Below are 144179 nucleotides of genomic sequence, written 5' to 3'. Positions count from 1 at the left end.
TATAAAATAAATAGTTTCAAACGCTGACTGATAGGGTCCTTGGAGACCTGAAATAAGTTCCCACCATGAAAACTAAGTGACGGCCTTGGCTTACCCATCGCGTGGCAGGCCACGAGGAAGCCAGAGCTGCTGGTAAAGCTGCCACCTGCAGCGACACAGAGGGCAGAGCGTGTACCCACCATGCTGGGCCTCCGGGGGAGATAATGGGAAAGAACCAGTGGGCTGGGGAGTATTGAGTACTACTGGCTTTTCTGGGACAAGGTGCACAAATAAAATGAGAGATCAGGAGAGAACTGACCAGTGAGTGAGCAGAAGGGCAGGAAATACGGAGCCTAGACATCTGGGCTCTCCACAACGCCTGCGTAGCAGGCTAAAAAAGGTGGCCACGGGAAGACTGGCGGGGAGGCTGGCTTGCCACTTAAGTCTCACCGCTGAACTGGGTGCAGAGACTGGAAGCCGGGTGTTTCTCTTGAGAAGGCAGGAGTGTGGGAGAAAGAGGGAAACGGGGACTGGGGGACCAGGAGGATAGACTATGACAGGGACAGTACTATGTACCCCCCGAATCCCATTTCCCTTCTCTCCTGGATGCACAGCAGAGGTGTGTCTCCATGTCTCCCAGTGGTCGGCGGGGCTGGGTGAGTTCTGGTAAGGGAAGCATCTATTGCGCTTCCAGCCCTGCCCCTAAGAGCCTCCTCCTCTCTCTCTCCCCTCACTAGCCGTGGGGAGGCAGTGTACCCAGCGCGGACTCAGCAGCCAGGGAATGGCAGAGATCCCAGAGGACAGGAGCCTGGGTCGCGCGCGCACACACACACACACACACACACACACACAGAGTCCTATGGAGTAGCACAGAAATAAGCTTTTATTTCGTTAAGCTACTGAACCTTAAAGATGTTCGTTATAGCAGTTAGTCTGCCCTTGCTAAAACAATCTAATTCTCTGCTCTGAACTGCAGTTCCACTTTGTCGGCGCCAAACTATGTCACAGCAGCCCCTGAGAAGTGGCAATCGTATTTACGATGTTCTGACAGCCACACAATGTATTTAAGACCAGCCGACAGACCGTATCTCCCAGGCTGGTTCGCGTCGTGGCCTGGCACCACATCCCTCCTGCGTGGTTAAAAGCACAGACTCTGGAGCTCGAATGACTTAATTCGGTTCTCATATCAGCCGTGTACCATACGAGCTCTTATCAACAGTTTGTTCTGTCAAGGAAGTCAAGGCCCCAAGGGCCGGGGACCTGGTCTTAAGTCACACGTAGGGTAACTTGGAGCCGATATTTGCATCCAGCTCTTCCGACTTAAAATCCAATGGCCTTTCTCTCGTATCACAGCAAAAGGGAAAGCAAAGTCTGTCGGTGGCCTTGAATGTCTTTTCCTCTGCAGGTTTTATCGCCATATGACTTCAAGCATGGGAAAATACCAGACAGACAAGTACACACAGCCCCTCTTCCCTGTTCTAACAAGACCCTTCCTGGACCCAGGTGGGCCCGTTCCCAGGGGAAAATGCTTCTCTGGAGCAGGAGTCGAGAACCCCTCATTGAACTTCCCGTGAAGACAGGTGTCCCACCCTTCCCTGTACGTGTCTACGTGGTTCTTCCCAGCTATGAGACTCAGGGGCCAATATCACTGCGTTCCCCCGAGGGGAGGCCCTTCCAGTTGCAGGAGTCTGGGCTTTGAGAAGTGAATGTCTACCTGACCCCCAGTCCCTGGCAAATGGGCCAGCTGTGAACACCGTCTTTCCCAGCTCCCGACCCAGTAGAACATGTCCATCCCGCGGTGCCTCTGGAAATACCACAGCGACCGGGGCGGCTTCTCGGCGAAACCCGCCTGCAGCGTGCACGAGCCCGGGAGCTGCTCCCCACGGCTGCACAGCATCCCGCCTCTGGGGAGAAGAAAAGCCACACGTTGCCTTCTGAGGCAGACGGACGCTAGAATCCCGATAAAGCATTGTTCTGGGGGTGCGCTGGCTCCGCCACCCCAATGAAAAGCCATTTTTTGCAGCAGCTTGGGGGGGGGTCTCAGAGGCCAAGCAAACCAATGAGCCTTTGCCTTCATGATGCAATGCTTCCAATACGGAATCTCATTGGCTGAAGGACTTGTCACTCACTCACCAAAGCTACGCAGGGACGAAGTCTGTGGAATCCGGGCTTTCCTCCCAAAATGAGAGGCTCAGTTAAGCTCTGGTCGAACTCGGTGGCTGTTATTCTCTTCCTCAGTTCGCTTGTGACATTAAACACACAGTGTGTGGGTGTCTTAGGTTTTCATGCATTTTACTCTCATTAGCCCAAAAAGCCCTTCCATCAATAGACTTTCCCAAACAGTAAATATTTTCTGGTCAACACTACTTCTCAGAGACCTGCTGTGATTTTTATTACTTTCATTTTGTCCGTGGAAACAGCGCCTGGCGCAGAAAATCCACCCAATCGTACCAGATTCTCGGGTTGAGGACTGCTGGCTCCAGAATGCAGCTTTTAAGAGCAGAAAGAGAAGGAAGGGGTCACGAGTCTGAGTGTGGCTCTGGCAATATCTTCCGGGCCGCCGACCCAGTCACTCCCACTTGAGCGCAGCCCATTGCCCGTGTGTCGTTAATTCCACTGCCTGCCACCACACCCAGGACCAGCCAGGCGGGAGCCCGTGCACAGGGCAGTGGGGTGGGAGATGTGGACCGTGGGGCCGGCAAGCTGCGCCCCAAGCCAGGCAGCCACGTGACCGTGAGCGGGTGTAAACGCCCGTGTGACCTTCCGCCCTGACGCTGTACCGCGAGCCTGACGGTGGCAGGACTAGAGAAGGGCATGTGTGTGAGTCCCTGGCACAAAGGTTGTTGACCCTGGTGGTCAAATAAGAGTGGGCTGGCTTTACACGCAGTCTGTCCCAGGCAGTGCGCTTTGGAAGGGGTCGGGGGTCCAGGTGGTCGGTCACAGGGCGCCAGGGACGTCCATGGGAGCCTGGGATGAAGGGACGTCCTCATGCTGGCCAGGGCCGGGCTCAGCATTGCCCGGGTGAACTTCCATGGTGCCCCCAAAGCCGAGTGACCCCACCAGTGAGGCAGCCACACTCCCCACTAATGCTGTGTGCAAAACAAACCGGTTTCCACACAGACAAGTGCCAATAGGAACCTCTCTCAGCCAGACTGCGTCGAGCACCTGAGACATCTTCCTGGCACACAGCAAGCTCCCTAGGTTTTGAGAAAAGCAGGAAAGTCAGAAGGAGGGATAACTTTCCTATGACCAAAAAATACACTTCTTCAGTTTAGCGTGGCTTTAGTATATTTAGTATATAATCTGTATAATCAAAACCGCACAAGATGTGGGCTGTATGTGTCTTTCCTTTTTTTTTTTTGGTTAACATACGATATAGTGATTCAACAGTTATGTACATTATTAAATGCTTACCCCAACCAATGTAGTTACTTGCAATGATGGTACAAAATTATTGACTATGTTCTCTATGCTGTACTTCCACACCCATGACTAATTTATATTGTGCTTGAGGTTCTGTGCATCTTTATCTTTATCATACGCTTTGCCTACTTCATCCACCCACCCCCACCTCTCCCCGTGGAGGCCACCCGTCCCTTCTCAGTGCCCAGGAGTCTATTTCTGTTTTGTTCATTTGTTATGTTTCTTTAGACCCCACCAATAAGTGATATTAATAAGTATGTTTTTCATACAGTCGGGACAAAACAAGACAACAGCTTGGAGAGAAATAGTGTCTGAGACAGAGAAGCTCCACTCTGGACCTCCTGGGAGGGGACAGGCCGGTGGCAGGAGGGCACGCATCCAAGGGGCAGCAGAGGGGGTCTGAGATGAAAGATGGGGTTCTCAGCCCTCACCTCCCCATGCCCGCTGCCCGCCCTCCACCCTCCTTCTATGCCACCTACCCAGCCACCACGATGGCTGCCCTGCAGCTCTTTACCAGCTCATGTAGCCCAAGGGAACAGAAAAATACATAGCGATCACAGAATCACCTCGGAAATAGGAGACCCTGACAGCCTCCTACCGCAGGTAAAGGAGGAGAGAGTGCTGCCCCGCAGCCCCCCAGTCACCATCAGCATGGGAGCCTGGGGATGGGACGACACCCCGAAATGCCGCACTCAGGGAGGTCAGCCCTAAGGGCAGAGCCACGACACAGCACTCAAATGGGAAGCCCATCTGAAAGTCCAAGGTGCCCCTTTAACGGTCACCTAGGTGGTGGAGGGATGTTTGGGGACATGTCCCACTGATAAAACCAGTTGCACTTTGCTGAAGGCTGTTTCCAGTTCACAACGTGCCTGCACTCCAGCTTTTCCAACATTTGGCACGTGCATATTTGAGCGCCATCTGCCTCTCACTATGTATCTCTCTGGAGCGGGCTGTTTGGGAAGCGTCATTTCTCATTTGGAGCAGACAGAGGTGACTAGCTCAGGAGCCCTCCTCCGTGAAGCCTCCATCCACTCCGGGCCGCTCTGAGCACACGGACTCTGTAATGACCACCACCCTGAGTGCGAGCACATCCCCTCCATCCCAGGCGGGGACTCTGGCCCTCAGAGAAAACCTTCTCAAGGCTAATGAATGCTGAGTGACGTAACCTAGATTTCAGCCCCACCTGTCGGACGTCAAAGCTGCATGTTTGCTCCTACATGGAGAGCTAGAGTCCCATTCCCGAGGCAGGCCAGTCCCACGGGCACTAAGTTGCTCGGTTCTCTCTCCCTTTGCATGAATCGTGACTTGGCGCCCCTCTGTGCTGCAGTCCCGTCCCTGGGTGGGTGGTGGCCATGCAACAATAGGGAAGCCAACCGCGGAGCCGACCACTTGGAGTATGTCCCTTCCCTCTGCTTCAGCAGCAGTCCAGGGCCCTTCAGGCGGATTCACACGGCTACCCACCCCCTGCCCCCGCGGACCCCCCCTGGGCCTCTTTTGGCTAAACCTCCTGAGGTCTTCAATTCACCCACCTGAGTCCCCTCTCCTGGCTGGGAACGTCTTCCTCAGCACTTTGTGGTGGGTGCAGTGGCCGCCTTCTTCCCTCCATCCTGGTGGGCCAGGAGGAATAGTGAGCCAGGTCGGCATTCCCAGAAACAGGTTGCGAGAGGCCTCCCACCGGTCAGGCCCCCTGCAACAGGGCTGACCTCTTCTGGGGGGATCTGCGCCCCCCATCTCCGGGCCATGGGCAGCTGCCCTGAGCCATTTCCAGGATGATCCTGATGGATTCCAGCCAGGATCATAGCATTTCAGACAATAAACCTTCCCACCTTTATGGGGCATCATCCGGGGGCTCAGCACTGTGCAGGATGCCCACAGCCACTCAGCCGTCCCGTTATCTGAATTCCAGACTCGGCGCACTGAGAACGTGCAGGTTGCTAAGCACGTTGGACAGGTGAGCTTCCCAGGGCACCGGCGCCGCACACACTTGCTGCTGGCCGGAGTGAGCAGCAAATCTCTGACATTTGGCTGCGACCTTGCTTCCCCATCCAGGCTGGGGTGGGAGGTGCCCTTGGAGTGGACACCGGTCCCTGCTGCAGAGAGAAACAGTAGGCAGCCTGAGCTTGCCCCGCGCCACCGCCTTCCCCTGGTGGAGGGGTGCACGCCGCGCACAGGGACAGCCGCCTTTCCTTCCTGTCAATCACGGCATGTGCATCAAACACCGAGTGTGTCCTTGCCGCTGCCAGTTAATTAGGTTCTCTTCCCACAGCTTTGGGAAGGAGCTTTATCAGATGGTCTGGTCCAGCTAGCAGGCCTGTGTGGGGTCAAAGGATCTAGGGCAGGATTTCTTCCTACGGAGAGGCTGCAGCAATTTATTCCAGGTCAGACTCCTATAAACCACAGAAAATCACCGCCTCCTTCAGGATATCAGATTGTAAATGACGTCTTGTAAAGGCATTTTGACTGACCTCATATGTCTATTCACAAGAATTCTAATTTATTAGCCCTCTTGACTCCCTAACAGCGGAGGTGGCACATGCTTACGCTTGTCTGATCACTGCCCAGTGACACTGCAAATGAAGTACAGAGCCCGAAGCACATCTAAGACTCCCCCACATCGTCAGCAGGTCCTGTCCAAGGCATCTTCACTTTTCAGTCACTTTCTAAATCTCTTCACTGGGGCCCAGGGATAAAGTCAGTGCACCCCTGAGGGACAGGGAGAGGCTGACTGACACTCCCCTCCTCTCGGCAGCGTGAGTGTGCGCCCTCCCCCACACCCACCGTCAGCTCCTCACTGGGGCCTAGTTCTTGGTGGCTTCCCCAGTGACTGTGTTAGAGGGAGGTCAGGAAAGAATTGGGGAGGCTGAGTGGCTACTTAAAGATGAGAAAGAAAGTCAGCAGGCGACTCCAGGAATAAGACCAGGAGTCCTGGCTCCAGACAGCTCTCCCCCCACCTAAGGTGGATTTTCTTAGAAGAGCTGAATCTGCCGAACAACCCCAGCAAGAGGCAGAAACTGCGGGTGCTGCTCAGGGCCTTCACAGGGGAGCAGGAGAGGACCTGCAGCCTTCTGGTGTGGCAGACGAGCACCGAGCTCTGCGCCGCTGAGCCGTCACTCTGCGAGCGCTGCCATCTGCTAGGAGTGCGGGAACGGTTCTGGAGGCTGCCTGTTCCGAAACTCAGCTCCTGTTCCCTCAATTCCCCCTCCTTGTCTCCCCAAAGCTGCTGCTGGGGCAAGATTAGCATAGACGTCGCCTTCTGAGCGGCTGGAGGCGGGTATCTTTCCCAAGGAAAACGTGGTTCACGTCGCTAGGAGTCCGATCTTATTCTCTGCTGTCATTAAATCAGAAACAACGAGTCTATGTCATTTCTTGGCCTGGGATACTTAGGTTTGCTGGGAAACCTGCTGGTCAGGAAAAGCAGCTATGCCATGGACAGCCTATCTGGTCTCATTCTTCGTCCCCAGATCCCAGCTCTCTGCCTGACCCGAGCACCCTGCTTGAAATGTGTTGTGGTAGAAAAGACACTTAACAAACCCAGAGGTCACCTAGCCAGAGGCGGCCTGAAGTCATCTATTTCTTTAGCTAGCATTTGCCCGGCACTTACGTAGCTCCACCTCTCTTCCGGCGCATCACCTGCACTGAGTCCTTAATGCCTTGACAGAGCCCACTGGGCAGACCCCATGACTGGGTCCGTTTTCAAAATAATGGATCTCCTCTCCCCTCTCTTTCTCAATATTATACTGGAAGTCCTAGTTGATGCAATAAGAAAAGAAAAGGTATGAGGTTGAGAAGGAAGAAATGAAACTGTCCTTGTTCCTAGATGGCATGATTGTCAATGTAAAAAATCGGAAAGAATCAACAAACAAAAAAATGCCTTGAACTAAAAAGCAACTATTGCAGGATTGCAAGATAGAAGGTTGATATACAAAAGTCACTTACCTTCCTGTATACTGCTAAGGAACAAGTGGCATGTGGTCCTAAACTGAACTAAAAACACCGTGCCATTTACATTAGCATCCCCCAAACATGAAATACTTAGGTATAGTTCTAATAAAATATGAACAAGATCTCTATGAGGAAAACAATGGAAAATGATGGAAAAGCTGAGAGGGGCTGAGTAACCTGCCCAAGTTCATACAACGTGTATGGGGTAGGGTTGGGCTTGGGGGCTAGGGAGCCTGGCTGTGACTTCCGTGTTGTAGCCCCCAGGCTGTGCTGTCTGGCTGGTGAGGTTTGCTGGCATTTAAGCCTGAGGTACCAAGGATTTACACTGTATGCTGCTCTCTCCTGAATTTAGGCCATTGAGTACGAGAACCGGGAAGTTCTGTGGGGTTCCTTGAGCTCTGAACTCCCACTAATACACGAATGTGCTGAGGCCTCAGGCAGGAGCTTCGAAGGCACCAAATAAACCTCAGATCTGATCTTGAACCTAGAAAGAGCACATACACTTGCATGGCATCTGCAGTGCTCACTAAGCCCTCCTATTGGCATGAGCAAGCGTGGCCACGGTATGAACCACAGGTCCTAAAATTTCAATGGCTTGCCACGCTGCTTCTTGATCTAGTATTACCTGATGTGGGCTGGACACAGCACAGAGCTCTTCCACGCAGAGGCACAGGCTGCTTCCAGGCAAACACATCCCTCTAACACCTCAGCACATGTTATTCCAGAGAAAGGGAAAGAGGCCGGAGATGGTTCTTATCCCTTCTGCCCACATCCAATTGGCCAGAACCCAGTGTCAGGGCCCCAACTGGTTTGGCTGCAAGGGAAGCTGAGAAATGTAAGCTAAGAAGAGCAGAGGGTAACAAGATTTGGTACACAAGACACAGTCTGTATCACTGCCCTTTACATATGTTGCCTCACTAAACCTTCACTGCAGCACTACAAGGCGAGGATGATTATCCCCACTTAAGGAGATGAAGTAAATTGCCCCAGATTCACTCAGTGCATGGATGGCGGGGTCAAGATTAAAATAGAAGTCTCTAGGTCTTCAAAGCACTCAGGGCGTTTGTACACCAAACTGGCTCTACAAACATTTCTCGATCCCATCTCAGCACCCTTCACAACTCCATGCATGAGAGCGCAAATAGGTAGGAAGACCTCACCCCAGCTTTGTAGCCAAGGCTGCAGCTATTCTCTCAAATGCTGTGAGAAAATGTAAATTAGCACAACCTCTTTGCAAAGAGCGACTCGGTAATGTCTATCAAAATTATAAATATGCATTTTTTTGACCCAGCAATTATACTTCCAGGAATTTCTCCTATGGGTAAATTTTCAAAAATGTGGAAGGATATTTTGCATGAAAATATTTATTTCACTATTGTCTTTAATAGCAAAAGAACCAGAAAAGGCAAAAGTCCAAAAACAGGGAACTGCTAAAATGAATATTGAAATATGGCAAAATACTCTGCATCCACGGAAAACAGTATGAGCTGTCTTTACATGTTAATGGGGAGAATGGCTGACTTGCAGGCGTAAGTGGAAGCAAAACAGTAATATATATGGGGTAATCTCATTTGTGCAAAAAAGGGCACATATATGCACCTACACACACACACACACACACACACATATGTGTAATATGTATTGCATGAAGTATTGGAAAGGATTCCCGACAAAGGATTAAAAATAAGCAAATTCAGAATAAAATTTTACTTAATAACTTGTGACTATTGATTTTTATAATAAACAGGTTATTTATATAAATAAAATAAGTTTTAAAATATGATGAAAGATCTCTGTAATTGAACACAATATTCTGATTAAACCTAATAACTGATGCCATACAGGTAAAATGTGAAGGACGTAGGTCAGCCTGCATGGCTACAAAGGACAGGCTTGGGTGGGTGGGCACGTTCTCAGATCACTGTGCAGGCGCTCACCCTACCGCCCTCCATATGGCCTACACACGGCTCACACTTGAGCATTATGAGCACAGCCCCAGGCCACCGAAAGCACTTGAAATTTGACTTTAAAAGAGCCCTAAACCCTGTGTCAGTTTCAGAACAGCCCAAACCTAGGCCAGGCTTTCTGCAGTGACAGCTCTATGAAAGAGGAACCAGGGACATTAGGGAGGAAGCAGCAGCATGGGTAGAAATTATCGGAGGCAGTGAGAAGGGGTGCACGTGAGTGTGTGTGTGCGTGCATATGCTATGCGTTAAGGCACCACACTAGCATGCTTAAATATAATATTAAGGAATTACAGACAGCTTACTGGGGCCCAGTTATTAAGGAATTCAAGAACTAGGTGACAAGCCAGGGTGTGAAGGGAGGCAAGTGAAGGCCCTGATTGGCTGTGGACGAGGGAGGTGATGGTTATCCCCACTCAAGGAGACTAAGCAGCTTGCCCCCAAATTCGCCCTGTTAGTGGATGGTGGGGTCAAGGTTAACACAGAAGTCTCTGGGGTCTGCAAAGCTCCCCGCGACATCATGAAAGTGGCCTTTGAGGGAGGTTTAGTCTGACTGTGGAGTGTGGAGCAGATTGGGGTGGGGAGAGGTGCCTGAAAGAATGCATTGGTTTTGAGAAGGACACCCTGGCCCTATGGTTGAAGAGGTCCTGACCTCTGGCCTCACCATTGTCCGATGTGTCCTCCTCCAGCAGGGTCCCAGGTCATCTCACTCTCGTCGGTGTCTCATTACTTCACCTCCAGATGACTGCACCAGGTTCCTACTGGTTGCCCTCGACAGCGAAGCATCTTCCCCCCACATTCCAAAACCCACAGTTTAATCGCCACTGAACACGGCTACAACCTTGGAAAAATTTCCCATGCATTGTCATGATCCCTGAATGAACTTGAAGCTTCTTAGCCAGGTGCAGACAGGGCCCTGGGGCAGGGTTTGAGCAGCGTCCAGCAGCACAGGGCATCTGGCCAGTTCCAGACCGGGCCTGGCATCCAGGAAAGAGGACACGACAGGCCAGGGCTGGAGCTGATGAGAGTGGCTCCTGATCCCCTCGGGGTATTGGGTCCACCTCCTAGCCCACAGGGCATTATTCCTGCCTCCACCCCAACGGACTGGGCCAGGCACGGGGTCCAGCAGGGGCACTGAGAAAAGGAACAGAAAAGAAACCTCTCGGGACAAACCTCGAAGAGGACAGAGAGGCAGATGCACGGACTGTGCGAGGACCGTCGAGCCCTGGTCCCTGGGTTGCTGGGTAGTGTGCAGGCCCCGCGCCCCCGACCTCCTCAGCCAGGTGTTCTGGCAGAGAAGACAAACCTTGCATTCTTAACAGACATCCCAGGCTCTGAGACAGCGCTTCAGCTGAACAGCAGGAAAGCAGGGCCTTCTGAGTATACTGGTTTGTGGGCTAATCACTGATCTAAATACGAGTGGGAGGAGGGTGTTTGTCGCCATTGATGTGTGGCCTACAAACAGAATGGCTAGCTGTGTGGGGGGTCCCCAGACCACAGGGGCAGTGATTCACTAGGGGATTCACAGGACTCAGCATACAGTTGTCCTCATGCCTATGATTTATGACAGCAAGAGGACAAGCACAATCATCAGAGGGAAAAAGTACACGGGCGAAGGGCAGGGACCCCAGGCGCAAGCTTCCAGCACCTCCAGGAGACGCTCAGGCTTGACCTCCCCATGTGAAATGCTGCCGGCCAGGGACTCTCACTAGACACTCAGTGCCCAGGGATTTTACCAGGAGCTGATTGCGGAAGCAGCCTCTGCCTGGCAAGTACCAGAATTCCAGACACCAGACAGAGTTTGGGTCTGTGGGTGTGTGTACAGATGTTTAGGCAGAGTGAACCAGTCCTTCGTGCTTGGCATGGAGGAAACCCTCCCAAAACCCTAGCTCCTGGATGCCAGCCAAGGGCTACCCTTCCCAGTGGGCCTTTCCAAGGATTGCAGCTCGGCCTGCCGTGGACCTCTTCTGCTCGCTAGCCAAAATACTAGACAAGAGAGAGAGATCAGAGCTACAGAGTCAGCAAGGCGGGACAAAATTGCTGTTACTTCCAAGCGCTATGATTGCTTGCCTGGAAAAGAGTGGAAGGGCTAACTGAAAATGATCAAAAATGAAATTTGTATGTGGAACAAGCCAGTTGAGAATCCCATCCCAGTCCCGACCTGCAGAAGACCCAGCAGGCAGTGGTGTGACTTTGGGGCGCGTGGGAAGCTTTCATTATGACGCAGGCCTGGACCTTCCACCTCCCTAGTTGAGGTGGAGTTTTGTGATTCAAAGCCCCCAAAAGCCATCTGATTCTCCTAGTGGAACTGGAGGGGCTCTGTGGCCTCTGCAGGTGCACGAGGCAGAAGGCCGCACCTCAGCCACTCATGTGCCACTCTTCCCAGGCCTGCAAAGAGGCCCCACCTTCCTGTGGTCACATGTTTGAATATTTGCAAAGATGAAATGTCTTCACTGCAATCCATTAGGACTGCAGTCTCCTACTCCATCTTGGAGCAGGGGGCTGAAGACCTGTGTCCAACATCCCCAGGGTCAGGCATAGGACAGCAGTGCAACATCCCTGCAAGCCAGCCCACCAGGACACAGCGGTAACTGACTGTCCCAGGTGTGATTGCGAGTGGAATGGGTGCCCATCTCCCATCAGGGTCCCGAGAATGCACTGTTCAGGGCGTGCAACATGAGCAGACAGTATTTTAAGGAGTCTGAGATGCATTTTCAGATTCAGGGAAGAGAAACCAGAATGTAAACAAAATGCAAAATGTTTCTGAAAAGCCTACTGAAGCTTAAATATGTCACAGTAACTGCAACAGAAAGATGTTTGGGGACGTAATTACAGATTCCTGACTTGAACATTTATGAAAATAATTTTTCTTCTCCCATCTTTACGTTTATCTATTTAAAAACTGAGAGAAAAATCCATCTACAAATTCATGGACTATGAAATAAAAGTGACAAATAGAAGCGAAGAAATTGATAAAAATTGTTCTGACACCGAGATGCAAATTGTAACCTTAAGAAATTTTGGACCACACAGAAGGCAATGATTCATTAAGTAGGAAAAATTGATTTCTGGTAGAAGTGATGGACATGACAAATTGGGCAGTGAGTTCTGTCACAGGAGAGTTTTCAGCATGAGTCACTTGCATGAGAAAACTTGAATTGACCAGTGATAGAGAAAGAATTTATCCCTGAGGAAATATTAAAGAAAAAGGGGAAAAATCCATTTGTAATGATTATCATTCCTAAGTAGTGTTTCTTATTCACAAACAATAAGAAAATCCAGTAGAGACTAAATCTTAAATTAATATGCAGAAATAATTAACTCAGTATCCTTCACTATACACTAGCCACAACCATTTAGAAGATGTGTTAAGGAAAAGGATAATTTACAAGAGAAAAAAACTACTACTACTTCAAAGTAAAAATCTACATAAAAAATGAAAATGTTATGTAGGGCACATTAAAAATATCCTGAGCAAATAAAAAAGGATTATCATATTCTTGGATTGGGAGACATCATAAATGTCATCTCCATAATTTATTATATAAAATAGCCCATAAACAAACAATCCAAATAAAATACTGACAAGATTGCCTAATGAGATAAACTGATCCTCAAGATCACATACAGAAAGAAATAAGCAAGCAAAATGGGCCATTTCTCAAAATGAGTCATAGTTGAGTCAGCCCAGGCAAATATTGACATACTATAATTAATAATTTTAATAGTGTAGTACTGAGGGAAAACAAACATACAGATAAATGAAACAGGATTGAAAGTCCATAAATAAGCCCAAGCATAAATGAAATTTTAGTGTAGGAAAAGGGCAGCATTTCAAATCAGTGCAGAAAATATGATGTTGGAACAATTAGGTAAGAATCCGTGGAGAAAATGAAGTCGAGTTCACATTTCACATCCTTCACCAAGATAAATGTAGTACGGATTTTAAAATTTAATATAAATAATATGATAGTTCTAGAATTAATCTTTCTATTATTTTATAATATTAAAAATTTAAATCACGAAAGCATTAGAAGATTCCATGGGATAATTTTAAAAAATAATCTCGGCATAAAGAACATCTTTCTAACTATGAAACAAAGTAGAAGCCATAAAAGATCGATCCATTTGACAACATACAAATGTTTTAGAGTCTGCGTAGCAAAAACCAAACTAAGTAGAGCTAAAAGCCAAATGATAAACTGAAAAATACATTTTGCAATTCACATGACTAACAAAGAGCTAATCTGGCCTAATAGAGAGAGAGCTCCCTTTCAGTAAAAACATAACCCGAAAGAAAAACGGGTACTCCTGACGCCTGCTACTTCTCAGCTCTGTGAGTACCTACCCAACAGCAGCCACGAACAGTTAAGTAAGAGTAAACAAGACGTGAATAAATGCAGCTCCTGGGCGAGGTGAGGGAGATCGTTGAGGCCTTGGCATCCACACAGAGTGGCAAAGGGAGCCCGCTGGTGCCGTGGCTCGCGTAGCAGGAGAGAGGGACCCCCAAGGGGCAGAACTGCAAAGGGTCCGGCAACTCCGGGGTGCTGATGACTCCAAAGGCCACTGTGAGAGCTTGGAAGGAGAGCTTTGCATTTTTCAGTAGTTACGATTGAGACACACAGTCTGATTTTCATCCGTCAGGCTGAAGAGACCTGCAGAAAAATGGGTTTCCCACCCTGCATCGTCGGGCACCAACCTTCCTGGGCAGTATTATCTCCCACTCCCGTGTTCCCCTCATGAAGGCTGTGTGAGATCAGCCCCGGCCCTCCCCTCTCCCAGTCCACGGTGCCGTCCAGCCCCAGGCCGAGCTCCAGGAGAAAGGAGGCCAACACCTCGGTGCACTTGACTGTGTATGTGGTGACTGGCACAGTGTCTGGCACACACACGGCAACCATCCATAAAATATCTGGTGAGCAAGCAAATGAATGACCTCAGACACTGGGTGCTTCCTCCCCCAGCCATGGGCCTGCTGTGCCCAAACACAGAATTTCTGCACCTCTGGGTCAGGTCCGCGTGGGCTGCCCCAGTGCCCATCACCCGCCGCCGGGCTCCCCCTTCTTGTCAGTGACATTACCTCTGGGTTCCTGGCAGGATTGAGCAGCTCTGAGACCCCCTCTAGGGCCACCGTGTATCAGGGAAGAGACATGGGGAAGAGCAGGGGGTTCAGTCGACATAAGACCACCACTGGGTTTAATCCTAAACTGGCTCCCGCCTACAGGACTGGCTCAGAATTGAGCCTGCCCATTGTAGGCACAGCTGAGATGCCCCAGGGACAATAGAAGCCAGTGAGGGAGAGATCTGGCAGGGTCCACCATCCTCCCACCCACCCAGAGTGTAAGCACAGTTTCCTGGAGGAAGACATGTGTCTTAGGTGCAGAGGCAGGCTGCCTGATCCAGAATCATCTTGAGGTGCTTACGGAACATGCATATCCTCACGTGCACCCTGGGCCTGCATGCTCCCAAGAATTCCCTACCCTCTGCTTCTTTATTTTGTACCTTTGATTTTGAAATGATTTCAAACTTGAGAGAGTGACTCGGAAATAGTACCAAGGACTCACTTACACCCTTTACTCACCAGTTATTCACATTTTGCTACATTGGCTTTCTCTGTGTGTGTGCATATTTATGTGTAATTATTATTTTCTTAACCATTTCCAAGTAAATCGCAAAGACATCACTCCCATTTACCCCTAAATATTTCAGCACTTTTCCCTGAAAACATGTATATTCTTTTACATGATAACATTATAATTTTTCAGTTAAGGAAATGTAAAACTTATTATCTATTCCACAATTATTTATTACCTATTCTATTCGATTTTCTATTCTATGCAATTATCTATTCTAAAATCCTTACATAAACTTCTTCCTCAGCTTTCAGGAGCAGACGAGGAGACCCTGACACTGAAGACATCCCACTGTAATGTCCTTCCTGGCCAGGCTGCTGAAGCAGCGCGGCTACAGGCACCGAGCGTTTGGTCTGTGCGTGCTGCCCCCAGGCCGGCCGGTTCCCAGGGCTGCAGGGGAGACGCTGACACAATTGCACCCCGGAGACATCCGCTGCAGTCACACAACTTAGCTCACTTTACACTGTGCACTTTTATCCGCATGGGACTCCCAGAAGTGAGCAGACTGACTTCCTTCCCATGAATAATTCAGCCTCCCGACCACCTGCTCCTGAGCTTAAGGAGAGGCCATTTTCAGCTTAGCCCGAAACCACTGATGTTCTGTGTGCACCCACACCTGTAAGGAAAATACTCTGCAGCCCCCACAGCTCTGCTGCCCACCCCCATCTGTACCCGCCCCCTGACTTTTCTTACCCATTCCTGCCATGGTTGCGGTTTTTCTCTTCTTTCTACTTCAAGATGAAAGCATTTGGATTTGCTGCTAAAAAAATGCTTTTCCTAGTGTCTGAGCAGGCCAGTAAAGAAGTGGGGAGGGTCCACGAACGTGGAGGGGTACCAAGGGTACCAAGTTCTCGCTGCTAGTCCCCGGGATTGCAGCCCCATTCAGACTCCAGACAAGAGCAAAGTGGGTGATGAAGGAGGACCCCTCAGGGAGCATCTGAAGGGCCACATGTCACAGGGTATCACATATTCCTGGAGGCAGATTTTCCCAGAAGCCCACAAAGCGGGCAGAGCCTGGGAGGGGCTCACAATGTGTTACTATGATCGTGTTTGTGGAAAATTTTGCAAAGGTTCTCTGTATCTTTTTGTTTAAAAAGACCACCCAAATTTGATAAGCTACCACCATCCAAAACTGGTATTCATTCCTGTGTACCCAAATAATATATATGAGTACATGTGCATGATACATATGTGTGTGTGCAATAGACAGAGAGAGATAGATACGGTCTAAATAATTCAGTATATATTCAGTGAGTTCTTTTAAGGGGAATCAGAATTTAAATAAAGACTATGCTTTCTTCACACAGAGGGGAGTGAAGGACTATCAGGCTAATGGAAGTGTGACTTAAAAAGTTGCCCTGAATCTTTTGACCAAAATTCCAGACTAAAGGAAGCTTTATCCTTTTCCATTTATTTTTTAATTCTTTTAACATTATTGGATTCTTCCTGGTGTTCTCATCAAAGGTCACTTCTCTGATTTTCTCTTTACCAGACACAGTCTAAGGCCGCACAGCCGAGGTGGGACAGAAATCTGAGCAGAAATGCACGGCCTCTGGTGGAAGGAGCGGAGGACGGAGCAGAACCACCGGTGGTCCGCTGAGGAGGAGCCCGTCCCGCAGCCACCGCCGGTCCTGCTTCCCTGCCTTGCACAGTGTCGCACCACGGGATGAATGCTACCCAAGGCCACTATCTTCCAATCTAAAATCACACTCAGGTTGCCTCTTCTCCACTGTGCAGCTTCATTCAAGGAAATAAAGACCACTTTTCATCTTCCTGGTTATTCCATTTCAAATAGTCTCTTACTAAATACATTGATCAAGGGTTGAATAAAGTGGTTTTCCAACATTTCCATAGCTATTCAAAAAAAAAAAAGTCACGTGCTTGATCACTGTACCTTTTCTTAGAAGAGTTCATGGGACATAAGCAAGATGTTCTCATTGCCCCTCTTTAGACAGAGAGCTTGTGTCTCCTAGGCTGGGTAGTGAAAGCACCGAGGGAGTGAGAACACAGGCAAGAAAAAGACTTGAAGAGGTTACATGGAAAGGACTCCTCGTTCTGGGATGCCCTACAAGCCACACTGCTCCCCTAGAGGATCTCAAAGCTGGGCACGACCCCAAACCACACAGGGCTTCTCCCAAATAGAGCTGAATCGCCCATTCCCATCCAGATGCACGCCCTTGGCGTCCGTGGCAAGCAGGCATTTGGGTGGCTTCCCAGAGAGTCACCGCTTACTCAACGTGTACAGAAAGAGAAGCAGACCTGCAATACTGAAAGCGGCTTTCGTTTCCTGAGCCAAGCACTGTGCTGAGTGCTTTTATACATTCTCTCACCTCACTGTCAAAAATAAGACCCTGGAGGGCTAAGATCCAAAAGGAAATAAAAAAACAGAAAACAAGTGTCAGTGAGGATGTAGAGAGACGGGAACCCTTGTGCACTGCTGGTGGGAACGTAAAATGGCGCAGCCATGAAGGAAAACAGTATCACAGTTTCCCAAAACATTAAAAGCAGAATTACCATGTGACCTAGGAACTTCACTCCTGGATACATACCCCAAAGGACCGAAAGCAGGGGCTTGGAACAGATCGAGATTCATATACACTCGTGTTCTTTGCAGCATTATTCACAACAGCTGTGGAAACAGCTAAAAAGACGGAAACGGGACCCTTTCACCCCTTCTGTTTGCAACTTGCCCATCTTCAGAGGGCCACTGGGCACTTGTTGACTTAATCTATGCTCTTCAATTGAGCAACAGCCCACACGTATCCTGGCAGTGACTGTGGCTGAGATCACCATTCACCTCCACGGTGGCCATGTCTCTGTATTTCCAGGTCCTAGACACCAGCTTCACCCACTCTCGCTTCAAAAGGGGGAAGAGGCTGGGGAGCCACATGTCTATCCAGACACCCCCAACCCAGGGTCGTAACACATAGACAACTTACTGGGAACAGCGGGCGTTTAAAACCAAGTGAAGGAGGGAAGGAGTCAAGTAGAAATGATGGATATGAAACCTTATAAAACCTCCCAAACCAGAAGCCCAGAGGCATATTTTCTTTGGGGACAGGCCAGCTATTTGTTCTTCCTCTTGAGGGTGTGATGTCTATGTGACTGGAAAAGAGAGCTTGACTTCATTGTGTGTGCATATGTGTGTAAGTGTGTGTGTGTTAGCATGTGCGCACACACGCTTCAAGAGCTAGTCAGAACTTCTGTTCTCTGTGTCAGAAACAGGCAGCCCTCTGAGATCAAGGACTGCCCGTGGACGCGGTCTGTGTTTCTGGAAACAAAAAGGTGGAAATGTATAAATAACCATTGCTAAGTGCCTATTCTGACTGGGCAAATGTAGGCCAGTGGCTTTAAACATTTTATGCAATGAAACACATTTTATTGTAGCCCAGCACACACACACACCCGCATTTACACACATTTGAACAATGCTTGCCCTTATTACATGTGAGGTAGTTTTCTGTTCAGTTTTTTACATTTAATTTTTAATTGAGGTCGAATACATGGCAATAAAATGCACAAATTTCAGATGTACAGCTTGATGGATTTTTTTTTTTAGGGCTGTTCCTCTTTTTATAATAAGTAACTTTGTTGAGATACACTTTACATACTACAAAATTCACCCACTTATAGCATATGACTCAATCGTTTTCAGGGCATTTCCAGAGTTGTGCAACCATCACCATAATCCAATTTGGGGACTTTTAGAATTTTCTTCATCCCACAGAGAAACGTTATGGACAATATCTATTCTATTTTATGTACTTAATTTTTCAGTGCTGGTCACAACCCCTCAAATTCATTTCATTACTGGGTCCCAGCTGCAGATGATAAGCCAGTGTCAGGTGTTTTACTAAACGATCTCCTTCACTCCACACAAGGGCCTGAAAGACAGGCTCTACTCTGCCCAAGTCACAGGAGAACCGAGGGGCAGAGAGCAGAGCGTAATCCCAAGCCTACAGCACTAAGAAGAGACAGAGCTGGAAGCAAAGCCAGCAGGCTCTCCTCTGAGCTTTAGTGGTCACACTGCAACATCAAGAGCTGCTGCCCCTCCTCTGAGGATTAAGCCTGGTCAGCAGGGCAGGCCAGCCCCACGCAGATCCATTGCTGGGAGGTACTGCACACGGCCCCAGGGTGCACATCACACAAAACGGATTACAAACCAAAATGTTGCCAGGCTGTCTGGATTCATACTTCATTAATGCGCAAGTCAGCAATGACTTCCAGAACCCGGGTGGAGAGGGGGTGACACTTACCACAGTGGGATTTAAGAGATGACTTTGAGAAGCAAACCAATAATGAAAGACGCCTTCAGGGATAGTGACCCTCAGAGCCTGTAAACGTGGAGCAGATGGCCAGATTTCACAAGCGGCAAACCACAAAAAGCACGTCTATTTTTGTACGTCTATTTTTGTAGCATTAAACTATTGTTATCAGTACAACAATTTCAGTCAGACATACACTGAAACACCCTGTGGAATAATTGTTGTTCAGCATGTTGTGATTAAGTATAGATGGAAAGTTCCTGTCCTCTCTCAGCTCAGCCCCTCAACCAGAGAGAGGGTGGGTGTGGTGTGGGGGACGGGTGAGACGGAATATGTATGTGTTTGTGTGTGGAGTGTGCATGTATGTTTGTGTGTATTTGTGTGTGTGTGTAGCATGAGTTTGTGAACATGTGGGGTGTGTGTGTGTGTGTGTGTGTGTGTGCACGCGCGCTAGGGAAAAGAAGCACTCGGTCCTCACCTCCTCCAACCAGAATCATCTAGAAGCTGGAGATGTGAAGCAGCAGGCAAACATTCCAGTCCAAGATACCAACAGTAATGTGGACCCAGATACCACACACCTGCTCCTTGGCTGCAGGACAGGCCCCATCAAACAACCAGAGAAATGAAAACTCGGAGAACCTTGGGTCTGCTTCTCTGAGCCACCCAGAGGTGACCTGACCCCGGAAGCTGGAGGCAGAGGCTGGAGGGGCCCAGAGAGTGGGGAGGTGCCGGCCGGCCCTCCACTGCACACATCAGAGCAACTTCATAAGCTTGTCTTCCTCAGCTCCCTCTGATTTGGTGGGTAGCCTAGAGTAGGTCACTAGGGGAGGAAAGCCTGGTAAGGGGGTTCCTCCCCTTCCAATCTAGCCTCACCCCTCTCTAGATGCCCTGTGTAACTGACCCAGGTTCCCCTTTGACGTGCCCTCTCTAAGAGGAGTTTAGTTATCTGCTCAACAAGCCTTTCCTGGACACCTTGTAAATGCCACCACCTGGGACAGAGAGCAGCACAGAGCTGGTTCATTTTCCCCTAGAAACTCTCAATTGGTCTGAAGTCTCGGACAGAGTCTAAGATGTTCACACACAAACATTACCAGTTTGGAAGCTGGGCATGAACCAAGTTCAGTCAGTACCTAAGGTAAATACCCGGGAACCCACAAGTCCCACTCCCAGCCTGAACACACCCACACCCAGGCTCAGACCACCTCGCCTGTGCTCCACCTCCCGGTCAAACCCAGGGGCCAGGGGCCCCGTTGAGGAGTCTGGGTGCAGTGGGTGCACAGCCGGGGAGGCAGCATCCGAGTAGAGTCCGGTGTCCTCACATGCTCGCTCTAGGATGCGCTTGGCATCTCATGACCTCAGTGGTCAGGTCATGCTGCAAGATGCAGGGTGGGGTCAAAGGGCACACACTGATTCCATGAAACAGAACAGAGCTGGCCTGGGTAGCGTCTGGGCCTCCCCTCCCCTAGGGGGTGGGACCCTGACACTGACAGGCAGCACAGGGTCGGGGCCCCCGGGGTCCTCAGTCCCCTCTGATCCAGACGCCTTCCCTGCCCGATCTCCCTAAGGTATGGGCTCCTTTGAACTTTTCAAAGGTAGGGAGGAAAGACTGGCTTTTTACAAGTTCCGCCGCAGGCAGAGGAAGTAGCTGTGTGCAGAGAAGGCGGCCAATTAGGGGCAAAGGGCCATGAGCTGCTCCCCAGCAGGGCTTGCTGCAGCCTGTAGGGGCCTGGCTGAGGCTCCGGCACCCTGCGCCCAAGGGCCGCCAGCGGGGAAGGGGCTCCTGGACAGGGAGCCATCCCAAGACGTCCTCTTTTGGAAAGGGTCCACCTCTGACCCCTGACACTGCTGAGCCCTGCCGTACAGAGGCTCGGCCCACAGCCCCCCCACTGCCCCATCCACCAGGTGCTGATACATGTGTGAGCGAGGCCGACGCCGGTGCTGGCGGTGGCAGGAACAGGCACAGCCAACCCCCCAGAGCAAGGCTGCGCTGTCTGGTGTCCCGTCCCACATTCTCTTGCAGAGATCACCCCAGACCAGCGCCTTGTGTGCTGCATCCCACGCAGCGGCCAGACCAGCCGGGGACCGAAGGGTGTCCTGGGGCCCAGGACTTTCAAGACTAATGGACACGTTGCTCACTCTGCTCCCAGGGTCATTATCCTTCCACTAAGAGTTCCAAGTGAAAATAATTTATCCCATCCCGGTAGGCAGAGGCCCCAAACCAGGCCTCTGTTTCTAAGGCAAACCCAGCGTCGCCTGAGGTTCAGCGGTCAGGGTGCAAGGAGACCTCCAGATCCGTCCCAAACCCAACCACCAGCGTCAGCCCAGAGCTGAACCATCCCCTGAGCAAGGCCGAGCCTGCATGCTGAGCCCGACCATCCCCTGGCCCAGCTGGGGCTGGATCCCTCACCTCCCCACCCTCCCTACCCACCACCAGCAGGCTCCCCGTCCCCTAGAGCAGCCCCGCTCACAGCTGCCCAGGTGCCCGGGTGTGGTGAGGGCGGACGCCACCCAGTTCTGTGCATCAGGCCATAAAAATGCTCCTCTAGGGTTTTACCCTGGCTGACATCCCATACCCCTGGCAGGATGGAGTTCAGTGGGTAGGGCGAGAGGCTTGTGGCTAATTTAGCCTTCCGAGTGACCAAGGACACAGGTGAGTTGGAGAATGCACCTGAGAAGTGGAGGGAAGGTGGGGGAGCCGCCCTGGCCCATGGGACCAGGCAGGAGGCTCAGCTCCCATTCATCCTGGACACAGGCGGTGGGAACAGGGAGGGACGGCAGATCCAGAGGGTGAGATAAAGGGTGTGGGCGGTCAAGGAGAGAGAAAAGATGGGCTCAAATGCTCAGGGAGCCCTGAAATTGCCTCAGCACTGTGCCCCCAGGGCCTCTGTGGCTAAGATCCTCATCAGCTTTTCCGGCACCCCAGTAAGGGCCGTGGGCTCTCCCCATTTTACATGTAACCACAACCAAGGGAGGTTAAGTCCCCTGCCCCCCCGCTACCGGGGAACAGAGCCAGGAAATCTCATCACGAGGGTGTCTGACTGCAGAGCTCCCAACAGCTAGAAAATACAGCTTTCTGTCCCCTAAACTTGTGTTTGCACAGTGACTCTCTGTGGCAGGGAAGGTTTTTCCCTTCCCAGCGGATGGGCAGGTACTGTCCTGGGACTCCTGAGGGGCAGCCCCGAGTGCGGCTGCGAAACGGCCGTCGGCTCCCCCTGCCGGCGGTCCCCGGGACCGCAGCGGGAACGTGCACAGAGGCCGCGGCAGCCTGCCCAACACGGCGTGCGCTGGGGATGCATCACCCGGAGGCTCAAGGGGAAAGAGGGGAGCGATTCAAAGCGGCCGGCCTCCCAAAGGATGTTGGGAGCACAGTTCCAAAAATGTAAAAGATCTCTCCGATTGAAAAGGCCCAGAGGCAGGTATGTCGAAGTCACCCGGCCTGAATTCCAAATGCAAAGACAAGAACTGACATCTGACACTCGACTAAAAATAAAAATAACAAAGGCCATACACGGTGCATAACTACAGAAGATAACAAAACATATTTGAGCACTGACTCTGTGCCAAGCCCTGTTCTAGGAGCCTCACCTTTATTATCTCATCTCATCTCCATAGCAATCCTATGGGATAAAGCTTTGATTGATTGATTTAACAGACGTGGAAAATGCGGCACAGAAATGTGAAGTGACCTGGACAAGGCCATACAGCCAGAAAGCAGCAGAGCCGGGATAGACACAGCAAGCAAAGGCCTGTGGGAAACAGATTCTATGTTCAGGGAACAAAAAGCTCTCCCCCCGATGGGTGTGCTGCCACTGTGCTGTTTCCAGGAATGAGGAGCCAGCTACCTAGTCGGTCTGCTGCTCCTCCTGCATTCTTAATTCCCCCAGCACCCAGTTACTCCCTGGGGCTGCCCCGCACCGTGAGAACGTCACCTCGGGAGCTGAGCAGAGGCCCCGGGGTGCCATCCAGGAAGCGCAGGCTGCGGGCGCCACCCTGGAATAGTTACCTCCCACGGTTGTGCCAGGAGCTTGGCCCTCCGGGGAGGAGGGTGCAAACCCACCAAGGAGCAGAGTCTTCCAAATCTTACTCCTAAGGTTCTAAGAGTCACTCAGAGGTCACATTTTCCACTCTGCTGCTAAATGGTGACGTGCCTTCCTGCCCAACAAGAGTGGAAGTGGGTTGGGGGGCAAAGTTGGACTAAACTGAGCTCGGTGTGACTGTGGTCCTTCCGTAAAGCGGGCAGCCTGCTGGAACCCAGAACTGAAGAGAATGCACAGGAGTGACTGAGGAGAGGAGGGGGCAGGGTGTCCCTGCTCTGCATACAGGCACTGAAAGCACCCCGAGGCCCAGGTGTCCACCCAAGGTGGCCGTGGGGAACAAGTTTAAACTTTAAAACAGATCCTGGGGATCTCGGCAGAGTCTGGCCTTCCACCCACCTTTAGAGAAGGGACTGGCACCGACCTTCTGAAGTGCCCCCCCAGTATTATGCAAGGGCAGAGCTGAGCTCTGGCAGCGGCCTGGGGCACGGATGTGCCAGGGACATTCTGTCAACAAAGCACAAAGGGCAGAAGGAAGAACAAACCCCTCTTGTCCACTGTTCAGAGAGCTCCATTGTGTTTACCCAACATGACAATGTGTCTCATTAAAGGGTCCCTCATAGCTGCAGCTGTCAGAGTCAAATCCCTCCCAGGACCAGAACCCGAGTCCCACCCCACGGCGAGGACTCTGAGTCTCCGCCATCAGGGAGGGAAGCTCCGGCCCCCCGCAAGACCCAAGGGCTCAGAGCGGGGAGGAAGCGGGGGAGGGCGGCCTCCCACTGGCTCAAGGAACCACTTCCTTCCACTTGTCTGAGCAGGGCGGGAAGGAGGGCCTCCGGAACCCAGCTGGAAGGGAATGTGCTAGAGCTCTGCTGTCACTGATTTATGGAGGCCTTTCAGGGCCAAACTGACAGCATCCACCCCCAACCTAGCGGCTGCCCATTTAGACTCTGGAAGCTTCAAATCACAGTGACCGCTCTGCAGGCGCTTTGACCAGTCAAGGATTTCCAGGGCCTGTGGGCGGCACGCCCATCTCCCCTGCCTGCTTCGCGGGCCCTCCCCTGCACCCCGACCTGCTCCAAACCCCACTTCCAGCTCCTGCTGCTATCACGCCCCCTGCTCAGGGGCTCAGCAGAGCAATGACCTTCTTCACACTGACTGACAGCTTCCTCCACTGAAAACAATTGGGAAGAAAAGTTGAGGGAAAAACAAGTGAATGGTATTATGACTCAGCCTCACCTCATATTATTGCTAAACTTCAAAGCAAACACCTGCTACCTGTCAACAGAATAAATGCTAAATCACTAAGAACATATGCTCTTTTTTTAAAACGGTTTCTACCGCACACCACTTAAATCTTGCTGAGCTGGAGGAATTTTCCTATTGCCCAAAGCCTCTGAGGGCCTGTTATTTCTCCCCCAACCTTTAAATGCTAGACCAAACCTTTGAAGTCGACTGCCTCTTGCAAAAAGGAAGCAAGACCCGCAGCACACTAGCAAAGGCTTATTAGTTTGGAGGGGGCCACAGTAGCCGGTTCTCCATGTGGTAGCTCTAGTCATGAGCGGGGAAATAACAAAGCAGGTAGAAGCAGAAATTAGGCAGGAAATGGAAACCAGGCTGGCTAGAAACAGGAGAAGGGCTTTAGGAAGTAATGTGACAGGAAAAAGAGAAACGTGGTGGGTGATTTCCTCCCTGAAATCAGAGCCGGGCTCCACAGCTAAAGCTAAGGTGAGCCATCCAGATGGGAGGCAGCCTATAAGCATGAACTCTGCTCCCACACGCTTATCATTCTGTTTGGCATTAGAGGCCATCTCTGAGTTTATCTGGGCTCTTCTAGGAAAAGAAATCCAGCCTTATAAATCTGAGCCACCCAAGTTGCCTACATGGCCTCTCCTGCCCTGCTTCCTACAATCAGAAGAGATTCCGTCTCTGACACAGGAGACGGAAGATGGGCTGTGGTTCATGGTTTCAACTCAAGGGAGAGACTCAGCAGGCTGGGGTCTGGGCCAGGGCGTCCTTACTCCTTCCTGTACAATGCTGTCACCTCACTGTTTGCTCCAAAACACCAGTCAGGACGTGGGGGCTGTGGTTTGCTTCAGAGGGCACAGGGGCACCTGCCGTGCCTGTAAAACATGCTGCCTGAAGAACACCGTTCCAAGTACTGTAGCACTTGATTGTCCCCTGTGGAGTTCAATTTTGAATTTTATTCTAATATGTGCAAAGTATCAGTGGGGCTGGAGGGTGGGGGGGTGAGGAGGAGAGACATTGTTAAAAAAAGGGGGGGGCGGGAGTCTGAGTAGGACTATCTGACTTTATATTCTAGCTGGAGAAAAATACGCCTGAATCCTTAGCAACTCCAAAATTGTAATGATTCTCTGAGCTCTCAGAATTAGGAGAGACACATCATGCCCAGAGAAATGGCATGACCAGCCACAGGTGGAGTGGGACTCCAGCCAAAGCAGCGGGCAGAGGGGGCAGGAGCAGGCTGGGCCTTCTGGCAGGGTCGGGGCTGACTCCGATTTTTCATCAAAGCTTCCCTAGCTGCCACCCCCGCCCATCCAAACGGTGCCTTCCAATCAGAGTCCCATCCTACAGCCGGAGAAGCTGGGCCTCTCAGGTTTTCCCCTGGGACAAAAATCTTAGTGTTCTAACAGAGACCCAAGGGCATCGGAGCTTAACAAGGTAGGCATTCATTTCTCTCCTGGGATTGTCTTGCAGGGCGGCCACACGCGTCCAGCCCAGGCCCACCTGTCCGGTGTCCCTGCCATCCCCACGGTGTGCCCTCTCCGGCACTCTCCAGTGTGCCTCACTGCACCCCCAAGGCCTAGGCAGCAGGGTGCAGGAAGCCCTGAAGATCTCACCTCTTCCCTTTAGGGTGTATCTGGAAGTCGCCCACAGCCCTTTGGCCAGAACTTAACATGTGCGGCACCCAGGGACAAGGGAATCTGGGGAAATGGAGGCCGACCCTGCACAGCCCCGACGGAAGCCCTGCTCCTCTGGAGGAAGGGGGAAACGGGTGTTGGGGCTCTGCCTGCAGCTCCTGCCACTGAAGCGCTCCACCCAACGCACTAACTCGCCATTCGTGAGCAGTGTGGAAAGAATGGCCCAAGAATGTAGGCGCCGTGAGCAGAAAGGGGAGGGATGGGGGGAGCCAGCAGGTGGGGCGGGATGGGGAAGGTGCGCTGGGATGTCCGCGCGAGCCTCCTGAGCGGCCTTGGCTTGGGGCTGCGCACAGACCCGGAGGGAGGCCAGGTTTGGAAATCCCGGTGGCGTTCGTGATGGCAGCGACCAAGCATGGCCCCCAGAGCTGGGAGGATGCACCCGCCTGGGACTGTCCGGGGCGGGTGTCCCCTGTTCTGAAGGGCACGGGCGCTCCACGTCGGGGAAACAGGGCCCCTTTCTCTCACTGTGCCTGCTTGATGGAGAGTGACTCATTCAGCAGGCTGGCCCATCCCTCTGAGCACGTGTTCCCACTGGTGGGGGCGGGGCAGTGGCAAGATGGTAAGCCTTACGAATTTCCAAGTCACCTATACGGCAGGCAGCACAAGCTGCCTTTTTTTCTGGCAGTCGGTAACATTTTGAGCATCCTGAATTTTTCACCCCCATGGTTCAGTCGTCCATTTTTAAAGTGCTTGCATCCATGAGCAGGATCGGGGTCAGGCGGACTGGGCGCCAGCACCTTTACCTGGCAGCAGAGGTGTCTCTGGCCAGCGGGAATGAATATGGGGTGGTCCCTCCTTCAGACTGCTTGGCAAAGGCCTAACTACCCTGGGGAGCCGGCTTCCCACCCCTCTGGACGATAGACGGTAAATGTCAAGTGCTGAAGGAGTGTGCACAGCATGTGTCCAAAAAACCCCCAGGATTCCAACTCACCAATCTGTGGAAGGCTTAAAGTCAAAACCCGCAAGAGCACTATTTTGTCTGCTGATATTCTGAGCATCAGGGATAAGGTTTTATAGGATTTCTGTCCTGGAACAAGTTCAGAAATGTCACATAGGATGTTGAGATTCTCCTGGGGTGCAGGGTAAACTAAGAGCAAAGTGAAGTCCGAGAAATGCTGAATAGTTTGGGTTTCTTGCCAACCAGCCAGGTGCAGTTGGCAGGTAAGTAAGGGGATGTCTGTGTCTAATAGCTTTGTGAATTAATAAGGCAAATGCAATGAAGAGACACCTGATGTATTTGCTTCCAGCACAGAGGGAAATGAATATTTACTGAATATACTTTGCATGTTAGACACTATACTATGGTATCACATTTATCATCCCAACAATCCTGAGAAATGGCCTCTGTTATTCCTACTCTTCAGATGCAGAACCCAGAGCTCTGAGAGGTTGAGCAACTTGCCCAAGGTCACACAGCTTGTAAATTGTGTGGCCAGGACATGAGCCCAAGCCAGTCTGTATACCATAAACTGAGCTCTGAAGACAGGAGGTTTAAGAATAGCCCGTGCTGAATTTCCGTCGGCTTAATATTTGTGCCATGTCATTTTAACGAAACTTAGCATGATGTCTTGGATCCCATTTCCTAGGTTGACGGGAAGTGGTATAAACACACTGTCAAAGAGAAGTGTGCTGGCCATGAAGAAGAATTGTTTATTGGTAGCACATCAAAAAGAGAAAATGACCATAAAAGGAATATAGCCAGAATTTTTTATTAGAGAGTGTTGTATAAAATCTTGAAAGTAGCACATTTTTATGAAAATGTAGTATCTATAGATTAGAAAGATTAAAATACCTATTTTTAAACTAAGCTACAGGAAAACGGGCAAAGCAAAAATACGATATGACATGTGGCATCAAGTTAGTTTAGTAAAAGAAATATGAAACCCACCAGAATAACTAAAATGAGAGGACTCAAAAATATCAAAAGTCAGTGAAGATTTAAAGCAACTGGGATTCTTTACAGACCCCTTGGGCGGAACACAAGTTGGGTGTTTTTGAAAACCGTTTAACATTACCGACTCAAGCTAGACCTACGCCTACACTCTGACCAGTAACTCCACCCCTAGGTAAATGCCCAAGACAAAAGAGGTACCTGTGTCCCCCACATACCCACGCATTCATAGCAAGTTTATTTGCAATAGCCAGAAATTGGGAACAACCCAACTGTCATTCACAATAGATGTATCTTTTTTGGCTTTAAAACCTTTCATGAGCTCCTTTTTTTCTCCCGATCCGAGTTTATTCTATATTCCTATTACTTAAAAGCTCTCAGCTCCAAATAGGTGAGTTACCGCGCACAATTCTGGGTCCCCGCTGGGTGTAGTAGGAAACGACGGGGGATGGGCTGGTGATTTGCACATGGGGCAGCCCCCTCCCCCACCCTTCCCGGTCAAAGGATGAGCGAATGAGAACAAGATTTGGGATTAGAGGCAAAGAATGAATTACCCTGGGAAGGTTGGCATGTGTTTACATTTCAAAGGGTAATAAAACCTGGATGCATTCACTTCTGTTCCAAAAGGTTGTAACAACCCAGAGACACCAGGGTTTAAAGAAGGAAGCAGTCAATTCACAAGAGGGCTAATAAACATAAAAATGTCCAAGCTCACTAATACATTAAAATGTGAGGAAACCCAGTTCCATTTTTTGGTACCAGTGTAGCAGAGTTTTTAAATTTTTCAATATCAAGTGTTGGAAAGGTGGAGGTGAGTCTTCTCACACATTGGGGGTGGAAGGTCCTCTGGCAATAATTTATTTAATTTATTATTAATTTAATAATATTTATTAAAATACCTTAGCTCACACACACCCTTTGTCCCCTTCAGAATTACTTAGAATTACCCAAGGGACATAACAGTGGATCCGTGCAAAGATCACAACTCCAAGGGCCTCATCACAGGGTTATTTTTGACAGAAAAACCTAATAGTCCAACAGTAAGAGTTTGTTAAATAAATTATGGTATATCTATCCATTCTGAAATGCTCGTAGGAAAATACGAAAAGTGTTCACAATATATTGGTAAATGAAGAGCAACTATAAACATTACACAAAGTGTATGAATACATATGGAAATATATGTACATACCCATGCATAGGAGAACACTGACAGTCTATATCCCACGTTGGTGAGACTATGGGATATTTAAATTTCCTTCCTTCTGCTTATCTATATTTTCTAAGTTTTGTAAACTGAATTCTCATTACCGCTGGATAAAGAAAAACGGTAACTGTTATTATATTTAATAGTATCTGGGAGTCAGCTGAGAGCTGGCTGCAGCAGATGGTTCCCATCTAGGGGGCAGAGCAGGCGGGGAGGGAGGGAGCTCCTGGTGGTCGGGGGAATGCGACCCCAGTGTCTGCTGCCCACCACCCCAACCACCCCACCCCCGTGCTCCCTACACACCCTGGGCAGGATTTGCAGTATATCAACGGATCAGCACACTGAGGGCTGAAAGGCAGAAGTGAGCTGGCAGCCACCTTCTATGATTCAGGGCATTGGGTCTATGACAGTGCGTTCCAGGTTCCAGCCAACTGACTTGAGAGCAACTTGTCACACCTAACACACATGTAAATTGGGAACTGGCCGTTTACTAGTTTTGGTAATTTGGGATTGTTCATTCACAGCCAGCAATGAGAATTCCCTGAAGAAGAGCTGTTCTCAAAGGCCTTGCTGCCTATAGCGGCCTCTTTTTACTGCCCTCAGCGCTGGCCCTGGGACAGAAACCCAGAACCCGCAAGAAGGCCCAGGGTTGTGCTGCAGGATCACTGACCTTGCCCTCTGACACTAGTAGACACACGGCCGTTGCAACTGCCCTATCACCACCCCAGTAGAGACACTTTGTGCACCGACGTCACCGCAGGACTCTGCCGGGCTGTGGTCTCTGGGGCCTTGTGCCATGGCCCGCAGGACTCCAAGCGGAGTGTGCCTAGCCTGAGCTGAGCTGTGCCGCAGTCCCTGCCCCCACCTTCCACCCGTTCTTGTAGGGCTGTGACATATGCCTCTCTTGCTGGCTCTCTGAAACCACCATCCCACCAACCCCAAGTGGCTTCTGCAGGACCACAGACTCACCCAACAGAAAACAAAGAAGTTTCTTCTGTCCCCACCGAAGATCAATACAGAAATGAAGGTGGACAGCAGTGCGCAAGTGAAAGGTATAGGAGGGGTCAGTGCAGTGGGGTTCTCGGCCCCCTTCCTGCGTCCCGACATGGCCCATGAGCCACTCATTTAGGTTTTATTTTTCCCAATTGACTGTCAGTTAACTGGTCAGTTCCTAGGATCTCAACTACCTTAAATTGTCTGATAATGAATAAACCTGTAGCTACCTGTCAAAATCCTAAGAAAACCCGCATTTCATCAAAGAAGGGAGAGAGTAATTATTTAGCCCCTGAAGGAGGAATGCTGGATGCCCTTTAGTTAACACATCTCCCAGGCTTGGCTTGGAATGGTTTGCTGAGATGGGATCCCAGGTGAAAACAGCCCCTGAATAGTCCTCTAGACCAGGGGGCTGGCAAATCTCGGCCCAAGGGCATTTTGGTAAATAAGGTTTTCCTGAAACAACACCCTCATCTGTGAACTATTGTCTAGGTCTGCTTTTGCGCTGCAAAGGCAGAGGTGAGCAGCTGCAACAGAGACCATATGGCCTGCAAAGTCTAAAATGTTTACTACGTGGCCCTTTACAGAAAAAGTGAAAAAGTTTGCCAACCCCTGGCCTAGACAGCAGAGAGCTGCCAGAACCTATCCTGCTGGGGACGCAGCCCCCAAGAGACCCCTCAACCCCCACAAAGCAGTTCGCTGCTTTTCACGGAGAGGAGCAGAAAGGTCAGCGTGGAGGGAGATTAGGGGAGAAACAAGTGAGAGAGAGGTAGAAATAATTTAAGATCTTGAGCAAAAGAGAAGCATCTAAAAAAAATACATAAATTCATAAGCATATAATCAGGTGTATAAAGTTATGACCCTAACATAAATTTTTAGCTAGTGGCCTACATCAGAGTACATCTGTTACAAGCCAGCAGGCATAATAAAAATTATAAGAATAATAAACCATCTCGGATTTCTGGAGTGACTTTCTTCCAGCATGTTCAAAGCCGTTCCTTCTAATCTTTCATCTACCTTCATAACATGTATGAGAATCGTTGTTAGACTCATAGAACAAATGAGAAAACAGGTTAAGCTATAACAACATTGGATTTGAGGCCTCTTAACTTCAGATGACCATATCATTTCTCCTCTAATAAGCCTTTTTGTGAGTGAATGGGGTGCAATTAACAATTACACTTGGACAACAGTTGTGGGCCAAAACCTGCTCCAGGAACATATTAATTCTCACTTTAAAAACCATATTTCAGAGAGAAACTGAGATGAGGACGCTTCAGTTTCCATGACTTTCTGCAAGCCAAATACCACCAAACCTAAGTCTTGGGAATTTGGAATATGCAAGGCAGAGAAGAGAGGTTCAGAAACTTCACAAGCTCAGAATTCTGGAAGTGGCTGAGCTGTCCGGTCCCAGGCCTGGGGCCGCAAGACAATCAGCCTGTCAGGCTGTCATGTGGACTCGCCAGCAGGAGTTCTGAGGAGGAAAGGTAGTGGGGCAGGGAAGCAATACCTGTAGCCAAAGGCACTCTGAAGTCCACAGGTAAGCCTGGCCTGTGTGGGGACTAAGCCCAAAACTGAAAGCTTGTATCCTTAGATGAGTGAGGGAGTCAGATCATTCTTGTGTGTCGGCAGAGAGGAAGGAGAGATGTGGGAGGGGCAGGTGTTGCCACCCTTTGCAATAATACCTTTCCCATAATAAACATGTATGAGTGGAGGTGATGGTGGGGGTAGAGGCAGCAGAGATGATTAAACATTATATAAACAGAGATTATGGTGGTGGTGGTGGTGATAATAATGGTGTGGTGGTGCCGGTGAAGGTGGAGGTGACGGTACAGGACGTGATGCGGGGGGTGGAGGTGATTAAACATTATACAAGCCGAGATGACAGCGGTGGTGGTGATGGTGGTGTTAATGGTGATAAAATCCAGGCAACACAAAACAATTCCAAACAGCCTAACGCATATGCAGTTGGGGTCCCACAGGAGTAAAAAGGAAGAATAGGACAGAGGGAATATCTGAAAACATAATGTCCCAGAATTTCTAAGATCATAAAAATATCAGAGATCCAAGCAGTTCAGAGAATCCCAAGCAGAATCAGTCGAAAGAAAAACACACCCTACACATCAGAGTCAAAGTGCAGGACTCAAAGATACAGAGAGAAATCACGAAGGAAGCCAGGAGAAAGCAATTACTTCTATGGGGTGAGAAATGATCATTACAGCTTCTTGACAGAAACCATGGAAGCCCGAAGATAGCAGGAGAGGGGCTGCATCTCTCCACAGTCCTGAAAGAAAAAACCCATCAACCTAGAATTCCATAGGAAGCAAAAAAATGCCTCTCAAACATGAAGACAAAATAAAGACTTTTCAAACAAGCACGAGCTGAGATGATGGACTGCTGACATACCTGTCCAGCAAGGAATGTTAAATACCTTCAGGCAGAGGGAAAATTATGCTCAACGGAATTTGCAACCTCAAAAAAAAGAGGGTTGGGGAAGAGAAGAAGATGACAGCTATGGTAAATATGTGGGTAGATATTTTAAAGCATCTTGCTCTGTAAGATATAATTTTTGAGTATTTAAAGCAGAGGTCAAAAACTGTACCCCACAGATCAAATCCTGCCTGCTGCCTGTTTTTATAAATAAAGTTTTATTGAAACACAGTCATGCTCATTTACTTACTTATTATCTGTGTTGTTTTCCTGCTACAATGGCAGGGTTAAGTGGTTGCAACAGAGACTGTGTGGCCCTCAAAGTCTCAAATATTGACTCTCTGGGTCTTTACAGAAAACGTTTGCCAACCCCTAGTCTAAAGCAAAAATCTCCAAAACATTGTGGAGTTTATAACATATGCAGGCATAACATGTATGACAACAATAGCACAAAGGATGCGAGGCAGAAATGGAAGTCTACTGTTATACAGTTCTTACCCTACACGTGAAGGGTGAAAAGTCAGCTCTGATAAGTTAAAGATGTATGTGGTAGACCCTAGAGCAACCACTAATGAATAGTAAGAAAACAGAGAGGTATATATACAGCTAAGCCAAGAGCAGAGAGAAAGTAGAATTGTAAAAAGTACTGAATTAATGCAAAAGAAGGCAGAAAAAAGAAAAGAAGCAATAAAGGACATATTGGGACAAATAGGGAAGACAATGCAAGATGGTAGATTGAACACCACTGCATCAAGAATTGCAGTCAATAAATGGCTTAAACATTCCAATAAAAAGGCAGAGATTGTCATGTAGATTTTTTTTAACAAAGCGAGTCTCAATCCGTACTATCTATGAGAAACCCACTTTAAATATAAAGATATACATAGGTTAAAAATCAAAGTGAAAATCTAGAAAAAGATGTGCCATATAAGCAACACTAACTTAAAAAGCTGGAGAGGTTCTATTTATAGCAGACAGAGTAGAATTCAGGACAAAGGCTATTATGAGGGATAAGTATGAATGTCGGGGGGTGGGATTGGAGGAAGGTGGCGAAAAGGGACGTAACGCACAGCATGCTGCCTGCAGCTCACACTGCCTGTGCTACAGAGGAAGGTTACTAAGAGAGTAGCTCCTAAGAGTCCTCCTCACAAGCAGAATTGTTTTTTTCTTTTCTTTTTATTGCATCTATATGAGATAATGGATGTGAACAAAACCTATTGTGTGATCATTTCACATTGTATGTAAATCAAAACATCATGCAGTATGCAAGAAACTTATACAGTACTGTATGTCATTATTTCTCAATAAAACTGGGAAAAAAGATGAATGCTACATTTTGAAAAATGGGTCAATTCTTTATGAAGGCCTAAGAAGGCCAAATATGTGGGCCCTTAATAACAGATCTTCAAAACACAGGAAGAGAAGCTGGTAGAAAGGAAAAATAGACAAATGGAAAATTGTAGTAGACGAGGCCAACATTTCTCAGTAATTGTTAGAACAAGTAGACAGAGAAATCAGCAAGTCTCTATAGAGGATTTCAACAACACCATCAACCAGCCTGACCTACAAAACACTCCATCCATCAAGAGCAGGATACACATTCTTTTCGAGTGCACATGGAACGTTCACGAAGACATACTACATTCTGGCCTATAAAAGAAATCTCAACAAATTTAAAAGAATGGAAATTAGCATAACATTTCCAAAGGTTAATTTGGCTCATGTACCAGGAACTTAGAATGAGCGTCCCTTTAATCCAGCTACTTTATTTTTAGGAATTATTCTAAGGGAATAACCGTAGAAGTGGATAAAGGCTTAAGTACCACAGGTTCCAATGTAGTGTTATTGTTAATAGCAGAGGAACTTCCAGGGACTTACTGGGAGGAACCTTGCAGGCAAAAAATCTAGCATCCAGCCTGCGGGTTACCTACTCTTCCCACCACAGCCCCCAGGGCACGGACAGCCCCATCCACACACCCTGGGTCGGACTCTCCCCAGCCCCCCTCAGGTGCACACACCCACCACTGTGTGTCTCAGGTCAAGGTTCTGCTGGCAAGTGGAGATAAGGGGGACCCTGGACACTAGCAAGGAACTAGTGCCTGCCCGCCTCCACGTCGAGAGCCGACGCTGCTCCTTCTGCCCATCAGTGCCAGACAAAGGGTCAAGACAAGGCTTAAGCTCTGGTTAGCAAACCCCAGGCAGCCCCTCAGGAAGCCCCCCCAGATACCTCCTGGTTCCACGTCCTGCTCCGTCACTCTGCGCCCCTTCACTCCCTCCCTCCAGCTTCTTCCCACCCATCCCACATTCTCCCCAACCTGCACTGGACCTCAACTTCCCCACACCAGGTGAGCCCACTTTGCCCCTCACTGGGCCTTCAGCCTCTCCAATCACAGGGGCTGTTAATTCCCCACTGGGGATCCCTGTTCCCCAGAAGAAGAGGGACTTCCAGCATTCCAGGGAGAATGTCGAGTTGCCTGGGAGCGCAGGGGGTGAGCAGGCTGGAACGGAGGGTGGGCTAAGTGTGAAAGTAAACTTGCCACCACGCCAGGACCTTCACACCAACCTGTGGTTTAGGACCAGAAATGTGGGCACCATTGGGAAGGAGTCCGTGTAACTCAAACAGCCCCCTCACTGATGTTTGGTATGATAACAGAGGAGGCACTCCCCCTATTGTGGTCACACTGGGAAGAGAATTTCCCTGTGCTTCTTAGTGACACAGCCACTGCAAGACACAGAGAAAGAAACCTCTGTATATCCATCACCCACCGAGGTCTTCAGCCTTCTGGGAACTGCTCGTCCCCCTTATGCTCCAGAGGATGCTCTTTATAAGCTTCACACCCCTGCTACCACCCCTGAAGCCACCAGTTCCACCAGCCATGCCACTTGCATAGACTACAGGACACATTCCCCTGTCCTTTCTTCAAGAGAGTTCAGGTTTTATGAGCAGAAGGCAATAGCTGCTATGCTACAGCAGCTCAAGATCAGAGCCAGCCTCCTGAATAACTTGGAAATGGGTGAATATGTAGGGCTCCCTACCCCGCATCTGTGAAGTAGGCAGAAACCACACCCCTGAGTTTGGGGACAGCACCGTCCTCCTGTCCACACCATGGGTCTGCCTTAGCAGGAAAGAGGCTTCTCCACGGAGGGACCTGTCCTGCCTCACCAGCCACTCAGGCGAGTCTAGAAGCAAGACCCAGCAAATAGGAGCAGAAACCAGGTGCTTTTCTACACCAAAGTGCATTGTTAAAGTTTTAGTGTATCCGTTCCAAAAACAGAAAAAAAACGCTGATTCTCTGTTCTGCGCCCAGCGCTGATGGGCGATGGGGCTGCCGGAAAACCAGCTGGGGTTTCTGTCCTCACGGGCCTGGTGTTCACGACCGACGGCACTGGGCGATCAGAGCCTTTGGAGCCCTCAGAAGGGGGGCTCCAACCACCCAATGTGCAGAGCAGATGCCATTTTAGCTGAACTTTGACGGATGAATCAGAGTTTTCTGGAAAAGCCACGAAGAGGTGACCATGTGCAGCATGCATAGGGGATTTGGGAGTGGGGCTCCCAGAATAACCGGGGCTACTGTGAGATGGGGCTGGACAGGAAAAGGGCGGACGGTGAGAGCATCTGGGTGCCATGCTGGGAAGCTTATGTTTTACCCTTTTTTTGACAGTCTGGCATTCAGTCTGATCATGAAGTAAATATCTCCTAATACTTAACTCGGGCCTCGGTTCTAAAGCTTCACCTCAAGTTTTATCGACCAAAAGTGGCTTTCTTAACTCATTTCTTTTCTGTTCCCTTTTTTAATTTTTTAACCTCTAGTGAATACATTAACTGCCATGATTTCTGTTCGCTCTTATTCTGCCATGAAGCTGCTTAACAATGGAATAATTCATTTCTGTATTTCTCAATGTTACTCTTTGGAAGGTTCTGAGGTCTTAGAAAAATCTGAATACTTTTGGCTGTTGTTATTCAGGGAAAGCCTGGAGGCGCTCCAGAGAACAGCAGAGGCCCGTGTCCTGAGGACAGGAGGTCCTGGGTCAGACCTCATCCTGGGCCCCAGGAGGCTGGGAGCAAGACCCAGATGCAGAAACCGCACTGAATTCTGGTAATACAAGGAGTGAGCCTACTGCACAGTACCCACGAACTGTCCCCTACAGGGCTAAGTACATAGCCACTCAATTAATGGTAAATAACGCAATGCTTAGTAATCTCGTTCTTCCCCTCTCCACTTACTCCAGGCGGCTTTGAGTACCAGCACTAAAGCCTCCAAAATGAACTTCTCTCTAACCTCCCTTGTCACACATCCGCCTGCCTACACTTTACAGCTCTTGATTTCTGCATCCTTCATGCGGCAAATGGCATTTCCTGAAGATGGCACCCTGATATTTCCCATCCCGTACGCTCTATGATGTGACGTGGATACTCTCCCGTCTAGTGCCGGGCCTGCTCCCTCCCCTTGAACCTGGACAGACTTCTGTGACCCCTTCAAGCAATCGAGGACAGTAGAAAGGAGGTTAGGGCATCAAGTGCTCTGCACGTCCACCTTGCTTTTGGGAGATCGGCCACTGTGCTCTGAGGGACACAGCCACCCAAGAGGTGAGTGTAGATGTTCCGCTGACACACCAAGCTGGGGGCCCCACCCAGGGCCAGCACAGGCTGTGCACATGGGAATGATGGACCTCAGATGGTTCCAGCCACCGTTTGGACCACCCCAACTAACACCACCTGGACCCACTGAGACCCCACTGAGCTCCACCTATATTGCAGATTTGTTAGGAGAATTCACGACTGTTGATGTCTTAAGCCACTAAGTTGGGGGTGGCTTGTTTCTCAGCAATAGGTCATTGGAAACCCCAATAGACAAATACTCTTCCCACACACACACCCTTTCCTGGATAATAGAACCATTATCTACCCCTCTCCTCAGCCCAAACAGACGTGAGACTGTCAACACAGAGATGAGGGAATCAGCAGAGCCCACCTCTGTTCCTGCTCCCTTAGCATAGATTTTTTTTTCTGATGGACAACACAACACATTTGAGTTCTTCAAAAGAATATCCACCAGCAAGCTAATAACAAGGAAAACACAGACAGAATTTCCTCATTGCTAGGTTCACTCAGTTGTTGAGTAAAACGCCCGGGAAACAGCCCATGTCTTCCACCTGTGGGCTTCCTGCTGTTCCTTGAAGATGATAATCTAAACACGCATCCAACCCAACAAATTCATTGACCTGAACTTTTATAAATGTGATCTTGAGAGGAGTCTCCTTCATTGGGAACAGTGCCCACCAGAGATGCCTGGACATCTTTTTGCTGCTCTGGAAACCACTTCCGATGTTAATTGCAAGTTTTGTGTGATTTTATCTGCGTTGAGGAAGAAAAGTTACAAATTACAGTAAGAGCTTACCGCAGACCATTATGCTTTTGACAACCAGAAGACTTTTTAAGTCACACCCTATAGAAAAATAAGAAAACATAAATTAAAAAATAGAATAAAAGTAATTCAAAATCCTATCACCTTGAGACAACAATTATTGCCATTTTGTCCATGTATTCACATACATGTGCATTTTTTTTATTATTAAAATGGAGCCATACTCAAAACAACTGCTTGAAATCCACTTTTCCCCTTAACATGCAGGAAGATTCCCAAGATGGATGGGACCCCCAAAGTCCTCCAAGAGGGTCACTTCTCCCTGTATGAAATGCCCTGTGTTTTGGGAAAAGGACCCAAAACATGAGCTCAGAGCATCTGGATCCTGGTCCCCACTCAGCAGAGCAGTAGATGATAGGACAGCAGGAAGGACACCTCAATTTTCAGAGGCTCAGTTTCCTTCTTTGTTAAAAATGGGACAAATAGCTACCATAGTCAGGCACCAATAGGCTCTGTGGCTTTTTCCTTTGGGTGCTCAAATCCTAAAGAACAGGAAATGGCAGAGTGTTTTCAGGTGTGACACCACCCTGCCAATGCCCTAGAAACTGCCGAAGCCCCAGGGACTGCCACCAATCCCTGCCACATTCATTTGAAAGCTAGGTAATTTCCATGCTGGTTGGGCATTCTTGCCGAAACTGCCATTCATTCATTCATTCTCTCACTCACTCCACAAAGACCCACTGCAAACCCCTCCTGTGCCACGTGCTGGGGTGCAAAAGGTTAGAAAGATGTGCCTGGTGCCTCTCTTCACATCTGCAAGATGCTCCTTGTCTCCAAAATGGGAATAACAAAACCCACTCCCTGCAGGGTCTGTCTGAGAATCAGGAAGACAATGAAAGGTGCCTGGCACACAGAGGACACTCCGTACAATTTAACGTGGTGGTGGCTGTTGCTATAGGGAGTGGAGGTCACAGATTATGATGGCTTAAAGAGCTCTTCATCAGATGGGCAACGAGGGTCATAGGACTTTAACAGGAGTTCCATAACTGGGGCTGTGTTTTGCAGGCTCTCTGTGGACCAGTAGTGCCCAGTCTTGGAGCCTCGTGAAATTTTGTCTGTGTAAATGCGCGTGTGCCTCACTGGAGGGAGGATCCCTGGTCTTCTTCACAGCTGAGTGAGTTGCAGCCCCACTAGAGCTCCAGAACCGCTGCTGAGGGAAAAACATGGTGAGGCAGGCAGGCGGGGAGACAGGAGGAATCAGGAGACGCTGCCCCGAGAAAATATGCAAGCTGGCGTATGGGAAAGTCCACTTGGTGAGGAGCTGAGGCTGCCCACAGCCACGCAGGGGCCCACCATGGGAGCAGGTCCCCCGCCCCAGGCAGATTTTCAGAGAGCGCAGCCCAGCGCCCCTTTTTGACTGCAACCCCAAACCAAGGGCATCCAGTTAAATTGCTCCAGATTCCTCACCCACAGAAACTCTGTGAAATTGTGTTTATTGTTCTAAGACACTAAGTTTTGGGGGCAATTTGTTACAGAGCAATACATGACGGATCCCTTTAACTTATTCCAACGCCATTCCTGGGCATCAGTGCCTATGGCTCATTTGGGAATCAAGTTTTAATGATATTCTACTTTGTGGTGTTCCCATTCACAGACCAGGCATGCTGACTTCATATCCAAGCTCTTAACCTCCACGCTGTGCCACCCCCCAGCTTCGCTTACACAATAATACGGCATCTGCACAGTGCTCCACAATTAACAAAATGCATTGCATACAGGATCACGTCAGCCTCACAGGAGCCTTGGCAGAGGGGGGCACTCACTTTTGCATTTTCTGCTGTATATTCAATAAAACTGAGTCCCAGGGAAACTGAGGTGATTCGTTCAAGGTAGCCCGGGTAGCGAATGGCAGCTGGGACCCTGACTCATAAACCAGACTCTTCCTGCATCAGTTTGCTGGGGCTGTCCTGACAACCTGGGTGGCTTAACACAGTAGGAATTCATCACGTCACAGCTCTGAGGCTGGAAGTCCAAAACAAAGGTGGCTCCTGGAGGCTGGGAGGCCGAATCTGCCCCGCACCCCTCTCCTGGCTCCTGGTGCTGCTGCAGCCTTGCCCGGTCCCTGGCTTGGAGCTGCATCTCTGCATTGCCTCCCTGTGTGTCTCCCACCCTTGATGACCTCATCTTAAATTCATCACATCTGCCAGGATCCTGTTTTCAAATAAGGCCACATTCCCTGGCACCAGGGGTTAGGAGTCCAGCTTATCTTTTAATGCAAATGAACCCACAGCACGTTCCTAATTTACATCCTTCCCTACTAGACAATCCGTAGGGAATCCCTGCTGGGCCGAAGCGGGGAATAGCTAGGGGTGTCCTGGAGCCCTCTTCGTGCACAGTGCAGCCTGCGCAGCCAGCATCCCGGAGAGTACACGAGGGTGCCCGCCAGGGGGCCCTACATGACCGGAAAATAGCAAAAACGTACTGCAAGTTTCTTAGCTCTATTTCCTTTTTTTTTTTTTCCAAAGAGAAGAATTTTGTTTTCAGTTAACAATTGACCTGAATTGTTTTGACTCTTTGCAGTTGGCTTAGGGAGAAGATCCTCTTCCGGACTGGGTTAAGCGCAGAGCGAGGGACCCAATAATGCCCACGTACGAGATGTATTTCTCCATGTATTCCTATACGTCTCAGGTCAGATCAAGCCCCTGTGAAAATATTTTCATGCAATACAATATTTCAACATTGCCTAAAGGAACTAAGTAATATTCCTAATAAAAACTATCACCCTTACCTCCCAAGCCACGTGAGTTGCATCCCCAGTTATTCTTTCCTCTTTCAATGGGTGAAAAAGAACTTAAATAAAAGTAACAACATGCTTTTGCAACAGCCAGCCTCTTAAGCATCTGCCGTGCAGCTGTCTATTGTTTTATGATCCTGGCATACAGCTGGAGTCCGCAAGAAGACTGAGCACCTGCTAGGCTCTAAGACTTCATATTCAATAGGTCACTGAACCCTCCCCCTGGTGCAGTAATTGGTTTTATGTTTTCGGATAAGGAAACTTAAGAACGGTTAGCTCTATTTCTTAAATGGGGATCTTCCTACTTGACAGCCCCGAAGTATTCAAGGATCTCCTGATATTCCAATGACGGATTTCAGAGCAGCCTGAAAACACTCCTCCCACGTAGGCGGCAGTGGAGAAGGAGCTGCCCCCTGGTGCTGGCTTCTTCGGGAAGAGAAGGGGCTCCTCAGAGCCCTTCAACAGGGCGCCCTTGGGGATGCCCGGTAAGCTGAGTGACAAAGGGGCTGGGAGCTCCGCTGGACCCAGATACACGCGAGACGTGCATGGGAAAGGAAGCGGGGCAGACAGCGGTCTCTGCGAGGCCGGCGGAATCCCCCAGCTCTCCGAGGCGGTTCTCTGCTCTGGGCAAAGCTGCCTGAGGACAGAACTCCGTGAGGCCACCGCCTCGTCGTTGACCCCATCACTCCACCCCTCCGTGTCCCACAGACTTGACCCCAAGTCCCATTGCATATTGGCTCCCAAAGAATCCCCCAGGCTCCAAAACCACCTCTCCCACAAACAAGGTTTCCAGTTCCCTTGAGGTCAGGAGTAAGGAAAGGCCCCTCTTCTCTCAAATGCAATGGTTCTCTAAGCTGGGCAAGAAGGTGGCTGGGAGGGAAACGTGCAGAGCAGCCTCAGGGAAAGCAGCGCCTGCCTCCTGCCCTGAGCTCCTTGGGATTCTGGGGCTCGGCCCTCACACAGACCGTGGGCTCATCCGAGATGGCAGGAAGTGCCGTACAGGCTCCCTGGTCACCTCTACTGTCCGTTTGCAGGTGGGACCAGCATGCTTTCATTCATTCAGTCCACAGATACTTGTAGGCACTTACCATGGGCCTGGCACTGGAGGGGCAGGAGCGTGGTTAGGGGAAAGGAAGGAGGACTAAGTCTCTTCCTGCAGAGAGTTAACCTGCTGGGGCCAGAGGGCTTCAGACTCCTTGCCCAGCTAATACCGAACTGTTGCAGAACTGTGGCCCCTAGGGCAGAAAAAAGAAGAAAGAATCCAGATTGTGCTTAAGAAGGAGATCCGACATCCCAGTAGAGAGAATGGAGGGGGAGTCCCAGAGGGAAACCTCCTCCCTGGGAAAGGAGGCGAGGATGGCCGTGGGGGGGCTGGGGGTGCACCTGGGTGGCGGCAGCTAAAAGCCGCCTCTCCCACCAGCGTCTGGAGGCGCCCTTGGCTGCCCAGGGCTGGCTGCTTCCCTGGAGAGGGAGCTCTGGCTGACTGCAGGAACAGCTCTCAACAAGTATGTGTTTTCTAACCCACCCGTGGATCTGAGCAAGGCACCAGAGGAACACCTACCTCAGAGTAAGATGTCTGCGCCGCTCAGATCCAAGACCTGCCATGCCTGCCTGCGATGCGCTCCTCGGCCTCTGCTTCTCTCGGCTCAGGAGCCGGTTAGCAACGCAACCCCCCAGCCCACACTAGGGGCTCTCCAGATGCGGGGACCACCTGCACTAGAAACGCCGGAGGTGCTTGTTTAAAAATACGGATTCCCAGGCACTGACCCAGACTCGGCGGATCAGACCCTCTGCGTTTCTATCAAGGCTCCCAGGTGGTCCCCTACGTTCTACAGTTTGAGAATCTGCCGGAGTTTGCACTTCATTTCTGAGAAGACAGACACCGGGGCAAGGCATTGTGGTTGTTCTATGTTCTTGGTATTTGCAGGTGATGAAAACTGTTATGGGTTGAACTGTATCCTCCCCCAAATTCCTGTGTTGGAGTCCTAACCCTCAATACCTCAGAAAGTGACCTTCTTTGGAAATAGGATCGGTTGCAGATGTAATTCAGATGGAATCCTTGGGGTGAGCTTTAATCCAATATGACTGTGTCCTTATGAAGAGGGGAACTGGGAACCCACACCTGCACACAGGGACAGCGCCATCTGAAGACGAACGCAGGCATCAGGGAGATGCCTGTAGGAGCACCAAAGGTGCCAGCACCCCACTGGGAGCCGGGAGAGAGAACGGACTCGCCCCCCAGCCCTCAGGAGGAAGCGCCCCTGCAGGCAGCTGGGTCTCCTTGGCTTCCGGCCTCTGGGACTGGGAGACAAGACAGCTCTGTGGCTTAAGTCACCCAGCAGGTGGCACCTTGTGGCCGCAGCCCAGGCAGACTAACAGAGAAAGGCAGGAGGGTGCGAACACATCGGTGGGTTTCATTCCACGTCCGCGGGCCTAGTCCCACACCACCTCAGGGGAAAGGGAGACAGGTTCCGATAACCCTGACCTGAATGTGGCCCTCCTGTAGGGTCACAGGGGTGTCAATAAACCAGCAAGCTCCTTCCCTTATATTTCACCTGCCCTCTGCTCAAGGCGCATTGCACCAAGCTGATGGGTGGAGATTGTGTTGCTGCTGTCAGGCTGAATGAAGAGCTGGTGGCTAGCATGAATGACAGAGTTTGAAAGAGGGAGCCGGACAGGCTGTCAAGCCATCTGCAGGAGGAGGACGCAGCGGGTGCTGTTTGCAGAGGGAAAATCCCCAGCCCAATCTCATGAAACACCTATTTTTCCACAGTCAGCCGGTACCCTGCTATCAAAACTGCTTAAAAGTCAGCCGGGGTGTCCCTGCACAGGGGGCCCTTTTGATGAAGACCCTCGGGCTCCCTATTAACAAAGAGAAGTCCAGGCCCCCAATTATACCCAGAGTACAGAAATTAGACCGTGTACTTAAAGATTAAGGAAAACATGAGTTTGCGAACCAAGGTAGGGCAAACTCAACAGACACAGGACTCTCAGGAACCCCTCAAGACCAGAGAGAGACTCTTGACTCGTGAATCCCTGAGATGTTTTACAGGAACGTAGACCCCCCCACCAGATGGCCCCCTCCTGACCACAGGCCCCAAGACCCCACACTGGGTGGTGCCTGCTGACTAAGGACTCATGAAACAACCCTGTCCCCTCCCCGTTGACCATCAGGACAACGGGCACCAGCCGACCACACACCCTGCAGCCCTTTCAAAGACTCTGACTTTAAAAACCCTTGCCTGTCAGCCAACGGGGAGCTCGGGACCTTGAGCATTAGCACCTATTCTTCTCGCTTGGCACCCTGTAATAAACACCCACTTCCTTCCACTGCACCCCAGTGTCAGTGCTTGGCTTTGCTGCCCATCAGGTGAGCGGACCCTGGTTGGCTTGGTTTGATGACATGGAGAGGACTGCAAAAGGGCATGAAAGAATTTGGCGGTGGACATAAAGGGTCTGTGTCATGATGGTTGTGGCTGTTTGTTACACAAATGCGTATGATTTGTCAGAACTCATTGAATCATATACTTAAAACTGATGAGTTGTGGTGCATGTATATTATATCTCAATAAAGCTGAGTCAAGTAAAAAATTCAGCCCCTAAAAAACAATTCTGGTTAAATATGTTTGGTGATCAGAGAGAACATAACATTTTTTTTAAAAAAAACACTTATCTTGCAATCTTTTTAACAAGAAACCATCTAAAAATAGGCCATTTGATTTGAAACACGGCATGGAAAAGAATTAGAAAAGTTAAATAAAGGTAGTTCTATGGTACCTTCATCAGAAAATGGCCAAGAAAACATGTGTGTTTTAGTATCCTCCAGCAGATGGTTCATTCGATCTGTAAAATATGATTCAAAGAAGGGACACAAGTCCTCTTGTGCTGAATACAGAACACAACTAAAAGGATTCATAAACAATCCCTGAGTATAAATGCTGTTAACTGCAAAAATAAGCAGAGAAGTGTTTCACATGGGAACTAATGGAAGACCTGCCGGTGACTTTCAGGTTAAAGGATGGAGCTGGGGAATCACGATGTCACTGAACTGGGAACTATCCCCACCACTCTAGCCTTGACTCAACTCTATGCACGGCTACATGGAGCATCACAGCTTACTCCTGTCGGATAAACAAGCGTCTGTCAAGCACAGTAAGTAGTTCCAAGACTTGAGTTTAGTATCGGAGAGCAGGATGTGAACCGCAGAGTCACGTTCTATCTTAAAGCTAGCCTGAGCTACACCTGACTAGGAGACGTTCTCCAGGAGCTTTTGCTCTCTCCCCATGCACTTCCCACTCCTGTCTCCATACTGATCATTTAGCAGCAGAAGGCAGTGAGATCCCCGGCTCAGTGCCATCCTCAGGTATAAAAGGAGGGTGAGAAGATCCAGCCTTAGGTGCTGTGAGGGTCAGGGGAAATTACATAAAGCACGCAGCAGGTTCCCAGACGCAGGGCCCAGCACAGATACTCCGACATAAGCTCACAAGCACAGCAGCCAGAACAGAGCTTAGCTCAGAAGGGCACTGTTTCCCTTAGGTTCCCTTACATTGAACAATGCAATGCCTTTTAAAGTACATCTCTGTGTCGAATGCTTTTATGCTGCATTTTTTTTCCTCCTCCATATTGTAATTGAAAAAGAGGGGTATCTGGTTTAGCTCGGCTTTAGAGAAAAATCCCATTGATACATACTAGCCAGAACTGGGGCAAAATAATGTAACCCACCCGGACCTTTGTCTCCCCATCACAACAGCGGGATGGTGCGTACCTCACGAGCTTGTTGTAAGGATTAGGTTTTACAATACATGTAAAGCGTGATACCTAGTGTTATTAAGTCCTCGATAACCTATACTTGTAGTAGATGATGCTTTTAAGTGATTTCATTACAGCCTTTCCACAATTGCATGGTGGCACATAAAAGATCAATGTTGAACTTTCCCGTAAATCAGCAAGTTTAAAATGAAGTTCATGACATTACACTAAATCCATATTAAATGAGAGTTACTGGGTTTTACTTCACTCATTGACTCATGCAACAACTAATTATTGAGGGTTCACTCTGTGCCACATGCTGTTGTAGACAGGGAAACAAGCAGGAATGAGCCGGATACAACCCCTTCCCTACAGAGCTGACAACCTGGGGGGAGGGCAGGCAAGACAGTAATAAACAGGATGTGTGTTAGGCGGCATTGAATGCTATGCAGGAAGGGAGAAACCCAAGGCAGGGGTGCACGGAGTGCTGGGAGAAGGGTGGCTCTTGTCCATCTAAAGGCAAGTCTTCACTGATGAGGTGCCATATAAACAGAGAACATGAAGGAATGCATCTGGATAAAAGCATTCCGGGCAGGGGGAAGAGCAAGTATAAAGGCCCTCGCGCCAAAGCCTGCTTGATGCGCTCAGGACATAAGAAGGCCCAGGTGACGGAGCCAAGACAATAAGGGAAAGCGTAGAAGGGGAGAACTCAGAAGCCGGCAGATGCGCAGGGACTTGGAGGCCACGGCGAGCGAGTGAGGTGAAGGATTCTGAGCGGAGCCTGGCAGGCAAGCACTGATATTCCAACGCCCTCTACCTGTCCCCAGCACCAGCTGCCTTAAAGGAGAACTGTTCTTTCTAGTTTTGTTTTTCCTTATTTACAGTTTAATAGGCTCACTCACACAGATGTTGAGAATAGACTGCAGGGAAACAAGGATAGAAGTGGGAAGGTTAGTTAGGGGCACAGTGCAGGAGGGGCATGAGACAGGCGTGGGGCGAGGGGGAACAGCACGGGCACTGAGAGTGGTTAGATTCTGGATGTTTCGAAGCCAGACCCAGCAGAACTTCCCGGTGAACCGAACAGAGGCATAAGAGGCAGCAAGGACTCCGAGGTTTCATCCGAAGCAAGTTGACATTTACTAAGGTAGGGAAGACTGCAGAAAGCACAGGTTTGGTTGAGAAATTTGGATGTTTGATTTTTATTCTGTTAGTATTAAGAAGCCTAACAGGTGCTTGAGCAGAGGTATCAAGTAGCAACTGTATTTAGAAGCCTAGGCAAGAAAGAAATGTAGGAAGCATCAGCTTTTGATGGTACTTTAAAGCCCTTGACTGGCTGAAATCAACTAAAGAACAAGGGGCTGAGGATGAAGAGATCCACAGACCGAGCTGTGCATCTGAGGCAGGAGGAAGAGGCCACACTCCCTGAGCTGGGGAGACAGCGCTGGGAGTCTGGGAGCTGGAGGGCAGCCAGGTAAGGAAAGGGGAGGGCTGTGCAAGGACAGGCCTGTAATTCACGGAGGGTCCCCTTCAAGTTTGCAGCTACTGATCAATGCAGGCATGTGCAGTGAGAAGCCACCCAGGGCCAGGTAAAGAACCACCTGTAAAGATTAGAGGTAGTGAACCTCTGTACAAACACAGGGTTCCTCAGAGCCCCCAGTCCCACAAACCACAGTGGAAAACCTCATAATTCAAGGATACTGGGTTGAGTAGGCAGAAGAGTTCGGCCTCGGTCATGTGGCAAAATGCTGCTCTGGGTTCAGTGCAAAGCTTAAGAAGATGACTTGAAAAGCATCAAACTCTTTCCAAGTGACCTAATTGCATCCCAGAACATATGATTCAAAGAAGGGACACAAGTCCTCTTATGCTGAATACAGAACACAACTAAAAGGATTCATAAACAATCCCTGAGTATAAATGCTGTTAACTGCAGAAATAAGCAGAGAAGTGTTTCACATGGGAACTAATGGAAGACAGCCTGAGTGTTTACCTGGGGTCACAAGCCTCCACCTTCTTGTGCAGAACTGGCTCCTTCTCCAAGGAACACCCAGATATTTCTGAGTGCCCAGTACCGACACTGGCTCATGCCACAAGGAACATCACATGCCACAGAAAGGGACCAGTGCCCTCTGCCAAGCCTAGCTCTGCAAACGAGGCCATGTCCCTCGCTCCCATGCCACCACTCCCTGGAATGTCAGGTGTGCGCTGCATTCTCATGCCTGGCCCTTTTTAGGGTTCCCCCCCAGGGGACTGGGCCACTGTTCCAGACCCAACCCTGTGCCTATCAGTCAGAACGTACTTAACGCCACTGAACACACACAGTCAACCCTGGAACAGCACAGGTTTGAACTCTGCAGGTCCACTTACACGTGGATTGCTTTCAATAAACATATTAGAAAGTTTCTGGAGATAGGCAACAATTTTAAAAAAACATTTTCTTTGCTCTAGCTTATTTTGTTGTGAGAATATAGTATATAATACATATAACATACAAAATATGTGCCAATCAACTGTTTATGTTACTGATAAGGTTTCTGGTCAACAGTAGGCTACTAGCAAAGTTTTAGGGAATCAAAAATTATATGTGGGTGTTTGACTATGTGGGAGATTGGCCCTCCTAACCCTGTGTTATTCAAGGGTCGACTGCAAAGGAAAGAAGGAGGGAGGGAGGGAGGCATAGTTACATCATTATCCCTGAACAAAGTAAATATCTCAATGCATCCAACCAAAGATTACTTGGAGTATAAAGTAGAAAATACCACTCACTCTAAGGAGAAAACGTGGTCAATAGAAACCGCCCCAGAAATTACTCAGATAATAAAATTAGTAGAGAACAGCCTTGAAGCCATTATGATGACATATTCCATATATTCAAAAAGCTAGAGAAGAGGTTGAGAATAAGTACTGAACATGATATATTTATACACAAATTGAACTTCTAGAAATGAAATTACAATGTCTGACAGGGAAGACATGCAGGATGGGACTAATGGCAAATTAAATATTGTAGAAAACATTAGTGAATTCAAAGACATGGCAGTTGACATTATTCCAAAATGAAACACAGAAAGAAAGAAAAAAAAACACTGGCAAGACATGCGCGGAACATCGGGTAGCTGCCAGACACACCCAAGCGGCCTGACACGTGTGTGACGGAACCACCGCAGGGAAAGAGAGTGCAAAGGGAAGAAGGGCAGCAGACTCCTTATCAGCAACAATCTAAGCCAGAAAACATCGCATTAGAAAAACAACTGTTAATTAGAAATCTAAACTTAGCAAAAATATCGTTCAAAACCAGAAATGAAATAAAGACTTTTTAAAATATAGGAAACCTGAAAGAATTCATCAGCAGAAGACCTGCACTTCAAGATCCGCTACAGGAATTCCTTCAGGAAAAAAGGAAATTACACCACACGGAATCTGAGTCTACACAAGGGACAGAGGATTCCTAGATATACGGGAAGTATGTGGGCAAATACAGAATCCTTGTTCTTACTGTTTTATATCTGCTTAAAAGGGAATTTGCTGGAAAGAACAGGATACAGATACAGGGCAATGTCATTCAGCCTTAAAAAGGAAGGACATTCTGACAGAGGCTACAACAGGGACAAAAGGACACATGTAGTCTGACTCTATTCATATGTGGCATCTACAGTATCAGATTCATAGAGGCAGGAAGTAGTGGGTGCGGGGGGGGGCGGGGGTAGGGGAGTCAGTATTTAACGTGGACTGGGTTTCAGTTTTGCAAGATGGAAAGCTCTCTGGAGGTGGGTGACTGACGGTTGCACAATGTGAATGTACTTAATGCCACTGTACAGTATACTTACAAAGGACTGAGGTGGCAAATTTCATGAATTTTACTGCAATATTTTAAAAGGAAAAATATTGAGTGTATAAGAAAAGTAGGACATCCACAACAGCTTGCAGAGGCTCGCAGGGGTAGTGCTGTGAGGTGCTCTACGTGAAACAGCATGTAACTTGAAGGTGGGCGGTGGCAAGTTAAAGACCTGTACCATAAACCCTAAAAACAACCCCCTAAAATAACCTCACAAGAAGTTATTCCTGATAGGCGACAAAGGAGATCAAATGCGATCATAGAAAATGCCTCTGCCCACTGAAATGGCCTGGAAGCAGTGACACACTGCAGCAGCAGAGGGCTTGAAGCCATTTGGTCACAATGTGCTATGATGCACACATGCACCAAAAATTTCCAAGGTGAATACTTCGTGTGCAGCTATGCCAGTTATTCTTCAATAAAGTTGCTTTAAGACTAAGATAACAGCAGAGGGAGCAGCCTGGGCAGCTGAAATGCTTCTGTGGTAGCTGTAAAGTCTTTCCACATATATCCTCCAGTCTTTTTTCCCTGGGAAATAACGATATTGCACTCCCTGTCCTCTTTGAAATCAGATGCGGCCACACCAATTGCTTTGGCCCACAAAACATAAAAGAAGTGTTTCTATCGATTCCTGATGGGATCTTCACAAGCACATGCACACTGATGCTATTTCCTTCTCCTGCCTGAGTGCTGGTGGGAGCGTGCGGTCAGCAGAGGCTTCCGTCAGCCTGGGTCTCTGAGGGCCCGTGGGGAGCTGAGCCTCTCTGCCCCCTGTGGGGAGGGCAGTCTGAGAGAGAGATGAACTGCCTTGGGTTAGTTACAGGCATGTTGGGAGATCTTTTTTACTGCAGCTAATTTAGCCCACCCTGACCGAATATTCAACAGACATGTTCAATCACAGAGGTAGCTTTGCTTGGCTCTGGAAGGCAAACTGGTCTAGCAGCCTCTGAAATCTCTTGCAACTTGGAGGCATGAGTTATATGTCCCAGATGTCAACAACCTGAGTGTTTACCTGAGGTCACAAGCCTCCACCTTCTTGTGCAGAACTGGCTCCTTCTCCAAGGAACACCCAGATATTTCTGAGTGCCCAGTACCGACACTGGCTCATGCCACAAGGAACATCACATGCCACAGAAAGGGACCAGTGCCCTCTGCCAAGCCTAGCTCTGCAAACGAGGCCATGTCCCTCGCTCCCAATGCCACCACTCCCTGGAATGTCAGGTGTGCGCTGCATTCTCATGCCTGGCCCTTTTTAGGGTTCCCCCCCCCAGGGGACTGGGCCGCTGTTCCAGACCCGACCCTGTGCCTAGCAATCAGAAGGCCCCCTCAGTTATTGTTCCCACTGGTCCCTTCAGAGATGCTACCATCTCCATCTGTGCAGTCCTCCACCAGCCCTGGGGAACAGGAATACCTGTGAGGCTGGCTGTCCTGCAAGGCTCCTTACAGGTCATTAAATGTGGCGCTGCCAGGGAGCAAGAAGAAAAAGTGCCAGCCGCTCGCAGGACCCATGGACCTGAGGAGGAGTGGGTGGGATCTATTTCGAAAGAAATCCTTCTCCTTCATTTCCCTTAAACAAATCTCCACTGTGCCTAGGCTTTTGGAAACCTGCTTTACTATATCACAAATCTCCCCTAAAGAAAAAGGAGAAAGAAATTGCAAAAAACACAACTTTTGCACTGAGTTTTCCTTCTGCACAGGCAACAGTACCTCAGAATTGAAGCAGTCTCCAAGAATATTTAGGAGAAGTTTATTTTCTCTCAAAGATCCCAACTGGTTATGTACAAAGAATCTTTTATATTATTTTAGAAAGTTTGGCTTCTTCAAACCTCTGCCTTTGAATATTTCCTTTACCAGTTGTGATATTTGGCTTTATATATTTGCAAATTCAATTTCTAAGATGATTTTTCCAAAACACATCATCGTTCCCAAAGGCCTAAGTCTTCATTCCTGCAGAATAGAAAGCTTCTCTCAGCTTTGAAACAGCAGCTTAATTTTTTATTTCTATTATCCTGTCCAGGTTCCTTTCTTCACACAAGTTTCTGGCAGGAAGAAAACTTAGATCTGAAGAATGGGATCACTGTCTTTCTTCCAAAACAGTCTTAATCAGAATCAGTCGGCTATGTTCAGGGGTGTAAATCAAATCTAACATGCAGAAAGCCAAGTAAGAAAGCAACAAAGTATCTGAGCCATTGAACAAAAAATGTGTACAGAACAATTCTAGGAAATTACAACTCTCACAATATTTCAGCAGGGGGCCCTTCTCTTTGGGAGCAAGGATATTTATTTGCTATCGGGAGCAGAGAGAGAAGTAAAACGTAGAGCCAAAAAGCCACTGTGGAAGAGGTAAAAGGCCTCAGAGGTCTGATGCCAAACGAGCTTGGAGAAAATAAAAAGTATTTACTGGCATTTCCCCCACAGTCCAAGTCCCTTGGGAGCTTAGCCAAGGCATATTTTAGTGTTCTACGATGCCTTTTGAACACGGTTGGGTCTTGCCAGATATGATGTAGCCTTGATCCTGCTCAGATGGGACAAACTCCCCACCTTAATTATCTTCCCAGTACATGTTTCTAGTTCTACATTTCCAACAGGAGGAGATTCTGAATTCAGTTTTGCTTCTTAAATAAAAACCCTCAGCCAATGGCTCCTAACCGTAGAAATGCATCCCAGCTAGGGCCAGGGGACAACGCCTGCCCACCGGCCGCCTTCCCCCAGCGGAGACGCACTGGGGCCGGAGTCTGCAGTCTTCCGGAGACGCCCCAGCAGGTACATCTGAGGCTTCAGTCGGCCCCCCCGACCCCCCAAGCCACACTGCCCGGCAGGTGCAGAGCAGAAGCTACCGCGCAGCCCCAGGACTGCCTCTCTGCCCGCAGGGATGGCGCTCAGCCGGACAATTGGGCCGCTGCCTCCCCGGTGCACAGCGACCACATTCCTGGGTCCATCCCAACGGCTGAAAGGAAATCTGTCCCTGGCTGACAGCCGTAAACGACCACGTCAAAGTCTTCACGGAGACAGGCCGGTTTGGCAAAGACTGCCTTCCTCGCCAGGACAGGCCCCCGCCCCTGCGCCCGAGAGCCGGCCCCCGCGGTCCCCAGCCCCCCTCAGCCCCTAGGCTGGCGGTCGCCGCCCTCTCCCTGTCCCTGCTATCCGGCTTGGCCAGGGGCGTCCCCAGCCGCCGGTCCCCCCGCGCCCCCGCCCGCCCCCCACACCTCCGCCAACTCCGCGCCCCGGGCATCGGCCGCGCGCCCCCGGCCCGCGCGCTCCGGGGCCTGCGGCGACTGCGGGCTGCGGGCTCCGTGCGCAGGCGCGGCCGCGGGTGGGGGCCGGACGGCGAGCCCAGAGCTCCGGGTCCGGGTCCGCGTCCGGGTGCGGGCGGGCGGCGGGGGCCGTGCGCCTGCGCGCAGCCGGCAGTCCAGCAGGGCCGCGGCCGCGGGAGGCGGGCGGCTGCCTTGGGGACCGCGGCCCCCACCCCGCCCCGGTGCCCGCCCCGCTCTGGTACCCCGGAGACGCGGCGGACGACCCCGGGTCCCCTCCCGCGGGCCGCGCAGGAGCTGCAGCCGGTGATCCAGCGAGGGGCGGTGCCGCCCCAACATGTCGCAGACGGCCATGTCCGAGACCTACGGTACGGGCGGGGTGGCGGGGAGCGCGGGGCCGGGGAGGGAGAGGCTCCCGGCGGGGAAGGGGCGGGCGCGGGCTCCTGGCTCGGGGGTCCGGGCTGGGCTTGGCGGGGACGCGGGGCCCGGGGATGGGAGGGTGTCCCGGCGGGGGGGGGGAGGGACTGGGCGGGCTGGGGGCGCAGCGGGCGCGGGCCCCAGGCTCGGGTGTCCGGGCTGGGCTTGGCGGGGACGCGGGGGCGGAGGAGGGGAGGGGGTCCCGGCGCGGGAGGAGCGGGGCGGGCTGAGGGCGCAGAGGACGCGGGCCCCAGGCTCGGGTGTCCGGGCTGGGCTTGGCGGGGACTCGGGGGCGGGGTAGGGGAGGGGGTCCCGGCGGGGTGGGTCGGGCTGGGGGCGCAGGGGGCACAGGAGGCGCGGGCTAGGGGTGCAGGGGGCGCGGGCCCCAGGCTCGGGGGTCCGGGCTGGGGATGGAGGGGCCTCAGGCTGCGCTGTGTACAGCCATTTATGTGGTTAGGTTTTAAAGTTTCCTCTGGTTTTTCTCCGCGCTTCCACCGGTATGGTTTTTCTTTCTTAGTCTAATTTCAATTGTTGAGGGTCTTAGAAGCCAGTCAGAGCCTGTGCCATCTGCGATAGTGTCCCCAGCGAGGATAGGGAACGGCTTAGGGCGACGCCTGTATTTCAGTAGGTTCCAGTTTGACCTTCCTGGTCTGGAATGTCTTTCTTTGCAACTGGGATAACAATGAGCAGTTGTCCACGGACTAATCCATTTCTTCTTCCTGGGACCTCCTGCTTCACTTACTTCTATCTCAGGGGTTTTTAGCGTTTGCATTATGCCTGTTCATAAATGTTTTCTCAGACCAGAAACACATTGGAAGCAGACCCCTTGCTTCCCCCCCATAGCTCCCACCCGTGGAGGTGCTCAACAAAATATATTTTTTTGAATAAACGAAAGCCGTTCCAGTTCATATACAGTGTTTTGTTTTTGTTTAGCCCTGCTTGTAACATTAAACAACACAGTATACCTCTCCTTTGTATCAGGGTTGAGGCGATGTTTGCTGGTCTGTGATCACTCTGGATGTGTGCATTTTCAGAGTGGAACTTTAACTTGGAGTTTTACAGTCCTCGGGAGAGGCTCAAGTTCACAAGGATGTACCTGAAGTCAAGTCAGTCTTGTCTGTTTATGGGACATGCTGCTCCTTCCCCTTCAGCACATAGGTGTGCACTGGCATTAGGGCAGCCTGGTGCTGGGAGACGCTGTAAGTACCGCACAAAACAGCAGGCAGGCCCTGGTCTAGTGGAGCTTACAGTCTAGCGCGGGCCGCAGTATTCATGCAGTTATGTCCCTAATAAATGAGTGGGTGGTTAAAAACCCAGGCTGGAATTCTGAAGGCATGTGGGCTTTGAAAGACGGGCCAGGGAAGCGTTAAGCAGCCAGCCCAGAGGAACAGCACATGCCCAGGCCTTGAGGGGAACGAAGTTTCAGTAAGGAGAGTACGATTGAGGCCCAGAGCCTCTGGGATGGGGGTGAGGGTGAGGCAGAGAGCATCCTGTGGAAGGGGTCAGCCTTGCTCCTAAGAGAGGGGGGTCACAGTGTGTTTGCTGTACCCCCAGCCACTACTGTGCTTCATGACACTCTGCCAAGAACTGCATATAGAAGGCTCCGGAGATCCTCTGGGAGGTTCCGGGCTTTGTGGGGTCCTTGTTGTCGGAGCTGCCTGTGCTGCTGTCATCTCACCCCTACGGTCTGGCTCTCCCTGGAGAGAACCACAGTCAATGATTTCATAAAGAAAATCACGTTCCTCTAGCAATTTTTGGTTCCATTTTTGCTTTATTTTCAAGTGCTCTTTACTCCGTACTTTTTCTCTGTAACTGGATAAGGAGCATTAGGGAGGGGTAGGAAGTCCAAGTCAGAAAACCAAGTGGGGGTGACAGATCGGTAAGAAAGCCCTGGAAGAGGCTGGGGGGTAGAGCTTCTACATCTCCTTTGTCTTACATGAAATTACCTTGATAAAAGATAGCCTACGTTTGGCATCTACACTTTGGAATTTGAACTTCTGAGCATCACAGATTAACTGATTAAATTCCGATCATAAAGCTTTGACCATTAGTGTTCTTATGTCAGGGTACCTCTCAAGTTCTTATTTTTTGCTAATTCTGAATTTAATCTGTTCCTCTAATAGAGGAAATTAGAGGAAACTATGTTAATAGAGTAGAAAGTTAGTTTTAGAAAGAGCGAGTGTGGCAGTTGAAATTGATGACCTAAAATAAAAGTCACCCTCAAGTCCTAAACTGTCACCTTCACTTATCATCGACCATATTTGCAAAGCATTGTTCCCTAAAGTAAAACAGTCAGGTTCCCTCCTTTGGACAGTTGCCTCGTAGATAGCTGTAGAGGAATGTCTGTGTAACTTGTAAACTCCTTTATACCTAAACCCTGGATACTCTGTTGCATGGACGTGCCCTGGACATTCTGACACATGGCCCAGCAATGGCTGGCCCTCCTGGCCTTGGGGAAAAGGCCTGGAAGCTGGCCTCCTGTGTGTTCCTGGCGTAACAGCAGTGGCCCCCAATGGTCACGTTAGTGTACCCAAAACGTCCAGGATGTAAGAGCATCTTACAGGGAAGTTTTGTTTTATCTTTATGGCCTGTGAATGTACCTCCCATTTCTATAAATGAAGAAATTGAGTCGCACAGGGGTTTTGTGACCTGCCAAAATCATAGTCAGAAAAAAATGGGATCTAGACTAAAATCTTAAGTGTCTGGCCTGTCCCAGGTACTATACACAACATCCCACCAAGGCATGAATGCAAACCTGGCTAGTTCTGACACAGAAGTCAGGCCTTGTACCAGGAGGCAGCTCTTTATATTGACCCATCTGTAACTCCCACAGGGAGCTGTGCCTATTTTCTCTTTTCTAGAAAAGGAGGCACTGCGTGCTTGACAGGGTATGAAGAAAAATAAAGAGCCAGTGCTTCCAATGAGCTGTTGACGAGTATTCCCACCTGCTCTAGTGACTTGAATTGAATTGAATACATTTGTCATTTTAAATGTTTGCATTTTTCTTTTTCTCAGGGATGCAGGCGTATTAAAGCAGTGTTTCACCTTCCATTGATGGGCTGGGGTCAACATTTTGCTGCCCAGAGAGCCCTAACCACAAGCATGTGGTAACAAAGACAAAATCTTAGTTTTCAAATCGAAACCCTCAATCTCAGTATCTCAAACCTGAAACCGTGATTCCCAAATATTCATTAGATTCACAACATTCTTAAAACCCTGGCCAGGTAGTATGGCCTGGAACTTCCAGAGGAACTCCAGCCTTGTAAGACTTGGGAGATCACAAACTGGCTTTACTTGATTCCTGATACTAAGGTTTGTGAGACAGAAGCAGCCAGTCAAATAAGTAGTACCAAGCAATGATGTTTAGAAAGGCGCTAAAGTAATAAGTGCTGCAGAAAATACTAGAAATGAAACTAAGGAAAAAATTAAGATCTGAGGCAGTTTGATGAAAAAATCTAAGCAAAGTCTCTCTTCACACTGGAGTTCATGCTTTCTGCAGTGAAAACAGTTTATGAAACCATACAGATCATTGGTCCTATGCTAATTTTTATTGCAATACACTCAGTGTTTTTATTTTGTGCTTTATTTTGAAAGCAGCACTGTATTATAGTATTGACCACAAAATTTTGAGAATTGTCAGGGTATTTTCTGTTAAAAATGTATTCTTATAGACAGTTGTGGGTTGAGTTGTGTCCCCTGAAAGATAATGTTCAGGTCCTAAACCCAGGGTGGACCTTGTGAGAGAAATTTGGACATAGACACATGCCAGGGAAGAGGTGATGTGAGGACAGAGGCTGAGGTCGGAGCAATGTATCTACAAGCCAAGGATCACCAGGAATGCAGGCAGCCACCACAAGCTAGGGAGAGGCAAGGAGGTATCCTTCCCTAAAACCTTCAGAGAGCATGACCTTGCTGACATCTGGTTTTGAACTTGCAGTTCCCAGAACTGTGAGACAATATGTTTCTGTGGTTCTAAGCGTTCCAATCGGTGGTATTTTGTTACGGCAGCTGTGGGAAACTAATACACAGGCTTGGTGGTCCAAATACGATTCATGGAGAAATTTTAGGCTCAGTGGGCAAGGTGTAGAGAGGATCTTCTGGTAAAGGAAATAACATCTTCAAAGTCACCTGGTGCCAATAAAGTATGAAATAAGTTGCTGTTAGGGGAATCGCCCGAATAACCATTACCTTAATTTCATAAAAGACAGGGCACATAAACAGTGTCAGCAAATGAAGCACCTGACATCAGAATAAAGGACATTTCTCTAAATTGAATACATTTGTCATTTTAAATGTTCGCATTTTTCTTTTTCTCATTCACTGAAAACTGGTGAGCATTTTAGGACCAGAGTTGAGGGAGCACTTACCACTGATTGCCCCTGAGTCCCCTGGTATACTGAGATGCAAATTCTGATGCAGCTGATGTGGGGTGCATGGAGGTTCTGCACAGACCAGCTCCCAGCCGGGGAGGTGCTATGCTGTTGGTCCAGACACCACGGTTTGAGTACCATTCTACACTGTATAATGCCGCCATACCATAGAACTTTGAAAACTTCGTTCTTTGGGAAAGCAGAAGTTGATGACAGTTTTTCCTGGTCATTTGAACCATAAAGTATCCCAGTCCTTGGCTGGGTCCCTCTTTGCTCAGAAGACTCCTGAATCTCCCGGCAGGGCATGCGCTTGGGCTAAACACCTTGTCTCCATTCCACTTGGATGGCCTAGGGTATCTTCACGTAGCGGGCTCCAAACCGACCAATTCCCCACTCCTATTCCCCAGTTTTGTATTTGTCCCGTGTACCCATTTGCCTAAGAGACAAAGTTAGAATCTACTCTTAATTCTTCTTCACCCTATCTCCTGAGCCCATCTGGTTTTTAAGTCTTTTGGACTGACCTTTCCACATAATTCTGGTCGCTGCTTATTCTAGAAGAGGTCAGGGAGGTGGTTCATAAAGGTGGTCATGCCAAAGTCCTCCGTCGCAGCTGCAGGAGCAGGTGCTCGGGTTGTTTTGCCTAACAGCCATTGTTCATAGCCTCTGGCTCCTGAGAGCAGGGAGATGAGGTGGGTTCTGGTAGCAGTAAGCTGGAAGGGGGGCTTGGTAAAATTCATATGGGTACCTAAGCCACAGTTACACAGGAAAATCATGATGATTTATGTAAATTGCATTTCCAAAGCTTTTTGAGGTCCTGGAAAAACAAGTTCATGTAAGCATACATTTGGACTTTACCTCTAATAATGCTGATATTTCTTCTGTCGAGGGCCATGTCACCAACACTCTGTGAGGGGTATCTCACATTTGGGGTCACTGTGTACAGAATTAGCCATAACAGAATCTTTTGCAAGTAATCTTCTTACCATCTTTAACTAGGCAGGAGTTCTGATGAGCTTTGCTCTGAATATTTATTTGAAATGGGAAGAAATGGGAAGATTTCTCCATGAATCATTCAGGTGTTTCTTGAATTTCTTCTCTTCAACCATCCTCTGGAGATTGGTCAGACTGATGTAATAGATTTTTCCTGATCAGTCCATTAGGGTACTTGCCAGTGAAAAGAATTTGAGGGAAAACCTTTAAATCCTGTGCCTCTTGTAACACTGGCCTTTGAATGTCACTGCTTTCTCTGCCAGGCTGACCTTCATAGTGGGCTATGTTCTGCATGTTTGAAAGAATACTTGACTTTTGCTTCTCTGTAGTTGTTGAATATGGATTAAATTTTAAACAATGTGCAGGGTACTCTTTATAGGATGGATGAGTCAGGCTAATGTGGAGGATAACCATACAGTAGTGCAACACATAAATCAAATAGACGCTGTGCATCTACACCTCATCTTCCTTTGGAAACTCCCCTCTAAGCTCTCCAAGAAAATGATTTTACTTTGAGTGAGGTTTGGCCAGTACAAGTAAATCCTGGCTAATGGTGGAGAGAAATCGTGCTTTGCAGCTCTGCCGTGGTCAAACACAGTCCCGTACCACTTAGGATGACAAACGCTTCCGTAGCAATACTTACTGCTCTCACTCTTGCGATTCTTTCTATTTCCCTTATAGGCTGTGTTTTTGATGCGTACGTTGTCTTAAAAAGCAGCTAACAATATTCAGATGTGGGGGAAAGGGACACTTCATAAAGTGTGAATAAATTACGAATGAGAGGATGTATTTTAGAGAGAGCTTTGTCATTTTTCAAATGCGAATTTTTAATCATGCAGGAAAACCTGGGGACTTAGAAAAGAAAACATCTCTCCCTTGTAATTAAAAATACTACAGGTCATGTGCTTGCTTAGTTATAGTGCCCTTGTTATTTGTCACACCAGTTATTGCAGGGGTCTGCGTACAGTGGTGCCACCTCTCTGCACTGCCTGTGGGGACCTTGCCTGACCAGTGTGCCAGTCAGTCAGCTCTCTGACTGTGACAGAGCCAGTCTTTGGAGGCTAGGATGTTAGCTCTTGGAAAGCAGAGGCCTGCTTCCGTGGCTCTGTCCCCGCTGCCGCCAGTAGTTCTCAGCACAGCCTTCAGGGGCCGCTGCCAGGGCCTTCAATTTGATTCCACATGAGAGGTGGTGTGTTTCTTCTCAGTCACAGAATGTGAAGCCAAAGACCAGAATAAATATGAGATCCACCTTTAAGACATGGTTTAGTTCATTCTTGGTAGAAATCTGTTTTTACATTGTATGTAATAGAAATGTAACTCTGATTAAAACCTCTTCCACAGAGTGCATTGTCTGAATTACAGAGGTCACCCAAGGCAGACTTTCAGAATACAGACTGCAGTCAGTGCGCAGTGTGGGAGAGCAGAGCCGCAGCTGACGCTTTGCTCCTGGAGCTGCCCCGCTGAATGACCCCGAGGAGAGAACGTGCTGGTCAAATGGAGGTTGGCCACCAGCCTCGGGGCAGGCTTTGGGTATCTGTCAAGCACCTGAGGCAACTGGCACCCTGCCCAGCAGCCCGGAGCACGTAGGGGCAGAGTATCCCTCGTGTGGCAACAGGTGTATCAGGTAACCTGACTCTGTTGTCGCAATCAAATGCCTGGTGTTTGGTGATTCTTAAGTAAACATCTGTAGAATCAACTCCCCTAGTTCTAAAGTCATGTTTTCCTAACAACCTTCTGATTATAAATGACTCTATATGACCAGAAATAAAAATTTTCAAAAAAATATGTTTAATAGCAAATTTCTGTTTAACAGATAATAGCTGATTCACCCGTTGGTCCTTTTATCAAGTGGCATGCTTCCAACTGCAAGTGGCATAAAGCCCGACTCAGAAGGCTGTTGGTGATAGGAAAATTTTCTTTTTTTTCAAATAACTGTAGGTGAGGTTTCAGGGCTGGTTCGTTCAGAAGCCCACTGTGTCAGCAAGGATATAAATTCCCCATTTCTTTCCTTATCCTCATTCGTCTGTCATAAAATGGCTACTCTGTACTCTGGGCCTGCTTCCTTGTTTATATCCCAAGCACAGAGGTGTCCTTTCCTGCATTTATGAAATGAAAGTGCTTCGTCCCCATCCGATTGGGCTGTGTTAGGCCAAGGACCTGTGCCCGGGCTGATCACTCGGATCGCACTTACTGGCATAAACCTGTGTTTCTCATCCAGTCACTGGCAGGGAAGAGGGGTCTGGGACTGACCATAACTATCCTAAAATAACCAGTGCCTGCCTTTGTGCTTTAGGGTCAATCCTGAAGTCTGGCTCCTTGGGGGAATGCCTGCCAGGGGGCACAACAGTGGCTACTACAGTTGCCAAAAGTGTCAGTACAATTCAGCTTCTACCTGCTTGTTCCAGGTAGTGATCTTCCTGAAGTTCCTGATAGGCCTACAGGTTCCCACAGCTCCAATGGGAAGGTGGTCAGAGAAAGCTGCGTAGCAGGAGAAGGAACACGGGTGTCCACACTGGGTGCACGCAGAGTGGAATCCCCGGTCTGCTTAGAAATACCAAAATTCCTCCGTGACTTTGCAAACACTGTGTACTTGCACTTGATCTTAGTTCTCCCTGTCTTTGGGAACCTGCTTAGAATAGGAGGTGTTTGAAGACTTCTGAGCCACTTTTGGCACATGGCACCTTGAGTAACGTTGTTGTAAATATGTACAGAAACTAGGATACTGTATACCTGCCACACGCCTGTATAGGAGTGAAGTCCGTATTTTGGGTTCTCATTCTACTATTAAATTCCATTGAACCCTTTGTCATTGAGACCTTGGCTGGCAGATTTTATTGGTAAAATCCATGTTAAAGTCAATTCTGTTATTATATAAACAAGTTCTCTCCAAGTGTTTACAACTATTAAAGTGTTATGAATTAAAAGTGACCCATCTCGATGGCAAGTTAAAGACAGCAGCGTGAGTAGAGCAGCAGAAATCTCCGCCCAAAACCACATATATTTTTGAAAATACAACAAATACAACTCTTCCTAAAAGAGAGACCAGAAGACACAGGACAACATCCAGACCACATCCACACCTGCGAGAACCCAGCGCCTTGCAAAGGGGGTAAGATACAAGCCCCGGCCCTGCAGGACCCGAGCGCCCCTCACCCCAGCTCCCGGGGGAGGAGAGGAGTCAGAGCTGGGGGGGAGAGGGAGCCCAGGACTGCTGAACACCCAGCCCTAGCCATCTGCACCAGAGCACAGACACACAATGCGTGGGGTGCTGGATACTAGGGAAACAGGACAGTGAGACCTGTGAGCGGGTCCCCGCAGCCGGCGCCCCTGGGACAAAGAAAAGCAAGTGCTTTTTGAAAGTCTTAAAGGGACAGGGACCCCACAGCTGGACGGAAGTGTCCAGGGACACTTAGCCCAGCAGCTGGGAGTCCCGGAGAACTCTGGGTGCCATAACCCCTGGACAGCAGGGCGGTTAGGAAGCCCCTCACGGAGATAAACGGCCTCCCGGCCGTTTCCCCTCCAACACGTCTCCGCCATATCAGAGTAGCAGGCCATGCCCAGAGCAAACGCGGAGCTAAACTCCATAGCGGCCAGGCAAGAATCAGAAGCCCCATCTGCGCACAGCTGCCCAGCACAAGCCGCTAGAGGTCGCTGTTCTCCCAGGAGAGGAGGGCCACAAACCAACAAGAAGGGACATTCTTCCAGCCATCACTTGCACCAGCTCCACAAACTATCTCTATCACCATGAAAAGGCAGAAAAATTTGATACAGAGCAAAATCACAACCCATGAGAAGGAGATAGACCTAACCAGTCTTCCTGAAAAAAGAATTCAAAACAAAAATCATAAACATGCTGACAGAGCTGCAGAGAAATATACAAGAGCTAAGGGATGATGTCCAGAGGGAGATTACAGACGTCCGGAGGGAGATTACAGAAGTGAAACAAACTCTGGAAGGATTTATAAGCAGAATGGATAAGATGCAAGAGGCCATTGATGGAATAGAAGCCAGAGAACAGGAACGCATAGAAGCTGATGCCGAGAGAGATAAAAGGATCCTCCAGGAAGGAAACAATATTAAGAGAACTGTGTGACCAATCCAAAAGGAACAATATCTACATTATAGGGGTACCAAAAGAAGAAGAGAGAGAAAAAGGGGTAGAAAGTGTCTTTGAAGAAATAATTACTGAGAACTTCCCCAAACTGGGGGAGGAAATAGTTGCTCAGACTACAGAGGCACAAAGAACTCCCAATAGAAGGGACCCAAAGAGGACAACACCAAGACACATAATAATTAAAATGGCAAAGATCAAGGACAAGGACAGAGTATTAAAGGCAGCCAGAGAGAAAAAAAAGGTCACCTACAAAGGAAAACCCATCAGGCTATCATCAGACTTCTCAACAGAAACCCTACAGGCCAGAAGAGAATGGCATGATATATTCAATGCAATGAAACAGAAAGGCCTTGAACCAAGGATACTGTATCCAGCATGATTATCATTTAAATATGAAGGAGGGATTAAACAATCCCCAGACAAGCAAAAGTTGAGGGAATTTGCTTCCCACAAACCACCTCTACAGGGTATTTTAGAGGGACTGCTCTAGATGGGAGCACTCCTAAAAAGAGCACAGAACAAAACACCCAACATATGAAGAATGGAGGAGGAGGAATAAGAAGGGAGAGAAATAATCATCAGACTGTGTTTATAGTAGCTCAATAAGCAAGTTAAGTTAGACAGTAAGGTAGTAAAGAAGCTAACCTTGAACCTTTGGTAACCACGAATCTAAAGCCTGCAATGGCAATAAGTACATATCTTTCAAAAATCACCCTAAATGTAAATGGACTGAATGCACCAATCAAAAGACACAGAGTACTAGAATGGATAGAAAAGCAAGACCCATCTATATGCTGCTTACAAGAGACTCACCTCAAACCCAAAGACATGCACAGATTAAAAGTCAAGGGATGGAAAAAGATATTTCATGCAAACAACAGAGAGAAAAAAGCTGGTGTTGCAATATTAGTATTAGACAAAATAGACTTCAAAACAAAGAAAGTAACGAGATAAAGAAGGACACTACATAATGGTAAAGGGCTCAGTCCAACAAGAAGATATAACCATTATAAACATATATGCAGCCAATACAAGAGCACCAATATATGTGAAACAAATACTAACAAAATTAAAGGAGGAAATAGAATGCAATGCATTCATTTTAGGAGACTTTATCACGCCACTCACCCCAAAGGATAGATCCACCAGACAGAAAATAAGTAAGGACATGGAGTCACTGAACAACACACTAGAACAGATGGACCTAATAGACATCTATAGAACTCTACATCCAAAAGCAACAGGACACACATTCTTCTCAAGTGCACATGGAACATTCTCCAGAATAGACCACATACTAGGCCACAAAAAGAGCCTCAGTAAATTCCAAAAGATTGAAATCCTACCAACCAACTTTTCGTACCACAAAGGTATAAAACTAGAAATAAATTGTACCAAGAAAGCAAAAAGGCTCACAAACACATGGAGGCTTAACAACACGCTTCTAAATAGTCAATGGATCAATGACCAAATTAAAATGGAGATCCAGCAATATATGGAAATAAATGACAACAACAACACAAAGCCCCAACTTCTGTGGGACACAGCGAAAGCAGTCTTAAGAGGAAAGTATATAGCAGTCCAGGCATATTTAAAGAAGGAAGAACAAACCCAAATGAATAGTCTAATGTCACAATTATCAAAATTGGAAAAAGAAGAACAAATGAGGCCTAAGGTCAGCAGATGGAGGGACATAATAAAGATCAGAGAAGAAATAAATAAAATTGAGAAGAATAAAACAATAGAAAAAATCAATGAAACCAAGAGCTGTTTCTTCGAGAAAATAAGCAAAATAGATAAGCCTCTAGCCAGACTTATTAAGAGAAAAAGAGAGTCAACACACATCGACAGAATCAGAAACAAGAAAGGAAAAATCACGATGGACCCCACAGAAATACAAAGAATTATTAGAGAATACTGTGAAAACCTGTATGCTAACAAGCTGGGAAACCTAGGAGAAATGGACAACTTCCTAGAAAAATACAACCTTCCAAGACTGACCCAGAAAGAAACAGAAAATCTAAACAGACCAATTACCAGCAACGAAATTGAATCAGTAATCAAAAAACTACCCAAGAACAAAACCCCCGGGCCAGATGGATTTACCTCGGAATTTTATCAGACATACAGAGAAGACATAACACCCATTCTCCTTAAAGTTTTCCAAAAAATAGAAGAGGAGGGAATACTCCCAAACTCATTCTATGAAGCCAACATCACCCTAATACCAAAACCAGGCAAAGTCCCCACCAAAAAAGAAAACTACAGACCAATATCCCTGATGAACGTAGATGCAAAAATACTCAACAAAATATTAGCAAACTGAATTCAAAAATACATCAAGAGGATCGTACACCATGACCAAGTGGGATTCATCCCAGGGATGCAAGGATGGCACAACATTCAAAAATCCATCAACATCATCCACCACATCAACAAAAGGAAGGACAAAAATCACATGATCATCTCCATAGATGCTGAAAAAGCATTTGACAAAATTCAACATCCATTCATGATAAAAACTCCCAACAAAATGGGCATAGACGGCAAGTACCTCAACATAATAAAGGCCATATATGATAAGCCCACAGCCAACATCATACTGAACAGCGAGAAGCTGAAAGCTTTTCCTCTGCGATTGGGAACAAGACAGGGATGCCCACTCTCCCCACTGTTATTTAACATAGTACTGGAGGTCAAGCCACGGCAATTAGACAAAACAAAGAAATACAAGGAATCCAGATTGGTAAAGAAGAAGTCAAACTGTCACTATTTGCAGATGACATGATACTTTACATAAAAAACCCTAAAGACTCCACTCCAAAACTACTAGAACTAATATCGGAATACAGCAAAGTTGCAGGAGACAAAATTAACACACAGAAATCTGTGGCTTTCCTATACACTAACAATGAACTAACAGAAAGAGAAATCAGGAAAACAATTCCATTCACAATAGCATCTAAAAGAATAAAATACCTAGGAATAAACCTAACCAAGGAAGTGAAAGACCTTTACCCTGAAAACTACAAGACACTCTTAAGAGAAATTAAGGAGGACACTAACAAATGGAAACTCATCCCATGCTCCTGGCTAGGAAGAATTAATATCATCAAAATGGCCATCCTGGCCAAAGCAATATACAGATTTGATACAATTCCTATCAAATTACCAACAGCATTCTTCAGTGAACTGGAACAAATAGTTCAAAAATTCATATGGAACCACCAAAGACCCCGAATAGCCAAAGCAATCCTGATAAAGAAGAATAAAGTGGGGGGATCTTGCTCCCCAACTTCAAGCTCTACTACAAAGCCACAGTAATCAAGACAATTTGGTACTGGCACAAGAACAGAGCCACAAACCAGTGAAACAGAATAGAGACTCCAGACATTAACCCAAACATATATGGCCAATTAATATATGATAAATGAGCCATGGATATACAATGGGGAAATGACAGTCTCTTCAACAGATGGTGCTGGCAAAACTGGGCAGCTACATGTAAGAGAATGAAACTGGATCACTGTCTAACCCCATACACAAAAGTAAATTCGAAATGGATCAAAGACCTGAATGTAAGTCATGAAACCATAAAACTCTTAGAAAAAATGATAGGCAAAAATCTCATGAACATAAACATGAGTGACTTCTTCATGAACATATCTCCCCGGGCAAGGGAAACAAAAGCAAAAATGAACAAGTGGGACTATATCAAGCTGAAAAGCTTCTGTACAGCAAAGGACACCATCAACAGAACAAAAAGGTATCCTACAGTATGGGAGAATATATTTGTAAATGACAGATTCAATAAAGGGTTGACATCCAAAATATATAAAGAGCTCATGCAGCTCAACAAACAAAAAGCAAATAATCCAGTTAAAAAATGGGCAGAGGAGCTGAATAGACAGTTCTCTAAAGAAGAAATTCAGATGGCCAACAGACACATGAAAAGATGCTCCACATTGCTTGTCATCAGAGAAATGCAAATTAAAACCACAATGAGATATCACCTCACACCAGTAAGGATCACTACCATCCAAAAGACAAACAACAACAATTGTTGGCCAGGTTGTGGAGAAAGGGGAACCCTCCTACACTCCTGGTGAGAATGTAAATTAGTTCAACCATTGTGGAAAGCAGTATGGAGGTTCCTCAAAATGCTCAAAATAGAAATACCATTTGACCCAGGAGTTCCACTTCTAGGAATTTATCCCAAGAATGCAGCATTTCAGTTTGAAAAAGACAGATGCACCCCTATGTTTATCGCTGCACTATTTACAATAGCCAAGATATGGAAGCAACCTAAATGTCCATCAGTACATGAATGGATAAAGAAGATGTGGTACATATTCACAATGGAATATTATTCAGCCATAAGAAAAAAACAGATCCTACCATTTGCAACAACATGGATGGAGCTAGAGGGTATTATGCTCAGTGAAATAAGCCAGGCAGAGAAAGACAAGTACCAAATGATTTCACTCATATGTGGAGTATAAGAACAAAGGAAAAACTGAAGGAACAAAATAGCAGCAGAATCACAGAACCCAAGAATTGACTAACAGTTACCAAAGGGAAAGCGACTGGGGAGATTGGGTGGGAAGGGAGGGACAAGGGTGGGAAAAAAGAAGGGGGCATTACGATTAGCATGTATACTGTGGGGGGGCACAGGGAGGGTTGTGCAACACAGAGAAGACAAGTAGTGATTTTACAGCATCTTACTACACTCTTGGACAGTGACTGTGAAGGGGTATGTGGGGGGGACTTGGTGAATGGGGGAGCCCAGTAAACATAATATTCTTCATGTAATTGTAGATTAATGATACCAAAATAAAAATAAAAAAAAAATGTTACCCATCTCTGTATTTCTTCCAGTATGTATTCTTGAATAATAAAATTAATTTTCCTTGTGCACATCTTCCCAAGAACAGTGTTCTTTCTAGCTATTGTGTGGCTAAAGAGGCTTTTGGGGCTAATATCCTTGAATATGCACTGATCCAAGATTCTTCTGGTGTTAACCGTTGCCGTATCTAGGCTGAATTGGAGTCCTCACCTGTAGAGAACAGGTGAGATCCGCGTCCTCTGCACACAGTACTTTGTATCTGGTGTGTCTGATCCTCATGACCGTGCAGGCTCACCGGGACCCAGCTGTGGGTGAGGACACGCTGGGAGAGGGTGGGTGCCCGGCCTACACTCCCAGAGCCCGGAGTCATGGACCTGGAACCTGGACTCAGCTCTGTCTTGCCTCCCTTCTTACTGGCGCTCACTTCTTACTCCATCTGTCATTCGCCTGCACATGTCCACTCCATCAAGTTCGATCAGCGGTTGGCAGACCAATTCCCCCCTGGGTTGCATTGCTGTAGTGTGTGTTTGAGACAAACATTGGGTGTTTCATATGCATCACTATCTGTCTCTGAACTCGGTGAAATGGGCGGGTGGGGTGGTGGGGAAGGAAGCTGGTGCCTTCTAACAATGCGGAATACCTTTACCATCCACAGGGGTGCTTTCACGGATCTGTATGACCTCTAACACTGCAAATACTGTAACGCAGTCAAGGCTTGCTCCAAAGCCGCAGTTCAGAAAGGCGTTTTCTGTATGTTTCCTCAAATAAAAAATGAACTGTTCAGCTTTTCTCTTCGAGGCAGTACTTGGAGTGTTCTCTGAAACATTTTGACAAACCACTTGCCCTTATTTCTTTGTAAAATTGTATCCTCTCATACGTCTAAATCACATTTATCATCTACTCTTTAAAGTATCTGCAGTTTGCTTCCTGGTTAAGGATAATTGTTTGTATTAGGTCTCTTCATTCCACTGTACTGCACTGGCCACTGACTTTACTGGACAGTTTTCTGCTTTAGGAGAAGGAGAATAATTTTTCTTTTTTATTATTACACCAAGTGGAAAGCAACTAAGAACATGCAGTTTCGATGCCAGGTGGCTGGCCGAGCTCCCTGCCCTCTAACTGACCTCCATCTGTACACCAGGCCCACTCTGTCCGATGCAAGTGAGTGCTTCAGCAAAATCGGATCCTGCCACAGACCTGGAGCGGTCACTGGGGAGTCCATGCTGTCAGTGTTTAGTCCGGGATGTCACACTTCCTCTCTGCTGACACTGAGTTCAGGCTGGGGCAAACCGCCACCTCCTTAGGCTGATGTGCAGCACCCCTGAGTCAGCTTCCACCATCCTCCCGACCTCCCTCCCTTCTTGTCTTCCCTGCCCTCGCGGGTGTATGCTCTCCTCCTGCCTCTGCCACTCCAACATTTCACCAAGGTCTGTGCTCTTGATTCCTCCCAGCAAGAGTACCAACTTTTTTTCTTTGAAGTACATGCCATTTATGTTCTCTGCTGTTCTAGATGCTTCTCATGGCTGCTGTCCGATGACCTTGGGGCTATTCCTTACTCTTCAAGGTCATCTGGGCTGCAGCGTAGTCACCTCAGGGATGCTGGGTGACAGTGGGGTTCGTGCAGAGCTGGTCCGTATAACAACTTAGCCCCACGGATCCTTGACGTCATCTGCGATCCTCCTTTCACCTTCTCGTCTGCCCCCACTGGAGCCACTCGCTGGACATCGTCACGTGTCCCGTCCCAATCACCTCCATCCCATCTCCCCTTAAGACCTCCAGGCCCTGGGCCCCTCTCCGTGCAGGCGATAAGTGACCCCCCTCAGCTGTACCCGCCTCGCAGTTCCCAACCCTGGCTCCTCAGCCGTCTGCCTTGCCTGCTGCTGGGACACAGCTCCTGAGATCACTGCGGATTTACGATCTGCTTCCAGCTGGGGTCTCAGGAGTACTGTGCAGTATTTTTTTCTTACCCTGGCCACCCCGCCCTTTCTGCATAGGCTGTTTTAAACCTTTAATTCCTCCTGGCCCCATGCCCACCTCCAGCGGATGACAGGGCAGAAGCAGCCGCCAAGGACGCATCCTCACCCCCTCCCACTTCTCCAGCCTGTGTTTACCTCCACACACATCCTTGCCCCTTTCCCTGTTGTCTCAGAGGAAAGGTCTCCTTTTGTGACTGAGACTAACCCCTGCTTCTACTCTAGACCTGTCCCCCGGGTTACAGGGGCGCCTTGCCAGCCATCCCCCTTCTTCTGCTCTGACTTCTGGTGCCCCCCTCTCTGCACACCCTGCCCCACCACCATCTCTTCCTACCATCACAGCTTCTGTAAGAGCAGACAGTACTTTTTATCTGCAGCATCTCACTTCCCTAAATCTTCAACTGACGGGTTTTGCCCCCTCGAGTGAGGCTGGCTTCATCTGGGGCACTGGCGGTCAGCCCCCTTGCACACTGTGCAGCCTCACCCCACTTAGCGTCTCTTTTCTCAGTCACCCTTTGACATGCCGCTTCCCCAGATCTCCACCACGCTGGCTCACTGGGTCTTTAGGCGCAGTCTCTCTGAATCTGCACTCACTGTTTTTGCCATAGAATGGGTTCCTCCATAGAACCTCCAGGGTCTCTTACCTTCGGTTGCTGGTGTCACAAACCACGAGTTCCCTCGGCCAGAAACCAAGGACCCCCTCTCAGATGACTGTCCCAGCACTCAGCCTTTCCGGCCAGGAAATGGAATGCTCGGATTGAACCCCAGAGTCAGGGTCCACGGTGGCTGTCAGTTGGACAGGCGTGGCGTGCTGTCGCGGGCTCTGTGGCCGGCGTCCCGTTGTCACCGGTCGCCTTTGCCGTCAGCAGTTGATTGTCACCGTGCCTGTAGCTCTCAGTCCTTTGGTTACACTTCTGATCTGCTGTGGTCTGGGAAGCCAGAGGTTGCATGAAATGATTATAAAGCCAGTAAGTTCTGATTAAGGCTTCTTATAGAGTTAATCTTTTGGCTGTTTCAGTGGCTTGGAGACCATTTTTTCCTGATCTGATTTGTGACTGTGTTCCTGAATGGCTGACTTTTGCCAAAGACTGATTGCTAATTATTTGATGCCTTCCTATGGTCTCATTTAACATACTTCTCATGAGAAATTAAAAGTCCATGAGCAGCACCTATTTGTTCTAGATTTTCTATTTGGGGATATAATCTTTCCCCCAGCTTCAAGCTTGATTCATTCTGAGGAAACCCTCATCAGGTGAATATAATGATCACAAAATGGATGCAGGAAATTTCTTTGTGATTCTGAGCCCACAAATTAATACCCTTTATAATTAAACAAACAACATCAAATCTAATTAAAGTAGAACGACTATTTAACTACTTCATATTTAGTTATCTTGTACAACCTAATTGGGCACTTCTCCTTCATTAGTCACTCTGTAATATGGCTATTTGCATCCTGTGAAGCCTTTTTGTAACCATTAGGCATTGTACACTCGACATATAATACATGTACATGATATGCAATGTGTATGTCCTTCAGCTTCAAGCAAGGAAAGAAAAAGGGAAAAAAAACCCACAGGTTATAAAAACAAAATTAGTCAGTAAAACCCATACAAATTCTGCCAATAAACCTGAGACTATCGGGGATGATGTGTGAGAGCTTCATCGCTGTAAAAACCCAGGAACACCGGTGCACTCTGCAGGAAGGGTGCCCAGTCACACTCCAGCCCTGGGGTTTTTAGATGATGGCGTGTGGCTGCCGTCTCCTGGACCATAGCTCCGAGGAGGTGTGCGGGATCCGAATCCCCTCATAAACACGAGGGATATTAACTGAAGTTCCTCATACAGTTGGATTCTTATCCCCTACAAGGAATAATCCTGTGCAGTGGTGGTGCTTGGTTTTGTCTGTTAGCCACACGTAAAAATCTCCAGCAGGAAATAACATACAGGAGAGTTTGGCCTCTCATCTGCTGCTACTCTCTCGTCTGGAACTCTTTCAGTTTAGGACTATGCACAGTAAACTGAACAGAGTTGTTGTCTGATAATACCACCTATTCATTTGTTTTTATAATTTTTTTTTATTGTGAGCTAATACAGATTCACACAACTTTAAGCAAAAATACAGAGAGATCTCATGGACCCTTTATCCTCTTTTGCACAATGGTAACATCTTGCAAAACCATCCTATGATATCACGATCAAGATAACAATGTTACCAACAGCAGCAGATACAGAACATTTCCATTACCACAAAATCTCTCCTGTTGCTCTTTGTAAGGTATACATCCTTCCTTCCTGCCCTGACAACCAATAATCTGTCCTCAGTTTTGTCATTTCAAGAATGTTATACAAATGGAATTATGCAGTATGTAAACTTTTAGGATCTACTTTTACATTTAGCACCATTCTCTGGAGATTCATCCAGGCTATTGCATATATCAACAGTTTGCTCCTTTTTATTGCTGAGTGGTATTCCTTGGGGTGATTATGTACATTTAGTTTATTCATCTGTTGAAGAACATCTGGATTGTTTTCCCTTTAGGGCTCTTAGGAATAAAGCTACTATAAGCATTTAGGCACAGGGTTTTGTGTGAATGTAAGTCCTTGTTTTTCTGAGATAAATACCTAGGAGTGCAATTGCTGAGTCATAATAGTAGTTGCATTTTTAGAGAAATCTCCAAACTATTTTCCAGAATGGTTATACCATTTTTTTGCAAACAGCAGTGTATGAGTGATCCAGTTTTGGTGCATCCTTGTCAGGTTTTGGTATTGTCCATATTTTTAGCCATTCTGATAAGTGTGTGCTGATATTTCATCATGATTTTAATTTGCACTTCCCCAATTATTGGCTAATGATGTTAAACACATTTTCACATGGTTGCTTGTCATTTATATATCCTTTTCAGTGAAGTGTTTCTGTGTGTCTATGCCCATTTTCTATTGGATTATTTGATTTTTTTACTGTGAAATTTTGAGGGTTTTGTAAATGTGTGTATTCTAAATGCTAGTCCTTTGCTGGATATGTGGTTTGCCAATCTTTTCTCCCAGTCTGCAGCTTGACTTTCATTCTCTTAATAAAGTTTTTAATTTGGATGAAATCCAATTCATCAATATTTCCTTTCCTGGATTTTTTTTTGGTGTCAAGTCTGAGAACTCTTTGCCTAGCCATAGATCCTGAAGATTTTCTCCTACAAGTTCTAGAGTATTATGTTTCACCTTTAAGTTGGTGATCTATTTTGAGTTAATTTTGCAGAAGCTATGAAACCTAAGTCAAGGGTCACTTTTTTCCCTGTGGTTGGCCAGCTGCAAAAGCACTGTTTGTAGAAAAGACTAACTTCTCCCATTAAATTGTTTTTATACTTTCAAAACCACACACTGGTGTAGGTCTGATTTCTCAGCTCCACTGATCTATGTGTCTGTCCTCCTGCCAGGGCCGCACAGTCCTGATGACTGTCACTTCCTAAGTACTTCAAATCAGGTAGAATGATTCCTTCCACTTTATTTAAAAATTGTTTTATTTTAAAATTTTCAAAATTGTTTTAGGTCTTTAGTTCCTTCGTCTTTCCATCCACATTTTTTTTTGGTGTCATTAATATACAATCACATGAGCAACATTGTGGTTACTAGATTCCCCTGTTATCAAGTCTCCCCACTCACCCCATTACAGTCATTGTTCATCAGCGTAGTGAAACGCTGTAGAGTCACTACAGGTCGTCTCCGTGTTGTACCGCCCTCCCCGCGCCCCCCCCACCCGCATTATGTGTGCTGATCCCGATGCCCCTCACTCCCCTTCTCCCTCCCCACCCACACTCCCCAGTCCCTTTCCCTTTGGTAACTGTTAGTCCATTCTTGGGTTCTGTGATTCTGCTGCTGTTGTGTTCCTTCAGTTTTTGCTTTGTTCTTATGCTCCACAGATGAGTAAAATCATTTGGTGCTTGTCTTTCACTACCTGGCTTATTTCACTGAGCATAATACCCTCTAGGTCCATCCATGTTGTTGCAAATGGTAGGATTCGTTTTCTTCCTATGGCTGAATCATATTGCATTGTGTATATGCACCACATCTTCTTTATCCATTCATCTACTGATGGACACCTCCCATCTACATTTTTAAATAATCCTGTCTATATCTACTAAAAACTCCTGCTAGAATTCTAACAGGAATTTCGTTAAACATAGTATCAATTTGGGGAAGATTGACACCATTTCAGTGTCCAGTGTTCTAATCCATGAACACAGCATGTGTCTCCATTTATGGATTTTCTATGTAGGCAATAATATCATCTGCCAATAAGGACAATTTTATTCCTTCCTTTTTGATCTATGTGCTTTTGTTTCCTTTTCATGTCTTATTGCTTTGGTTAGACCTTCCTGTGTGATTCTGAATAAGAGTGACAAGAGCAGACATCCTTCCTTTGTTCCTGAGCTTAGAGAGACAGCAGTCTTTCACTATTAAATATAAGGTCTATAGAGTTTTTAAATACTCTTTATCAAGTTCAGGAAGCTCCCCTTTATTCTTATTTTTCTGAGAGTTTTTATTGTGAAGGAGTGTTGACTTATGAGAAATGCCTTTTCTGCATCAATTGATGTGATCATGTGATTTTTCTTCTTCAGCCTATTGATAGACTAACTATATTAATTGATTTTCAAATATTGAGCCAGTCTTTCATCCCTGCAATAAAGCCCACTTAGTCATAGTGTATAATTGTTTATGTATGTCTCAGCATTCAGTTTGCTAGTATTTTGTTAAGTATTCATAAGGGATGTTTTTCTGTAGTTGGTTTTGTTATGATATGGTCTTTTCTGCCTTTGGTATCAAGGTAATAATAGCTTTATAAAATGACCTAGGAAGGGTTCCCTCCTCTTCTCATTTCTCAAAGAGATCCCACAGAATTGGTGTTGATTCCTTTTTATATGTTTTGTAGAATTCTCTTCTGAAACCATTTCAGCCTGAACATTGCTTTTTTGCGAATTTTTAAATTATGAATTCAATGTCCTTAATAGTTATAGGGCTATTTAAATTACATATTTTATGTTGGGCAAGTGTGGTCCTTTGTGTTTTTGAAGAATTGGTTCATTTCATCTTAAGTTGTTGGATGTACATGAGTAGGGTTGTTCATGTTACACCTTTGTTGTCCTTTTTGATGTCTGCAGGGTCAGTAGTGATATGCCCGGTTTCATTCCCGGTATTGATTATTTGTGTCTCCCTCCTCTTTTTCTGCCAGTCTCTGTAAATGGGTTAAACATGGCTTTCTTCTTCACAGCAACCTGAGACATTAGTTCAGAGCATGCCAGCACCAAACTGAAATTCTTACACATCCAGTTGCTTTAAATAAAGCACAAATAAGCATATTTTCAGCCATTTAAAGACTTCCTGCTTTGCATACGCTGTAAAATTTTACTCACCATCTGCTAACCTCTGATAAGACAAACACAGGAGCTATAAAGATCTCAATCTGCTTGCCTGCCAGCCTGCAGAGGGCCATCACCTGGACCTGTAGATGCCCTCCCTACTTCCCTGCTTCCCCAGAAGTTCTTTACCCTGTTCCTCTTCTGGGCACCTTTTCTGGAAGGCCTCCTGCTGTGAGGGCCTCCCCTCTAATGCAAGCTATCCAAGTGCCACCCAAATACAGTGTGTTATGTGCTAGGCCAGCTCATAGTCATGTCCTTTTCCTTAATCAGCCCCTAAATCCTCATCATAGTTTTGCTGGGGGTTTGTCGACTTGATTGATCTTGTCAAGGAACCAACTCTTTGTTTCAATATTTTCTCTTTCTTTATGCTTTCAGTTTCATTGATTTCTACTCTCTGTTATTTCCTTCCTTCTGCTAGCTTTAAGTTTATTTTTACTCTTTTTCTAGGCTCCTAAAGGTAAGGGCTTAGGTAACTGATCAAGACTCTCCTCTTTCTAATGTATGCCTTTAGTGCTCTAGTCTGCCTCTTAGCACTACTTTATTTGTAGCCTACGAATTTTGATAAGCTACATTTTCTTTTCCATTCAGGTCAGTGTGTTTTTTGATTTCCCATGAGACTTCCTCTTTGAACCATGGGTCATCTAGAAGTGGATTATTTTAGAAGCATGTTGGAGTCTTTGGAGATTTTCCTATTTTCTTTATGTTCCTGATTTCTAGTTTGATTTCATTGCAGTTGAAGAACACATTCTGTGTGATTTCAGTTCCTTTAAAATTGTTGGGGTCTGCTTTGTGCCTCAGCATATGGTCTATCTTGGAATTTGTTCCATGGGCCTTGAGAAGAATGCCTCCTACTCTTGCTGGGTGGAGTGTTACATAAAAGTTGACTAGATCCCATTAGTTGGCTAACATTCTTCAGAATTCCATTTGATTTGCCTATAATGCTTTTGCATATATCTCTTTCTGTAGCTTTTGTAGTGGTAGCTCTAGGCCTTCCATTATATACCCATAGTATTGTCTACTGGTCTCATCATTTTACCAGGTAGAGTGAAGTCTAAAAACCTGACCTCCTTTACCCTCCCCCCTACTTGTAATTTTCGTAAGTGTTTCTTGCACTTATATTTAGGATCATATCAAACAGTATTATCATTTTTGCTTAAACAACCAAATTTAAGTTAGAAAACTCAAGAGGAGAAAAAGAAAAGCCTGTCATATCTACCATGTATCTGTTCACTGCGTTCTTTCTTCCTGATGTTCCAAGGGTCTTATTATCATTTCTTTTCTGTTCAGAGAGCTTCCTTTAGCCATTCTTTTAGGGTAGGTCTGTTGGTGACAAATTCTGTTAATGTCCCCCCACCCCAAAAAAAATGTCTTGATTTTCATTTATTCTAGAAGGGGAAAATACTCACTAGATATAAGATTCTGGATTGAGTATTCTTTTCTTTCATGCCTTGAAAAAGATTGTGCCATTTCCTTGTGGCCTCTCTGGTTTCTGATGAGAAATCTGCTGTCATTTGTATTGTGTTTTTTCCCTATAGGTGAAGTATTCTTTTTCTCTGGCTGCTTTCAAAATTTTTTCTTTACCTTTAATTTTTGGAAGTTTAATTATGGTGTGTCTTGACGTGGATTTATTTGGATTTGTCCTATTCTGGATTTTTTTAGATTTTCAAATCTAGATTTATGTTTCTTGCCAAACTTAGAATCTTTGTATACTATTTGCAACCCTGCCCTCTTTTTCCTCCCTTCTGTGGTTCCAATGTTATAAATATTAGTTGTTGTTTTTTTTCCTACAGTCTCAAAAGTCCATGAGACTTTATATATTTTCAGTCTATTTTCTCTTTGTTGTTCAGATTGAGTATTTTCTACCATTTTGTCATTCAGTTCACTGAATGTTTCTCCTGTCCCTTCCACTTCACTGTGAAACCCATCCCCTGAGCTGTATATTTCAGTTATTGTATTTTCCAATCTATAATTTCTATTCAGTTCTTCTTTATATCTGCTGCTATTTTTTACGAGACTTTCTCTTTGCTGAAGTTTCTTATTGTTTGTTAAAGCATTTTTATGATGGCTGCCTTATAATCTTGGTTAGGTATTTCTGACATTTCTTTCTTCTTGGCTTTGGAGTCAATTGATTATTGTTTTCCTTTCAGTTTGAGATCTTCCTGATTCTTGGTATGATAAGGGATTTTAAACTGAAACCTAGACATATTTATATTATGTTGTGAGGCCTTAGATCTTTTTTTTTTTTTGGTATCATGAATATACAATTACATGAGCAACATTATGGTTACTATACTCCCCCCATCATCAAGTCCCCCCCACATGCCCCGTCACAGTCACTGTCCATCAGCATACTAAAATGCTGTAGAATCACTACTTGTCTTCTCTGTGTTGTACAGCCCTCCCCGTGCCCCCCCTACATTATGTCTCCTAATTGTAATGCCCCTTTTCCCCCATTGTCCCTCACTTCCCACCCACCCTCCCCAGTCCCTTGCCCTTTGATAACTGTTAGTCCATTCTTGGCTTCTGTGAATCTGCTACTGTTTTGTTCCTTCAGTTTTTTTCTTTGTTCTTATACTCCACAGATGAGTGAAATCATTTGATACTTGTCTTTCTCTGCCTGGCTTACTTCACTGAGCATAATACCCTCTAGCTCCATCCATGTGTTGCAAATGGTAGGATTTGTTTTCTTCTTATGGCTGGATAGTATTCGATTGTGTATATGTACCATCTCTTTATCCATTAATCTACTGATGGACACTTAGGTTGCTTCCATTTCTTGGCTATTGTAAATAGTGCTACGTTAAACATAGGGGTGCATATGTCTTTTCAAACTGGGCTGCTGCATTCTTAGGGTAAATTCCTAGAAGTGGAATTCCTGGGTCAAATGGTATTTCTATTTTGAGATTTTTGAGGAACCTCCATACTGCTTTCCACCATGGTTGAACTAGCTTACATTCCCACCAGCAGTGTAGGAGGGTTCCCCTTTCTCCACATCCTCGCTAACATTTCTTGTTGTGACCTTAGATCTTTAAACCTTCTCTGTAACTGGTTTCTAACTCTTGGGCACTGCCTCTTTTTCGCCAGATGGAGGTAGAAGTCCAGGTTCTCTGCTCAGCTCCCGCCGACAGCTCGGTGGAGGGAGTGTTCCGTGTTACTGCTAAGTGGGCATGAGAGCTCCAGTGTCCCTCACCCCACCGCCGTCTGCACTAACGTTGTCATGGGGCATGGGACAGCTCATAACTAGCTAGCAGGAATCGGGGACAGAAGGAGCCAGGGTGAGGGCTGCTTGGTGTAGGTCTGGAAAGGGAGTGTGGAGGTGATGGTGTCAAAGGCGCAAGCAAGGGAACCAGGAATACTGAGCAGGGCCTTCTGGGCCACAGAACAAGTCTTTCAGGAGGGTTAGCAGTGGGTTAGGATCAAAATATGAGGGATGGGAGAGGGAGTTGGTGCTCTGCAGCTTCTAGGCTGAGCTGAACTAAAGTTCTTTGCTAACAGAAAAAGCAAAATGAATCACGAAGGCAGCACGGGGCTGCTGATGCTGTATCATACTGATTAACAAATTCCATTCTGGAAATCCTGTATTTCCATTTTATGGAAAATAATACCCCAAGCTAAGGAGAAGCAGGGAGCTGTCTCCACATTGAATGAGACAAACTACACACTTGGAATCCTGACCTAGACTTGGCTTATGGCCTTTCCAACAACTTTGAGATGAGGAAATTAAAGCCAGACAGAGGAGGTCTGCAAGGTGGGGACTCACGCCTGTTTCACAAAGAAGTGGGCCTCCCAGTCTTACTACACTGATGGACAGTGACTGCATCAGGGTATGGGTGGGGACTTGATAACATAGGTATATGTAGTAAGCACATTGTTTTTTCATGTGAAACCTTCATAAGAGTATATATCAATAATACCTTAATAAAAATTAAAAAAAAGAAGTGGGCCTCCCAAAGCCTTGAAGTCTACCAGGGTTTCCTTTTGTACAGAAAACACTTGAAATTTCTAAGCTGTTTTTGCTCATCACTGCTATCCTGTTTCTTTGAATAGAGGCTAGCAAAGAGACAGATTTCATTCATTGCAAAAGTAGTTCTCAGACTTTCTGTATCAAAGGAAATTATCCCCAGAGTACAGTTTGAAAAACCACTGAAGTAGTACTTGAGCTAAATACCAAAAAGGTGAGAGGGTATGTCAGCATACTTATTGTTGTTTTCAAAGAATATTCACTGACTTCTTTTTTTCTGAGTTATGTAAGATTTCATTAAATTTTATTATTGAAGTCTAAGAATAAATTTATAGCACCTGTTTTAAAGTTACTTTTCATAGTTTCTTTTTGTTTTCCAGATTTTTTGTTTAAGTTCTTGGTCATTGGAAATGCGGGGACTGGCAAGTCTTGCTTGCTTCACCAATTCATCGAAAAAAAATGTAAGTGAGGTCACGTGGCCAGCATTTCAGGCATGCGTTCTGAGAGTGTTCTCTTGCTCAAATTTGTCTACAGCAAAACTTTTAATATTTTTTCCAGGAAAAAAGTTGTAGTTTAAAAATATTTTTATATAACATTAAAATGTATGGTATTAAACTTTTAGTAGCATGATTGAGTTTTACTTAAGTTAGCATCTCAGTTTCATAATGGTTCATTGTTCAGCATTTACTGAATCATTCTGTCCATTTTCCAGCTGTGAAACACAGGCAAACTTCAGATATATTGTGGATTTGGGTCCCGACCACCGCAATGAAAATTGCAATAAAGCAAGTGAAATGAACGTTTTGGTTTCCCAGTGCATACAAAAGTTATGTCTACACTATACCACAGTCTGTTAAGTGTGCAGTAGCATTATGTCTAACAAAAATGTACGTACTTTAATGAAAATAATTTTATCACTGAAAAATGCTAAGCGTCACCTGAGCTTTCAGGAGTTGTAATCGCTAATCACAGATTGCCGTAACAAATAGAATAATAATGAAAAAGCTTGAAACAGTGCAAGAATTGGCAAAATGAGTCATAAAGGGAGCAAATGCTGTCGGAAAAATGGTCTTGTTAGACTTGCTTGATGCAGGGTCGCCACAAACCTTCAACTTGTAAAAGATAAAACACAGTAAAAAAATACAATCACAATAAAGGGAGGTAGGCCTGTGCAATAGGATGATGTGGAAGTCAGCAGAGAGATTCCATTTCCTGTCAGGAAGCAGCTTGAGAAGCAAGCCCCCATTGTCTATTTTGGATAAAATAATGTTTGGTCTTCAGTGGCCTTGTATTGCGGTGAGACAGCTGTTTTTATTCTAAATTACAGGTAAAGAGACATCAGTTCAGAGGAGCTAGTATGCACTTGCGGGGTCACAACCTAGTAACTGGGTAGACTCAAGCCAGGCCTTCTGAACCCATTTTTGCACTGGTTTGGTAAAACTGAATTTTTTATTCCAAATATTGTAAAAGACTGTAGGTCTGAAGGACCCTTAAAATAAACAGTGTTTCTGTAATAATGGAAAGAATGTCAGAGAATAACACATCTGTTTAGTGGCAGTTGAGTGAAGGTATGAAAACAATTTCATTTCATGAAGCACATCTTAAGCAGGTATGCCTGAGACACCTGAGGTGGCGGATAAAATGGAAAGAGCATAGGATGTCTTGGCAAAGAGCTTTGAAGAAGAATAAAGTGCTAGAAGCATATTTGGCTACTCCCATTTTCACCAACCAAGAGCTTGCTGGAACCTGTGTTCAGTGATAAGGCCCCAGCGCGGCTTAGCTTCAGAACCGATCCCCGATACATTTAACAGGCATGCATCCCCTGGGCGGCCCGGGCTTCTTTACACGTTGCCAAGACTTTGCACTGAGTGTCCCAGAAAAGAATGCCCAGAGGACACGCAGCCAAGTCCCCAGCTTGTGGGATCAGCCTCCTCCGTGGTGCCCTCTGCTCAGGCGGCCCTCCCTCTAGCTCCTCACGGTGGCCTTTGTGTGCCCTTGAGGGTCTGCAGGATCTGCAGTCCAGATGGGGAAGTGTTCCCCTCATTTCTCTTATGGTTGGGTGCCCTTGGCCTTGAGCTATACCCCTTGAAGGCTTTTATTCTGAGTTTTGCCCAGTAGCGTGATTCTAGCAGTGTGCACACTGTCCAAGCGTGAGACAGGTTGGTAGAGTCAGTATTAGCCTTTCATTCCCCTACACTCCCTACACTCAGGAAACAGTAAACACACCTGTCAGGTGGCCTCCCTCATTTCTCGTGCAATTACATCCTGTCCTGCGGTCGTAAAAGACAGACTAGTCAATGGACTACAGAACCTTATTGTCTGACTTTCACTTCTCCTTTCACCGTCACAGAAATTTTCTTAGTCAGACAGCTTATTCCAGGTGGGTTTAGCCAAGCACTTACTGTGCCCGCCTCTCCGTGCATTTAAACAGATAGTATCGATTTCTCTTAACAGAGTCATTCCACTTTATTGCCATACACTAACATTCATAAAAACTCAGCAGCTTAACTACACATACAGTTTTTGTTTTGGGGATTTGTTGATTTGCTTTAGTTTGGGGGTTTTTTACTCTCTTTTTCCTTTTTCCCTTAATCTTTGGTGTCCACCGGGTTTCCTTTTTGGGCTACATTTTTTCCTTCCCTTTACTTGGTTTCTTTAGAATATTTGTCCATTCGAACATTACCTCATTGCCACTGAGTCACCGATCTGTTCCTGGGCGGTAAGCTCCGCAAGGCGACACCCTGGAATTTCCTGCAGTTGCCCTTGACGAGCACCTTGACCCCAGATGGGGTGCACAGGCTTCTCATGCAGTGTTGCCCCCTCCAGCCTAGGCTCTAAATTGTGTGGTTTGTTTTAGGGGTTTTGAGAAAAAGCTTTATTGTCTCTAAGAACAGGAGCTGTGAGTATCCTGTTTAAGACAGGGATCGCTTCTTATTGCCTGTCTGTTGGGAACATGAGTGGCTGAAGTGGATTACATTTTCCATTGATTTTACCCTTGACTTTAGTGTTATTTATTTAAATCTATAAACATTTCTTTAATGTCCTACAATTAAATTATCTTGTTCTTTTCCTTTTTTCAGTCAAAGATGACTCGAATCATACAATAGGAGTGGAATTTGGCTCAAAGATAATAAATGTTGGTGGTAAATATGTAAAGTTACAGATATGGGATACAGCTGGCCAAGAGCGATTCAGGTAGCTTTTTCTCTCACTTAATAAAACTATTTAAAAATTGAATTTGAGGTAATCAATTATATTCTCTTAATATATATAAAGTTCCCTCCTCCCTGCACAGATTTCAGAAACGTCACATCTGGGAGCCATAGGCAACCTGAAAGTCAGTTTTTCCTGACTTTTTACTAAGGAGTACATTGGAATCCCTATGGAGTGAATGTGTCCTAACTTAGAGGCTGACTTATTCTTTGGGACTAGTGAGCACATGAGCGGGACGTGGTATTCATACTCTGCAGTATACTTTTAGATTAAAATTAAGGCAATAATAACACAGGCAATTTTTCTATTTCACTTTTAAAGGAGAATTTTTTTGAAACCTCTTTTGGGGTTTTGTCTTGTTTTACGTTAACTAGAGCATGTTCTGATGGTTGATAAACATTGCACAAAAATTCTGTCTTCCACACTTTTGTTACACTACAATCGTCGTTGGGAATGATGACCCCAGGTCACTGCAGAAAGGTTACATGTTTAATATTCTGTAACTGCTGAAACCAAAAGGTTAATATTTTAGTTGTGTTTCTTTAACAGATATGCAAAGTCAAAATAGAACAGCTACTCATTTTCAAAATTCAGTTAAATAAAACTCACTCCCACTGCAAGCATTTCCCTTAACTGAAGTCAGGTTTACATTATATCTTAAATGCTTGATAACTGTTTGCTTCAAAAATGTCATAACCATTTTTAATCACGGTCATTCTTCGGATAGCACTGGTACATCAAACATGGCTGATTCTATTCAGACTCTGCATCTGCTCACCCGCAGCCTGCACTGGAGTGACTGGAAATAACTGAGGTGGCATCAACTCAAAAAGACCCAGAACAGGAGAGGGTGGACTTATGATAAAGAAATTGCAAGAAAATTGTAAAGACAGGAAGTGGATGGCATTGTAGCTGATTTAAAGCAGAGGCGGCCCTGTTGTCAGTGACGGTGGAACGCCAATGAGCAAGAAACCACTTCTTCCTGCTGAAACCAGAAAAGGCCAGGATTTGGAAGCATCAGGTTCTGCAGGAGGGTGTGCGTGCAGGCATGCACACCCACAGGGTGAGAGGTTCAGTGTCTGGGTTGAAGCAGGGTCAGACCCAAGGCCGCAAGGCCGAGCAGAGGGCAGAGTGAGGCAGGACTGCAGAGAGGGAATTCAGGGAGGGTCTGCAGACCCTAACCCACTTCCCCCCAACACCCCGCTAGTCGCCGGCAGCCAGGTGTGTACATCTCAGGCAGGAGAGATGGTCCTTCAGAAAGATGAATAGCCCCAAAGAAAAGGCCTAAAGATAGTAATATTTGGTTTTCCCTAAAATCGCCCGATCTCTGGCCAGCCATCTCAGTGAAGCCTCCAGCTCACCCATAAAAAGCTTCTCTTGAAAGACTTTTTCATTCCTTGCTCTTGAGTGTAAATAATAACCAAGGATCACCAGACATTGGAAGAAAATTTCTAATATAAAACAGAGCCCAGGATAAAGAAAATAGGACCTTCCAGGGTCTAGGATAAACACACTGAAAGCTCAGCATCCTCAGAAATCAGAGGCGAGGTTGCATGTAGGTAGTGAGAAGCAAAATGATATTTTTAAAAAGAGCCATGAAAATAATAGAGGAGTGATCTTCCAGAAGGTTGAACAAGAAACTTGAGATAAGAAGACAAAGAATCGTACAGAATTAGCCCAGGAGGTCCAGTGCCTGACTGGCAGGTGTTCCAAAAGAAAGAAGAGCAGAGGAGACCAAGAGGACCTCCACCAGAGGAATGCGATTCCAGATGTTTTGGCCCACTTTATGCCAAATACACGAGAGGGAAGATCCAGACCAGAGCATGCCATGTGAAACTGTCTCTAAGCACAAGGACTGCAGTGAAGATATATAAATATTCCAGGAGGAAAAACAGTCACATATAAAGGATTAGGATTGGGAATTGCACTGCACCATTCAAGAGCAGCATGTGGGAGTGAGAAGGCAGAGGAGCATTGCCTTCAAAAATGCTTTCCAACCTGAAATTTGGCTTAGCCAAACTACCGATTAAGTGTGAGAGTGAAGTCAGAATACCTTCAGATAATGCAAGAATGAGGGGAAGTAAAGGTTGCTTTTCACATACTCCTTCTGAGAAATTTCAGGAGGATACAGCACACCAAGCGAGTAACCCCAGGAAGGGAAAGGGGAAGTTGAGCCACAGGGAACCAGCCCCTGGGAACAACAAGGAGATGCCCCATGGCAGTCATCACACAGCGGTGGAGAATGAGGAGCGGAGGGGAGGCGGGACGTAAGCGAGGGAAAGGTTCACCAGAGCAGAAACCTCTAAAATGAATAATTCAGATAGTTTCAGGAGCCTTTTATAGAAAAACAGAAGCAAATCCCAAAGGAATGAGACTGTGACATCCGTGACTGTAAGGACGCTTGTATTTTTGGCTGCCTTCTCCAGAGCCCAGCGCGGTGTCCAGCCCACAGGTGTTGGACAGGAGTAGTTCTGATGACTTACCAATCCCAGAAAACATCTGACCCCAGTTGAGAGCAGCTGCCATGAGGGTCAGGGTCACAGTGAGAGCGAGGCAGGAGACAGCAGTGCCTCATTTCCAGCCTTGTAGCAAGATTTAATATAACATCATGTACATGTATTACTTTGGTATAAATAAGTTCAAGAAAAAAAATACCTCAAAATTTTTTTCTTAAATGCTTACATTTGAGTACTTGAATAGTTTTTTCTAAGTAGCCTAGTCATAAATACTGTGTTACAAAATAAATTTTCAAATAAATGAGGAAGCCAATTGACGTAAGTTAAGTTCTCTTGAGGAGTGCTCCAAGATGCCTCTTTCCGTGGAAACGAGGTGCCCACTGAAGCGCACAGAGGAAAGAACTGCTTTGGTGTGTAGGAAAGAGTGCCCCCCACAGGCCGAGAGGGTCCTTGGGAAGAGCCGGCTGCTGGTCCTCCGTCCTGCTCCACCCACCGAAGGGACAAAGCAGAAGCGTGGAGCAACGTACCTGCCTTTGGAGTCTGAGCTAAAAAGAAAATGTAAAAATAGCTGCCCTTTTCAAAGTATCAAAGTCACGATGAGTCATTTGTTTGCTTCTTACAAATTCCCAAGTTTTCTTTTTTCCCCAAAGGTGGGCACTGTTCATCCCTGTGGTGCCTGGTGTCTGACGCCAAGTGGGGCTTCTCCATGCCAGTTCTCCAGGCCTCGCTCACCAACCATGTGCCCGTCCCTTGGATTCAGGTCTTACCCTGTCTGGAGTGGGTGTGAGATCCACAGGTGAAGGGCTCATTCCCACGAGCCTACGCCCACTTCAGACGCCAGCCACAAATGGGGTGCCCAGGCCACCGTCCGTTCTGCCCAGCAGACTACGACTTTGGGGGTTCCTGCACCCCCTCCCTTGAGCTCAGTGATTGACTAAGACAGTTCCCAGAACTCAGGAGAGGACTATACTCCCTGGGGCCGGTGTGAACATGAAGACAGAGCCTGGAACCTCCCGAAGGAATCGCTGCACACGTGAGGGGACTGAGCAGAGCCCCCGAGCCGCCCACTCTGGCACGCCGCCCTCCCAGCCCCTCAGCACCTGGGGACTCACCCTCACACACCCAGAGGGCCTCTGGACCCGGCGCTAGGGTCCTCGCGGGGGTCCCAGGACATGGGCGTGACTCAGGCACTGACCCACTGGGACAGAAGGCAGGCAGGCAGGCCTTCCTGAGTCTAGAGAATGGACCGAGGGCACAGGTGGTGGTGGGGACGCGCACCGTGGGCAACTGTGGGCGCCTTGCCAGAGACGTGGTTTGGACCAGGAGGGTGCTGGTGAAGGGAAGCCATGCGCAGAACAGGAAATGCCATCAGAGAGGTGAGAGGAGGGGCAGAGGATGGACACGGGGGTTTCTGCTGCAGAAGGCATGGTGGCGGCCGCATCCCCACCCCGGCCTGCAAGGGCCTGGAGGACGGGAACAGAGCCCCGTCTGGCAGATGCTCCCTAGGCCGCTGGGGCAGCAGCTGGATATTGCAACCATCTGAGCTGAAGACTGAAGTTGAGCGGCGTGTTACCGAAGGGAACCCGGGCCCAGTGGTGCCCGAATGACCAGGAGCTGGGGGAGAAGCGGCGGCAGGAAGGGTAGGGGGGAGCGGGGCTGCACAAGCGGGGGAGGAGGGAGGAGGGGGAGCAGGACTGGGTGGAGGGGTGCGCCTGAGAACCAGCCCGGGTGCGCACATGTGAGGCTGCAGGCCAAGGCCGCGGGGCCGTGGAGAGGGGCGCCCCGATGGGGGACAGGTGGGGCTGGTGGAGACAGCTCGAGGGGTTCGGATGTGGAGGCGGGCACACAGTGGGATGGTGCACGGAAAGGATTGGGCGACATACCTTGTTCTAGTTTTTTAAGGTGAAAGGAAGGTACCTAGAGCGAATTTTATTTTGCTAACGGGAAAACCTAACGGGGAGGGATTAAGAATTTGGGGGAGCAAGCATATTACTGCTGAAAGCAAACAATCCCTGAGAACGAGACTGGACAGAATGTTCTCAGGTTCCGGGCGAGAGGGGCCGGAGAGTGGCGAGTCCGGGGGCAGGCGGCTCTGGGTCTAGGCTGGGGAGGGGGCGTTCCCACCTGAGGTCCCCCTTTCCTGCCAAGAGGTAGGGCAGCTGTGCAGGGGGGTGGGGACAGCTGGGGTCCCCCACAGGGGCAGGGTGGGAATGCCCCGTGCCCAGTGCCCACCCAGCTTGGCGGCCGCCTCGGTGCCCCCTCTCCCCTGTGTTCTCAGAGGCGTGGGGGTCTGCGGAGGAGCTTCGCCCCCCTGGAGGGAGCACCGTGCGTGTCCCAGCCTGGCGTCCCCGCCCCGTCACCGCTCTTACCAAGTGCAGACAGCTCCTCCTACACGCACTCGGGTGTCTTTGCTTCATTTGTCTTCAAAGCAGCGTTTGTCCCCGCGCTGTGGTTTGCAGAGCAGAAATGGTGCTTTTGCTCCGGGAGAGGGTGCTCAGCAGGAGAGACTCCCCGATGGGCCGGGAGTAAAGGTGCTGTAACTCTTACAGGTCGGTGACGAGAAGCTACTACCGAGGCGCCGCGGGGGCTCTGCTGGTCTACGACATCACTAGGTAATGGGCTCCGCAGCGGCAGCCGGCCCACCTGCACGCAGTGTGCTGTGCGCACCAGAGTGGTGGTGGTGGGGGCACAGGGGTTTTGCAAACAGCCCCCACTTTACCATGTAAAGAAATATATTCATAGGGCTTTACAAAGATAAAGCTTCCCCAGTGTTCCGTTATGCTTCTTTGACCCTTCCTGAAGTTTCACAAAGTGAGGCTTTACCTGTGTAGTAAATTATTAGAGTGATTGGCATTGACCAAGTTCGAGGTCATCCTCTCGGGGCTTAGACTGCCCGGGTTCAAGTCCCGGTCCTGGGTTCCTGGCCGCATGCGTCCTCAGCTAGGCCCTCTGGTTTCCCTGCCTATTACATGCACTAGTGATGATCGTGTAATACTTGTAAAGTTACTGGGGGTTAAATTGGTTAATATAAAGCTCCTGGCAGATCGTGAGGATCTGAGTGCACTGCCCAGTGTGTAGCCATCACACACATGTCACAATTAAGTTGAGTAAAAATTCTGTCCCTTGGTCTCACCCCATTTCAAATGGGGCTCCACGTTGCACAGTGGAGGCTGCAGAACATTTCTGCGCACAGGAATCCTATCAGACAGTGTTCGCTAGCCCCACCTTAGAAACATGTCATCTAAGCCATATTGTCGGGGAGCCCTTTGTAGGTGGCGTGTGCCCCCTGAGGGGAGGGGGTGTCACCCTGCGGCTGTGACAGACACCCGGCCCGTGGGTTTGGAAGGAAGGGCTCTGGCCGGGAGGTGGGCAGCTCCCGGCCCAGCCCTGCCACTCCTGCCCGGGGGCCGAAAGGCTCAGCTTGCCAGAGCGTGAAGTCGTTAGGCTATCAGAGTGTGCCAGCTGAGGAAATCTGCCCTGGGTGAGTGAGGGCAGGAAACGGCAGGTCTGAGAGTCGGTCCAGGAGTCAGGCCTGGTCTGCCCCTGGCTGCTCCTGTCCCTTAGGGTGACTTGATCTCTCGGGGCCTCAGGTTCCTCATGGGAAAGAGGGGCAGTAAGAGTCTACATAACAGAGGCCTTGTAAAGAATCAGTATGATGAACTCAAAATCAAAAGTACCAGAGTATCGCACAAACGCATTAAACGGCAGCAGGTAGCTGTGAGGGTCGCTTGCCGGCGCCACCCGTACTGAGAGCCCAGTAAGTCTTTGTAAAACGGAATGAAGGAGCTTCTGTCTTCTTTTGCGCCCCGGTTGGGCCAACAGTGAACAGCAGCCTATCTGACTTGCTGTTCCATTTTCTTGGAAACAAGCAAACCCAGTGGGTGTGGCACATGCTGGGGCATTCGGGTATCCGAGTCAGCGGAAGGCTTGTCGGCGTTAAACCCTGACGTGTTTAAAAGCAGTGTGAGTAGTGTGAATGACTGGAAAGAGTTGCTAGTTTTGTAAAATACATGTATTATTTTCACAATCTTGTATTACGCAGCCGAGAAACCTACAATGCGCTTACTAATTGGTTAACAGATGCCAGAATGCTAGCAAGCCAGAACATCGTCATTATACTCTGCGGGAATAAGAAAGACCTGGATGTGGACCGCGAAGTCACTTTCCTAGAAGCTTCCAGATTTGCTCAAGAAAATGGCAAGTGGCCTTGTACCTATTGCTGCTTTCCAGTGGCAGATTTGTGGGTAATATTATTGCTTTGAGTTTAAGACATTTACTGGAGTATTCAGGAAATGGGAACTTCCTATCGTTTTTACTATAAATCTAGACTTAGCAATATTTTTGCCATGTTGCAGTCTGCCTGCAAAAGGTCCTATAATGATAAAAGCAGATGTATTTGATATCCTGTAATGACTTTTCAGTCTAGACTCTGAATATTACAGGTCTTGGTTTAAAGTAAAGTTCATAATAACAATTTTTAAAGGCCCTTTTTTTAAAATGTAATTTGAAGCTAAGTTGGTGAAATAGTAGATCTAAGTGAATGGAAAAAAAGATTAAGAAATGCTGGGCTTATTGGCTTTGTTTTACTTACATTAAATTTAAGTCATATGGTTGTAGATGCCTTTGAAACTTCTCTGAACTGCTGAACAGTATACCTGAGAGTGGTGCGTAAAATTAATGGCTGCTTAGATAACAGAATGGTCAGAATTCAGATGTTTTAATTAACTTTAGTTTTCAGAATTAATCAAGAACTTAAAATATCCTGACACCAATTTCAACAGGACTCTAGGACTACCAAATCATATTTTTACAAGTTGACTGGTTTTCTGGTAATAAACGTGTGAGGAAAACATAAGGTATCCTGAGCTTGTAAAGAAACTATTCAGAAATACAGAAGCTTAGAAGGAACCTCATTTTTACAAGTAAAGAAGTGAGAGATGGAGAGGTTGTGGCTTGCTCACCAGAGCCAGTGAGGGTCAGTAAGCGTGGATAAGGCGTTAAAGCATATAAGACCTGTTGGCAGAGACAGGAAGATTATTTGGAAGAGGAAATTGCCACTTGGTGCTTCCTTGGTCTCTTCAACAGACTTGAGTGCCAGCACGAGATAAGAGTCACTTTTCAAAAAAGGTTAGAATTCTTCTAACAGTCACAAAAAAATTGACGTTCATTGATTTTATGTTTTTCAGGTATACCTGATCTTAAACAGTGCTATTGTTTATTAGCTGCTATTCTAAGAAAATGCTAAGTAGGCTGTTAGGAATTGGATAATTATGGTCGTCTTCTAAACATTTGTTTGATGTCAATTTCAGAGCTGATGTTTTTGGAAACAAGCGCACTAACGGGGGAGAATGTGGAAGAGGCCTTTGTGCAATGCGCAAGAAAAATACTTAACAAAATCGAATCAGGTAAAAGGCTTTCCCTCAATGAATGTTTCTTGAGCACATTTTTCCCTCTCTATTTCAGGAGTATCACTTTTTAATATTTCCAGGAGTCGTTTGATCAAAGAGTATTCGATTCTCTCCATATCCGCCAACCCCAAACTGCCACGTATGGATGTTAAGGTCTGTCCACCCGGCTAGGGTGGCAGCCCACCCCTCTTTGGTGGTGGATTCTGTGGCCCCGCCAGTGGGAGCAGAGGGGCCATCAGTTTCAGGTGGTGTTTGCTCTTAGAACCCCAGCCTTTTATTGGCTCCATCCCTTAAAGGAGGAAGCCAGTGGCCGTGTGCCATGGCAGGGGCCACGTGTGTGATGCTGAGGGAGTTAGGGGACATTGCGTGGCATTGGCGTCTGCAGGCCGGGCATTGCAGAGAACATATTCCTGAAGCTGCCTGAACATATTCCCCAACAGTGATCTGCTTTGTTATTGTATTTGTTCTTCAGTAAAAATGGATCTAAAATGACCCTAATTTAGGCAGCTGACAATGTTCTCTAGAGTTGTCATTTTTAAAAGCCAATTTTATACATGAACATTCCCTTCTTAACTGATTCATTCAAACATCTGAATGCCTATTCTATGTTAGTGGCTGTGACACAGAAATGAATTAATCACAGCCCTTACCCTCAAGAATCTGTCTTCCATGGAGATCTCAAAAGATAAGATTCTAATATGGGTGGTTGAGATGCACAGGAACCTGGGGACGGTCACACAGAGAAGGAGACCCTCTCCAGCCAGGGCACTGAGGGGGTGTCAGAGAGGGCTTCCAAGGAGCAGGTGATGACTGAGCTCAGTTTGTCACGATGTGAGAAAGAGGGAGCTGACCAAGGGGTTGGGGACAAGGGGAGTCCAGGAGAGGGCGACCCGGGGAAGTGGGGGTTGCGTGAGCTGAGACTGAGGATCAAAGAATTGTTCATTATCACGTGCTGCAAAGAGTCTCAAGAGCTAAGAACTGAGCTGAAAAATATCCAGGGGGGTGGGCAGGAGGAAGGCATAGGTCTGTGTCCACATCAAGACCAGTTGCAGTAGAGGCAGAGAGCAAGTGGGGGACAGCAGAGAGAAGGACGCAGGGTGAGTGTGGGCCCATCCATGAGGAAGAGCCAACAGGCAGAGGAGGGGTTGCGCGGCTCCCACGGAAGGAAGAGGCCTGTGTGGATTCTGACCGAGAAGGAGTGGGGAGGCGGAGGGAAGACGGGTGCAGAGGAGAGGACAGAGAATGCAGGCGGTGGGTGCGGTGGGATGAAGGGGTCCAGGAGCCCAGGGGGAGAGCTGGGCCTGAACAGGAGGAGGGGCACTTCATCCTTCCATATTTTTTTATCTGAAAACGAAACATAATAATTTTTACTGAACTTGGCACAGAAACTGTTCTTTTTAAGCACTACATGTGAGATAGTTACCCAAGTAAAAATTGGCTTGGTATTGAGTATTATTAAGCTCAAACATGAGGTTTTCTTTAAATTATCTTGTTACTTTAATATTGCATCCGTGCATACAGTATGTGTAAGTTGACTCATGTAAGACTTCCAGGATATATTTCTTCTGAGATCATCAAAATCATAATTCCCTCTAGGTGAAAAGCTTCAAAGAATTCATTAGAATTCTTCAGCAGTACTTTCTACATTTTCTAAATGGGTGGTACATTCATAGGCCTCAGAAGCCATTATTTCCTTCTCCTTTTTTACGCAACAGTTAGCACACTGTAAACTCTGCTCCATACTTTTTGTACTTACTACCTATGGGTCATTGCAAATCCGTTAAGAGGCTTCTGGATATATGTGCTGATGTGCATATATATACATAGTGTGTATGTGTAAGTCATATTTAGTTGGGTGTATTATCATAATTTAACCAGTTTATTTTGGACATTTGGGTTATTGCCAATATTTTGATACAACGCTTTAGTAGACCTTTTATATATCATTTCACATGTGTGTGAGTCTATGTGTAAGACAAATTCCCGAAGTGGAATTGTTAGGTTGAAGAACATAAGCATTTAGAATGTAGGTAGAGGCTGCCGGATTCTTCCTATCAGGGTTGTAGCAATTTATAATCCCACAAGTAATGAATAAAGTACTTATTTCACTAACCCCATGCCCACAGTGATATTATCATACTTGGGTTCTTAGCAGTCTGATAAGTGAGATATGGTATCTTTATATTTTAATTTGGATTAATTTATCTTAATATACATAAAATCTTCACATAATTCCAAACTCATAAAGTACAAAAGAAGATAAAATGGAAGTCACCCTCTACTGCCACCGTCTGCTATCCCCTAAGCCATCTAGAACTTCTTGAAGTCAGCCATTATTACACTTCTTTATGTATTCTTCCAAAGATACTTTTATGCCCCTGCAAACATACATATATATTTCTTTCCTCATTATTCAAAATGATAACATATTTACACAGTGTCCTACACTTTGCTTTTTGCATTTAATATATTCTGGAGATCATAGAAGCATTAAAAACTTTTTTTAAAGAGACTTGTTTGATCCTCAGGTGAGCTGGACCCAGAAAGAATGGGCTCAGGTATTCAGTACGGAGATGCTGCCTTGAGACAGCTGCGGTCCCCGCGTCGTGCACAGGCCCCAAGCGTGCAGGAGTGTGGCTGCTAGAAGCAGCACGGGAGAACACAGGTAGGTGTGCACATCACAGCATCTCTGCTGGCAGCCCTCTGGCCTTGTAATCTGGTCACTACTCAGAGTTGGCACTTAACTGTAGAGATTGTTACTGCTTCTTGCAGCTACATTATTGAAAGGAGAGGTGATTTGATTGCATAATTGCAAGTTAGATATTCTCAGCAACAGCAGAATATACATTCTTCTCAAGCTAACTTGAAACATTCATCCAAATAGACCACATTCTGGACTATAAAACACCTTAACAAATTTAAAAAATAGAATTCATACCATGTCTGCTGTCAGACCGCAGTGGAATTAAACTAGAAATCAATAACAGAAAAATAACTGGGAAATCCAAAATATGTGGAGATTAAATGTCTTAATAACACATGGGCAAAGAAGAAATCTCAAGAGAAATTTAAAAGTATTCTGAACTAACTGAACATCAAAACATAGCTCATCAAAATCTGGGGTAATGCAGTGAAAGCAGTTATTGATTAGAGGGAAATTTGTATCACTGAATGTATATATTAGAAAAGAAGAAAGATCTAAAATCAGGCATCTAAGTATCCACCATAGGAAACTAGAAAAAGAAAAGCAAATGAAATCCAAAGTGGCAGAAGAGAAGAAATAATAAGAATTAGAGCAGAAATCAATGAAACTAAAACCAGGAAGTCAATAGAGAAAAACTGACAAACTCAAAGCTGGTTCTTTGAAAAGATCAAAATAATCAATACAATTGATAAGCTTCTAGCCAAGTTAACAAAAAGAGGGGACACAAATTACTAATATCAGAAATGAAAGACGGGGTTACTATAGATCCCACGGACATTAAAAGGATAATAAAGGAACACTGACCAACTTTATGCCCACAAGTTTGATAACCTAGGTGAAATATATCAATTCTTTGAAAGACACAATTTTCCAAAACTTACACAAGAAGAAATAGACCATTTGAATAGGCCCATATCTATTAAAGAAACTGAACCCATCATTCATAACCTCCCCAAAACAGAAAGCACCAGGCCCAGATGGGTTCACTGGTGAATTCTACCGAACATTTAAGGAAGAAATTATACCATTTCTCTACGATCTTTTCACAGGACAGAAGCAGATGGAATACTTCCTAACTCTCATTATGAGGCCAGCATTACCCTAATTCCAAAACCATACAAAGACATCACAAGAAAACAAAACTACAGACTGAAACATGGCTGCAGAAATCCTCAATGAAATATTAACAAATCAAACTCAAAACGTATATGAATTATATACCACTTCCAAGTAGGATTTATCCCAAGTATGGAAACCTGGTTCAGCATTCCAAAGTCAATTAATGTCATCCATCCCATCAGCAGGCTAAAGAAGAAAAATCTTATGATCCTATCAAGAGACGAGAAAAGCCATTTGACAAATTCTAACACCTATGATAATGAAAAGTCTTAGTAAACTAGGCATAGAGCAGAATTTCCTCAATTTGATAAAGAATATGTACAGAAAAAACCCTACAGCTAATATCATACTTAATGTGAGAAACTTGAAGCTTTGCCACTAATATCAGGTACAAGGCAAGGATGTCCCTTTCCATCACCCCTTTTCAAAATCATACTGAACGTTCTGGCTAATGCAATAAGAAAAAAAAAGGAAATAGAAGATAGGCAGATTGGGAAGGAAGAAATTAACTGTCTTTGTACATGTTTATGTAGAAAATCCAAAAGAACCCACAAACTCCTATATAAGCAATTATATAACAAGGTTGTAAGATCCAGAGTTAATGCACAAAAGTCCATCACTCTTCTATATATTAGCAATGAACAAGTGGGATTTAAAATTAAAAACACAGTACCATGTTAGCATCCAAAAAAGGAAATACTTAGGTATAACTCCACCAAAATATGTACAAGATCTGTATGAGGAAAGGCAGACTGGTTTTAAAGTTTATATGAAGAGGCAAAAGACCCAGCATAGCCCACATAGTATTAAAGGAGAAGAACAAAGTTGTAGGATTGTCATTACCCAACTTCAAGGCACTGTTAAGCTGCAGGAGTCAAGATGGGTGGTGCTGGTGAAAGAAAAAGTCAATCTCTGGAACAGAATAGCAAGCCCAGAAATACACCCACATAAATTTAATCAACTGATCTTTGGCAGAGCAGCAAAGATACAGAAGCACAATGGAGCAAAGATAGTTTTTTCGACAAATGGTGCTGGAACCTACTGTCCATCCACATGCAAAAAAACAAAAAAACAGCGAATCTAGACACAGAACTTACACTCTTCATAGAAACTAACTCAAAATGAATGATAGACCTAAACATAAAACTGTAAAACTCCTGAAAATAACATAGGAGGAAACTTAGATGAACTTGACTGTGATGATTTTTTAGATACAACACCAAAGGCACAATCTATGGGAGACATAATTGATAGACTGGACTCCGTTGCAAGTAAAAACTGCTCTGTAAATGACCATGTCAGGAGAATGAGTAGACAAGCTACTGACTAAGAGAAGTATTTCCAAAAGACATACCTAATAAAGGATCGTTACCCATATATACAAGAAGTCTTAAAATTTAACAGTAAAAAACCAACCAACCTGACTAAAAAATGGGCCAAAGATCTTAACAAATACCTCACCAAAGAAGATACACGGCAATAAGTATATGAAAAGAAGCTGCACATCACTGTCATGAGAGAAATGCAAATTAAAACAGCGACTTACGGCACACCTGGTAAAATGGCCAAAATTCAAGGCACTGACATCATCAAATGCTGCCAAGGATGTGGAGCCCTGGGAATTCTCTCTCGGTGCTGGTGGGAATGCGAAATGGCACAGCCACTTTGGAGTACAGTTCGGCAGCTACCTACTCTTACCTTATGGCTCAGTAGTCTCACTCCTTGGTATTTACCCAACGGAGTTAAAAACTCACATCTGTACAGAAACCTGCCGCATGGATGTTTGTAACAACCTTATTCATAATTGCCAAAACTTGGAAGCAACCAGCAAATGGATAAACCCTGACACACCCAGACAATGGAATGTACTCAGGACTAAAAAGAAACAAGCTTTCAAGCCATGAAAAGACATGGAGTGCATATCACTCAGTGAAAGAAGCCAATCTGAAAAGGCTGTGTACTGTATGATTCCCACTACATAATATTCTGGAAAAGGCAAAACCGTGGACACAGTAGAAAGCTCAGTGGTTTCCAGGGGTTTGGGGAGGAGGGATGAACCGGCAAAGTGCACTGGGTTTTTAGGGAAGTGAAAATGCCTGTGTAATACCGTGAGGATAGACACATGTCATTATATATTTGTCCAAACCCATATAACGTACGTAAACCACCACAGACGAACTGTAACGTAAACAGTGGACTTTGGATGACGACTACAGTGTTAATACAGGTTCATCAGTTGTAGCCAATGCCCCACAGAGGTGGGGGATATTGGTAGTGGGGAGGCTGTGCCTGGGTGGGATAGGGGTAAATGGGAAGTCTATGTACTTTTCCTCAGTTTTGTTGTGACCCTAAAACTTCACAAAAAATAAAGGCTTAAAAAAATCCTAACACAGCCACTAAAATAACATGACAAAGAGTTTTGGCTAAAAAAGCAATATGGGAATTAAAGTGGAATAAAGAAGTAATTAATCTAAATAATCCAAAGGAAGGCAGAAAAAGAGGAGGAGGGGGAGAACAAATAGCAAAATGGTACATTAAACCCAACCTTACCAATTAAACAAAAGTTAGACGGAATTTAAACTGCAGGAAATCCTCATGCTTTTGCTTAGACAGAAGGGTGGTAGTTGATGGGAGTGACTGAGAGATTCTTCTCTATCTTAGAAAGAGGAGACTTTCTTGGGTTAATGAAGTCTGAATATGCCTGTTCCTAAAATAGAAGACTTATTTATAAAGTTTGCAAATGGAGATTTTAAACTTTAAAGATTCCTTTTTCCCATTTGCCACAGTGGGCTTTTTGTATATGGCGAACATTATCTAAGAGGTATAGGTAATTTTAAATAAAAGTTGGAAGGATTCGCTAATGCCCTTTGGGACTGTTAGGTACATCTGTACATTTATAGTTAACGCCTATTTCTAAATTGTTCTTAATATTTTTTTAAGAGTTCATAAAGTGGTATTTGGGACACAGTTGTTGGAGCTTGAAGAAGTTTTTTACTACCATCTTTTTCTACTTTATACAGAAGTAGATCTTTGTGCAAAAAAATAATAATTCGAGGTGTCATGCAAACTAGTAGATGTGGCTCAGCAAACCATATAACAAATTTAATTCAGTGGGCAATACCACTAGATGTATACATGTATGTAAAAATTTTCAGCTCCGTATTTTCCCCTTCGCTTTGGTTCACGTCCTGGCTGTGTACTGCATATAGTCGAGCCCAGCACGTCTCCACAGCATGGTGTCTGACGTATGATATGATGGAATGGTGCACCTAAATGCAGTCTATTATTTTACTTTTTTAAATCATGAACTAAAATCAGTTAATGGTGAGGTGTACTTCAGGCATCCTGTCGGTTATCTTGCACAGTTGGTGACATCCACGACCCTGGCCATCGAAGGCCACTGCAGCGCTTATTTAATTTCCTTTTCCACCGTCCACAAAGCGTTTATGTGATCCACACTTAAAATAACTAGATCAGTAGTTCCTCACGTAACGAAATAAAACGAAAAATGGAATTTTTCCATGGACTTCACACCGCCCAGCACTTTTGATTTCGAAGCATCTTCATCTAGACCCAGTCAGGAAGGCTGTCCCAAGGACCTGCTCTGTGTCGGCATTACAATAGCTCTAAGGATTCCAGGACCTTTGACCAAACTTACAAGGCGACCAATTGTCTCTCAGCTGTCGGGAAATACAGCAGCCGAGGACCTGGGGGACTGCGCCCCACTCCCTGGGTGCTGCACCTCTTGTCTTCCTGGTGGAAGGTGCCTTGTGTATGTGTGTGCTTTCCGTGGGGCCCAGTGCCACCACCTCACACCTCTTCCATGAGCCTCCTCTTGTTTTGTGTTCATTCTAAGGAAACCCACTGCACCAAGTTACGGTTAAAGGGACACCACTCGTTAAGAAATTTCCATATAGCTTTTGCTGAATACTTACATGCCTTACTACAGCTATCAAGTTGACATGTTTTTCATTTACGGGAGGTGTATTGAGCTATTAAAGTGTACTATATACTGTACTACAAATATTTGTTCTAATATTTTTAAATGTCGATACAAAATATATATAATAGAACTTTTCTTTAAAGTTGAAATATGTTATTATGAAGGCCAAGAAGATTAGAAAGCACTCTTCACCTTATGTGAGGATGCACTGGTAATTTCACCCCCTTTAGTTAGAAGCTGCCTGCCATTTTTGTTGCTATTTTATTTAATCCACAGTGTACAGCTGCACTATAAACCCTGGGAAGTGACTGGGATAAAAATACCATATATATATATACCTATTTTAGATATTTTAATTTTGCTTTTTCCATGCCTTGAATATTTGATTTTGAAAAATCAGAATATGAAGCAAATTCTCAGACTGAACTACTTCCTGGACCTCCCTGGAAGAATGTTTCTTTCAGTGTCTCATTTATGACAGTTTTTGAACAGCCTTTTGCATGGGATAGGAGCGTGTCATTCTACCACATCAGTTTATTCAAAAGCAGGAGTTTTTGGAATAAGAGAAATGTTGTGTGTTGGCTACAAATGAGCCTATAATGAAACCACAGGTACTGCATAAAATTCCACATCCTTTGACCAATAAAAGTTCCCAGAAAGAACCAAACCGTGGAGGTTCTTAAAGAGGCCTTAAGGGAAAATGAGGAGGCGACGGTTTGGGACTAGTCAGTGCGGTGTTTCCAATGATTCTCCAGACACCAGCTGGGTGTCCCACAATTCCATTCTGTCACTGTCTACCTGCAGAAAGCATTACATCCCACAAGGTAAAGGCTTAGTCTGCTCCCGACACCCACCCCCTCCCCCCCACACTTCAGAGGCCAGTTGCAAGTCCAGGTTGTCACCTGTGCTTCTGACCAACCAGCTATAAACCTGAGGCCCCCAAGACCCCGTCCTTGGGTTTTATTCATTTGCTATGACATCCCAGAACTAAGAAGAATTTACTTACTAGAATCCTCGTTTTTTATAAAAGGATATTAGAGGATAAAGATGAAAAGGTAGATGAGAAGATGCACAGGGCCAGGTCTGGAAGGGTCTGAGCAGCCCAGGAGCTTTGGTCCCCATGGAATTTGGGGTGAAGCCCCCTCTCCTTGCACATGGGTATGTTCTTGTTCCCCAATCCAGAGGCTCATGAAATCTGCTGTTGAAGATTTTGATGGAGCTCGATCCCCAGCTTCCCAAATCCCACCCTTTCTCCAGGTCAGTGGTGGGGCTGAAGCTCCCACCTCCTACTCCCTTGGCTTTTCTGGTGAGCCATTCATCCTGAGGAGATTGGGGCGCCACCGTGTCACCTTATTAACACAAACTCCTGCATGCTGAAAAGGAGCACTTTATGAATAACAAAATACACTCCTATCACTCAGAAAATGCCATGGATTTTAGGGGCTGAGCCAGGAACCAGGGACAAAGACCAAGTATATCTCCCACTATACCATAGTGAACCTAGGAACAAACATTATGTATACATTTCCCACAACTTATTAGACTTTTAGGATGTTCTTAACCTACATTTCTAGAAAAGTACTTTTTCAGCCTTCCTAGAAAAAGATTCTAAACTCCATTTAGACTTGAGATTATGCTTCTGCAGTCCAGCATTTCCGTGAAACTGAGAGCATCACGATTTGGAAATCTGTAATGGTTTTACTGAAAACATACTCCTTGTGACTGACATAAGAGCTTTTGAAATCTTTAAGAACCTGGTTCCTAGCAGATCAATATTATTCAGTGAAGAATCTGATGCTAAAATTAGACACACCATTTGCAATTCATGCTGTAATACAGTAGATGGCTATTCATTTTCTATCAGATTTGCCCCATTTTTGTGTGTTTTTTTTTTAAGGAGAGAATTAGGCTTTGAAACACCTGTGGATTTCTATTTGTTTGTGCCCATTGTCCAGTGAGTCTCTCTACAAGTCAATCTTCCTGTTCACGTACATACACCCTGGGTTTCTCCCTGCTTGGTCATGTCCCAGTCGTATTAACTAATTTAAGGGGTTGTTGTTAGATTCTTAGATTTATCTAGGGACACAGCTGCAGGGAGTCAAGTGGCTAAGTTGCCCACCATCACCCTCTAAGGTTAAAAAATACTGCTTCCCGCTGGAAAGAAATGTTTCCAGAGAATCCTGACGTATCCTTGTTTTATCTCCTTTCAACCCGCTTTTTTTATGCTGTGGTATTTGGAAATATCCAAGGCACCTGTCGTTTCACCCAAGAGTAGTTGAGGATGCATCTCTGGAAATAACATATTTTTTATGATTTTATGTGATCCCCATACCACTGGGAGTATCTTAAAAGTACTGTTAGGAGGCCAAGAATGGTTATGTTTTTTCTTCATTTTCTGGCTTGTATGGGGAAAACAAAGTGCATATCTTTCTACAGTATGATGAGAGGTGATTTCCTGGCATATGGCTACATGTACCAGAAGCACCGTCCCCTGCCCAGGGGGCATTAGTACCTTCAGCAGGACCCCAGGGCGGCACCAGCCTGCCACCCATTGCCAGTGCAGTTCCAGAGTGAGTGGGTACCAGGTGATACACGTTCTCAGGATCACCGCTGCTGGCGGAGGAGTTACATAATGCACAGTGAATTTAAATCATTTGCACACCTCCACGTCCTCTTCTGAAGAACTTTGACACGTGTATCTCTGGAAACTTACGCTGACAGAGGATGAGGTGGGCTGAGCCACAGCGTGAACTGCAGGAACCCCAGCATGCTCCTGCGTGCCGGAGGACAGTGTCCTCAAACGTCTGTGGGGAAATGGATGAAAAATAGATAAGCCCGTGCCGACTCCTTTCTCTACCTTCTTGACGTCCTGTGTAAATTTCATTTTAAAGAGAGCTAGTATTAAGAAAACAAAGTTGCTAAATTTCTGAGTATTTTACATCCCAAAATATCGTGGAAGTAATTACATTCACTAAGTAGTTAGGGACCAGCTAACTATGTATGAGAGTAAAATGCTCATTTCTGTATGTTGGGTGGAGAGCCCTCGAATCATTTTACGCTGAATAGCAAATTTTGTAATATGATTGATTCAGGGTAAGTCTGCCACATTATTCCCTTCTCCAGAAGTCATCTTGGTTCCTGTGGCCGTAAAGGAACATCCCACACCCTCGTACTGTGCTCATTTTGGGGTTGATGGTGCTTTTATGGGATAGTCCTGTGCCTCCCTGAAGGCCCCTTGCTTTCCCAGTACCCCATGCTTCGGCGTGGACTGTGCATCCTTCACCTGCAATGCACCAGCTCCCCAAGCCCGTCAGGCTGCAGCAGGTGTCCTGTAGGATACAACCCAGAACTTCTCTGCTGGGAGCCTTTTCTAATCCCCTAGTGGCCCTGGAAGTATGCAGACACACTCCGCTCCTTTCATGCACTGCCCTAGCCTTTCTTTTGGTACAGATTGCGTGGATCTATGCATTGTCCTTATTTGGCTCCCCTGCTGGGCTAAGACCTCCCTACAACAGGGCTGCTGCTTCTGGGTGCCTGGTACCTGCATATGGGAGGGATCCCAGTGCTTGTGGGAAGGACAGATGGCCAGGCTCATCTGTGTCCCCAAGGCTTTCTAAAGTACCTGGATATCCAGCCTGCCCACTGCAAGATCCCTTTTTGCTAAATCCCTTTCTTTCTGGGAGGAAATTTCATAACCCCGAGAGCCCTTTTTCATTTGACATCACAAAGACTGCAAAGGAGATCCAGCCCCTGTCCCCTGGCCAAGATCAACAGCAAGACCAGCTATCTGCAAACAAGAGCAGCTCTGGGAGGGCTCAGGAGTCCTGAGAAACTTCAGCAGCACAGCGGGACGAACACCCGGAGTAACTGTGAGAAGGGAAGGAAGAGCAGCTCCATTCTGCCGCATCGGCCCAGCCCCCAGGCCAACCGCTCAGCCCCAAGAGGAAGCTCCCCAGCGAAAGAGTTCCCTCCCCAGGAAAGGGGGCGCCGCCAGCTTCCCCAGCCTTGCAGGACGCCGCATGAAGCACCCGGGTCAGTTTTGTTCCACCCAGAGACCTGCAAGCCGAGATGTTTGGACAGCCAGGATCACGGAGGGGGACGGGGGCTCTCAGGTAAGCCGTGCAGCAGGAGCAGCCGTGGTCTTCAGGGACCTGCTCTGCGGAGGACCCCAGCAGGTCTCACCACTTTTTGTCCCATTCAAAAGCTCCAGCCGCCTGAGTTCCTCCCCAGCCCTCCCAGGAGCCCGGAATCTGTGCCTGCAGTTTGCCCAGGCATCTGCAGCTACGGGAGCCTAGGATGCCGGCCCAGAACCCCACTGCCATGTGCGCCCGTGCAGCTAGGCCCTCCGGCTGTGCACTTGTAGGCCGCCACCCTGACTGTCACCCCTGGCAGACCCTGCAGCGATGGGAGAGCCCACTGACAGCCGAGGTCCCCGCAGCTGCTTGGCACAGCGAGCCCCTCCTCCCCGCTGTGTGTTCCTGCCTGGTCCCCATCCCCAGGCTCCCTGCCATGTACATGCCCGTGGGGAGGCCCTGCAGCCGTGGGGGAGCACGGTGACACCAGGGGCCCACAGCTGCCCAGGCCTCCACTGCTGGCCCTGGCCTCCGCAGCCAAGTGGGCACACCCCTGCTCTGGCCACCACCGCTGCCTCCCTGGGCTCCTCGCTGCTGCACCTGAAGGCACCTGGAGGACCCCGAAGCCTTTAACCCCTGCAGATGCCCCCCAGTGTTTGCCTGGGACTACGCCATGGGTACTGTGGGCCTGCAGCTCGGGCCCAGGGGTCTGCACACTCCAGCATGCCCTCCACAGGCAGAGGCCTTCCCTTTCCAAAACCAGTCTGTGAGTCTGGGGGAGGCGACTTCTTCAAATGCATGGGCATCCATGCAAGGTAACAGGGATCATGAAATACATCAGGGAAATATGTCGGCAGCCACGGAACACCATACATTTCCAGTAACTGACCCCAAAGAAATGGAGATAAAGGAACAAAATAATTGTTCTAGCGGTGCTCAGAAAGCTATAAAAGAACACAGATAAATAATGAAATCAGGGAAGCAATACAAGGACAAAATGAGAAGTTCAGCAAAGAAATAGAAAACAAAGAGAAGCAAACCGTGTTGGAGCTGAAGGATGTAATTACCACACTGAGGAGTCCCACAGAGCTTCAGCAGCGAGCTGGACTGAGCCCAAGGAGGTATCTGGCAACTCGGAAGCAGCTCATTTGAAATTACCGAGAGAAGCAAAAAGGGGAAAAAGAATAAAGAATGGCGACTCACAGGACAGCGTGGCCACAATCTGGGCATCAGTGGGGCCCCAAAAGGAAAAGAGGAAGAAAAGGGTAGAACGCTTATTTAAAGACGTAATGGCTGGGAACCTCCTAAACCTGTGAGGAGACACTCAGGCCCCATGGAGCAAAGACATCACACCACAGTCCAAAACTATCTTCTCCAAGACATGTTATAATAAAACTGTCTGAAATCACATCTCCTGGAACAGCCTGCCCCCTTTATGAATGTTGGTGTCAGTGCATAGTCACCAAAACGCAGGCACACCTCAGAGACCTGCTCTCACTTCCAGACCACAAGAATAAAGGAAATATTGCAGAAAAGCAAGTCCAGTGACTGTCTTGGTTTCCCAGCACATAAAAAAGTGATGTTTACACTATACTGTAGTCATTAATAAATGACTTAACAAAGAGTGCAATGGCACTGCACGTTTAAAAAAGGTGCATCCCTTATCTAAAAAGTACCTCGTTGCTAAAACATGTTCACCATCATCTCAGCTTTCAGCAAGTCATAATTACTGATCCGAGCTGACTATAACATAATAACGAAGAAGTTTCAAATATTGCAAGAACTGCTAAAGTGTGGTTTAGGACACCCTTTAGGACACAAATAAGCAAATGCTGTTGGAATGATGCTGTCAACAAACTTGCTTGACTCTAGATTGCCACAAACCTTCAATCTGTAAAAAAAAAAACCCAGTATCTGAGAAGCACAATAAAGTGAAGTTCAATTTGTAAAAAACCCAGTATCTGAGAAGCACAATAAAGTGAAGTTCCATAAAACGAGGCATGCCTGTATCTTTCTTTGCCTCCTAGGGCAAGAGCTCTAATGTTCAGGCAGTGGGTTTTGTTGTTTGGAGCAGTATTTCCCGGGAACTCTGGGCACTCTGAGTTCGCCTCCTGGTGCCACCTGGTGCAGCCTGTGGGCAGGCAGGTATGCAGACTGCCTCTGTTCCCCATCGCCCTGGGCTGTTTCTGTAAGAATGGAGCTTTAAGCTTGAGGGCTGAGAAACAACTGAGGATATAATTATCAGTAAACGTCTGCTTTCAGGCCCAGGCATGCTCAGCAGTCGAGTACTGTATGATGGGTCCTAAATGCTTGGGGGTGAAATGTGCCAGATCTCTCAGTTCTGTTCGTTACACTCTTAGGGTTGCCAAGTCCCCACAGTGAAGCAGAAGTCAGAGCTACATGTCTTGGAAACAGTGCTTGCCGCCTTTTCAAAGGAGCGGTAGAGAAATGGCAAATAATAGTCTCCCTACTCTTATTTTAAGATTCAATGATTTCACCTGAAACTTTAAAATTTTATATTCTACTGAAGTTTTTTTATACAGATTTTTACCTGGTTTTTCAAACATCCACCCTATCAGAGCCACAAGAACTATACTTTTGCACCTAAAAACCCAGTTGCTGAGGGTTCCCCTGCTTGTGCGCTCTCTCTGATCACGGCACAGCTGTCCCCTCTTATCCTCTGGGCATATGTGCCAGGACCCCCAGCAGATGCCTCACTACAGATGGTACCGAGCACTTTATCTATCTTGTTTTCCTATACATATACACCTATGGAGACGTTTAATTTATAAATTAGGCACAGTTAGAGAATATAAAAATTGCCAGCATCACTGCTCTGTGCTTTGGGGCCCTTATGAAGTAAAATAAGCGTTACCTGAACTCAAGCACCACAACACCAGACAGCTACTAAGTGACTGACAGGCAGCCTGTACGGCTGTGCAGGGAAAGGACAGTTCACGTCCTGGGTGGGACCAGGCGGGGCAGCACCATGCTGCTCAGAACAGCAATCTTAAAGCTTAAGAATTGATTATTTCTGGAATTTTCTGTTTAATATTTCAGACTGCAGTTGACTGTGGGTAGCTAGAATCACAGGAAGCCTGTGCCGCACCAATAAGGGGGAACTACTGTATGGGATTTCATGCCTACTTTTCTTCTTTAAAAAAGTTTATTGGAAAAATTACTAGAGAATTTTAAATTTAACAGCTCATTTTTAATACTGTCAATTGGGATATCTATAATAATACAACCTGGAAGGTGCATAGCATTTTTTTACGCTTAAAAATATTCTCACATTTAACATCTATATAAACAACCCTTGCAGTGATACAGAGCAGACATTAAGTTCATCTCACAGCTGAGGAGCCCAAAACGCAGAGGCTGGGGGCTTGGCCGTCCCTCGGAAGTGGGCAGCAGACCACGTGTACAACCCCATCAACTCCACCACACAGTTGGACAAGGCACTGGGGCTTCTGTCCGTTGGAATCTTGTCTTCCTTCAACATGTATTATGAAAACTTCAGAAACATGTATTACAATTTTAAAAAGTATGAACAGTCCTCATTTTAACTGGTGAGAGTATTTCCCATTTTTAAAATACCTCTAGTCCTAAATTATTAGAGGTGGGGAATATGTTGATTCCATCACTGTGAAACCATGTTTTGAAGTTTTTTTTTAATTTGCAAGTTTGGTAACTTGCTTTCTCATCTCTGCCTTTGGTAAAGTGAAAATAAAAATGAAGGATGCATGACTGAAAATGCATGCTGACTTGTGTTCAGAATGCTTGTCGCGATTTTGTCCTCGGTGTGCTCGATCCAGTTGGGAAGTTGTTGGCGAGCTAAGTGTTCTCTGGTTAAGGTCAGAATGTGCCTGTGTGGCCTGTGCTGACGGCTGTTGCCCTCCCCTCATTGGGAGGCTGTGCCCCGCCTTATACACTCAGGTTTGCCTCCCTCGCCTGCAACATCTAATGTATATTTGTGTGATGGTCTTGTGCTATACACCAATAAACTACTGACCCAGGCTGGCCATTAGTTGTGCAGTTCCTTGTCTCTTTTTACTTAATTAATCCTTGAACAAGAGAAGAAAAATGTCATTACTTAGAATTTTTTTTACTTCATCTGTAACTATCTGGTTATTCTTCCGTGGCATCCTGTCTAACTTTTTTTATTTCCAGGACTCATTTTGGCTTTAAGCACTGTTGCTTCAGACTTTTACCAAATGCAGTTACATTGGGCACCCACCTAGTGTCCTCTGCTTCAGGCGAGTCTGATGGCGGGTTCTTCTGCTGAGATGCTGCCTTGCCCCGCGGCCAAGTCTGGGAATCACAGGGTGACGGGGCACAGCAGCGAGCACCCCTGAGCGTCACGTCGAGTGGAAGTCGAGTTCGAGGGACCTGTGGGAAGCACAGAAGGCGAACCCAAAGGGTGCCGGGAACCGTCCAGGGCAAGCGTGGGGCAAGGGCTCACAGAGCTGCCCCGGGAGGGGGGCGGGCACGGCAGCCAGGGGAGCTGCTCACGTTCTGCACCTGCCTCTCGGCACCTCCCTCTCCCCCCGTGGTCTGACCACTGTCACCCTGTGCCACCATCTACTCAGGGTGCTTCGCTGCCCTGAACTCGCCGGGCCAGGACATCAGCACCCTGGGTTTGCTGGGAAGCACTTCGCGGGGCCTCACCTAAGTCAGAGCTTGTTACTTTCTAAGGTCAAAAAAGCCAAATTGTCCTCTGGAAAACTTGTGACAGTTTCCACCCCCACTCAAGAAGCAGGAGGCCCAAACTTAAATCCACAATACCTGTATTTTTTTTTAATTACAGTTTGTATTTTGTCTTCATTGAATTTGAACTTTTGCCGTAGATACTGTGATCGGCATGCAGAAGCGATGCTTTCATTCTGCAAACAGCGGTCTCCAGGCTCCTGGAGGTGTAGGCCACCTGGGGACATTGGTCCCTGCTGTGGAGGGAAGCTGGGCGGGCTTTGTGCATCCACATCAGAACACATGAAAAAAGGCCCTTTTGAAAAAAACTTGGTGTGCTTCCCTGCTTGTATTGCTGTGTAACAGATTCGTGTTCAAATTTTATTCCTAGAAAAGGTGAGTCTTTTCTGTGAAAATTCAGGCTGTGCCTCTTACTACCCAACAATCTCAGCTTTGAATATGGTGACGTTCCAAGCACCCTCCTGCCAGCCTGGATCAGGCCCAGGACAAGAAGGAGCAGCACAGGTCCACTTATACATGGATTTTTTTCAATAAATACATTGCAAGTTTTTTGGAGATCTGCGAGAATTTGGGGGAAAAAAAACAAAATTTTCTTTTCTCTAGCTTACTTTATTGTAAGAATACAGTATAGAATACACATAACATACAAAATATGTGTTCATCAACTGTGGTTATCGGTAAGGCGTTTGGTCAACAGTAGGCTATTAGTTAAGTTTCGGGAAGTCAAAAGTTGGAAATGGAGTTCGACTCACGGAGGGGCAGGCACCCCAACCGCAGCTTTCAGGGGTCAGCTGTAGTTGCCCCCAGCGCCCTCTAGAGGGGGCCACCCCCACCCCCAGGTGGTTCTGTTACCAGCCTGGCTTAAGACTCACACACCTTAGAATCTCCTGGGGGAGGATGTAACTTTGAAGAGTGGGTTTTTGGTTTTTCTTGTTCTCTCTAGGATTTTTTAAATAGCAAATACATTCTTCTGGTTCAAAATTCAAAGCAGTATGAAGGGTAAACATTAATTAAAGTCTTCTTGCCCCCATCACACTATGCCTTTCCCTACCCCTACAGGTCACCTCGTGGTAGTTTTGTGTCTTTCCCTAGTTTCTTGATGTAGATATAGGTATTTTTATTACTCTTGCCTTAAACAAATGGTAACACAGTACATACATTTTTTTCCCTCTATACTATGTTTTGGAGCTCTTTTTACACCTCTGTACATTGAGAGCTTTCTCCTTTTTATTGAAGGCTACATAATGTTCCGTGTGTGGATATACTGTTTTCTTTCACCAGTTCTTTATTGAAAAACAATTGGGTCATCTCTGATTCTCTGGTTCTTTTGAGGTTAATTCCAAAATATTTGATCAATGACAGATGGTTGATGTCTCGGGTTTTGCCCATACTCTTCTGCCCTCATTTATCTGAAAAATACATTGCTTCCAGCTTTGTCCTTTTCCAATACATAGATGAGGATCACTTAGAACATTTGATGAAAAGGGGGAAAATCCAGCAAGAAATGTGCAAGAACCTTTCTGATAAAAACTACTGAAATAAAAGAAGACCAACTTAGTTGGAGACATACTATGTTTGGGGATAGAAAGATTCTATAATATGAGTCCTCCAAAAATAGTAAATCCAATGCAGTTTAACAAAACTCCCAAATGGGATTTTAAAATAGAATTGGACAAGCTTATTCTAAGGTTCATATAAAGAAAAAATCACCAGGAAAACTGAAGAACAAGGTGGGAATGGAGAGACATGCCATACCAGATACTAAAATACACAGCAAAATTAATTTCAAACTGCTTCAAGCTCAGTGTAGACAGACTGACCCAGAGAAAAGCAGTCTCTAGAAACTTCCCCATTCATCTATGACTACTTATGAAAAAAAGCATGATGTGACATTTTATATCACTTAAGGCTCATCACTGGATGTTATTAAGTGCATTTGCTATCCATTTAATTGGGGTGGGGTGGGGGAGGAGGGTTTCAATCCCTACTTCACAGCACCAAAAAAAATTAATTCCAGTTGGAGGTTAAGATTCAAAAGCAAAGGGCACTTGTGTGGCATTATTTGTCATTTCTAGCAAGGTTTTCTTCCTTATTGACCAGGGACTGAGTGATAATGCTTTTGTTGTTTTTACAAGTGAACTTAAAACATAGCCTTTTGGGACAAAGTTCACTAAATATTACTGTATAAGATGTAATTGAGTAAGTTTTTATCAGACTTTTAAAAATAAAAGCATCACCTTGGAAAAAAAATCAAAAGGGCATATTTATTTGTGTACATTAAAAGAACATAGAGGTTTTTGGATTTTTGTTCTTGTTTTTCTAAGAATCAAAGGGTGAATCTTTCCAAAGGTGATGTAAAATTCCCCACCTCTAAGGAAAAGATTCGAAGTTTGGCTCTGAAACTCGATCCTTTCTATAAGACAAAAGGAAAGAATAAGGTTTAATCTATGACAGGCTATGACAATGCATTTACAACAGGTTTAACAGAAGTATCAAGTATATAGAGATCTTAACAAGGTAGACAAAAAGCATTTTTAAAAAACAGTGTGCTTTTCTAGTTTTTCCAAAATAATTTTAAAGGTTGGCAAAGCATGTAAACAGGCCATTTATCAAATAAATAGTTGGTCAATAAACACGAAAAAGATGCTGACCTCACTGATACTAGGAGAAATGCAAATTGAGATAACCACATTTTGTTCCTGATATTGGTAATTTTTAACTCATTCTTTTTGCTCCATCCTGTGAGAGGTTTAATCAAATTTATTGTTCTTTTCAGCCGATCAGCTTTTTTTCTTTGTTTTTAATTTCATTGATTTCTGTTCTTTACTTTTTCCCTCATTCTCATAGATGTGGGTTTATTTTGCTTATCATTCACTAGTGTCTGAAGATGGGAGCTTAGATGTGTTGATCTGAGAATTTCTTTCCTAAATAAGCCCTCAAAGCTATTAATTTCCTTCCAAGCACTGTTTGTGAATTGGTGAATGAGGTGATGTAGCTCTTCCATATCTTCACTGATTTTCTGTCTATTTGTTCTATTACTGAGGGGCCTGTGAAAGGCTCCAGCTATGATTGTAGATTTGTCTAGTTCTCTCAGATTTCCCCTCATGTATTTTGCCTCAGCCTAACCTTTTTTGTGATTTTAGCCTTATTCCAGAGATCGGTCTAGTCTGTCCACCACAGCCACTGTTTCACGTCATAGTGTTGCTTCCCCTGGGCATACAGATAATTCTTGTTCTTCGTGCACTCAGTCATTTTGCAGGGATGAGGCTCGTCCCACTTGGTAGAGAAGCCCAGCAGGTTTTAGTCATGTCCACCATGTTCATGACAGCACTAGTGGCTCAGCAGCTTACGTATTTGAAGCTCTGTCATTACATTCTAAGGAAAATCTCATTCCTCCTGTGCTTCCTCTACCCTTAATACTCCACAAGCACACGACTTCACTTTGAACACCAGATGTGTGGGCTTTCCACACATCAAGGAATTCTGTGACACCCACTGGGTGTCTGACAATTTACTTCTATTCTGACACTACCCACCTGGAGAGGGCATTAGATCGCACGGGTTAAGGGCTCAGCCCCACAAGACTGCCTCCCCTCCCCACCGCAGATGCCTGTTCAAAGTCCAGGTTGTCACCTGTGCTTCCAACTGACCGGCTGCTCCTTGGAAGTTCCCATGACACACTCTTTGAGTTCTATTAATTTGCTAGAGTGTCACACAGACATCAAGGAAACATTTTACTTCCTGGGTTACTGGTCTATTATAAGAGGACATAACTCAGCAACAGCCAGATGGTAAAGATGCATAGGGCGAAGTGTGTGGGATGGGGCGCAGAGTTCCCATGCCCTGCAGGCATGCTGCTCTCCCTGAATCTCCATTTACCAACCAGAAAGCTCTCTCAACCCTGTCCTTTTGAATTTTTACAAGGCTTCATTGCACAGGTATGATGGATCAATCATTGGCCATTGGTGATTGAATTCAATCTCCGGCTCCTCTCCCCTCCCTGGAGGTTGAGGGAGGTGAGGATTCAAAGTCGCAGCCCTCTAATCACGGGCCCCCATCATTAGGAGTTTCCCCAAAGTTGCCTCCTGAACCTAAACTCAAGTGTGGTTCACAGGGGCTTGTCATGAATAACAAGATACCTTCTTTCACCTTGATGGCTCTGGAGCTGCGTCAGCAAGTGAGAACAACAGGCCAGACCCTGTAACTGCTGCCCGCCCTTCATTCCCAATGTCCCAAGTTTCCTTCCATTATTATTTCCCTTCTGTCTGAAGAACATCCTTCCGCTCTTCATTTAAAGCAGGTCTGCGAGCCACCAGTTCTTAGTTCTCCTTCACCTGAGAATGTCTTCATTGCACCTTCATCCCTGAGAGATACTTAATTGGTTATAGAATTCTGAGTTGACAGCTGTTTTCTTTCAGCACTTCTAAGAGATGTGCTACTTCCTCTGGCCTCCACAGTCTCTGATGACAAATTCCGTGTCTAGGCGTTAATTTCTTTGGGTTTACCCTGCCTCAGGCTCATTCAGTTCACTTGGGAGATTTTTGGCCATTTCTGCAGATGTTTTTTAAAAACTCTTTAAAAAACTCTTTCTCCTACATGACCCTGAAACTCTGTTTTTCTGCCCTTCTTCCCACTGTTGGTGAAATTGGATGATTTGTACTATCTGGAGCTTTCTTTTATCATCTCCATTCTGCCACTGAGTACATCCAGTGAGGTTTTTTTAAAAATTACAATATAGTATTTTTCAGTTCTGATATTTCTTTTGGTACTTCTGTCCACTGTTTCTTTACTGATAATTTCTACTGAAATATTTATTTGAAGAGTGTTTGTGATTGCTCACATGAACTTTTTAATAAAAGCTTCTTTAAAGTCTACAATGTATCCATGGGTCGCCTTTTTCCATTAGAGCTACTTTCATGATTCTTCACATGCTGAGCAACTTGAGATCATATCGCAGACATTTTGAGTTACATGATGAGATGCAAGCAAATCCTAGGGAGGATGCTGATGTTTTTGCTTGGCCGGAAATCTGTCTGGTTAGGCTCGGGCCATGAGTTCGGTGGGTGTTGGTTGTAAGGTCAGTTGTCTTCCAAGCCTTTATGGTGCTGTTTGGGCCTGTCCCACACGCACACCATCTTGTGGGCAGCCAGACCTGAGGAGGGGGACCTGTCAGCCCAGGTCTCGGGTGTGCTTGGTGTGCTAATGAGGGTTAGCCCCGCAGGTGGGGAGTGTGAACACGGTGAGCAGGTCAGGGATGAGCCGAGGGGCTTGTGAGGAGCTCCGTGGAGTCACTTTCCCGCCTCTCCCTTCTCACCTCTCTCCAGTCCTTTCTGGCTCCTGCGGCCCTCTCTCTCTTTGGCCCTCCCACCTGGCACGGCCCATGTCTGTAACTGAACCCTTGCCCTTCAGAGAGGGAAGGAAAGCACAGGCTCTGCCACCCAATGGGGAGGAAGGCCCCTCTCGGACTCCTGGCTCCTGCAGGCTCCCCTGCAGCCAGGGGGTTACCTGGTGACGCCAGCATGAAAAATGGAGAAAAGCAGGAGGGAAAGAAAGGATTCCCCCCACTCCCAGCTTACGGAGTCCCCTTCCTGTGCCAGGCCAGGCTTCTCTAGGCCTGGGAAGTTCTGCACCTCTCGGCTCACTTCTGTTCGGGGCTGCGCTGTGTTCAGGCTGGGAGATAACCAGGAGTGAAAACATGGCAGACGCACCACTTCAGTTGTGTTTAGATTCTGCTCTTCTTCCCCAGTCTGCATGCCGCTGTTTATTTCTTAGAGTCCTCAAATAGCCGTCCATACATCCTGTCCAGATTTCATAGTTGTGTTTGGCAAGAACCAAGGGAGGGTGTATGTCAACTCCACTGTACTTAAAACCTGAACCTTCTTTCAGATAAGTTAAAAAAAAGAAGTTATAGAACGTGGATAGCAGTGTTTCATATTTGTGCAAAAAGAAGTATTATACGTACCTCCATAGATAAGTGATTAGAAAAGAAGTCTGGAATCTTACACCCCATACTTAACACTGGTTTCCCCCAAGAAGGGGTAGAATTTTGTGAGGGGGAGAGACTGAAAGAAACTTTCACTTTAGACTTGATATTTCTTTTTTGAATTATTTTAACCATGCGCTATTATTACTTTTATAATTCTCAAAACAATAGAAAAGACTAGGAAAAATATACAGTTCAAATACACAGAAAGCGTTTTTCTGGATGCATCCAACATACCTTGTTAAACATTTTTCTAGTGAAAAATTCATTTAGAAATCAATGAGATACATTTTCTTGAACCACTGATGTACCATCAGAATTATTTACCACAAAACAAAAGTTTCAGCCTGGAATATGAACTGTATGCATTCTTTACAAGAAAATGCAGTATTAAATATATTTAAGCTAAAAGAAAGACCTGGTTCTTAGAAAATACAACCCAAATTCCCATCGTCTAATCTTTGTAGGTGCCCGGCCTTTGTTCCTCCAGAATGTTAAAGTGCACACAGGACCCAAATGTGTTACACGGGGAGACTGTTCTTATGTAGGGTTTGGCTGATTGTAAAGGAAATCAAAACGCAGATGTCTACTGTATTGGTTCAGATGTCCTGACTTTCAAAACGGAAAGAGCAACTTCTTTCTGATACCAGCAGGCGTGAAGGGAGCGAATCAGGGCCAAAACCCTAGACAGAGCTGCTTGCAAGGGAATTGGTGTTCAGTCTACACTTACAGTGAAAAACTCTATTCACCCTATTGTACAAAAATCCATGTCAAATGCAAACCTTTTGAAATGGCCAGGTCACATTTTTAGGATCACTTGCTTTATGAATAAACTTGTTAAATATTTAACTGATCATAAGACTATAGTAGGGGCTTTATGAGTCAGGCATTAGTAGTTTAATAACAAACCAACTATGGAATCAGGCTATATAAGTATTGGCACCATTTTTCATCTAGTCCAGTGAAATGTAAAACCATCCACTAAACATTCCTGAAGCTGTCAACAAGAAAAGTTGGTGTTACTTCTAACATATGCTTGGCCTCTCTCCCTCTTGGCCAATGTAACCGAACACTGGAAGTATCAAGTACTGGAACCTTCCATTTGTAAAGTGTATGCCCAGTACAGCATTAGCAATTTAAAGAAGGAGGGGAATACACTAGGGATTTCTTTTAAACCTGCCCATTGTGCAGAATTGTTTGGGAAGCTGAGCTTCCAATAACTCAACAGCCCCCTTTCTTTCATGCAGTTTAGTTAGCTGAGTTTGAAGGACCTGGCATACACACCTTTCAAGTTACTACCAATTTTTATTTGTTGAAATAATGACAAAGATAATTAAATATGAAGTGTCATAAATATGTGCCTGTTACATTATGAACAGTTAAGATAAGCTATACCCTATTACACCTTTAGCAAACTTAAAAAAAATGTATATATATGCTTAGAAATTTTATGGCCATGGTGGAGCATACATATAACCACAGGACAATATATTTTGGCACCTCCTAAATAAGAGCAGCCATTTAGGTTTTAAAAGAAAGAATAGATTTCCTATGCACTTATTCATCTCAGCCTGGCATAGTGCTAGACATCACCCAATATTCTATTCTAATGACTGCTTTTAATAAAAGTAACACAGAAAACATATGTTTATGGCAAATTGTTTTAATTCAGAACCTTAAAACCAAAGTTTTTTAAAGTCTTATATAACAATTATTGTATCCTGTATTTTAAATATCACTGGATTCTCAAAGTTTCAAACTTTTCAACAGGAAAGGTAATTTAACCTAACTTTTTGTCTTGCAAGTTGTCCCAAGAATTAGGAACATGATTACAACCACATTAGTTTCTAGAATAAGAAAGTAAAACTTTAAAACTTTAACTTAAAATTTTCAATAGGCTCAACAGGTCATTTTCACCATTAAAGAAAAAGAAAAGAAACCCTAACCAGCCAATGAGCTGGACATGGGAAGGGGACTCACAGTCATTTCCCAGAGTCATTGTCCATGCGTATGAAAAGTACTATAAAAATTTTGTCCGTTCATCCTCTATGTAAAAAGGGGAAAAGTTGGGCGATATTGCCTTGAATGTTTCCCCTCCATCTGGAGTTTCCAGCTGTAAGCACAGTAAATATGAGTCTTTTTTTTTCTGAAGGAGGGCGTCTGGCTTGCTGGAAGCCGGAGGAAGCTGGGTTCTAAGGCTGTCCGCCCGCGGGCTGGAGCTGCTCCCGGGAGGAGCTTCCCTAAGATTGTCAGATGCAATGGGAAGGCTGGAGCTGGACACTTAACTCATCATGCAAGACACGGCTTTTAAAGGAACAGTTTTCACAATCAGCAATGCCATCACAATGCCACATTCACTTGATCTTTAGGTACCTGCAATGTTTAAGCACTTTAATAATAATAACAGCAAAGCTCAACAGAATTACTAGCCAGGTTTTGGACAACATACAGTGCATCCTCTATGTACATCTCAGTAAGCAGGAGAACTTAATGTGTAAAGAATTCAGCTCAAAATGATACACATATTTTTAAAGTCTTTTTTTAAAAAGCTCATGATTCTTCCGTATGACTATTCAAAGCTTGATTCAGTTGTAAGATGACATATGAAGATTTTATGTGGAATAAAACATTCGTGTTCTAAAAAATGACCATAATACTTCAAAAATCCAGAGTGAAAATATCAAGGAAACGTTCAGGCTCACCTCCACCAGCAGATGTCCCTTCACCCATCTCCAGGCGCAGGGCGGGCGCAGGCAGAGGGCCTTTCTTCTTCTTATAAAGAATTCAGCCCTCATCCTCCCTGCAGACTCCTGTCTCCACCAGATGGAAACCAGTGTTTCTTAAATCCATTTTTTTATCCCCACACCAAATGTGCCAAAGAGAAAGAGCACTTCACTTGCACACTTACATGTGTGCCTACACACACCGGCATCCCCTCTCGTCGGGTTCCATGTAAGATGCACTGGCTGATCTGGGAGTGATGCATGTCACTCGGAGTGAGTGATGGACGTCACCGAGGCTTTGTCACGAGCGAGTTCCATGGCGGGGAGAAAAGGGGAGGCTCCACTTCTAACGAGTATCTTAGTATGTATCCCCATCCCCAGTAAATAAGACAACCTCAACTTCATTAAATGCAATTCCAGATTCTAAGTTCTAAATGTCACTGCCAACAATTATAGAAAAGATGAAAGCCTACAGCAGGTGGGTGTCAAAAGGTCAGACCAGGAAGTGACTGACCCCCCACTGGATGTGTTCTGAAAAAAAAATCTTACAATTAAAAAAAGTGACAATCTTAGACTCAAAAAGAAACTTCAGTACTATTCTATAAACACATTGCACCGGAGCTTCATTTATTGGAATGCATTTTAACCATTAAACTATTAAATAAGAATACCTGGATGACAACATCAAGAGAAAAGATGGCCCTCATCCAGCCCAGATATTTTTTAAATATCACAGTCCACAGGAAGTCGTGCTGGCCTAAAATACAAGTAAGTTTAACTTTTCAGGAATTACCAAAGTTCTAGTTTCACTTTACATGGAATCAGTATTCATGTTGAAACGCACTTTTGACCTGATACTCTTTCATGGAGAAAACGAGTCTTAAGCTCCAAGCTGGAATGATCTTACTGGTTATGGAATCCGGGGTGACTCAGAAGAAAGAGGGTGGAGACAGGCTCCACCTACACACGGGAAAAGAATACTGAATTTTAAGCATCTCTAGTCATTTAAAGGCATTTGGTGCCAGTGTCTTAAAATATTAAGATGCTTTAAAACAAAACCCTTATAAGACTATCAAAGATTTAGGGAATTATCTCCATGAATAACCAAATGTTTATGGCTTCAACTGTCACCTTACAGCCGAGGTAGGGGACCCAGGATTGATCAAAATAGAACAATCTTCTAGAAATTCCCTAAGAAAAGCCATGCATCACCAGCTGGCTCCTTAAACCTGGGTCTGGGTTCATTTGATGGTTTTTGTTTTGTTTCTTCTTCTTTCATTGACACTTTTTAAAAGAGGCTGTCGGAACGGCGGTGTCCTCCGTCAGGCTCTCGCTGAATAGCATCTCATGTATTCTGTCAGCCACGGGTTCTCTGAGGGAGGAGGCTTTATCCTTCTGTTTTTCTCCACATCAACAGAGTGTGCACGTTGCCTCTGAGCAACCAGTTTCCTTTTTTCCACCTGTCTTCTGTTCTTGGCTCGTAATGCTGATTCATGAATCTAAGGAGAGTTCAAAAATACCAGTATGATGACTTAAGTGCTTTTGTACTAATTTGCAAGAGCATTTACGATGAGGCTACTACCCCCAGGTTGCCTAAAGAGGGCAGAGGCAAGCCCAGACCCATTAAATTCAGTCCTTCTGTGAATATAAGCTCCTCCAGAAAAGCCATTCCCACCTGGATTCTGTGGCTTTACCCCACTAACAGTGATAAAGGAACCAAGCAGAAAACGTACACTGGGCTAAATTTTAGGTATACACAGTAAGCAACGAATTTGAATGTACCTCTAGAAATTGGGTCTGGAAAATTACTGGAGCCACCTAGCATTAAGCATGCATGAGTATTCCATTAAAGGACTGTAAATGTTTTATAGCAAAACACTAAAAAAAATTTCTAGGGACTTTACCACCTACGATGGTTCATGCCACAGATAAACTCTTAAATTTAATCCCAGGAATTGCCAGCGGTCTTCTATTAAACCAAAGCTTTGTCATCTCAAATACCCCTCCAAATAACACCCCTCTGTGCGGGTTCATTGGGAAGTCTGTGCAGTAAAAAGTTGATTATGGTATTTAATTAGAATTCAAACAGCTTACACTTTCTCTTTCTGCCTCTTTTTGTTCGTTTTTGCTTCAGGCTGGTGACTGTGTTAATGCCAACATACTGATTATTTTGTGGCTCTACACATGAGGGACCTCTTGTATGATGTTGTCAGGACTTCACACAGGGCTGAGTTAGAGAACTAAAAGGCATGGGGTGAGGACCAGCAGGCCAAACACGATCGTTGTAATTTCACCCAAAGAGGAAAAGGGAATCTGTGGTAGATGTCAACAGGTACAGGAGGTGCACTCCAACAGACAATAGCAAAGGAGTCCAGGAAATGCCAGCTATCAAAGCCAAAGAGGGTGGAAGCCTCTCGAGACTGCTGGCCAGTCTAGATGGGCAGCTGCCAGCCCTGGTTATTCCCCATCTCCGTACTTTCTGGCCCCCCGGGGAACATGGGAACCCTGACCCCAGCCACTTCTTCACCTGGCTGTGGGTGAGTAAACCTCTCCAGGTGCCAGCTAACTCCTAGAACAAGCCTTCCTCTCCAGGCAGCTAACTACCAGAATCCTCCCATTTGCTGATCAGATGCCCAGTTCTGGCTTGTCTCAGACCCCCTATGATCCCTACAGTCTCTCACAACCCCAAAGCACCAGAGTGACCACAGAATAAGATACCCAGTGACAGCAACACAACCCAACTCCCACCCACCGAGGGAAAGTGGGAAAGCAAGGCAGCGTGCACCCACCTCGCGCACTGGGGCCGAGGCACAGACATTGTGTGTTTTCTGGCTCCCCGTATCCGTCTGTTTTTCTCCCCACCCATAGAGAGCAAAGGGATGCTTGTTTTCTTTTATTTTACTTGATGATCTTTGAGGACTTTTGATGGCTTTACTATTTTCTGCAGCAAATAAGGCACTTGGCTGGTGTCGGGGTTCGACGCTGTTGGGTAATTTGTCTGCCTCCCTTGTTCTGATCTCCTCAGGTTTTTCTTTGACGTCTTTTGCTGGTAGTGCTTTTATAAAAAAGGAGATAACAAGATGAAAATGCTTAAAATCAGGTTTACCTGTAATTACTTTAAATGTTGGGGCTAAACATTTCATAATGCTTAATTAAGTTGGTAACTTTTTCGCTTACAGCTCAATTCACAAATTTCACTCCAAACAGAAATAAACAAGTTGGTATAATGATTTTCAGTCTATTTTTCAATCAACGACAAATATGCCAACCCTGAACCAAACCTATTTAAAAACAATAACTGTCACTCATATTCTGAGATGAAACATCTCGATTACATATTGAAAGCTGGAAAGCACCGCAGCCTACTGGCTTTCTCCACAACCCCCAAGCCAGGGGCAGCCATCTGAATGCCTGGCTTCAAGGAAGGATCTGGATTTACGGTAATCATTCAGCAGCTGCGAAGGCTAGGTTTTTATTAAGTCACTCAGCTCGACTTCCAGGATCCTATTGCTTTTGGATGTCCACGATTATGGAAAATGCTCCCTGCAGCCTCACATGTCCGTCATTCCTGGCTGCAACCTGATTGAAAGGCCCTCAGTCATAACAGGGACTGGTTTCCATAGCTACTCACCTCTGCAGCCGCGGTGCCTTCCCAGCATGGAGAGCTGGCTAGGGCTCTGTGTGAAAGGGCTTCCCAACACCTGCACCAGAACCGACCTCACAGATCAAAGCCCGTGGTCTACACAGTCCTAAATTCTGTCAGCAGAGCCCGGGAAACTGGCAGGGAATGAAATGCCTGAGGCAAACATCAGCTATGAAGGGTGCACTCCCAAACGTAACTACCTCCCTTCGTTGCCTTTTATGATTTTGCCATTATTTTTTATAAACCCCATACTTTCCTGTAAAAGTTATTTTGCTTAAATCCTTTGTGAGCCTACATTTTGTTTTAGCCTAAGCTTATATTTTGTTTGTTTTTGTTGATATAAAATTGGCATATAACATTATATATATTTCTGGTGTACAATGTAATTTGGTGGTCGTGATATTTGTATAAATGTGACCACCACCTAGGTCACAGCCTCGTCACCATCCATTGCCACACAGCCATTCCCCTTGACCCATTTCACTCTGCTCCGCAACACCCTTCTCCTCTGGTAACCACCAATCTGTTCTGCTTCTGTGAGTTTGTTTTGGTTTTGGTTTTTAGATTCGACACGTTAGTGAAATCATAATTTGCCTTTCTCCATCTGATTAATTTCACTGAGCATAATGCCCTCAAGGTCCACCCACATTGTCACAAATGGTAAGATCTCCATCCTTTTAAAGACTGTAATATTCCATTGTGTATATGTACCACCTCTTCTTTATTCATTCATCTGTTGGTGGACACTCACGTTGCTTCCATATCTTGGCTGTTGTAAATGGTGCTGCGATAAACACAGGGGTGCGTATAGCTTTCTGAGTTAAGTGTTTTTGTTTTCTTTGGGTAAATTCCTAGAAGTGGAATTACTGTGTCATATGGTATTTCTATTTTTAGTTTTTTGAGGAACCTCCACACTGCTTTCCACATGTAGCTGCACCAGTTTACATTCCCACCAACAGTGTACAAGGGGTCCCATTTCTCTGCATCCTCACCAATTCTTGTTATTTCTTATCTTGTTGGTATTAGCCATTCTGAGTGGTGTGAGTTGATATCTTGTGGTTTTGATTTGCATTTCCCCAATGAGGGAACCTCTCTCCATGTGTCTGCTGGCCATGTGTATGTCTATCTGGAAAATGTCTATTCATATTCTCTGCCCATTTTTTAATCCTCTGTACCTAAAAAAGACAAGCTCAAATGTATCTGCAGGAGCAGGAGACAAAAGATAAAAATATAGAAAAGAAAAGATAACACATCACTATAATATTAATATTTATAAAATTCTCAAAATAGTGCCTGGTACGAGACTTTTTCCATCAAAAGATGACTGCATAAAGATGTGGTAGATATACACAACAGAATATTACCCAGCCATGAAAAGGAATGCAATGTTGCCAATTGTGACCACATGGATGGCCCTAAGTGAAATAAGTCAGAGAAAGACAAATGCCATGTGATTTCACTTATATGTGGAATCAGTAAAACAAATAAAACCCAGAAACAGACCCATAAATGGGAGAATAAACATGATAGAAGCAGGCCTGAAACAGGTGAAGGGGATAAAGAGATACAAACTCCCAGTTATAAAATAAACAGGTCACAAGGATACAAGGTACATCGCAGTGCATACAGTCAGTGATATTGTAATAACTGTCCATGGTGACAGATATAACTACACTTATTGTGGTAAGCATTTCATAATGTATGTAAATATCAAATCACTGTTGTATAATATATCATGTCAACTATACTTCAATAAAAAAATAAAATGTATTTTCCAGACAAACCAAAATAGTGTTTACCACCACAGTGGATGGTTATAATTCCCCCTTTTTCAGTAAGTGATAAAACATTCACACAAAAACAAGTTCAGTCTTGATTTGGGATTGTGCCATCCGATTCAAAAACCCTGAACTACATGTGGCTATTAAATGTATGTTTAAGTTAATTAAAATTAAATAAAAATAAAGATTCAGTTCCTCAGTAAAATGAGTCAGAGCTCAAGTGCCCTGAAACCTCATGTGTCCAGCATCCCAAAGAGAACACCTCCATATCACAGAGAGTTTTATTGAACGGCCTGATTTTTTTAATGTATTTGAACAACAAAATTTGACCTAATGGGCATACACAGAACACTGTACCAAATAACTGCAGAATACGCAAGCTAGTCCAGCACACATGGAGCGCTCACAGGAACTATATACCCAAGGCCACTAAAGTAAATCTTAATACATTTACAAAACCGACATCATATACAATATAGTCTCAAACTATTGTATAATTACACTAGCTAGAACAATAAAAAGAACCTTTTTAAATTTCCAGGTCTGAAATTTTAAAACTGTTTTAAATAAAGCATCGATCAAAACCAAATCTCATACGGATGCACAGAAATGTGGGTTTATTCAATGCCACTAGCAGCACACTTAAAAATGGTTAAAATGGTAAACTGTACTCTGTATTGTATATCTTACCAACAATTTTTTAAAATAAAAAAGTGGCAGTGATAGAGGGCATTTCTTTCTTAATCCTGTTCTTATTAGAAATGTTTCTGAAGTTTCCTCACTAAACAATGTAATAGATTTTTAACAGTTATGGTTTTATTAATATAAGTATGTTTCCTTTCATGTGCATTATACATAAATGTGTAACTTCATTGATTTTTTTCTGTATTTTAAAAATCATGAAAATTGGAAAATGTGCTGAATGAATAAAAATACTGTGTGGCGGGAGAACCAAGATGGAAGTGAGTAGAGCAGCGGAAATCTCCTCCCAAAACCAAATATATTTTTGAAAATACAACAAATACAACTAATCCTAAAAGACAGACCAGAAGACACAGGACAACAGCCAGACCACATCCACACCTGCGAGAACCCAGCGCCTCGCGAAGGGGGTAAGATACAAGCCCGGGCCCCGCGGGAGTCGAGCGCCCCTCCCCCCAGCTCCCGGCGGGAGAAGAGCAGGCAGAGCGGGAGGGAGACGGAGCCCAGGACTGCCGAACACCCAGCCCCAGCCATCCGCCCCAGAGTGCAGACACAGTGCGTGCATGGGGTGCTGGAAACTAGGGAAACAGGACAGTAAGACCTGTGAGCAGGTCCCCGCAGCCGGTGCCCCAGGGACAAAGAAAAGCGAGAGCTTTTTGGAAGTCTTAAAGGGACAGGGACCCCACAGCTGGATGGAAGTGTCCAGGGACACTTAGCCCAGCAGCTGCGAACCTCAGGGAGCTCTGGGTGCCCAAACCCCCACGGCGCAGCTCGGAGGCCCCTCATTGGGATAAACATCCTCCCGCCTGTTCTCCCTCAGACACAGCTCCGCCATATGGGAGTGGCAGCCTGAACCAGGCCACGCCCACAGCAACTGCAGAGCTAAATAAACTCCATAGCGGCCGGGTAAGATCAGAAGCCCCGTCTGCACGCAGCTGCCCAGCACAAGCCGCCTGAGGCCGCTGTTCTCCCAGGAGAGGAAGGCCACAAACTGGCAAGAAGGGACTTTCTCTTACCCAACACATGCGCCAGCTCCCCACAAATACATCTATCGCCATGAAAAGGCAGAAAAAATTGATACAGACCAAGATCACAGAGTCAAACCCTGAGAAAGAGATAGACCTAACCAGTTCTCCTGAAAAAGAATTAAAAATAAAGCTCATAACCACACTGATGGAGCTGCAGAGAAATATGCAAGAGCTAAGGGATGAAGTCTGGAGGGAGATTACAGAAATGAAACAATCTCTGGAAGGATTAAACAGAATGGATAAGATGCAAGAGGCCATTGATGGAATAGAAACCAGAGAACAGGAATGCATAGAAGCTGACATAGAAAGAGATAAAAGGATCTCCAAGGAATGAAACTATATTAAGAGAACTGTGTGACCAATCCAAAAGGAACAATATCCACATTATAGGGGTACCAGAAGAAGAAGAGAGAGAAAAAGGAATAGAAAGAGTATTTGAAGAAATAATTGCTGAAAACTTCCCCAAACTGGGGGAGGAAATAATCGATCAGACCATAGAAGTGTACAGAACTCCCAACAGAAAGGATTCAAGGAGGACAACACCAAGACACATAATAATTAAAATGGCAAAGATCAAGAAAAGGACAGAGTTTTAAAGGCAGCTAGAGAGAGGAAAAAGGTCATCTACAAAGGAAAACCCATCAGGCTATAATCAGACTTCTCAACAGAAACCTTACAAGCCAGAAGAGAATGGCATGATATATTTAATGCAATTAAAGAGAAGGGCCTTGAACCAAGAATACTGTATCCAGCACGACGATCATTTAAATATGAAGGAGGGATTAAACAATTCCCAGACAAGCAAAAGTTGAGGGAATTTGCCTCCCACAAACCACCTCTACAGGGTATTTTAGAGGGACTGCTCTAGATGGGACCACTTCTAAAACTAAATAGATATGTCACCAGAGAAAATAAAATCACAGCAAAGAAAGCAGACCAACCAAATACTAACTAAAGGCAAAAAATAAAATCAACTACCCACAAAAGCAGTTAAAGGAAGCACAAAAGAGCACAGAATAAAACAACCAACATATAAAGAATGGAGGAGGAGGAATAAGAAGGGAGAAAAATAAAGAATGACCAGACAGTGTCTAAAATAGCTCAATAAGTGAGTTAAGTTAGACAGTAAGATACTAAAGAAGCTAACCTTGAACCTTTGGCAACCATGAATCTAAAGCCTGCAATGGCAATAAGTACATATCTTTCAATAATCACCCTAAATGTAAATGGACTGAATGCACCAATCAAAAGACACAGAGTAATAGAATGGATAAAAAAGCGAGACCCATCTCTATGCTGCTTACAAGAGACTCACCTCAAACCCAAAGACATGTACAGACTAAAAGTCAAGGGATGGAAAAACAGATTTCAAGCAAACAACAGTGAGAAGAAAGCAGGGGTTGCAGTACTAATATCAGACAAAATAGACTTCAAAACAAAGAAAGTAACAAGAGATAAAGAAGGACACTACATAATGATAAAGGGCTCAGTCAAACAAGAGGATATAACCATTCTAAATATATATGCACCCAACACAGGAGCACCAGCATATGTGAAACAAATACTAACAGAACTAAAGGGGGATATAGACTGCAATGCATTCATTCTAGGAGACTTCAACACACCACTCACCCCAAAGGATAGATCCACTGGGCAGAAAATAAGTAAGGACACGGAAGCACTGAACAACACAGTAGAGCAGATGGACCTAATAGACATCTATAGAACTCTACATCCAAAAGCAGCGGGATATACATTCTTCTCAAGTGCACATGGAACATTCTCCAGAATAGACCACATACTAGGCCACAAAAAGAGCCTCAGAAAATTCCAAAAGATTGAAATCCTACCAACCAACTTTTCAGACCACAAAGGCATAAAACTAGAAATAAACTGTACAAAGAAAGCAAAGAGGCTCACAAACACATGGAGGCTTAACAACACGCTCCTAAATAATCAATGGATCAATGACCAAATCAAAATGGAGATCCAGCAATATATGGAAACAAATGACAACAACAACACTAAGCCCCAACTTCTGTGGGACACAGCAAAAGCAGTCTTAAGAGGAAAGTATATAGCAATCCAAGCATATTTAAAAAAGGAAGAGCAATCCCAAATGAATGGTCTAATGTCACAATTATCGAAATTGGAAAAAGAAGAACAGATGAGGCCTAAGGTCAGCAGAAGGAGGGACATAATAAAGATCAGAGAAGAAATAAATAAAATTGAGAAGAATAAAACAATAGCAAAAATCAATGAAACCAAGAGCTGGTTCTTCGAGAAAATAAACAAAATAGATAAGCCTCTAGCCAGACTTATTAAGAAGAAAAGAGAGTCAACACAAATCAACAGTATCAGAAACGAGAAAGGAAAAATCACGACGGACCCCACGGAAATGCAAAGAATTATTGGAGAATACTATGAAAACCTATATGCTAACAAGCTGGGAAACCTAGGAGAAATGGACAACTTCCTAGAAAAATATAACCTTCCAAGATTGACCCAGGAAGAAACAGAAAATCTAAACAGACCAATTACCAGCAACGAAATTGAAGCGGTAATCAAAAAACTACCAAAGAACAAAACCCCCGGGCCAGATGGATTTACCTCGGAATTTTATCAGACATACAGGGAAGACATAATACCCATTCTCCTTAAAGTTTTCCAAAAAATAGAGGAGGAGGGGATACTCCCAAACTCATTCTATGAAGCTAACATCACCCTAATACCAAAACCAGGCAAAGACCCCACCAAAAAAGAAAACTACAGACCAATATCCCTGATGAACGTAGATGCAAAAATACTCAACAAAATATTAGCAAACCGAATTCAAAAATACATCAAAAGGATCATACACCATGACCAAGTGGGATTCATCCCAGGGATGCAAGGATGGTACAACATTCGAAAGTCCATCAACATCATCCACCACATCAACAAAAAGAAAGACAAAAACCACATGATCATCTCCATAGATGCTGAAAAAGCATTTGACAAAGTTCAACATCCATTCATGTTAAAAACTCTCAGCAAAATGGGAATAGAGGGCAAGTACCTCAACATAATAAAGGCCATCTATGATAAACCCACAGCAACATTATATTGAACAGCGAGAAGCTGAAAGCATTTCCTCTGAGATCGGGAACTAGACAGGGATGCCCACTCTCTCCACTGTTATTTAACATAGTACTGGAGGTCCTAACCACGGCAATCAGACAAAATAAAGAGATACAAGGAATCCAGATTGGTAAAGAAGAAGTTAAACTGTCACTATTTGCAGATGACATGATACTGTACATAAAAAACCCTAAAGACTCCACCCCAAAACTACTAGAACTGATATCGGAATACAGCAAAGTTGCAGGATACAAAATCAACACACAGAAATCTGTGGCTTTCCTATATACTAACAATGAACCAACAGAAAGAGAAATTAGGAAAACAACTCCATTCATAATTGCATCAAAAAAAATAAAATACCTAGGAATAAACCTAACCAAAGAAGTGAAAGACTTATACTCTGAAAACTACAAGTCACTCTTAAGAGAAATTAAAGGGGACACTAACAGATGGAAACTCATCCCATGCTCGTGGCTAGGAAGAATTAATATCGTCAAAATGGCCATCCTGCCCAAAGCAATATACAGATTTGATGCAATCCCTATGAAACTACCAGCAACATTCTTCAATGAACTGGAACAAATAATTCAAAAATTCATATGGAAACACAAAAGACCCCGAATAGCCAAAGCAATCCTGAGAAAGAAGAATAAAGTAGGGGGGATCTCACTCCCCAACTTCAAGCTCTACTATAAAGCCATAGTAATCAAGACAATTTGGTACTGGCACAAGAGCAGAGCCACAGACCAATGGAACAGACTAGAGAATCCAGACATTAACCCAGACATATATGGTCAATTAATATTTAATAAAGGAGCCATGGACATACAATGGCGAAATGACAGTCTCTTCAACAGGTGGTGCTGGCAAAACTGGACAGCTACATGTAGGAGAATGAAACTGGACCATTGTCTAACCCCATATACAAAAGTAAACTCAAAATGGATCAAAGACCTGAATGTAAGCCATGAAACCATTAAACTCTTGGAAGAAAACATAGGCGAAAACCTCTTAGACATAAACATGAGTGACCTCTTCTTGAACATATCTCCCCGGGCAAGGAAAACAACAGCAAAAATGAGTAAGTGGGACTATATTAAGCTGAAAAGCTTCTGTACAGCAAAAGACACCATCAATAGAACAAGAAGGATCCCTACAGTATGGGAGAATATATTTGAAAATGACACATCCGATAAAGGCTTGACATCCAGAATATATAAGGAGCTCACACGCCTCAACAAACAAAAAACAAATAACCCAATTAAAAAATGGGCAGAGGAACTGAACAGACAGTTCTCCAAAAAAGAAATACAGATGGCCAACAGACACATGAAAAGATGCTCCACATCGCTAATTATCAGAGAAATGCAAATTAAAACTACAGTGAGGTATCACCTCACACCAGTGAGGATGGCTGCCATCCAAAAGACAAACAACAACAAATGTTGGCGAGGCTGTGGAGAAAGGGGAACCCTCCTACACTGCCGGTGGGAATGTAAACTAGTTCAACCATTGTGGAAAGCAGTATGGAGGTACATCAAAATGCTCAAAACAGACCTACCATTTGATCCAGGAATTCCACTCCTAGGAATTTACCCTAAGAACGCAGCAATCAAGTTTGAGAAAGACAGATGCACCCCTATGTTTATTGCAGCACTATTTACAATAGCCAAGAATTGGAAGCAACCTAAATGTCCATCGATAGATGAATGGATAAAGAAGATGTGGTACATATACACAATGGAATACTACTCAGCCATAAGAAAAGGGCAAATCCAATCATTTGCAGCAACATAGATGGAGCTGGAGGGTTTTATGCTCAGTGAAACAAGCCAAGCGGAGAAAGAGAAATACCAAATGATTTCACTTATCTGTGGAATATAAGAACAAAGGAAAAACTGAAGGAACAAAACAGCAGCAGAATCACAGAACTCAAGAATGGACTAACAGGTACCAAAGGGAAAGGGACTGGGGAGGATGGGTGGGTAGGGAGGGATAAGGGGGGGAGAAGTAGGGGGGTATTAAGATTAACATGCATGGGGGGGTAGGAGAAAAGGGAGGGCTGTACAACACAGAGAAGGCAAGTAGTGATTCTACAACATTTTGCTATGCTGATGGACAGTGACTGTAAAGGGGTTTATAGGGGAGACCTGGTATAGGGGAGAGCCTAGTAAACATAATATTCGTCATGTAAGTGTAGATTAGTGATACCAAAAACAAAGCAAAAAAAAAAAAAAAGGGCAGTTCCTGTGTGGTATCCTCCAACGAGTTCTACACAAGGGTATAAAGGGCATATAAAAGTGTAGGCAAAGGGTCTGTTTGTGTTTATACAGAGGATCAAAGCCTAATTGGGCTACCCCGAAAATGAACTAAGATACGATATGAAAAAGAACTTCCAACATCTGCACTCTCTGGAAGACTCATGCCAGAAGATGATCATCAAAAAACCCCAACAAAGATCCACGCACTGCTACAGCTGTAGATGCACTCATCCCACCAGTTCCTGGACTTGCCATGGGAATGAGGAAGGAGATATCTAAGCTGGCCTGTGCATACAGTAAAACAACAAATTTGACTGGATCTATACTGTTGGAACTCAACCAAGAATTTGGAGAAGTGCAAATTGTAGCGCTCCAAACTCTTACAACCACAGACTATTTACTGTTAAAAGAACATATGGCATGTGAACAGTCCCCAGGAATGGGTTGTTTTAATTTGTCTGATTTCTCTCAGACTGTTCAAGTTCAGTTGGACAATATCCACCATATCATAGATAAGTTTTCACAAATGCCTAAGGTGCCTTAATGGTTTTCTTGGTTTCACTGGAGATGGCTGGTAATTACAGATATGCTTTGGTTATGTAACTATACTCCTATTATGTTAATGTGTGTGTGCAATTTAAGTAGTAGCTCAAAACCTATATATGCTGAAGTAACTCTACAAGAAGATATGTCAAAGAAATAATCAATCTTCCCATGTTTTCTTCCGTCTGCTACTTCTATAGCTTTTCTTCTTCCTTCCTAATTACAACCCTTAAATAGAATTCGTGCCTCATATCAAATTTACCGAGTATCATAACTCCTCCAAGTGGTAAAGATACCTCAAGACAAATGCTGGGCATAGAAGCCACAGGGCATAAATATGCAAAGAAGTAAAAAGCTAACCTTTTCAAACAATAAGGCTTCCCTCTCACTTACCAACTTCACATTTCCCTGTATGGCCCCGGAAGATGACTGGTTAGCCAGAGACGGGTAAGATTCCTCAAGGGAGGAACAACCTAAGACAGGCACAGTCGCAGGGGGGCCATCAGGTGAGAAATTGGGGATCAACAGAGGTGAGGCTTAGAACCTCACCCCCCCTGTTCTGAGAGAAATCTTCTGCATACGTGGATGTTTTATTGCCCTTGTCTAGCTTGGATTAACACATAGTCTACAGGCACACACCTGATCATCTACATGTGCTCTCTTACAACACTAAACTATGTTTTCTACCTTTATCTTGTATCTACCTACCACTTCAGCATTTTATTAAAAATAATAATAATAAAGAGAGAAATGTGGTATCCACATATAAATCAAGTATAAAAACCAAATGAGTATTCATATTTGAACTGACTGTTTAGAGTTCATAATGCATGAGCAAAACCGAAAGTTTCTGTGATGACTGCCCTTGTACTGTTCACTATGTAACTTATTCATTATGTAAGAATTTGTTCTACATGTAAGAACTTGTTTGTTATGCCTCAGAAGATTGGAGACTGACGAAAATTAGGCTTGGGGTGGATTAATGATTGTGCATTGAGCATTGACTCCCCTATACAGAATTTTATTGTCGTTAACAACCATTTGATCAATAAATATGAGAGATGCCCTCACCAAAAAAAAAAAAAAAAAGGACAGACTTCCAATGGTAAAATAAATAAGTAACCGGGATGTAATGTATAGCATAAGGAATATAGTCAAGATATTGTAACAGCCTGGTAGGGTGATAGCTGGAACCTAGAATTATGTATATAAATGTTCTACCACTGTGTTGTACACTTGAAACTAATGTAATGTAATACTGTGCGTCAACTACCCTTCAATAAAAAATAATTATTAAAAAAAAAAAAAATGGGTATAGAGGGCAGGTACCTCAACACAATAAAGGCCATATATGATAAACCCACAGCCAACCTCATACTGAACAGTGAAAAGCTGAAAGCTTTTCCTCTGAGATCGGGAACAAGACAGGGATGCCCACTCTCCCCACTGTTATTCAACATAGTACTGGAGGTCCTAGCCATGGCAATCAGACAAAACAAAGAAATACAAGGAATCCAGATTGGTAAAGAAGAAGTCAAACTGTCACTATTTGCAGATGACATGATACTTTACATAAAAAACCCTAAAGACTGCACTCCAAAACTACTAGAACTAATATTGGAATACAGCAAAGTTGGAGGATACAAAATTAACACACAGAAATCTGTGGCTTTCCTATACACTAACAATGAACTAACAGAAAGAGAAATCAGGAAAACAATTCCATTCACAATTGCATCAAAAAGAATAAAATACTTAGGAATAAACCTTACCGAGGAAGCGAAAGACCTATACCCTGAAAACTATAAGACATTCTTAAGATAAATTAAAGAGGACACTAACAAATGGAAACTTATCCCATACTCTTGGCTAGGAAGAATTAATATCGTCAAAATGGCCATCCTGCCCAAAGCAATATACAGATTTGATGCAATCCCTATCAAATTACCAACAACATTCTTCAACAAACTAGAACAAATAGTTCAAAAATTCATATGGAAACACCAAAGACCCCGAATAGCCAAAGCAATCCCAAGAAGGAAGAATAAAGTAGGGGGGATCTCGCTCCCCAACTTCAAGCTCTACTACAAAGCCACAGTAATCAAGACAGTTTGGTACTGGCACAAGAACAGAGCCACAGACCAGTGGAACAGAATAGAGACCCCAGATATTAACCCAAACATATATGGTCAATTAATATATGATAAAGGAGCCATGGACATACAATGGGGAAATGACAATCTCTTCAACAAATGGTGCTGGCAAAACCGGACAGCTACATGTAAGAGAATGAAACTGGATCACTGTCTAACCCCATACACAAAACTAAATTCAAAATGTATCAAAGACCTGAATGTAAGTCATGAAACCATAAAACTCTTAGAAGAAAACATAGGCAAAAATCTCTTGGACATAAACATGAGTGACTTCTTCATGAACATATCTCCCCGGGCAAGGGAAACAAAAGCAAAAATGAACAAGTGGGACTATATCAAGCTGAAAAGCTTCTGTACAGCAAAGGACACCATCAACAGAACAAAAAGGTATCCTACAGTATGGGAGAATATATTCATAAATGACAGATCCGGTAAAGGGTTGACATCCAAAATATATAAAGAGCTCACGCACCTCAACAAACAAAAAGCAAATAATCCAATTAAAAAATGGGCAGAAGAGCTGAACAGTTCTCGAAAGAAGAAATTCAGATGGCCAACAGACACATGAAAAGATGCTCCACATCGCTTGTCATCAGAGAAATGCAAATTAAAACCACAATGAGATATCACCTCACACCAGTAAGGATCACCACCATCCAAAAGACAAACAACAAATGTTGGCAAGATTGTGGAGAAAGGGAAACCCTCCTTCACTGCTGGTGGGAATGTAAATTAGTTCAACCATTGCGGAAAGCAGTACAGAGGTTCCTCAAAAAGCTCAAAATAGAAATACCATTTGACCCAGGAATTCCACTTCTAGGAATTTACCCTAAGAATGCAGCAGCCCAGTTTGAAAAAGACACACATGCACCCCTATGTTTATCGCAGCACTATTTACAATAGCCAAGAAATGGAAGCAACCTAAGTGTCCATCAATAGATGAATGGATAAAGAAGATGTGGTACATATACACAATGGAATATTATTCAGCCATAAGAAGAAAACAAATCCTACCATTTGCAACAACATGGATGGAGCTGGAGGGTATTATGCTCAGTGAAATAAGCCAGTCGGAGAAAGACAAGTACCAAATGATTTCACTCATATGTGGAGTATAAGAACAAAGAAAAACTGAAGGAACAAAACAGCACCAGAATCACAGAACCCAAGAATGGACTAACAGTTACCAAAGGGAAAGGGACTGGGGAGGATGGGTGGGAAGGGAGGGAGAAGGGCGGGGAAAAAGAAAAGGGGTCTTACGATTAGCATGTATAATGTGGGGGGGTATAGAGAGGGCTGTGCAACACAGAGAAGACGAGTAGGGATTCTGCTGCATCTTACTATGCTGATGGACAGTGACTGTAATGGGGTATGTGGGGGGGACTTGTGAAGGGGGGAGTCTAGTAACCATAATGTTCTTCATGTAATTGTAGATTAATGATAATAAAATGAAAAAAATAAAAATAAATTTAAAAAATTGAAGAGTTCTTCCAGAAAATAGAACCACAAATTCCAATACCAAAAAAAAAATTTTAATAAAAATGTTAGAGGTTTGATCCAGGAGGTACACCATCCAACTAAAAATAATGATAGAAAGAAAAACTGAAAAGAGTATAAGAAATTTTAAAGAGTACTAGAAAATATCACTGAACTGGAATTAAAGTTTCCAGGTTGGAAAGGCCCACCAAGTTGTCAGCCCTATGAATGAGAACAGACACACAGAATTTTAGAACACCGGGAATAAAGAGAACCTCTAAAAACTTCCCCCTCCAAGAAAGGAAAGAAAGAAAGGAGGTCACACACACCAGACAGGTGTCAGAATGACTTGGTACCTCTCAACAGCAAGACCAAAACAAAAAAAAACTAGGATTCAAAATAATCCTGTGCTTTCAAACACTGAAATTTCTTATCTAGAATTGTTTACTCTGATGAAATATCAGTCCCACCTTTGGATATAACAGAGGCATTTTCAAACCTGCTGGGCCACAAAATGTTTTCCTTCCATGCAGCATTTCTCAGGACTTAGAGAGCATTGCAGCCCCAAAAGGAAGGGAGAGGCCAAGTCCAGGAAGACTGAGGTGTAAGACAGGGGTTCAGATAAAGGAGGTAAACAACTGGGATATTCAGGCCAACAGTGCAGAGAAGCCCCAGTTTGCAGCGGTGTCAGAGCGGGGCTGCATAAAGTCTCCAACAGAGCAGGAGCGTCAAGGATTTGAAGAAAATGTCTACTACAAGGAAAAACATTAAATGAATAGAACCCCTAATATTTCTAGCATATGACAAGTTTTACAATAGCTACCAAGACCATTTCAAGCTGAATTAGGGATGGGAATGTAATATAAATAAAAAGTGAAGCGAAGATTAACTTTAGAAAAAACATAAACAAAGAGCATGTAATCAGAATAGACTGCGTGGCTCACCTGCAAATATTTACATAGCCGTGATCATTCAAACCCAGAATGGGAGCAGGGGTGACAGAGCTCAGACCTCGAGATAAATCATCTCCCATAATGGGAAGTCAATGTACGTATAATAATGTTTAAAAATAAGTCCGCAGCTAAGGCTACATAAGAAGAGGGGGGAAATGCTGAGAGGAAACTCAGAGAGTTAAGAGGCACACCTTCCCCGCAGGAAGCAAGGGCTGTTCATGGGAAATGGGTCAGGATGACTTTCGTTTTAAGCATACTTTTTTTAATTATGCATTTATATAACTTTGCTAAAAATTTTTTAATTTAAAAAGAAATGTGACTATGAAGAAAGGAGTCGGAGACAGTATGTTGGCCGTGGAGGGAAAAATAAACCCAGTGAGACGCCCCCACCAGGGTGCACACGGTCCACACAGCCCTTCACTCCCCAAATCTTCAGTAAGACTGAGAAGCCAGGGATCATCAGACATTTGAGAAAAGGCTCTCACAGGAAATTCAGGAGTAGAAGCAAAAAGAACCCAAAATGGGAGAGGGAGGGGAAACCGAGACTATGGTGTGGAAACATGCAAGAAGGAAATAAATACATTAAAAAATCTCAGGTACCTTAACTCGAGATACTGCGTGTGAATCAAGAACAAAATACCTATTTTTTTAAAAAGGAATAAAAGGAAGGAAAGTGTGAAGGAAAGTAGGAAGGAAGGTCCAGAAAACAGTGCAAAAGCATGTCCATTCAAAGATAAACAGGATCCCATGAATGACAAATGTATAGAAGAGTTGGGAGGTTGAGAATATCACCCAGAAAAATGGAAGAAAGGGACAGATGGAAATCAGGACAACTTAGAAAATCAGGCGATGAATTCGTGAAGCCTGGCATCCAACTAAGGAGTTCAGAAAGAAAAGAACTGGAAAAAGGGAAACTGAAATGAGAAAAAAATTCAGGAAAACGAAGCAGAACTACAGAACGTGAATTTGACCGCAAGGACCCACCGAGCGCCCGAGTGGACCACAGCCCCAGCCCAGAGAAATCTTTCAGCACTGGAACCGACAGGACCCTAAGATTTTCCCTGGGGAAGAACGTTTTACCTACAAAGGATCAAGAATCAGCACCAGAGGTTACAGCGCACCTGCCCTAAACCTCCACATTGTTTACAAAAGAGTTTCTCCCAACCTAGAATCCCAAGCCCAGCCACAAACACTGAATCATGAAGCAGAATAAAGTTATCTTGCAACAGGCAAGGCCTCAGAAAGTTAACCTCTCACACACCCTTTCTCAGGAAGCTACTAGAAGATAAGCCCCACCAGGGGAGGGGCTGAAGCAAGAAAGTAATAGAAGTAAAAACCACAGGACAGAGGCTCTTATCCAAGAAAGAAGCCGAGTCCCTGGACGCTGGCCAGGACACTCCCCACACGGGGCAGGGCAGCAGGTTCAACAAGCAGGCAGGCCAGGTGGAAGTAGGTCAGAGGCCCTGGGAGGGATATCTTAAGATGTCAGGGGTGATAGCAAGCCTAATGCGTCGACTGTGTTGCAAAAGAAAAAGGAATCACATCAAACAACATTGGGCAGCTCTGAGCACTTCCCAGAGGCACAATACTGTAGGTGCTAACCGTGAATCCAACAAACTACGCTGAGTATATGTAAGACGGGGTGGAGATGGGCTGTGTGTATGGTTAGGCGAACAGGAAAAAGAATTAAGCTGATAGATAATGTGAAAAACTGAAAAAAACATCAAGAAGCATCAAAAGCCACGTCACTTGGAGAAATAGAAATAAACAGCAAAGGAAAGCCATATTGGGATGGTTGTTGCTAATGTTCATGTTTTATAGGGACTCAAGAGTGCTCATCATTCTCATATATGAAGCTGTTCACTTAAAAACAAGGATTTTCAATGCTGCCGGACGCTGGAATCAACAGGGGTTGTGACAGACAGCAGCAAAGCAAAAGATCCCAGAATTTGGGAGTCCAGAAGGCAGAGAACATCCTTTCTTCTCCCTGACGCCTAAACCAGAAATATTAGCAGAGAAGCAGTAAACGACCTTAGCCGCTGGAGGGTTCAGAGTCCCAAAGGAAGCCCCACATAATCACGAACTCAAGCAAAAACCAGCACCATCCACGCTACAGTGCTATCTGAGAACTGTATTTATAGATGCACAGAAATAACTGACAGCTCTTTCACAGAGTGAAGGAGCGGTGAGAAACACGTACTCAGTCTGATACACGTGCACGGCATAATTGAGCTGACAGGTCAATGCCCACAGGAGTAAAAGGGAAGGCATTTCTAGCAAAGATCGCTGAAGCTACGAATCTAACTTCCAGATATTCAGGAATCTGCGGGAATTCACAGGTAACATGAGGATGGAGAAGCAACTCTGCTGCTGAGGATGAGATGAGAATAGCTGAAGATGCTGTTGGGAGTCTCAAAGACTGAATCTCCTCTCCTCTGCCCCTTGCAGAGAGGCTAGGATCTGTCTAAAGAGTTTGATTAATTCCCACTTAAAACGACGAAAATGAGCAAAACTAGTCACTGATCATTCATCCTGAGCTTCCATTTCTACATCTCTAAAACTATGATAAAAATTATGGTCCTACCTCTTAGAATTCTTTTGAATGCTCAATGAGAAAATACATATTCTAAGATCAGTGATTGGATGTATAATAAGATCTCAATCAATTTCTGCATCTGAGGCACTCAGTTCGGCCCGCAGCACCCTCTGCACAAAGTCCCCAGCTGTGCAACCCCTGGGCACGAAGGAAGGTGTGGGCCACGGCTGTGACAGCAGACGCACAGCACCCATGGGCCATTTTTCCAGCCACCCCTCCTCTTGCACACTGCCAGCCTGAGGGTGGGAGCTTTCTGATGAGCGGGTGGGCACGCAGCGGAGAGACAAGAAGTACTCCCCCACCAGCCAGGAGTTATGCGACACTGTGCATGAAGAAACGCATTAGGCCCTTTGGGGACAGCGTAGCTAGGTCAGGGAGTTAGCCCAGAACACAGCCGCCCTATTCCTAAGAGAGCGCTTTCCTCATCAGCTCTCGGCCGCTTGGGGTCAGAATCTGATGAGGGCTGGGCTCCTCAGAAAAAATGGCCAGCGACGACCTGGATTCTCCAGCAGCGCTTCAACTGGGTTCTCAGAGATTCAACCCCGAGCCACCCAACCGCGAAAATAAAGGGTGCGGAGGGCGGAGGCGGGGCGTCACCGTCCTGACGTCGTCGCGATGGGCGGATTCGCCTACCAGGTCGAGAGCCTGCCTAGGGCGCTGGGAGGAACAGCGGAGCCGTGGAGGATGCGCAGCGCCAGCCCAGCCCGCGCAGCAGCCCCGGAGCCCCTCCCGGCTCGGTACCTGGCGGAGCCGCGTCCGGCGCGTCCTGCTCCTCCGGCTCGGCGGGCGCCGCGGGCTCCGGGGACTCCGGGGGCGGAGAGGCGGGGGCGCACCGGGGCGAGGCCCCCCCCGGCCCCGAGGAGGCCGACGACGCCGAGTCGTCCGAGCCCCAGGCGTCCCAGAGCCAGGGCGCGTGCGCCTGCTCCAGCAGCCGGCGGCCCAGGCGGTAGTGCAGCAGCTCGCGGTAGCACGGCGCGTACTCGTCCCAGCGCGGCTCCCGGTAGCGCTTCATGTACTCGCTCTTGACGCCGCTGCCCGGGGACATGGCGCCGCCGCCTGCAGAGGACGACACAGCCCAGGAGCGCGCCCCGCCCCTCCGGCAGGCCCGCCCGCCCGCCGCGACTTTTAAATCCCGAGCTCCGCCCGGAGGGGACGAACGGGGAGGGACCCGGGGGCGGGGCCCGGACAGGGGCGGGGCTAGAGGGCGGGGCGAGGGCGGGGCCCGGACGAGGCGGGGTCTCACACCCTGCGGCCGGGGCCTGCAGCCCGGACGGGGTCCCGGGCGCGAGGCCGTGGAGGGGGACGGAGGTGCTGTGCCGTGGGTGGGCGGCCCGGGGTCGGGGGCCGGGGACTGCGCGCTCGGCCGGAGGCGGCGGAAGCCCGGGGGGCGCTCTTCGGGGCTGGGGCCCCGAAGGGCCCCCCCCCCAGCGCGTGGGGCGTGGGGGCGGCCCCCGCTTACCTCTTCCCCGCGCGCGGTCCACAGCTCTCCCGGCAAGATGTCGCTGTCGGCACGGAGGCCCGCGTTCCTGCGGCAGCGGGTGGCGGAGGCGCGGCCTCAGCCCCGGAGCAGGCGCCTCCCCCGCGCGCTCCCGGCCCTGCCCTCCGCCCGCTGCGGGGGGCGACCGCTGCGGCGCGGGGCGCAGGCGAGCCCGCCGGCCGGAGACCCAAGCTCGGGGCGGCCCGGCCGAAGCGCAGAGCGCCCGTGCCCTCGGAGGCGTCGGTGGGGGTCCGGGACCCGCCTCCAGACCGCACGTGCGCTTCCGCTTATGCCTCTGTGTCACCTGTTATTCTGGCTTTAATACCTTTTCACGTTTCAGTACGTCTCCTTTCTTGTCCACACCGCAAACATTTTAAAATCTTAAATAAAACCGCTAACCCAGCGCTCAGAGACCGTTTGCCCAGAAAACCGCGACAGGTTCAGCTGCGTTGGTGGGAAGTACACGACTTTGGCCCCGGTCGTGGTGACAGTTTCAAAAATGGCCCCACACAGAGCCCTCCCCTTTATTAAAAGAAGCTTTGGTGCATTCTTTGCAAAAAGATTAGAAGTTTGGGGAAATCAACACTATCGAGCAGATATAAAGCAGGCCTAGATCATGAGTGAGTTATTACCTGGCTCGAGGCTTCCATACTGGGGTTTCCCCGGCTTGACCCACGGTTTCGCGCGGGTCTCTGCGCCCTGCCGCCGCCTTCATCACGGCTGGAGGATCCAGAGGCGGACACTGCTCAGGGGAGCCGGGTCACACCGCCCGAGAACTTGAAGGTCATTATCGCTGGACTGGTGAGAAGGCCCGGCAGCCTCCTGGCCGGAGAGTCCATGATCTCCCGCTGCGGCCCTGACTTCTCCCTTCCCCACTTTCCCTCTCTCTGTTCCTTGGGATACACCCGGGGACTTTTCTAATCCACTTCCTTTCTGTTTAAGCTGGCTGGGGCTGATTTCCAATGGTTGGAACCAGAAGAACTTAAATAAATATATTAATGACATGGAGGAAATAATGTGCGGTTCTGTGAAAGGCGCAGAACACAATCTGTTTACCTTACTTTGGCTGCATAGTCAACCACCCCCAAAATGTAGTGGGTTAAAACAACTAAGGTTGATTATTTCTCATGATTCTGTGGACAGTTAGCTGGACAGGTCCTCTGATGGCTTCACTTGACTGGTCGAGACCGGCTTCTGGGGTCGCATTCAGCTGGAGGGATGGCCGGGCTGGAGGCTCCAGGGGGCTTTGCTCACAGCGGCAGCGGGGCGGGCTGTGCGTGAGGCTGTCCTGGTCTCCCTGTGGGGTCGTCCTCCAGGATGCTAGGCTTCTTCATGTGGCCCTGTCTTCCCAGAAGGTTAGCAGCAGAAGCTGGAGTGCCTCTGAAGGTCATGTACATCCCTTCAGCTGCATTCTAATGCTCAAATAAATCACAGGCTAGCCCAGATGGCAGGTGAAATGATTACCCCACCCTGCATGAGGGAAGCTGCAGCAAACTCCCCATGCAAAGGGGCATGTGTACTGGCTGGAGACCCTTGAAGCCATATTTTACCATCACACAACCATACACACCCAAAGAAGACCACTTCTTCGTATGACTGAAAATGTAGAATCAGGAATGATTTGTTTGTTTAAGATCTCTCTGTTTTGCACAATTAAGCATATTATTTTCATTCTAAGTTTAAAAAGTCGTATTATTAGTCAGGGCTTACCGCTTGGAAGTAACAAAAACCCAATTCAACAAACTTAAAGAGAAAGGATGTTCGGTGTCTCTGACAGAGCTAGGAACAGAGATCCAGTTGATGTCAGTGGGACTCTACTTCTTTCTCCCTGTCTTTGAGCTCTGCTTTGCTCCTGGAGGCTGGCCCCTTCGCCTCCCACTGCAGGTGGACTTCCTCCGTACAGCTGGGGAGGTCCCGCATGCAGCTGAGGACCACTGGCAAGAGAGAACGTGGTAGTATTCCAGTTATAGGGAAGGAGCCTTCATGCTTAGCCATTGCCAGGCGCAGGAGGTGATGACTGGCCAGGCCTGCATCTTCCCTGTAACTGGGGAAAGGGTGGGAGGCTGAGACAGGCAGCCCCATGGGAGACACATGGAACAAGAAAGTGTCCCCCCAGAAGGAGCAGGAGGCAGACAAAACCACCTGTGCCCATCTACACTTGTCTTTGTGCTCAAATAAGAACAGGATGAGAAAGATCTGATTTGACAGCAGGGACATGGGTGGGCGGGCAATCCTTCTGGGATGTCGTTGGCCACGAGCACAGCTGTTAAGAAACCCAATACGATCATAAGCAGCACCTATAAAACTGTATTTCTCTACCAGGGGAGTAAGCCTTCCCTCTGAGGAATCCTCTGCTCATAAGTACTGAAGGGCTGCCGGCTTGGATGGCTGCAGGTGAAAACCGGACAATGAGCAGAGACTGCAAGGTGTAACCATAGCAAAGGTTGTGGACTTGGAAATGGGTTTCTTAAACAAGAGAGAAATTTCAGGAATGGCCTAAGGAGCTCACAGAAGAACCAGGGAGGGTGGAAACAGACAGGCAGCCAGGGAACCCCAGAGGCCAGGATGCAGGGCCCTGGCAAGACCAGGAGGGGCCATCAGCCCCTGGACTTGGGTGGAGCTGCAAGTGGCTTCAGGGAAAGGCCACCTGGAGGGTCTCTCCACCAGGGAGGTGGGGGGGCAGGGGCAGTAGAAAGGAAGGCTGATGCCCAACTCCTGAGGGATCACAGCAAAGTGATATATATCTGCTACCTGGCAGATTCCTTCCAATAAGGCCTGCTTGTGACTAGTCTGGCTGGCCACGGAACGGCGGCTTCACAAGAGGCAGGTGTCCACCTTTGGGGTGCAGCAGCTGAACTTCCCAGAGCCCCTCCACCCCCAGCCCCTGGCTCTGTCACCCCTCAGGGCCATCCCACCCTATCCTGGTCCTTCTGAGGCCAGGGAGACCACCCTCCAGGAGCTACCTTGGCCTCACTCTTCCTTTCTTCTGAGAAGGCGTTTTTGCCACATCACGCTTTCTGCTCCTGCCTCTCCTGATCCCCCCTCCTTACTCAGCCCCCCCAAACACATGCACACTCAGGAGTCCCCCTATCCACTCTACCCTTTCATAAACCCGCCTCTCAGTGTAGAAGCTGCAAACACCAGATATTTTCCAAGTGCAGGGCACAGTCACGGGACCCAAACTCTGCCAGTCCGACACTCCTGCCCCGTGCGTGGAGTCAGGGTCTACCGGTGCATGGAAGTGAGGCTCAGGAGGGCCTCTTTCTGGCTGAAATGCCAGTTTCCACACCGAGTTCCGGGATCAGTGTGGCCACGGTGCTCAGAGAAATGCTGGCATCCAGAGCCAGAGGTGGCGGGGTCTCAAGCCACATGTCTGGTGTTCCAGGGCCGTGGCACTGCTGTTCTTCCCCTCAGAGTTCCAGATCCGTGTTTTTAGCCCTTCCAGAGATTCTGGAAGTTACCCAAGCATGTTTTAAATATCTGTCTTTTCTCCTAAAATTAGCAGAGTTCATTTCTCTGATGGGCTATTACATTTTTATTTTTTGATACACTGGGCTGCCCTGCCCCCTCCTCCTTTCTGACAGGTTCCCGGTTTCCTGGGCAGCTTCCCATTCCTCCTCCTCTTTTTTAAACAAAGGAATCGCCCGTCTGTCTGTCTTCAACTTCTCCTTACACCGTCTCTGCACACGGGATCACATGACAGTGGTGACGTCTATGTACCACGGTGTCAGGACCTCCAGGACCAGGCCACCTGCCAGCTTCTTGGCTGTCATCCCCTTGGGCATTGCTTGCCAACACCTCATGCTCAGTGCTCAGGTCTGCCATCTGGCTCTGCCCACCAATCTCTTCCTCTGCATTCCCATTTCCTGTTAATGGCATTTTCATTCTCCCAGGCATGCAGGCAAAATGTCAGACTCATCTTTGCAACTGGGTGCCCCACATGTAATTGCTTCCAAGATGATCATGCCTATCGGACAGTGTCCTGCGTATCCATCCCTTCTCCCCTACTACCTGGGTAGTAACTGACCAGCCCCAGTGACCCAGATGGGGGGCACCCCCCAAGCATCAAGCCCCCTTCATGGCCCTGCAGACAGCAAGGGCATGATCTGAACAAGGGGTCTGCAGCCGGGCCAGGCCTAGCTGGGTGACCCACAGGGCCTCCCCCGGCCCCTGGCGGAAATGGAAGCCAGGCCTGTGGCCCGGAAAGACGCTGTCAGCGCTTCAGGCTGATGGGGACTACTAAACAGGAGCAAAGAAAAATAACATTTGGAGAAAGTCCTCAGCGCACCTCAGTACTGTTTAACTGCCCTCCCCTACCAGTCTACCACGGCCATAACCAGGAGCCATCACAGAGAAAAACACATTTAGATAGTTCCTCTCACAGGGACAAGATCTAGACTAAGCATTTGTTTTACTGGATTATTCCTGGTAGTCAGAACCATATTCTCAAGGCCAAACCAGCTTCAGGAAAAAGCAAGAATATGCATGGAAAACAACAACATATTCAGCTTGAGTTCCTACCAAGAAACCTAGGGAAATAACCCCTCCTAGATAGCCTGGTGCCCTGTGACAAGAAGAGGGTTACCGAGCTCAGAACATCAGCCATATACACTGCTTCTGCAGGAATCAGTTAACCCGGACTCCTACCTGCTGCAGGAGAAGAGGCAGAGAAGTCGTGTGCCAGAACCCACTTTGCACAGACCCTGACCTTGACCACAGGCTGAGCTCCACCCCGAGAGGCCACTCAGCCCTGGGGCTGGCCCTCAGGGGAAGAAAGGTCCATTCGGGCTGCTATAACCAAGTACAACTGACTGGGGGCTTAGTCGCAAGACACGTTTCTCATAGATGCGGAGGCTGGAAGTCTGAGGTGCCAGGGCCATCAGGGTGGGCTCGGGTGGGGGTCCCCTTCTTGGTTCATAGCCAGCGACTCTTGCTGCGTCCTCGCCCGGCAGAGGGGCCAAGGATCCCTCTGGAGCCTCCTTCATCAGGCACTAAGACCGTCAAGCTCACGACCCCATCACTCCCGCAAGGCCCACCTCCGACCCCCGAATCGCCTTGGCAGGTGGGTTTCAGCGTATGAATTTTGGAGGGGGATACAAACATTCCAACCAGAACAGCCCCCCTGTTGCCTGCCCTTCCTCCACCACAGCTGCCTTTCGTCTCCTAGTTCTTTCCCGGAACAGCCCACAGCTCGCCCTCCCCGCCCTCCCCCCTCTCCCCACCCCCAGCCTCCAGCACACAATCCCGAGGCAGCACAGTGCCCCCTCCCTGATGTTCCCACTCGCGGGCCCTTCTAACAAAGAAGCAAAAATATCCCTGATTACCCTGACTACTAGATAATAAGCCATCAAATCCAGGAAAACAGTGTGATCACCATGGCAATCCATCAGAACATGGGATTCTGGGTGCAACCTCAACTGGCTACACCGGAGACGCCTGCTTTGAAAAAGTGCCAAATGCCAGTGCTGCTTGCTTGCTCCCGGGTATAGGAGGCTGAGCCGGGTTGCCTATGTGTAGGGGTTTTTGAAGCAGTTCTTGGCCCTGTCCGCATAGACTCCATCAGCCCACCACTGTGCAGATGAGGATACCAGTCTTTTTCTTCGGAAGCTTCATGATTTTCATGAGAGGATGGATAGTCTACTGTCCGCTGAGGAAAACAGCAAAGAATACCCACACACCAGGCTTCTTCCCCAAAGGATAGAGCCCCCACCACGAGCAGGATGGGGAGCAAGAAATACCATTCACGGAGGGCTGCCTGCTGTAAGTGCACACAGCCCACTGCTCTAGGTATCCAAATTCTGAATCTTTTCCTCTCCTTCCAGCCAGTCCATCAGAAAACAGTGTCCCTCCAGGTCCTGTCACCTCGCCAGATGCTTTTTCTTAATTGCACTTGGCATTAGGGGCTGGCTTCCCTGAGGCGTTCCACAACCAGCAGCCAGGGGAAACTCTTCTTAAATCCACGCAAGGGGGGTTCAAGGACCTAGCCCACCACCGTACCCGTCATGCCCTTGTAAACGACTGAAATGTGTCTCGGGCCTTTATTAACAACTTGATTTCTTTCTTACCTTTTGGACACTGAATATTCTGGGTTTTTTCTTTGCTCCAACTGCTCTAAAGCATAGAGTCAAATGTGTGGCCTACCTTGTGCATTGACCTACCACAGCTTTGTTTTATTTTATCTTTTTCTTGCTCTGATTTCATCTCTTACTGATCTTACCCTCTTGTATTATATGCATTTGGGAAGCTCACTTAAATCCTTTGTTAACTGTCTGAAAATTGTTATTAATTCTTCTGAATGAATGTACATGTGAACATTTTTTCAATTCAGTGAGACTTGCAGGAGTATGTACTATAAAACCACCACACATCTCACACAGAAGGCAAGATATCTTGAATCTCCTTATTGGAAATGAATAGCTTACATGTACTTAAATCCATTTCAAATTAAGGAGGAGTCTGACAAACCACAAGCAGATGGGTAAAAATAGAAATAAATAGTGTGTGTTCCCTTCTTTACACGGTAGCTGCTGTTACTTAAAGGTACTTGAGTGAAGGCCGGACAAAGAGGGCTGACAAGAACCTAACCACAGGCAGTTCCCCCCTCCACCTGCCCCAGAGCTAGCCAGCAGTGGAAGTCACGGTGCCATTTAATTGATGTAATCAACATCCTTTCCAAAGCCGCATTTGGGATACTCAGCTTTGAAATATAGTTAGTGGATGAAAGAAGCGATTTGGGAAATCTTTTCACAGAGGGCTACTTTGGGATAAAGACAGGCTGGCGATGTCAGGAAGCCCACCGTCCAAAGGCCCTGTCATAGCTGGTAAATTCAGGTGGCATCACTTCCCTGAGAGTTTGCTGTGTGCCCAGCACTGGGCTCACAAAAAGAACCCTGAGAACCCCAGGGGGTAGGGAGGAGAGGGAAGTCATTGTTTAAGGTGTATGGGGTTTTTGTGCACATTCTCTTTGGCCTGCTGTCCCGTGGGCAGGAAATGTGAAGGCCTCATATCAAGTGCGGTGTTACCCAGCTTTGGGGCTGGGGTGGGGAATCACATTCTCCTAAGAAACAATAAGTGTATACACAAGACACTGCTCATGGATCCCAAGAAAAGAGCTGCTCTTCTCTATTCAAAAGACAAGCAATGTATGATCAGGCATCTAATACAAGCAGTCTCAAATGCCCACTCGTATCAGGCATTTTACTCACATTATCTCAGTTAACGTTATCTCAATTAACTCACAGCAACTCAGTGACGTAGACTCTACTGTAATGGCCATTTTACAGATGAAACTGAAGACTAGACCTAATAATTTGGTCAGGATTACTCAGCTAGTATGT

At 46.2% G+C, this 144179-nt stretch overlaps 2 protein-coding genes and 1 long non-coding RNA gene across 8 annotated transcripts; 1 reads left to right on the top strand and 2 right to left on the bottom strand.

Moving 5' to 3' along the window:
* Window positions 1–27710: 27710 nt before the first annotated feature.
* Window positions 27711–52630, bottom strand: LOC118922140 (uncharacterized). Its single transcript, XR_008993135.1, has 4 exons — window positions 52091–52630; window positions 44638–44703; window positions 38100–38147; window positions 27711–27761 (listed from the first exon to the last, which is right to left on the bottom strand). It is a non-coding gene; the product is annotated as an uncharacterized LOC118922140 (long non-coding RNA).
* Window positions 52631–52822: 192 nt separating this feature from the next.
* RAB4A (RAB4A, member RAS oncogene family) lies at window positions 52823–114666 on the top strand. Of its 5 annotated transcripts, none has more exons than XM_036904491.2 (8): window positions 52823–53060; window positions 79155–79235; window positions 81855–81969; window positions 86993–87055; window positions 88486–88640; window positions 89753–89848; window positions 92380–92516; window positions 114533–114666. In XM_036904491.2, exons 1-7 carry the CDS (start codon window positions 53030–53032, stop codon window positions 92493–92495), a joined length of 657 nt encoding a protein of 218 aa, XP_036760386.1. In that variant the 5' UTR covers window positions 52823–53029; the 3' UTR covers window positions 92496–92516; window positions 114533–114666. The 5 variants fall into 5 exon arrangements, with proteins under 5 accessions (XP_036760386.1, XP_036760395.1, XP_057346208.1 ...); XM_036904500.2 differs by lacking the exon at window positions 114533–114666 and adding an exon at window positions 100054–100461; XM_057490225.1 differs by lacking the exon at window positions 114533–114666 and adding an exon at window positions 106768–111274 and having other exon boundaries at window positions 52824–53060.
* Window positions 114026–136954, bottom strand: CCSAP (centriole, cilia and spindle associated protein). Of its 2 annotated transcripts, none has more exons than XR_008993134.1 (4): window positions 136107–136446; window positions 117893–118158; window positions 115083–116602; window positions 114026–114753 (listed from the first exon to the last, which is right to left on the bottom strand). XR_008993134.1 is itself a non-coding variant. In XM_036904451.2 (4 exons), the coding sequence occupies exons 2-4, from the start codon at window positions 136408–136410 to the stop codon at window positions 116426–116428; spliced, it is 747 nt and encodes a 248-aa protein (XP_036760346.1). In that variant the 5' UTR covers window positions 136411–136421; window positions 136825–136954; the 3' UTR covers window positions 114026–116425. The 2 variants fall into 2 exon arrangements, 1 of the variants encoding a protein (XP_036760346.1); XM_036904451.2 differs by adding an exon at window positions 136825–136954 and having other exon boundaries at window positions 114026–116602; window positions 136107–136421.
* Window positions 136955–144179: the final 7225 nt, after the last annotated feature.

This window comes from Manis pentadactyla, chromosome 12 (genome assembly GCF_030020395.1).
Source record: "Manis pentadactyla isolate mManPen7 chromosome 12, mManPen7.hap1, whole genome shotgun sequence".
Lineage (NCBI taxonomy): Eukaryota > Metazoa > Chordata > Mammalia > Pholidota > Manidae > Manis > Manis pentadactyla.
The sequence above is the reverse complement of the archived record's forward strand: the minus strand, read 5'-3'. Positions and strand labels throughout refer to the sequence as shown.

Excerpts from the sequence above, each read along its gene's own strand:
- RAB4A (XM_036904491.2), top strand. The coding sequence starts at position 53,030 with ATGTCGCAGACGGCCATGTCCGAGACCTACG. Across the intron at positions 53,061-79,154 it reads GGCCATGTCCGAGACCTACG|ATTTTTTGTTTAAGTTCTTG; the intron begins GTACGGGCGGGG and ends TTTGTTTTCCAG. Across the intron at positions 89,849-92,379 it reads ACTTAACAAAATCGAATCAG|GTGAGCTGGACCCAGAAAGA; the intron begins GTAAAAGGCTTT and ends TTTGATCCTCAG.
- CCSAP (XM_036904451.2), bottom strand. The coding sequence starts at position 136,410 with ATGTCCCCGGGCAGCGGCGTCAAGAGCGAGTACATGAAGCGCTACCGG. Across the intron at positions 118,159-136,106 it reads GCCGGACGCGGCTCCGCCAG|CACTACCAGCAAAAGACGTC; the intron begins GTACCGAGCCGG and ends TTTTTATAAAAG. Across the intron at positions 116,603-117,892 it reads CCTCGGCCCCAGTGCGCGAG|ATTCATGAATCAGCATTACG; the intron begins GTGGGTGCACGC and ends AACTCTCCTTAG.